The 121896-nt window shown below is 41.2% G+C and overlaps 2 long non-coding RNA genes across 4 annotated transcripts; one reads left to right on the top strand and one right to left on the bottom strand.

Moving 5' to 3' along the window:
- Nucleotides 1–20341: 20341 nt before the first annotated feature.
- Nucleotides 20342–67247, top strand: LOC109552248 (uncharacterized). 3 transcript variants are annotated; one of them, XR_012333515.1, is made up of 7 exons: nucleotides 20342–20589; nucleotides 35691–35788; nucleotides 47818–48647; nucleotides 52649–52782; nucleotides 53553–53615; nucleotides 58532–59005; nucleotides 66924–67247. It is a non-coding gene; the product is annotated as an uncharacterized lncRNA (long non-coding RNA). The 3 variants fall into 3 exon arrangements; XR_012333514.1 differs by lacking the exon at nucleotides 58532–59005; XR_002179050.2 differs by lacking the exons at nucleotides 35691–35788; nucleotides 47818–48647; nucleotides 58532–59005.
- A 20964-nt stretch (nucleotides 67248–88211) lies between these two features.
- On the bottom strand, nucleotides 88212–93509 carry LOC141279271 (uncharacterized). The gene is made up of 3 exons (XR_012333243.1): nucleotides 93301–93509; nucleotides 89003–89067; nucleotides 88212–88917 (listed from the first exon to the last, which is right to left on the bottom strand). It is a non-coding gene; the product is annotated as an uncharacterized lncRNA (long non-coding RNA).
- Between the last annotated feature and the right edge of the window lie 28387 nt (nucleotides 93510–121896).

Genomic DNA, 121896 nt, shown 5'->3' with positions numbered 1-121896 from the left:
CTGTACAGTAGAAACTAACCCAACATTGTAAAGCAACTATACTCCAGTAAAAATTAAAAAAAAAAAGAAACACACTGCAAAAAAATGCCAAAGACACCACAATTGTACAAAAAAAAGTAGATCTTCATAATTCCTCTCTCCCCAGCTACCTATTTTCCTTCCCTAGAGGCAACTGGTGTTATAAATTTCTTTTGATTCCTCTAGAAGTGTTTAATGCACATTCAAGCCTACGTGCACATATATTTCCTTCAACACACATGTACATACAAATGGTAATAAATCTAACCCACTGCTCTGTACCTCGCTTTTTTCACTATATGTTAAAGATTCTGCCACATCAATACATACAGGACAGACTTGCTCTTTTTAAAGACATCAAAGAATTCTATGGTATGGATGCGTCATAATGGACTTAACCAGTTCCTTAGTGAAGGACACTTAGGTTTTTTCTCCCAACCTTTTGCCATTACAAAAAATGTTGTAATATATGTGTCCTTGTATGTACAACATCATATCCATGTGTGAATATACCTGCAGAATAAATTTCTCAGAGTGGACTTGTTAGGTTAAAAAATACGCACTTAGGGGCTTCCCTGGTGGCGCAGTGGTTGAAAGTCCGCCTGCCGATGTGGGGGACGCAGGTTCGTGCCCCGGTCCGAGAAGATCCCACATGCCGCGGAGCGGCTGGGCCCGTGAGCCATGGCCGCTGAGCCTGCGCGTCCGGAGCCTGTGCTCCGCAACGGGAGAGGCCACGACAGTGAGAGGCCCGCCTACCGCAAAAACAAAAACAACAGAAAAAAAAAACGCACTTAAAAAAAAAACAACGCACTTGTGTAATTTGGATACATATTGCCTAATTATCCTCATGGAAGCTGTGCCAGTTTACCCTCCTACCAGCAGCGTATGAGAAGGGCTGCTTCCCCAAACCCTGGCAGGGCCAGTGTATGAGAGGGGCTGCTTCCCCAAACCCTGGCAGGGCCAGTGTATGAGAGGGGCTGCTTCCCCAGACCCTGGCAGGGCCAGTGTTTGCCAAACTTTTTGATTTTTGCCAAACCAACAATGACAGTTATATCTTACTCTTGATTTCATTTGATTTTTTCTTATTGTAAGTAGGCAGAGCACCTTTACAAATGTTTAGATACCTTTTCTTTAAACCGTCTGTTCGGGTCTTTGTCTCGATGTGTTGGTCGTTTTTTTTTTTTTTTTCCTTATTTTTTTTTTCCATCGGGGTATAACTGACACATAACATTATATCAGTTTCAGGTGTACAAGATAATGACTCGATATTTGTATATATTGTGGAATAATCACCACAATAAATCTAGTTAACATCCATCACCACACGTAGTTCTCTTGCTGATTTGTAAACACACTTAGTATGTTAGAAAAATCGTTCTGTGCAGTGCAAATATTTTATCCTAGTTTGTTGTTTGACTTTTGACTTTGTGTCATTTTTTTCCAAGCATATTAAAAACATTTCTTCTGCATATCGAATTTACCAAGCTTTTCTTTCATGGTTTTGAATGGGTGGAAGCGGGGAGAGGCCATCAACATTTAACTGACCAAAGGCAGAACTGAACAAAAGCCAAGCTCCTCAGAATAACCACGTCTGTGTTTCCCTTGCTTCTTTTTAAAACTCCATCTCTGTAAACCCTCTCCAAGCACATAAAGTTCCAGCCAAATAAGCTATTTGCATTTCCCAAAACAAGTCTTCAGATCTGTCTGGGTTTTTTTTTTTTATACATATAGATGATGAATAGGCTCTTCTTTCTACTTGGAAAACATTTCTCAATCCCGTACTCCAAATTTATCTGATGGGCAAATTCCTGTTTCATACAAAGCGATCCAAATATCATCTCCTTTGTGAAGAATTCCCTGCCTGTTTCATCCTTCCTGTGCATGATTAGTTATGTAGCATTTTCTACGAACCCCTCTGGTACTGATCTCATGTGGTTCAGTTCATACCCTAGACAGTAGCGTGGGCTCTGGAGCCAGGCTGTCTGGGTTCACATCCTGGCTCGGCTGCTTATTTGCTGTGTAACTCACCTTGAGCAAATTACTTCACTTCTCTGTGCTTTAATGTCCTCATCTGTAAAGTGGGGATAATAATAATGCCTCATAGGATTGCTTTAAGAATTAAATTGGTTAATAGTTGAAAAACGGTTAACAGTACCTGTGTTGAGAACAGTACCTGACACACAGAAAATGTTTATTATATAAATAAAAACATATTGAACCCAGTTCCAGTCTCAGCAACAGAGAGAAAAACACCAGGAGGGAGCCGTGCTATCATTTATCTCCTTTCCTAGACTGTGAGCGTGGAGAAGGAAGGGGCCAGATACTGCGCTTCATCAATTTTGTCTCCCAAGCACCCAACACATGGTGGCTTCTTTTTTTTTTTTTTTTTTTTTTTTTTGCGGTACGTGGACCTCTCACTGTTGTGGCCTCTCCCGTTGCGGAGCACAGGCTCCGGACGCGCAGGCTCAGCGGCCATGGCTCACGAGCCCAGCCGCTCCGTGACATGTGGGATCTTCCCGGACCAGGTCACAAACCCATGTCCCCTGCATCGGCAGGCGGACTCTCAACCACTGTGCCACCAGGGAAGCCCTCATGGCTTCTTTGAATGAGTAAATGAATGAATAAATGCTTTCCGTTCCAAGGCTCTCATTTTAGTTGAAATACAGTATCAATACATAAAATAAATTTAAGAAAGCCCTCAAAATAAAAATAAAGAAATATAAGTTGTCTGTAACACAAGCAAGTACAAAGTCCTTCTATCTGTGATTGTTGAAAAAATAGTCAAGGAGACCAGTGGAGCCGAACAAAGAAAAGTTCTTGAGGGAATTTCCTTTAAAGATTTAAATCAGAGAAAGAACAAGGATTGTAGAGACGGTGGAAGAGTATCCCAGGCAGGGGAAATGACCCACGTACGGGGCCGCTTGAGGATCCTCTTAAGTCCTAGGCAGCTCCACGTACATCTTATCAAACCTTCAAAGAGACTCACGTCTACCCTAATTTGGGGGCAAAATAAATTTGAAAGATAATTTCTACTTTGGCTTTTGAAATTCTTTTCTATGAGTAACTCCTTTGATTCACACTTGATTATGAATTCTCAGCCATCATTGGGTACCTATGAGAAATTTTAAGTAATAAAATCTAATCCACAAGTAAGTTTTAATTGTAATGAGATGCTTATGAATACTGAATTTAATTACCAAAGTTGACATATGCTGTAATTTGCAGTAATGTCACTAAACATTTTAAAATTCTGATTTCACAGTTGCCATATTTTGGAAGCAAAACATTTCTTTCTTTCTTTTCTGTTTTTTCCCCCCGGTCTCAGGTATTTTACTCAGCTCTTGAAATGTTCTTGGGCCCCAGCCTAGGCACTATGCCTCTGGTGCCTATGGGCAAAACAGCCTGGCTTGTTCAAAGGCCTGGAGGCAAGTGCAGTCAAGCTTTATGCTGAATATGACAAACTTATTTTCTCTGTTGAAGCCAAGTATTTATGTGGAGGATTAGTTGGATGCATACTTCCTAAGGGAACCAACCGCCTTTGTAAGTAAAGTCCTGTTGCAAAAATAACAAAAAACCTATTTCCGTTGGGAGGTGTGGGTGAGGAGGACACAGTGCTTTTCTCGTCACCTGCCAGGAACACCATGCCCGCATTTCATGTCAAAGTCTGTGAACACTCGGTAACAGATGCAGCATCTAAGATATTAGTTTCTATCACAGAGCCAATTCTTACACCTTTTCGAGAGCAAATTCTCATAACTTTTCCAGGTTCTTTGGAGCAACTCAGAACCTTTTCTCCTTTTCACCCCTCAACCTTCCTTGTGCTAGGTGTTGTGTATCGCATCTCTTGGTATGGAGGAAAGGTCCCATCTCTGAATGACGCACAGGAAAAAAAAAACAGACTGAGGCTAAAGACATCATTTTTTTTTTTTTTTTTTTTTTTTTTTTTTGCTGTACGCGGGCCTCTCAGTGCTGTGGCCTCTCCCGTTGCGGAGCACAGGCTCCGGACACGCAGGCCCAGCGGCCATGGCTCACTGGCCCAGCCGCTCCGCGGCATGTGGGATCTTCCCAGACCAGGGCTCGAACCCGCGTCCCCTGCATCGGCAGGCGGACTCCCAACCACTGCGCCTCCAGGGAAGCCCTAAAGACATCATTTAACCTGAACCAGGCCATGAGAAAAGAAGAGTGGAATGGAATATCCAGCAGGAATGAACACCATGTTTGCAGGTGGTAGTATGAATGGCTCAGAGGAATTGGGGTTGGCATTTTGCACAACTCTAGGGGGCAACATTCACATAAGGTCACAGTGCCCCCTGGAGTTGGGCAACCTTGTGGGTCTGAAAGCAATGGGTCACAGGCCTTTCATTTCCAGGGAAATGAGGAACAAAATGGTCCAGGAGAAGAGAGAATATTCTACCAAGTCGCGTGTATGTTACGAACATTCCAACACTGCAATTGATTTCATGCCCAACTCTTGCTACACCTAAGATTTGCATACAGTACTAGGGACGTTTGGGGGGAAAACCATGATTCCACCCCTGAACCCAAGCCAAACCTTCAACGACTGGAACCTGGGAAAACTGCACTTTTCAATTTTAATCTAGTTTCTCTTTCCCAATAGCATTTAAAGGACAAACGTGTTCTGTTCTGCAGCCCTGGAACTCACTATTCATGGTTAAGTCATTACCTGTGAGGACTTTATAAGGGTTATTGGAAGTTTAGCTTTACAGTAAATGTACTATAATTTACACAATAAAATGCAGTCCCTTGCTTAATTACTTACCTCACCTGTCGGGAGTTTTTCTCATTTCTCGGGTCAAGGTTTTTACTTAGGGTCATAACTACAGAGTTGACATTGCTGTGAAACACTTTTGAATCTCTCAGAATAAGACTTCTTGACAAGAGCAGCTCGCCAAAAACAATGAATGGTGTTTCACAATCTGAGTGGGTGTACTTCATCTAACTAATATGTAAATAAAGGAGTGGTGAGTTAACAGCTCAATACTGGAGGGACCTCTCAAGAAAGCTCAGCTACTAGAAACCAAGGGCAGCTTCACTCAAATCCTGTGACACTGTGGAATTCAGGCTCAGCAAGGTCACTGGGCCCAGACCAAGTGGAGGACAAAGGGCTCGTTTCTCTCTCTGGAGCTCACTCATGTCCATAGCTATGGGACGCCAGGAGGTGCGCTCCAGAGCTGATTCTGAATCCTCCCATGTCATTTCTATTCCCCACACCTCTTTTTTCCTGTTTAAAAGCACCAGAGCATTACACATTACAGATAGTTCCAGAGAGGACGAGATCAATGATGAACTTTTGTCGTGCCCTCTGGTTCACATCAGGGTGAAAGCCCAATAGGCCAGCATGACCTGAGGGAGTAGAACCCCCGAGGTCCAGCCAGACAAAGGAAAACAGGGACCTTAGGAGAGGAAAAATAGTATTTGTAGGTACTGATGGAATCACTGTAACAATAATAATTCAATCGTAGGTAGCTAGCACTTGCCCACACTTACTTAAACGTGGGACCTCAGACCCTAGCAAATGCTGCCCACCTTCCAAGTTTTTCTGGGAGCCCCCAGGGGAGGTTCCATAGGCATCTGCATACAGTTCTGTTGTTTTCCATCCAGTCTCTGTGTTGATGATGTCCAGTTCCCAAGATTCCCTCCATGGGCTCCATGCAATCTTGGCGTCTGGGCCAAGGCTTTGTCTCATGGTGCTGTCAGAGCTGCTAACCTGAAAGGGGCCAAATGGTTAGTACCTTTTTATCTGGGCAACAAAGCATCCCAGGTGTCACTGAGCCCCTGTGAAAACAGCTCCTTCTTTCAGCCCTCTGGGAGGGTTCAGACCAGAGTCCCAAGGGGTCAGACTGGTCCATTCCGGAACTGATATCTGAGACAGATGTGCTTTTTTTTCTCTCCGCCTCCTCCCTTTTCCTACCTTTTATTCTCCCAGCCCTCCCTCACTCATTCTGTTTCAATGTATCAGAGTGAACCCCAATTATCTACATTTTAATGAGTCACCAGGAGGCCAGATACCACCTTCTGAGAAGCAACATTGTATTCATTAAAAGGCTGTATAGCCTGGTGGCTGAAGCCATGAGTCACACCTAGATCTGAATACAGGCTCTACCACTTACTGTGTCCTTAAGCAAGTGGCTTAATGTCTTTGTGGCCCAGTCTCCTCAATTACTAAATGGAGATAATAATAGGACTTAGTTCGCAGGGCTGTGGTTGGAATTCCACGAGATCATTCATTTATATCTTCCTTGTTTAAATACTTTATTGAGGGACTGTTCTAATGTTAGGGATAGAGAACAGAACAAAATACCCAAAACCTTTGTCCTCATGGAGCTTAAATTCTAGCTGGGGAAATAAACAATAAGCAGAAAAATAACATAATGCTGGGGAGAGATACATTCTATAAAGCATAAAGCCTGATTAGGATATGGAGGGTGACAGGGAAACAATTTGATATAGGATAGTAAGGAAAGACTTCTTTGAGGAGATGGCCTATGAGCGAAGACCTGATTGTAAAATATTTAGCATAGTTCAAGCATAGAGTGTTCCATAAATGGAACCATTAATAATATTACTTTCCAGGTTCTCATCTTCGAGATGCTCTTAGGTTATATGCCTGAAAATGCAGTAGGTGCTTTGTTTTATTTTTAAAAAATACACCTATTAAATGACACACACACAAAATCAACTCATTTCACAAACAAAAACACTGTTATTTTAATTATTGTATCTCATTCATTCTTAGTCTCTAACCCCTGGTCACCTTTCTACTGGGTGCCAGAGCTCGGTCCAGAACTGGGTATTTTGACCACTGGTACATTACCCCACAAATATCTGTCAGAGGCGTAGCAATACACTTTGTAGAGTGGATCCACTATTTGCTTTCATGGAATCTGGACTACACATGTGGAAGGAGGTAGCGGGAAGGGCGGTGAAGCACATTTAGTAGACGGCACTGTATATCACTCAGGAGCATCATCCTTTGGGTGGTGGGTAAGCCAGCGCAGATGGTATCACTGCAGAAGCATCTCAGACTACTTTGGCGCCATTGAAACCTGGTATGGCTGTAGAACAGACTTTTCCAAAGTGTGTTCCTGGAAACATCTGTTCTATGAAGTTCCATGTTCAAAATCTTTGGGAAACACTGCAAACTAAATTTCTCTCCTGGAGATTCTCAAGACATATTAACAAATTAGATGAAAGGACTTGAGAAGTTCTGCAGTAAAGAAATCTTATTATCCCTAATTGACCCAAAATTCTCTGATCATAGAACCGTTTTCTCTCTTAACACTTATTAATTTGCACTTTTTAACACTTAACATTGTACTTTTTGCAATGTTACTATAAAGACACTAAGTTTTAATCAACTCATCACAATGTAGACTTCTACAGTCTAGAAATAGCACAAGAGTAAGCAATTAGTAAATATGGGGTGAATGACTCCATATAAGGGTCACAATAGGCGAAGCTCCCATTAAATGTCCATTCAACTTATATTCAAATTTTTATATACAAATGAGTGCTCTTGCTTCAAGTATCAGAGAGGCACTGACATAGAAACATAGTTTTGGAACTCTGCTTTTTGGGACTCATTTTCAGAATCCAAAAGTTTGGAGGTGGAAAGTAATCTTAAAGAGCATTTTTAACCACCAGTTCTGAACCATGTTGTCAAGACATTGTGAAATTCGTTGAAAATATTTTTAAAAACACATTAAAGTACTATAGATTGTGAATAATGTTTTTAAAAACCAATTAGAACAGGGCTTCCCTGGTGGCGCAGTAGTTGAGAGTCCGCCTGCCGATGCAGGGGACACGAGTTCATGCCCCGGTCCAGGAAGATCCCACATGCCGTGGAGCGGCTGGGCCTGTGAGCCATGGCCGCTGGGCCTGCGCGTCCGGAGCCTGTGCTCCGCAACGGGAGAGGCCACAACAGTGAGAGGCCCGCGTACTGCAAAAAACAAAAACAAACCAAAAAAAACCCAATTAGAACAACAGCAAGCTTACCCCTACCACATTATCCCGTATCTACCCTACTGCATTCCAATATGGATTCTTGAGTGGGAGGGAGGGAGGGACGGAGTTACAGCCAGCCTGCTGGGAATTGCACATAACTTGCAGCTTCTCTTATGCGTGCTGAGGGGCACACCCTTGGGAGTATGTCATACATGTAAATCTTTTCTGTCATGTCTGTTATCTGATGAAATAAGGTTAAGAAATGCTGAACCAACACTAATACCATATTTTACATATGAGAACATGGTGGCCTGGAGGGGCAAAATAACATGCCTGGATCCCTTGGCCAGAAGAAAACTCAGTAGAACTAAGACCCAAATGCCCCGTTTTCTGGCTCTGAACAACTTGGCCTCATTTGAAGCACCTGTCTCAGGTCACGTTCCCTGGATGCAGAGCCTGAGATGGGAATTCCAGTATAAGAGATTTATTGGAAGAGTGTTATAGACCCCACACATTGGAGGATCCTTCTGTGTCGCCCAATAAACGGATCAGTTTTTGGGTGGAATATGCTTTCTCCTAAACCCAAAAAGGCCTATTTTTAACCGTATAAGTTACAGAGTGCAAAAACTTGACCTTGATTTTAGATAGGATAACCCAGCATGCCCAGATCACTGGACCCCTGAAAACTTCACCATTGTGGTAAGTCGCTGAATCTTTATAGTTTTTATCTCCTACTCCTTGAAGCACATGAATGTTGCCAAGGCATCCGGAGAATTTGCCACCTCTCAGCATTGATAACACGATGTCATCAATATAATTCTGCATAATTGGCAGATGGTTTAGGTCCCTTTGGACTACACTGCGACAGAGGCACAAACTGTGAATGTATATTATTTTTCAATGCATATACATGTCAGCTGCTTCTGATCCTTCTTTCTGATGGGTATTTAAAACCACGTATTTGCCGGGTAATAACTGAATACCATACACATGAAGATGTATTAATCTACTATAGTGAGAAATAACTGCGGTTGGGGGGTCTTACTTGGCTAAGTTTGCAGCAGTACACTGTCCTCCCAATGACCCACTTCTTCAGGGGCCAGACTGATAAATTAAATAAGCATACAATGGGGGCCACCCCCCTACATCTTTTATGTCTTCTAGGTCGGTACCAGTCTGCCATTCCCCCTAGGGAATGCACAGGGCTTTGATATACTATCTTGAACAAATGGTGCAGTTTTGGGGACTTACACATACTTGACATATGAGAACATGGAGGTCTGGAGGCCTTTTGTACTATAATTACTTTTATTCTACAGGTCAAAGATCCAATGTAATTATTCTGCAAATTGCTAAGAATGTCTATTCTATTTATACATTTGGGAGTTGGGGGAGTGATCGCTGGGTTGATCCATGGTCTCAGTTTACTAATGGTGAGACAAGCCTGGGTCAGGATTCAACTTACTACCTGACTTACATGTGCCCCTATTTTAAAAGGGGTCATGATAGCACTTTGGATTCTCAGTATCAGGATCACCTCTGACCTTATATCCAATAGCACTTGAAAGAACTGGGTATTTCCCTTTCCCCATATGTAGTTACCTGGGTAAATAGCCATACGTCTTGAGGAATCTCTACAGTATACATACTTATTATGATGCTGCAGTATCTTCTCACATGGGAACCCAGCCCCTTTTGCTGTCAATGGGTTCTGGATCTCAGAATTGACTCATGTCTGGAAACTGAGCAGGAAATCCTGATTTTCTACCGGGATGTCTGACCTCAGCCTTCTTTTCATCCATTCTTGATCTCTTTTGATTTTATGTGTTAAGTAAATATTCTTATTGACTACAGTCTATCTTGGCCCTAGAAACATGACCTATTAGCTACCTTCATAGGTAGCTTCAGGTCAGACCTCCCTGGGTGACATTCCAATAACATGGCTCATTTCGGTAATTACATCCACCTTGCTTCTGATGGTTAAGAGTTACCACCTGGCCTCTGCTCTTCTGCGACCCTATTATTCTCATCAATACTAGGGAGTCTGGTTCTGGAATAGCATCTTCTATTATCAGCTGCAGCCTAAAGAAAGCAGCCTCTCTAGAGCTTCTCGGTGATTCTGGTACAGCCCCTCCCAGTGCATTCCTTTCCACCTCAGTAAATGGAGGAACAGAGTCAGCTCCTGGTTTTGCAGTCTTATGTAGTTGACCCATTCTAGCAAGTTCAGTTCTCTGAGACTTTTTTTTTTTTTTTTTTTTTTTTTTTGCGGTACGTGGGCCTCTCACTGTTGTGGCCTCTCCCGTTGTGGAGCACAGGCTCCGGACACGCAGGCTCAGCGGCCATGGCTCACGGGCCCAGTCGCTCCGTGGCACGTGGGATCTCCCCGGACCGGGGCACGAACCCGTGTCCCCTGCATCGACAGGTGGACTCCCAACCACTGCGCCACCAGGGAAGCCCCTCTCTGAGACTTTTGATCCCTTCCCCGCAGTTACCAGGCAGTCTGGCATCTCTATCTCATTAATTCAACCTATCACTTTTTCTAAGATATGAACAACTACCACAGCAGTATATCAAACATGTCTACTGAGGCCCTTCACCCTGTATTGACAAGTGTTCCCTTAACCTCCCACCTTCATCCAGCATCCTCATGACATCCTCCTAAGCATATTCGCCCAGTTCCACTGGCACATATTAACCAGTTTCTGTACCTTCTTTAACATGTAATTCCTCTCCTCCCTTTGCAGGCTTGTCACTCCCCCAGTGGTGTTATGCTGAGATTTGACCTTAATGATAGGTACGGTGACCTGGAGGAAGAAGATGATAGCTGATCCTGAAAAGAGCAAGCGCTCTCTCTTAAGGCACCAGCCTCATTTAAGACTCAGTGGTATCTTCAAGAAGAGGGAGGGGGACTCCATCTTCTAACAATGGGGAGTGGGCCATTTATGCATGCCCAGGGGGTTCAGGGAAATCCAAAATCTGAGGGTTCAAGGTCCTCAAGTGCATCTCACCAGGTGTCTGTATTTCAAGCCTTAGAGTTCTTTTTAGGGTTCTTTTCCTACCAGGGTCCAATCTTTGGCGTAGGATGTTTTCCTAAGCTGAGAATTCAGCCCACGTGGAAGTCCTGCTTATCCTTGTAATTAGGTTGTGTGCTTGCCCTTCAGCTCTGTCTGCCCTCTGGTTGCAGAAGAGGACTGTCTCTAAGTGCCACCAAAGAGGCCCTCAGCTTTAAGTTGCTGACTGACACATCTGAGCCTTGCTTTGCTCTCTTCAGTGAATCAACAGCACTTAGCAGCAGCCTCCCAATTTCACAGTCTTCGGTTTTGCTCCGTGCCTCTCAGATGCCAGGGACATTTTCTCCTGCATCCTCATGCTCACCGAAGGTGGAATTCTTAGCCATTGCACTGCTATAGCAAGCCAGAGACCACGGCCACTGTTGCTACCAACTGTCTTAGGTAGGATTCCCTAAAAGCAGAGCCTAAGGTGGGGATTCTCTATTGAAAAAGTGCTCTCAGGAGAAGAGAAGTGAGGGAAACAGAATAGGGCAAGAGAAAAAAGCGAAGTAAGGATATGGTCTTAGCTGAAGACTAGCATCAGTCTGGCCCCTCAGAAAGCTCTGGAGCAGGCATTTCGCCCCATAATTGGGTTTCTCTTGAGGCAAGGACGTCAGCCTTTTATATCTCTATGTTTGTCATTGGCTACTGGCTGCCCTCAGGGTGTGAAGGGGCGTCTAACCTATGGGGTTGGCCACTCTCTGTCAGCAGAGAATGCTCTGAAGAAGGGGCAGCTTTACCCACAGAACCTGGGGGGTGTGCGCACCAGCCAGGTGAAGGGGAAATAGGCAGGGCACTGACCGTGTCCACTCCAGATAACTTCTGTAATCACTCCTACTCCCGTGGGAGAAGAGCTGATATTAGCAGATAGCCAAAAAGTTATTTGGATCCAACCTGGTAAATTAGCTTAGTGAACAATATAGTATTGTGGGGTTTTTTTTAAATGCAAGTAACATTTTTAAAGGTGATAATAATGCTCTATACAAAGAATTTCCTCTTTTCCTTTGTGGCTTATAAACTACTCTGCATGCAAATCCCATAAAGGAGTCCCAAATACTTTTTATCAAGTGATATTATCATTAGACTAAGTGTCCATGTGATCACTCTGATGTTGGTAACACTTACTTTGAGCCATAAACACAAGAATGTGTGAATGAAAATCAGGTTACTCTCATTAGATAAAAATAGATCATAATATGGATAATTTACACTAGAAGAAATACACATGGCCAAAAAAAGATTTTAAATGCCATTCGGCTTCCCTAGAGGGGAAAGAGACGTCTATCACGTTTGCCAAAGTATCAGTGAGGATGAAGTGAGATAAATGCTCTTCAGGTATCTAGGGTGCAAGTGTAAATGAGCACAGACTTTTTTGGAAGATAATTTGGCAATATGTATCAAAATTTTGAAAATATTGACACACATCCCTCCCCCGACCCAATAATTCTACTTCTAAGAACTGATCACAAGGGAATAATCAGTGATCCCAGAAAAGCTGTATGTTCAAGGATATTCACGTGGTATTATTTTATGTTAGTGAAACATTGAAAACAGTTGAAAACTTAAATGTCCAAAAATTATGGAATGAGTACATAAATTCTGCAACATTCGGATGATGAACTACTGTACATGAGGATGGCCTAAGTTTGAATTCCAATTTTGTCTTTCCCTAGCTCTATAACCCTGGGAGAGTTAATTAACATGAATGATTTTTCTTAAAATGGAGATTATAACTGTTCCTATCTCAGAGGGTTGCTATGTAAAGAACTTAGAACAGCGCCCAGCTCACAGAAGTGCTATTATTATTGTTTAGGAGATACAACATAAAGGTATATTAATGTCTTATGTAAATCTATAATATATTAGCTAAGTGAAAAAGCAGGATACAAAGTACATATAATATGATGCCAATTTTTTTTATGATTAGACATATTCATAGGCCAAAGACTAGAAAAAAATCACTAAACCACAAACATTTTGCTCTCAGGATCCCTTTGTTCTCTTGAAAATTATCACAAAGAACTTTTGTTGTTGTGAATTATATCTATGGATGGTTATTATATTCAAAGTTAAAATTAGAAAGTTTAAAAACATAGGTATGCACCAGCACATAAGCTTTTAGAGTGATGATGTCATGACATGTCCTGTAGTTTTGGGAAAGCTCCACTGTACACTCAAGAGAGAATAAGAGTAAAACAAACAAATAATGGTTTGGTGTTATTATTATTAAAAGAATTCTGCTGCTGTGGACCTCCTAAAAGAATCTCTGGGGCCCCCAGAGGGTCTTTGGACCACACTTTGAGAATATTGCACTAAACCACTAACTGTTAGTATAAATCATTTATACATTTTTTTGTATTCTGTGTTTTTCAACCATTCTACCATGAGCATGTATGGTTTTATAATCACAAAATGTAAGAATAATTTTTAAATGTATTTATTATAATTATGCCAGGTGAACACGCATTCAGTTAGATCAGAGATTCTTCTACCTAAATGACAGTCCTGCATTTTCCTGAGCTCCGAGGAGTGTGTTTCTCAATTTTGTGAGACATCTAAGAACACAGGAACCAATGGTTCTATATAATTGAAATTACTTAGGATGCTTTTCATGTATCCAAGAATCTATTAAAGAAAAGGCTGTAGAAACTCTCAGGAGGAAGCCAGGTCAGACTGGGAGAGTCACTGATGGGCAGACTTTCTCTTATGTGCTTATGCACAGAGTAGGGGCATTCACTCTTATAAGCAATTTAGCCACAGAGGCACAGAAGCCCGTTCCCAGTGTCTTCATCCATTGTGATCATATGGTCACAATCAATGGTCATTTTATTGTGTTCACGCCTATGTTCTCAGGGCCTAGTACAACACCTGATGCACAGTAGGCATTCAGCATTTGCTAAATGAATCAATATATGAGTGCGAGCCGTCTACAAGCTGGCAAGAGGTGCTATAATAATAGTTTCCATGTCAAGTGCTTTACATACATGGTCTCACCTCATCCACCTGTAAGTCACTGAAGTGGAATCTTATCACCCCCACTTTCCAGACAAGAATACAGAAGCTTAGAGAGCTTCAGTCACTTGCTCGAGGATACCCAGCTATGATACAGCAGAGCACAGGTTTGAACTCAGGTTTGTGCAGGGCAGAGCCCATGTTCCTGACTTTATATACCTTCTTGACAGGCTTCTATGATTTCAGGGGTGTCTGAAGAGGCCACCAGCCCAGAAAATGCCTGGAAAGATCACCCGGAACTCTGGCAGTAAAATCCCACCCTTGGAAATTCCTGCTTCTGACTGAAGCCTGTAAGATATAATTTTCTGAATATAGGTTACAACGTGTGTGGGGATGGCACAGGTGGGAAGACGTTAGAAGGAACCTGGAGTAAGTTGAGAAGGGGATGTAGAGAGGTTAGGACCCACCATGGAGGTGCGGAGAAGCCATAGCAACATGAAGCTGGAGGAACTGAAGACCCAGACAACCATCTCTCCCTCAGGTGTCCTGGCAACTGAAATCTGGGAACCAATAGAAGGCAAAGCTCTCTTAATGAGGTGAGCGGACACGAGAGCTCCCTGGAAACCACGTCTGAGAAGAACGGAGGAAGCAGATGGGCTCCGTCTTTCTCAAGTCAGTCAAAGTCCCTGTGAAAACCTTGCTCGCCCAAGGTGGAAGCTTTCATTCACCCAACAACTCGGCAGAACCCCAAGCAGTACACTATCTATTCGGCTTCCAGTGAACGCAAGCAAGACGGAGTCCCAGGAACCAGAAAAAAAATGTCTGCTGGTGAAAAAGAACACTTTCCATAAGGAACTAGGGAGTAGGGGGAGGAGGTGGAAGTAGGAGCCTGGCCAACAGGTGAAAAATTCAAGAAGAACGTGACCGACGAATCAACTGAGCGATTGGAAAGGTTTTCTTCAGGCACTGTAGGAGGAAAATGGATTTATTTGGTGAACAATGTTTACTGAGTGTGTGGTAGAATGCTACACAGGAGCCAATACCTATGGGGCATGTGCCTGGAATGTTATGTTGGCCCTACCTCCTGACCTTTGCATGTGTTGTGCCCTCTGCCTGACCTTTCCACTCTTAACCTGGCTACATCAAATTCACCCTTTAAGACTCAACTCAGAGATTACGCCCTCCAGGCAGCCTTCCATGATTCCTACCACCCCCGACCCCTTAAATACCCAGCCAGGTATGGATCATGTGGTGAGGTAGCCATAGGATACCCTGTGCTATAGTTTTGCCCTTAATAAACTGACTCCAAAGAATCTGTATCTATGACTGTCTCCCTGGCTAAGCTGACATTCCTTGAGGGGCTGTGTCTATTTTTTTTTTTTTTTTTGGCCGTACCACGTCTTAGTTCCCAGACCAGGGATCGAACCTGGGCCCTCGGCAGTGAAAGCGTGGAGTCCTAACCACTGAACTGCCAGGGAATTCCCGCTGTGTCTTATTCTTCTTTGTCTCCCCAATGCCTGACACTTAGGAGTAGCTCAGTAAATATAAGTTGCGTTAATTTAGTTGATTCTCCACCCCCCACACCACTGACTAATCAAATGCATTTAAGTAACAGGCAACTCTTACTGGACTGGAGAACATAGTCTGGAATCAGACCAGAGCTCTAGTCCTGACCCCACCACTTTCAAGACCTATATATAGCCTTAGGTGAGTTACTCAACCTCTCTGAGCTTTGGTTTCCTCGTTTGTGAGTGGAGTTAAAACCCTCCATCTCAAAAAACTGTTGTAAGCATTCAATGAACTGATTTAAGTCCCTGGCACAGTTCCTGGCACATAGTGGATACCAAGTAACAATTAGTTCCCTGTAGTAATACATTATTGGAAAAGGTCATGCAAAGGTTGGCAGGACCAGGGACTTGCCTGGGCCTTGATAAGGAATAAAGTTTACTGCCCTCTGGGGGTTTCTTGGGTAACTTGGGCCATGCTAGCTCCATATGCTCAGCTCTCAGCTGGAGTCCTCAGTCGTCCCTGAAAGGGGGTGTGTGGAACCTGTTCCAGGACACAGCTGAGAACAGCCCACCACCTCCTCCTGGGGCAGGTGCACATCAAGGCACGCCAACGAGAGGGGACTTTTGTCAAAAGCACCTCAAGGTAGAGAAGAGACTGAGACCACCCTGAATGACAACAGGAGGGGCTGTAGGAGACACAGCCCCCATGGTCAGGTTTGCCTCATCCCCGTCCTAAGGCCTCTCCAGCCCCAGCCTGGGGGAACAACCACAACACTGAAAACCAGCTTACAGGCCAAAGAAGGGAAAAGGAGGGATGAGGAAGAAAGCAGACGTATTTAGGGGTCCAGGGCCCTTGGGTGGGGGGTGATATGTGACTAGAGAGGTCCCCAAAAGAGTGAGTTTCCCTGCAGGGCAAGGAGAGGAGATGCCCTTCAACTGGTGGCTCAGGCAGAATCCATTCCTGGGCTCTGAGGGAGCACAGCTGTCAGCTTCAGACCAAAGGGAAGAACAGCTCTATGTGTCCTGGACTCACTGTTAGTCATCAGTGAAATATCGCGGGTAATGGGCTGTGCCTTCTGCCCTTCAAATGTTAAGAGCAAAGTCGGGACATTTGGCAGAGACTGCTAGTTGTTCTCTGATATCCATTCTTTCCTTCTTCCTAAGCAGAAGACCACTCTCCACATTTTACCTGAGCATGCAGCTACCCAGAACAAAGACTACATTTCCCAGCCTCCCTTGCATCTAAGGCTGGCCGTAAGACTAAGTTCTGGCCCACAGGATAGGTGCAGAAGCCAGTGTGCAACTTCCATGAAATGTTCTTAAAGGTAGGGGATGTGCCCTCCTCCTTCCAATTGGCTTGGAATGTAGATGTGATGGTTGGGGCTCGAGCAGCTATACCAGACTATGAGGTAAGATCTTCAGGCTGAAGGTAAAGGAGCAACAAGCTAGAAAAATTCTTGGTCTCTGAAAACCATGGAGTTGCCATACTAGGTGGCAATGCATACCATGAAAGGGAAATAAACTTCTACCTCTTACTTTGCGTTCTTTGTCACTCACTGTCGAGCCTAATCTTAACTGATACAAGGGCCTCCTCAATAGTTTCAAAGGGCAAAAGCCTCCACTTACCTGGGAAAAAAAAAAAAAAACTGCAGGTTCATGATATTAACATCTGTTGAGGGTTTACTATGTCTCAGACTTTGTCTTAAGCACTTTGAATGCATTAGTTCATGTAATCCTCACAATAATCCCATGAAGTAAGTTGTTATGTTATTCTTGTTTTGTAGATAAAGAAGCAGGAATGAGGCAATTTAACTCACTCAAGTTCACAGGGTAAGTAGTAGAACTGGTATGTGAACCCAGATAGCCAGGCTCCAAACCCAGACTCTTAACCACTGTAGTAGCTAAAATTTAATCAGATCAGAGTCCAAATCAGGTAGCTTTTGGTGTTGCTTCTCTTGGTTTCTACCACCCAGCGTTGTTTCCATTTATCATTAATTTCAAAATGGAGAAGTAAACGCATTACTTAGCACGGCAGTTTGGGAGGAGATTTTCTGAAACATAGGCCCCACGATAGAAATGGAAGTGCAGGGGTAAACGGATCAAAAGGGGGCATTTTATCAATTGGGTACCCCCTACTCTAAATTGGCGGTCTTCAAACTTTCTGAGTGGCACGAACCTATCAGCATAACACACAATTTGGGGGCACACAATCCCCAAAGCATGAGTGTATGTGTGTGTCTCTGTGTGTGTGTCTGTCTGTGTGAAATTCACATGTATGGCTCTGTGATTAGATTCTCGTGGTGGGCACTGTGGTGATCTGTCCAGATCCCCTCTTTAGAGCTGATGCCTCCATCTCCTAGAAGTGGGAAGGTCGGTGGCTAAAGCCTCACGGTTGCAGTCCTCACTGGAAACCGCCCTCTGCTGAAGGAAACTGCTCATCCAAGGTCATGATCTCCCAGGGTGTGGCCTGCAGCCAGTGATTGATGGGGGTGCAAAAGCCCAACTCCTTTGCCTTAATTCAGGACTGCTCTGAGGGCCGTCCCAGCTCCAGAGCTCTCTGTACGATGGCCGAGGCCTCTGTCACACGTGCATTCAGGTCAGCTTCCCCCACCGCCCAATCCTGCCGTCCTCACGTCATCACAGGTGTATCACCTGAGACCACTCCCACTCACCTTCACGCAGCTTTACATTTCAGAGTCTGTTTCCAGAGACCCAATCAAATAGACCTCCAAATTAAAACTCAAACAAGGGTGAGGTGAAAATAAATATAAAAAGCTGTAACATTTTCCATTTACACCCAGCAGTTGTCTTGTGCACCCTTGGGCTGTGCCTACAAGCTTTAGAGATGATTCCTGAGGCTTATAACTTAACACATTATTCACATTAATCCCAGCCCAGGGATAGAAACAGAGGTCTGGGAGGAGGAGGAAGAAAAAAAGGGAGTCCTTGCCTGATCCTTCCACCCAGTTCAGATTCTCCTGGCATGGACACTCACGGCCCTATTTCCTTCTCCTCTGGGACATTCATCACACTTGTGTAAACTTGTTTAACGACTGTCTTCTCAAAAGCCTAGCGATCAATGAAGTCAAGTTCTGTGTCTGTCTTGTTCATCGTTGTATACTTAATACCTAATAGTTCCTGATATTCAGTAGATGCTCAATAAATATTTGCCTATTGGGAGGGAAAGTGGGAGAGGAAGAAGAGGGAGAAGGAGGGAGAAGGAGAGGATGGAAGGGTCAGGAAGGGGGAGACGCTTAATCAGGATCTGTTCACCCCTCATTGTCAGCAACCAGTGTTACACAGAGGCTGAGCCCTTTCCCAGCTATTTCAGTCCAGCGGGTCCTAAGGACTGCCTTGAACCTGGAGGGTCCTTCACAGGGAATACAGAAGGAGTATGTATCCATTGGTTCATCCAGTAAAGCCCATAGAACCTACCATGTATTAAGCAACCTGCTCTGCTCTGGGGATGCAGAGGTGTGTGAACATAGACAAGGGCCCTGAGCTTGTGCAGCCTGGGCCTGGGAGTAGACATTAATCAAACAAAAGCACAAAAATACATCGGCAAATTATGGTAAGTACTCTAAAGGGAAGTAGGGGCATGTCCTGAAAATGGCCGAGTCTGCTGTGCATTTGGGGCGGGGGTGGGTTGAGGATGGCAGGGAAGTCTGTTCAGACATGGCTTCCCTGTCAGAGGAGATGATGCTTGAGCTGCGATTGACGGATCTGGTTAGTTGGGCCAGTGTTTCTTGACCTCGGGACTATTGACATTGGGGGCCAGATAATTCTTGCTGGGGGGCGGGGGTGTCCTGGGAACTGTACAACCTTTAGCAGCAGCCTAGACCTCTACTCACCAGACGTTAGTAGCACCGCCCCCAACGCCCCATCTATGACAGTCGCAGTGTCTCTGGACGTTGCCAGATGTCCCTGGGAAGGCAAGATGGCTCCCAGTTGAGAACCGCTGAACAACAGGAATAGTTGAGGTGTTCGCGGAAGGGAGAAGGGCAGGAAGGGGAAAGGTATGGGAGGAGTCACATCTGCAGGGACCCCAGGGTGAGAAAGCAGTGTGGCCGGAGGTGCTGGCCGACAGGGCCAGGCCCTGCAGGCTGAGAAAGAAAGAAATGAGTTGTCTGCTCCCTGGTAAAGAAAACAGAAAACCACACACAGAGAGAGAGGGTGCGGGCCTACAAGGCTACTGACAGGATCTCATGACTAATTACCGGGATCCAAATAAGCCTCGGGCTTCCCTGGTGGCTCAGTGGTTAGGAATCCGCCTGCCAATGCAGGGGACTCAGATTCAAGCCCTGGTCCGGGAAGATCCCACATGCCGCGGAGCAACTAAGCCCGTGCGCCACAACCACTGAGCCCACACACCACAATTACTGAAGCCCATGGACCCAGAGCCCATGCTCCGCAACAAGAGAAGCCACCGCAATGAGAAGCCCGAGCACCACAACGAAGAGTAGCCCCCGCTCGCCGCAACTGGAGAAAGCCCACACGCAGCAACAAAGACCCAACACAGGCAAAAATAAATAAATAAATTTCAAAAAAAGAAAAGAAATAAGCCTCCAGAAATCCGGAGCACTGAGACAATATTAATTGAGCTGGGTTAGCACATGCAGCGCATGCACCCGGCTCCCGGGGCTGATGAGGGGATGACAGATGAACCCAAGTGGGGCAAGAGGACGCGCCAAGGGCTCCATTTAATAAATCAGCTGACACTCCCCTGCATTTGCATTGCTAATGGCGGTACCTAAACCCCAGGTGTTGCTGCAGAAACTTGTCCTGCTGCTGCCTCCCCATCTGTAACTCCCAAGGGAGTTGGCAAAGGGTAGCAGGTTGCTGGGTGGTGAGGTCTGAAACACATTTTAAAATCAGCCTGGAGCTGGCGGATAACGACATGTCCAAAAGATCTGGCCACACATGTGTAGGTTTGGTGTCCTAACGAGCACCTCAAAGCCTGAGTCACAGGGTCCCCAAGGCAGAGCTGTGCTGGAATGGGGCACCAGGGCATCCAGCCCCCAGATGCCTCCTTCTCGGGCTACTGAGCTCCCAGACATTCCACCATGAGTTCATTTGCTCACCAGAGAGGACCTCCAGTAAGTGAAAGTTAACCACTTTGGATCTCTGTTTCTTCCAGTCCATGCTGAAATTTTTCTTTCTTTTTTCCTGTGGCGGCAGGGGGTGGGGGGTGGAGGGGGGTGGCAGGGAATACTGAATATCAGAATCATGTGGGGAGCTTTTTCAATATATACCCCATGCCCCATCAGCCCTAAAATTCCCATATGCTCTCAAGGGGGTGTGTCCTTAAGGATCAGTGTTGCCATTTTTCCTCTTGCCTCGGACTCCAATATAATTTGATACGACACTGTCCCTGATCCTGTCTTTATTTAAAATTTTGGTATTTTTTTCCTTGTGGATTTTTTTCCCATTAATTTGGATTTTTAAAAAATATTGCATTAGAATATTATTTATCTTGATGACTGAAAATTTTAGGGCCCCTTAAATTTTTATTTTATTTTAATTTATTTTATATTTAATTGTGGTGAAACACACCTAACATAAAATTTACCATCCTAACTATTTTTAAGTGTGCAGTGCAGTGGTATTAAGTACATTCACATTGTTGTGAAACTATCACCACCATTCATCTTCCCAAACTGAAACACTATAGCCATTAAACAGTAACTCCCCCTTCCCTCCTCCCCCAGGCCCTGGCAACCACCATTCTACTTTCCATCTCTATACATTTGCAACTCTAGGTGCTTCATATAAGTGGAATCACTTGCCTTTTTGTGACTGCATTATTTCACTTAACATAATGTCCTCAAGCTTCATCCATATTGTAGCATGTATAAGAATTTCCATCCTTTTTAAGACTGAGCAATATTCCATTGCATGTATGTACCACATTTTGCTTATCCATTCATCCATTCATGGACACTTGGGTTGCTTCCACCTTTTAGCAGCTGCACCATTTTCCCTTCCCATCAACAGTGCACAAGGGTTCCAACTTCTCCTCATCCTTGCCAACGATTTTTCCCTTCCCTTCCCTTGCCTTGCCTTCCTTTCCCTTCCTTTTCTCTTGAAAGCACCCATCCTAATGATGTGAGGTGTTGTGAGGTGGTAGTGCCTCTTAAATTTTGTGCCCAAGGAGGTGTCTCACTCATCTCACTGCAGTCCCCACCCTGCCTCCTAGTTACAGGTTGACTTCCTGATAAATATGTGTTACATCCCACAAGTGGGCTGGTGTAGGAATAAATACTGTGCATTTGGATATGGTTTCTAACTGTGTGACCTTGGGCAAGATACTTAACTTGTCTGTGCCTTAGTTTCCCCATTGAGAAAAGGAGGCAAGTACTTCTATTTACCTGATAGAATGGTCATGAGGATTAAGTGGATTAGTATATATAAAGCTCATAGACATAGTAACCCTTATACCTTCTGTTATCAAAAATCTCACCCAATGGATGTAGCTATTTGTTTTTAATAAACATCACTTTGGAACAATTTTAGGTTTATAAAAATGTTGCAAAGACAATACAGAGAATTCCCGTGTATACAACTCCCTCTAACATTAACATCTTACACAATCATGGTACATTTAAGAAATTAACATTGATACATTATTATCTAAACTACAGACTTTATTTGCATGTAACTGGTTTTTCCACTAGCTGTCCCAGGATCTAAGCAAGAATACCACGTTGCATTTAGTGTATAGCTGTTTTTGTTTTGCTTTGTTTGTATTTCTGTATTTTGCCTGAAGAATGTTTTTAAGAGCTGGAATTTGAAAGCCCTTAGATAGGACATGGTTCTCCATTCTGCCACAGTCTTCCACCACTCCCTACTGTTCTGTGCCTGCTTCCGACATCTGCATTTACTGCCTGCCCCTGGAGACATGAGAATCTGTAACCCTGGATTAGCTGATGGCTCAATCCCTTCCCCTCTTAGAGACTGTAATTCGGTGATTAATTCTTTGGGGTCTGCAGAAATCCTCTATTAAAATTCAAATACTGTCAGGGAGCTAGTTCAATTGAACCAATTCACAGATAAACATCTTAGCAGAAATTAGTTGATAGGGAGGATGGCCTTACGGGCTAGTTAGTAAAAGTGCCTGGAGGTGAGAAGCGTGCCTGGTAGGGAGATGGACAGGCACCTCCAAGGAATGGCTGGCCAGGCTGTGATGCTAGATTTATCCATCTTGTATCTTGGGCTGGGCCCTGCCTGTGATAGGCCCTGATTCTTACTGCTCAGTTATGTAACAGATCTCCCACCCACCACCCCAGGGCTCCCTGGCGTCATGGATCTGTGAGCCCAGCAGAGCCCAGCACGTTGCTAACTTGGGCCTCTCTGCTGGCTCTGCCTCATTCCTTTCCAGAATGTGGGTAACTCAGGTCCTTGGTGGTGGTTGGGAAAGAGGCTGGAAGAAACTCTGCCACCAATTTATTAAGGAGTTTCTCTTTACCCGGGGCAATGTAAAGTGCTAAATCAGGGTTTGAAAGTGAAGAGCTAAACACAGCAGGGGCAGTATTTTCAAACTTATTTTTTACTCAAAAATAGACCACCGGTTATGAGCGATCAACTAGCTTATTTTATTCTCCATATTTTTACATACTTGGGTGTGCGTATACAAAAGTTCACGTAAGAGTTACTTGTCTTGTATCTGCATATTTAGAGAATTGCACTTATTGACTAATAGCATAAATACTCAGAAAAAAGAAGAGAAAGTTGATTATTTAAAAAAAAAAAAATTGGGCTTCCCTGGTGGGGCAGTGGTTGAGAGTCTGCCTGCCGATGCAGGGGACACGGGTTCGTGCCCCGGTCCGGGAAGATCCCACATGCCGTGGAGCGGCTGGGCCCGTGAGCCATGGCCGCTGAGCCTGCGCGTCTGCAGCCTGTGCTCCGCAATGGGAGAGGCCGCAACAGTGAGAGGTCGCGTAACGCGAGAAAAAAAAAAAAAAATTGAGAATGTTCCCCTACCTTAGTTTCTTGCTTTTGCTGTGGGTAAAGTTTACAAGATGCCTCTAATATCAGCCACACGATTTCCCCCTGTCCTCACCCTAGTGCTTTTTTTGGTGCTACAGCATAGTTGGGAAATAGGATGGACCAGACAGACCTCTTCTGAGTACTGGCTCCACCACTAACTGGTCATGGGAAATTGGGCAAGTTACTCAACCTATTTGTGCCTCAGCTTCACCTGTGAAATGGGGATAATTGTAGCACCTGCCTCCCAGGGTGGTTGTGAGATTAAAGAAAAGATGGGGGAAACAAAATGTAGGGGGGAAAAGAATAATTTTCTCTTTACCCTTCTAGGTTCATGGCTGAGACATCCCTGTAATAAAAAGATTAACAGGAGAAAAACAAGCACAAGTACAATAACGTGTATACCTTCTGTATACGTAAGCGGTACCCAGGAAAACTGAGTAACTCTCCCGAATGGCCAAAGCCATCACCTTAAATACCATCTTCAGCTAAAGACAAAAGAAGATGTTTGGGGCGGCAGAGTCAATTACGGGAGGTGACCAGGAAAAGCAAAGTAAACAAGAGTAAGGTTGTTATTCAGAGTTCTTAAAGTCGTTGCCTTCTCCAATGATAAGAGTTTCTAGGGATTTAGAGTCATCCTCCTCTTCCTGGTGCAGAGACGGATGGATGCACCCTTACAAATGGAGAGTTCACTTGGAAATGTCTTTTACAAAAGGGTAACTTCTATTTGGTTTTCAGAGCTTCTCCTGTGTCTGCAATTTCTTAAAACTAACCAGCTCAAGGTAATCCTTTGCCAAAGAGACGTTTTTTCAGCTGACTTCCTTTCTTTCTTTCCTGTTCTTTTTTTTGTGTGTGGTACGCGGGCCTCTCACTGTTGTGGCCTCTCCCGTCGCGGGGCACAGGCTCCGGACACGCAGGCTCAGCGGCCATGGCTCACGGGCCCAGCCACTCCGCGGCATGTGGGATCTTCCCGGACCGGGGCACGAACCCGTGTCCCCTGCATCGGCAGGCGGACTCTCAGCCACTGCGCCACCAGAGAAGCCCTCTTTCCTGTTTTTTTAACATCTTTATTGGAGTATAATTGCTTTACAATGTTGTGTTAGTTTCTTGTAGTCTTTATAAATGTGTGGGAGATAAAACCTTGGAAATCCAGACCTACTGAGCCCAAATCTCCTGCTCTTTGGACACAGAACTGACCCTTCAGAAGGACCCTTCCTCTAGCCCCATTTTACAGACAGGAAAACTAAGGCCATGGAAATGGAAGGCTTTTTGGTTTCAGTTTAGGAAATAAAATTAGGAAAAATAAAATTTAGGAGATTGAAAAAAAGTACCTGAAATAAAAACACAAAGAGATGAAACAGCAGGGCCAGACTAGATAGAAGCTAGACAGAGCGTCCACAAAAATGTGAAGGCTGAGAAGGTTAACAAAACAGTGAGCTCACTTCTGACAGGTAACTGGAAAGAACAAGCCGTGTTGTCATACTCCTCAGAGGCTGGCCCGGCAGCTGCCAACATGCCAACAGCAGTCCCCCGTGCCCCCCACCTCCCCATGCACTGCGTGAGGCTCCACGCTCCTTACCTGTACTGAGCCGTGTCTGGGGGATGCTCCCATCAAGCCCCTGGAGAAGATTTGCTCTGAGCTCCCTTTTTTCCCTTTGGCTCCTTGTTGGCTGCAGTCGGCCTCTGCCACACCCTCCCCTGCAGACGGATGAAGTGGGAATGTTCAGAAGGTACTGTCTACAAAGAAAGCACCTTTCCTGAAAGCTGGGGGCTGGGGAATCAGCATATGCTGTAGCACATTCTGGATCCTTCCAGAAACATGGTTCCTCTTCTCCAGTCACCCCTGTATACCTTGACTTAGGTTATACGCACACACACACACACACACACACACACATACACACAGGGAAAAAGAGGAAGGAACAAAGACTTCCTGCTTCCACTACTGGTCAAGCAATTCCATTTGGCCTGAGCAGGTACGGTCAGTGACCTGCAGGATGGCTCAAAGTCAGATGGTGGCAGAATAAGACAGATAAGAAAGCAGAGGGACAGGAGAAGTTGCCAGGGACGGGGTGGGGGAGGGCTCCAAGGTTTGCTATCTCTGGCCCCTTTGAACATTTTTCCTCTGTTGTGAAGCAACGTCTGTACATATCTAACCCGCCTGCCCGCCCCAGCTCAAATGAAGTGTGTGAGCAGGTCCACGCACCCATTCCCCTCCTGTGAAGATGAGGTCACCTCCTGAGTTCTTTCCTGTGCATCTGAGTGTAGCTGGCAGGCTCTTTGATCTCCTGTCTGCCTCTGAGTGGCCTCTGAGTGGCCTCAGGTGAGACACCAGAGACTTGTGGGCAAAATGTGGAACTTCTACCTGTTGGGAGTGGAGCCCAGCTCCAGCTAACTTCGGCAGGTCCCAGACCAGATTGTCCCAGCTGGCACTCCGTTTGCATTACTTCATCCCCCTCAAGAAGGGCAATTCATTAAACGTGCCATTTGATGAGATGGAATCTTCATGCTTTGGTGGAATGTTACCTTAGATTAATTCACACAGTGGAAAAATAGCTTTTTCTGTGAAATTCTGAGCTACTTGGGGTTCTGAGAAACAATCCTTTACCTTCACAGATGGCTGGAACACACGGTACAGTCAGGACAGCACAGTAGATTGGGAAGATTAATGATCTTTTGATGAAAAATTTAGGAGACGTGCTATATTTTTTAGTGTTTAAAAATGATGTTACATGCGGTAAAATGCACCCTTCTTAGTGTATAGTTTTTTGAGTTTTGGCAAATGCATACATACATGGCCTACCACCACAGTTAAGGTGTAGAACAGTTCTGTAGCCCCAAGAAGTTTCCTTGTGCCCCCTTTTTTGGGTTGAATTGTGTGCCTCCAAAATTCCTGTGGTGAACTCCTAACCCTCAGTACCACAGAATATGGCCTTATTTGGAGATAGAGTCTTTACAGAGGAAATCAAATCAAAATGAGGTCCATTAGAGTGGGCCCTAATCCAATATTACCGGTGTCCTTGTAAAAAGGGGAAATTTGGACACACACACACACACACACACACACACAGGACAGAATGTGAACATGAAGGTGACCACCTACAAGTCAAGGAGAGGGGCCTGGAGCAGATCCTTCCCTCACAGCCCTCAGCAGGAACCAACACTGCCAACACTTTGATTTCAGAATCTGAGAACCGTAAGATAATAAATTTCTATCGTTTAAGCCACCCAGTTTGTGGCAAACTAATACAGCCCCTTTATGGTCTACTACCTCCCCCTACCTCAGCCCCTGGCAGGTACTGATCCGATTTTTGTGCCTATAGTTTTGCTTTTTTTCAGGATGTGATGTGAGATCGTACAGTATGTACCCTTTTGAGTCGAGCTTCATTCAGTGCAGTGCTTTTGCGATTCATCCATATTCCTTTTTTTTCATTCTTTTTTTATTGCCGAGGAGGCTTCGTTTTATGGATGTACCACAATTTTATTTATCCATTCACCAGTGGAAGGATATTTAGGTTATCTCCAGGTTTTAGGTATTGTGGCTAAAGCCTCCATAAATAGTCACATATAACACTTCTTGCATTTCTCTTGGGTAAATACCGAAGGGTGGTGTTCCTGGGTCACATGGTAAGTAGATGTTTACATTTGTATGAAACCACCAAATTGTTTCCAAAGTGACTGTTCCATTTTTGTGTTCTTGCCAGAAATATATGAACATTTTAGATGTTTCACATCCTGCTCACTGCACTTGGTCTGTTTTTGTTTTTGCCAATAGTAACTATGTACAGGTATCTCGTGGTTTTATTTACATTTTCCTAATAACTAAAGGTGTTGAACATCTTTTTGTGTGGTCATTTGCCATCTGTATAACTTTTTTGTGAACTATCTGCAAATATTTTCCCCATTTTTAATTGGGTTGGTTGTTTTTTTATTTTTGAGTTTGAGAGGATAAAAGTCCTTTATCAAATATGTGTTTTGCAAACATTTTCTACCAGACTATGGCTTCTCTTTTTATTTTTTTAACAGTATCTTTTGAAGAGCAGAAGTTTTAAATTTGGACATAGTCCAATTTATTAAAACATTTTAATGGATCATGCTTTTGGTATCATATCTAAGAAACCTTTACCTAAGGTCACAAAGTTCAGAATACCTACTTTTCATCCTGACTGAGCAGCGAATTCTCATCCTAGATAGGTCATTCATCCTTTCTCAGCCTTGGTTTACCCCCCTGTGAAATGTGGAGATTGAAGTGATAAGTATTTTCAAGCTACTTGACAGCAAGGGAACCTACTTTTTTTTTTTTTTTTTGCGGTACGCGGGCCTCTCACTGTTGTGGCCTCTCCTATTGCGGAGCACAGGCTCCGGACGCGCAGGCTCGGCGGCCATGTCTCATGGGCCCAGCCGCTCTGCGGCATGTGGGATCTTCCCAGACCGGGGCACGAACCCATGTCCCCTGCATCAGTAGGGGGACTCTCAACCACTGCGCCACCAGGGAAGCCCAAGGGAACCTACTTTTAACTGAGATCGTGCATGGTACCCCAGCATATAAAATAGAAGTGTTCTTGGGGCCCTATCCTCCTGGGGTCTTGTGAACAGTGTTTCCCTATCTTTCATGTGTACGCAAATCCCTTGAGGCCCTTATAAAAATGCAGATGCTGATTTGTAGGTCTGGAATAAAGATGAGGTTCTGCAGTTCTAACAAGTTCCAGGTGACGCCCGCTGCTGGTCCAGGGACCTCACTTTGAGTGGCAAAGCTCCAGACTTCTACGGCCAAAATGTGAGGTCTACCTTTGTCAACATAAGGCTTTGGATTTCTATAGTATATTACTTCCAAGGAGAGCAAAGTTCTTCCATATCAGTAATTCTATTTTCCTCCTTTCTATCTGCCCCATCATTACCCCAGTTAGCTGATGGGTACACTGAGGCCCAGTTTGAGCCAAGTTCCCTGGAATGTGGCAGAATCAGGTAGAGAAGAAGGCTGCCAGCTGCTGGTGACATGCGCCATTGTGAACTGTATTATAGAGTCAGTATAATACTGAGAACTTGTTCTGTTGTATCAGAGACTCAAACTGGCTTAAGGAAGAGGGGAACATTTTTCGGCTCATGTAAGTAAAAAGTCTGAGGTTATGCTGGCTGCAAGTGTAGTTGGATCTAAGGATTTGAATGCTATCTTAAAGAATGTGGCTCTCTGAAAGTTTTAATTCTGTACTCCTCTGAATTGGTTTCACTCCCAGGCAGGCTCTTTACATGCCATGATCAGAAGACCACTAGCTGGTCTAGGCCCACATTAGATCAGCTTAGCCCCAACAGCAAAAAGGCAGGTCCCCTTTTCCAATAGTTTCATCCAAAGCCCTACATTTGAGCTTCACTGGCTTAGCTCAGGCTACATGCCTGCCTATCCATGTAACAGTGACTGTGGCCAGTGGGCCTGTGGGATGCAGTGATCTGATGGACCAGGCCTAGATGATGCTTATAGCCTGGTGGTGAAATCAGCTTCACCTGAACCACATGGACTTAAAGTACAGAAGGAAAGTTTCCCAAAAGAAAACATTCCCAAAAGAATGTTTTTTGTTGAATGGGCAAACAACAGTGTCCACTACAGTCACTATAAATTCATATGCATGAAAGCTTATGTTTTTGTTTTTGTTTCAGGTTTTTAAGGGGGAAGGAGAAACAAGAATCTATAACTCTGACCACTCAGGAAATCTTCTCATTGTGCCTTATGTGCCTCAGTTCCTCCTTAGCACTCTACCTGTTTCCAAGCTCCTTGGATTCCCTTCCTGTGTTTTCAGCACAGCTCCCACCTCCTCCAACACCCAAGATTTTCACACTACCTTTCCCAGTCTGACAAATGTACTTCAATGCTAAACATTTCTATTCCTATTCTCCCAGAGGGCCTTGGATTTGAAGTGAGAATTGCAACACAGAACAATGTTTGACACGAAGTAATTGTGCACTGAAGATGGAATTTTAGGCACTGGGGAATTGTTTTTTTTCCTAGGAGAGGAGCATCTCCTTGGTCTTGCCAAATCACCCATCTGGTTTTGCTGACCTACAAAGTTGGCCAAGGTTACAGCCTTCCAGCCCCAGAGCAATCCCCTCTTTCTGGAGGCGGCAGTGGAAACAGGTGGAGTCACAGCTGGGCTGACTCAAGGGGATGTCAGGACTCTCTTGGGAGGGACCTTGAACTAGGAGTGCAGGTGGCAAACCTTGCCTAATTGTCAGAGTGAAAAGCCTGTAAATTGAGACCTCAGGAGGGGAACATTCTTGCTTTCTCTCTGGCAGACAGCAGAGGCTGGTTGGGGCCTGAGAGCCATCAACTTCAGTCATTCAGTTGGTAAGAAACACCCCCCAGCTGTCAGTCTACAGGCAGGTCCACACGGCGGAGGATGGCTCTGGCTACAGCAGGCGGAGGATGACTCTGGCTACAAAAAAGCCAGTTCTGGCCAAAGATGGGAACTTTGTGTGTGTGTGTGACATCTCGTTGAGGTACTGTACTGTCAGGTTAGTCTGATAGGGTATTTTATTGAATGACACAACTTCCAACTTCAGTAAGAGCACCCCAGTGTCAATAGTGGATGTAAATAGATTGTCTTATAAAATGAGAACATACACTCACAGTGTTCCAACCTCCCCCTCCCGAGTGTATGAGCTATGAGACCATACTTGGCACGGGTAGATGCCTCTCCCTCCCTCGCCCGGCGCACACAATGACCCCCTTTATACACTGCCCGCTGGCCTCCCTGGGAAGGGCGCTCACTGTGTGCAGTCTGACTACAGTACTACTGTACGTGGTAATCTTTAACCCGAAATGGCATTTATGATGGTGAGAGGTGGTATGTGCTGCACTCCCTTCATCCCTCCAGCAAACAGAATGTACTGACTCTAAACAGGTAGGACCAGTTGCTGCCAGGCCCTCAGAGACACAGTGTTCTGCTATGGAATTAGCTGTGCATAATGGGCCCATTCAAGCCGGCTGCAGGCGTTTTCCTCTCCCAGCTGCACAAATCCAGGAGCTGGGCCTGGACCCCAAGGGCTGGCAGGGGGTAGGTTTGGGTTTCTGAATGGGCTTTGTTCACTCACTGGAAGAGAAAGCTCCAAAGCTGGTTGGGGCCTGAGAGCCATCAACTTCAGTCATTCAGCTGGTAAGAAACACTGAGCACGATATCCTGGGAACGGGGCTTAAAGCTTCAAATGGATTCCCTCAGGGGTCAGGGGCTGAATAACCCCTTTGAGCAACTTCATATCTGAAATAAGTTCGATCCCCTTAGGGTCTTTTCGTATAATGATTGGTTAGGTAGGGGAAAGCCATGCTTGACGAGCAACTGGAGTTGACATGAGCAAAAAGACGCAGAAGAATTAGGTAGTTGACTCAAAATACGCATCCAGCTTGGCCCATCCAGTTCGAGGCAAGACAGCCCTCCCGATTCTTGTGCTTTGGCCCCTTCGGAGGTTATTGCATTCCCAGCAAGGCTCCTCACACGAGGGGCCAGGCGTCACTCCTTCCTCGTGGCCCTATTACGCACTTGGGTGGAAGATGAGAAGCAGGGGGAGTGGCAAATGTAGAGCGGGTTCCAGTCCGGGCTCTGGGCCCCTTAGTTGTATGTTGGTGGGTCCATCCCTTCATGGCTTTGGACCTCGGTTTCCTCACCTGCGAAGAGAAAGCCAGGACAGATGGTCTCCAGAGCCACCCGTAGCACTAATGTTCAGCAGAGAACATTCTGCCACGGGCAGGTGGGCTCCTCCTACCAGGAGCACCTGGGGAAGCATGGGGAAGTGGGAATGTCCTGTGGGATAAAGATGCTGAAAGGGAAAAGGGAGCCCTAAAAAAATCACGCCACTAATTTGGTACTTTTATCTTCTTCTGATTGACCGATGTGAGCCCTCTTAAAGAATGATAAAGTGCTAATTAGAATCTTTGAGTCCTTTTCCTTTCATTCTTCTCCTCTTCAGATGTGGTGTCTTGGCCAAGGTCAGCGGGAGAATTGGTGACAGATCTCCTGCTTCCCATCTGTAAACCTTTCCGATGACTATGTGGCCACCTGTGCTCAGTAGCTAGCAACTAGACCATCCCCCAGCGGCCGACAGCAATGACAGGAAACATGACATTAGTGATGGAACTCAGACCCTGCGCATAGACATTACCTATATCGGTTCATTTATTTCTTCAAATTAAAAACCTGTGATAGGTATACTTGAAACTAATATAAGAAGTCAATTTTATCTCAATTAAAAACCAACAACCTATGATAGGTGTACTTTTACAAGTTCCATATAAACATATGGAAAGTAAAGCTTAGAGGATGATTTGTCTGAAGTCACAAGGTTTAAAATTTGAACCCAAGCAACCTGGCCGCAGAATCTGTTCACCTAGTCATTGTACCGCATTGCCTTGCTATGGGCTCTTAGTCAGGGTTATGGAAATATTCCATAAAGATGGATTTTTAAAGTGCTCTCAGCATTCCTGATTAGAAAACCAGTTGGTGAACAGGGCACCCTCTTTAAGGGCTGTGGGCTATTCTTGGTACACTGGGACAGGGCCCTGGAGACAGAGCCACAGATGTCCTCCTCTTAGGCTCTCCAGCCTCTGAAAAGGGGTTTCTTCTCCATCTGCAGTGTCGCCAGGCTTGCTAATACCCTGGAGCCAGCCAGTGGGTGATCTCACATAGAGTGAGAGTTTGCCTAGAATTCTCCAAAGAGGAAGAAAACAATGTAATCATTCTCTGACTCCTGCTGCTGAAGGATCAGTCCCAAGATCCTGGAAACTCTTGCCCAGGGAGTGTTCTGTTTCAGTGTCTTCGTGTGATGGTTGGGTGGGGAGAAGGGCTTGGATGGGGCACTAGAGTAATCAGTCACTCTCAGAAAGACCAGGGCAACATGAAACACTTTTCTCTATCTTGTACTGGAGAAACTCATTCTTGATAGGATCCTCAAAATTGAAAATGGGGAGTGTGCCTGTTTTCCAAATGGACAGGCCAAATCTGACCCCAAGAGGCTCAGCAATTGGCGTTCTGTCCCAGAGCCCTCTGTAGAGGCAGAGAAAGAGACCGAGGTACCTGGTGTGTTGACAAATGCCTCCTTCACTCAGGGGTATCATGACATCAGGTCACAGAATATGCCTCCCGATGACATGCAATTCTAGGAAAAATGTTTGGCTTTATCAGACTAGAACTGGCTGACCTCAGGAGAGAATGTGCCCAGGACCACGTGGTCCCCTTGCAGCAGGCCTGGGCTGGAGTTACTTCGGTCCACAAGTAGCTGACTCTAAAGGTGGCTAGGCTTGCAGGGTCAAAGTTCACAAAACACAGCCTATGAGGGTTTTGATTTGTCTTAAACAGACCATGTCCTCACCAGGCACCACAGCCGAAACACCCCTTCTTCAGGGAAGCTTTTCCATAACCTCCAGTCAGGCCTATATCCCCTGTGATTCTCCATAGTAGCTCTTATCACAGTAGCTATTTAAATAATCCCTTGTACAGTTATATATTTAATATCAATCGCTTCTCTGAAGCTGTCAGCTCCACGGAGGAGATGAGTGTCTGATGGATCCATCAATACGCAGTATAGGAATACTCAGGGATATTGCAGGTTGAGGTCCAGACCACCACAATAAAATGAGTATCACAACAAAGTGAGCCACATGAAATTTTTGGTTTCCCAGTGCATGTAAAAGTTCTGTTTATACTATACTGCGGTCTATTAAGTGTGCAATATAACATTATGTCTAAGAAAAGCGACGTACATACCTTAATTTAAAAATACTTCATTGCCAAAAAATGCGAACCATCATCTGAGCCTCCAGCACGTTGTAGTAATAACATTAAAAATCACTGATCACAGATCACCATAACAAATACGATAATAACTAAAAAGTTTGAAATACCGTGAGAATTACCAAAATGGGACACAGGGACACAAAGTGAGCAAATGCTGTTAGAAAAATGGTGCTGATAGACTTGCTTGACAGAGTTGCCGCAAACCTTCAGTCGGTAAAAAAGCACAATATCTGTGAAGTGCAATAAGTGAAGCCCGATAAAACAAGGTATGCCTGTATAGGGTTGGCACTTAGTGAGCATTTACTAAATATGTGTTGGGTAAAGTAGGTAGAGGATATGACATCAAAAAATCGATAAGAATATGTTGGGACTAGAAATGATCTTACATGTTTATTTCGACCCTGGAAAGGGAGGCTAGGAGTGATAAAGTGACTAGTTCAAGGTCACAAGGTGGGCTGATGAGAGCGTTAGAATAGAATCCAAGACCCTCTACTTCAGTTCGTTCCTTGAGGGGTTTTACATTTACTGTTTGCTCGTAACTAAGCTCTTTTGTGGGGTGTTCCCATCCCTCCACCTCCAAATACAGCTGTCATCTGTTCACTTCTCTGCATCTCTATTACCATTACTCTAGGCCAACCTGCCATCATCTCTTGCCGGGAATTGCAGGAGCTTCCTAACAAGTCTCTCAGTTGCTCCCCTGGCCCTCTCCACTCCCTCTACACACAGGAACTGGAGTGATTTTTTTAAGCATGTGCATCACAGCATGTCATTCCCCTGCTTCAACTCTCCCAGTGATGTCCCAAATGTAACCACAGTCATTCCTTACCAAGGCCTCCCAGCCCTGCGTCATCTGGTCCTTGCCTCCCTCTCCTCTCCTCTCCAGTCTTCCTCTCACCAGCCACATTCCACCCCTGCTGGCTTTTTTCTTCTGCTGCTCAAACATTCCAAGTTTGCAGTTTCTTCTGCTTGGCATACTTTCTGGCAGATCTACTTACTCATCCTTCTTTTCACAGTGTCACCTCTGACCATCCTGTGTAAAGTGACCCCTCCTGCACCTCTACAGCACTCCCTATCACAGGATTCCATTTTGGTACTTTCACAACATAAATCACTCTCTGAAATCATCTTTTATTTTTTTTTAAACTTATTTGTTTTCTTATATACCGTCTGCCAAATCATACTCTAACGTAATCCCCAGGAAAGTGAGAACTTTGTCTTGTATATTACTATATGTCTGGGCACCTCAATCAACATCCATATATGTTTGTTGAATTTGTTGAATGAATTAATGTTTGCAACCACTTCTATTTAATTGGAGGTACTATCATGGATTTGTTCCTGAAGGTGGTGGCAAAGAGTTAACTCATCCAAAATCCTAGAAGGTTTGCATGGAAAAGGAAGACACTTGGATAAGTCAAACATTTCCAAAATTGAACAACATCAGAATCACCAGGAGGGTTGGTAAAAATAGAGATTCCTGGGAACCATCCAGCTTACAGTGGATTAGAACGTCCAGGGCTGAGTCAGGAAGTTGCTGGCTACTAACATAAAGTGGACCAGTTTGGAAAACCACTGAGTAATGGGATCCAAAACCAAGTACATGTTCTTATTACCTTTGACCTTTATCTACACTTTTGGGAAATAATCCTAACTGCAGAAAGACTTTGTGTACAAAGATATTTATCCCACTTTGCTTATAAATATGCAAATTTAAAAACAACATAAATCTTCCAAATAGGAAAATTGATTAAGGAAACTATGATATGGTCACTTGATGGACATTAAAATGAATACTTATGAATATGTTTCTACATGAAAAGTGTTTTGACTTTGCTATAGTCTATTTGTGATTGTTGGTTCACAACCTCAGGAGTTTCTTGAGTGAAATTTGAAACTGGCCTCCATAAATGAAGGGCAAGAAGAGATGAAAGAAAGAGGCAGACCACTTCAGATGGGTAGGTGGCAGGTTTAATAAGCAAGGGGACTTACATACACAGCTTGGCTTGGGTGGCTGCAAGACAGTGAATCTTCATACCCACTTGTCAGAATCTTAAAAGTTTATATGGAGGCCTTAATGGGGTTCAGTCACCATACCCTCCAGAAGGTCTCAGCACCACATTGCTCTCTCAAGGCTGTGTCCTTGAAAACAGCTCTTAGTGTAGGAACAGTGGGCAAAATGTACATTCCAAGGACAGGGAAGAGATGAGGAGCTTCTTATTGCCCAGGTCAACTAGCAGTCACGTCCTCTAGATGACCTCCTTCAAGAGTGTCCCCTCTCCAAGTTTGTATGTAACAATCCTTACCCCCATGGTGATGGTATTAGGAGGTGGGGACTTGGGGAGGTGCTTAGGTCATGAGGGTGGAATCCTCAGGAATGGAATTAGTGCCCTTATAAAAGAGACTCCAGAAACCTAACTCGTCTTCTTCTGCCATGTGAGGATACAATGAGAAGTTGGCAATCTACAACCAGAAGAGGGTCCTCACCAGAACCCAACCATGCTGGCACCTTGATCTTGGACATGCAGCCACCAGAACTGTGAGCAATAAATTTCTGCTGATTATAAGCCTTCCAGTCTGTGGCATTTTGTTATAACAGCCTGAACTAAGACAGCCTTCATGCTAGAATGTAAAATTGTTCATTTGGTATAGAAGTGGTTAAATGCACAATACATACTGGGAGCTGACTACATAGGTTCAACTTCCAGCTCTGACTTGGTATGTGATCTTGGTCAAACTACTAAACCTCTCTGTACTTCTGTTTCCTCATTTTTTAAATGGAGGTAATGATAGTACTTATCTGAAAGGGTTATCGTAAGGATTAATGAGTTAATATATGTCATGTATTAGGCCATCAAGGAATATTATTTATATATATATATGTTATTTAATGTATATATAGAGAGGTGGAGGGAAGACTAGAAGGAATTATATTAAAATGCTCACAGCAACTACGCTGAGATTCTTAGGTAAGCATGATTTTCCTTTTCTTTTCTCCATTCTCCATGAGGTGGTTCTATTATCTCTATAACTTCCCAAGCATAATAACAGTCAAATCTCCAGTGCAATGCAAAACCAAGCATTTTCATCAAGGGATATGAGAAACCATCATGAGCATTGGGGTAGGAGGTGGGGATGGAAAGAAGGCAAATGTACCAAGGAATCTTTGCAAATGTAAAATCTTATATTCAAATATAAAATATGAATATAAGATTCATAACATTCACTTATATAACACCTGTATGCCCAAGCTTATCCAGCTGCTCCTGGACCACAAGAGCATATGAAGGTTGGGAAGAGCTGCTCCGAGGCCATCTCCCTTCACCTTTCTATCTCCCATGGGAGGCTATTGTGAGACCATTTCTCATCACTTCCTGGGTTCTGATGAGATACGGGGCTTTCTGCCATGCCCTCCTCAGACTAGAGCTGCAGAATATAAAACTGCTTGGCTACAGTCTAGAATCAGCTTCTCAGGGACAGGGTACCCCACAACTCACACTGTATCCATCAAGCCCCTTTATTTTCAGGGTTATCCATTTTGGAGTGTGGGACAAGGATCACAGGGAGCTGGCACCTTGCACTATTCTTCTTTGCAGCATGTATGCACTGTCTAAATCGAAAAGAGGCTCATTGTAGCTTTACCAGTCAGGTCACTCAGGTTTTGGCCTTAGCCTTGCCTTATCTTGTAATAAGACAGATAAAGTTGTGAATAAGACAGATAAAGTTCCTGCTCTCATGAAGTTTACATTCTATTGGGGTGACAGACCACGAATTAAGTGAACAGGCACAATAATTAAGTGAACTCTATATTATACAATAGAAGATGATGTAGATTATGGAAAGCAGAAAAAAGTAAAAGGTTAAAGGGATCAGCATTTTAAGGTAGGGAGGGAGATAGCCATATTGAATCGTCAACAAGGTACCCCTCATTGAGAACATTAGATGTGAGCAAAGACTTGGAAGGGTCAAGGGTGTTAATCAAAAATCCTGTTTTAAGACTTGGCTTTTCATCAAGGGATATGGGGAACCATTGCAGAGTTTGTGTTTTTAACCTATCTGTTGTAAAATAAAAGATACAGAAAATAAATGTACACCTTATTATTACAAATTATTATGAGACCTGTACACTTTTAACCACCTTCCAAGTCAACAAGGAAATATGTCAGTCTCCTCAGAAGCCCTTTCATGGGCTCTGTCCCAATCAGAGTCCCCTGCCTCTGTCCAAATGTAACCACCTCCTGACTTTTCTATTAATCACTCATTTGGTTTCTCTGTGTTTTATCACCCAAGTTTGCATCTTATCTCTAGTCACTAATAGTTTAATCTTAATACTTCCTTTAATTCTCTGTTAACCCGCAAGTCTCCTCCATCCCTTTATTTCCCTTATAGTTTGTCTGTTGACGTACTTGGTCAGTTTGACCTACAGTTTTTCTTGTGCTGGATTTTATTAATCATTACGTGACTTTGAGCAGAGAAGTGACATGATCTGACTTAAATTTTGTAAGGATCACACTGCCTATTTTTTGAGATTGTAGGAGGACAAGGATAAAAGCAACGAGAACTCTTGGAAGCTACTGCAGAAGTTCATGAGACATGATGTGGTTTAAACCATCATGAGAGAGGTGAAAGAGTCAAGAGGTAGTTGGATTCAGGCTATATTTTGAAGGTACAGTAGCCAACGGGATTTCCTTATAATGGGATTCCTTATAATGGAGTGTGAAAGAAAGAGAGGAATCAAGAATGACTCAAAATACTTTTTTAACTGCTTTAGTAAGATATAATTTACATACTACGCTAAATAATTTACCCATCTGTAGTGTAAAGTTCAGTGCTTGTTAGCGTATTTCAAGAGCGGTGCAACCATCACCACAACCTAATTTTAGAACATTTCCATCAAAGAGAAACCCTGAACGCATTAGTAGTCATCCCCTGTTCCTGCCGAACCCTCATCCTTCCAGATCCTGGCAACCAATGTTTTTTGTTTATTTGTTTTTTAATGCCTCTATCGTTTGCCTATTCTAGATATTTCATATGAACAGAATCATACAAAATGTGGTTTTTGTGAATGGCTTCTTTCACTTAGCGTAATGTTTTCCAGGGTCACCCAAATTGTAGCATGTATCAGTACTTCATTCCTTTTTATTGTCAAATCATATTTTATTGTATGGATATGCCATATATTGCATATCCATTCATCAGTTGATTGACTTTCAGGTTGTTTTCATTTATGGCTATGAAAAATGCTGATATGAGCATTTGTGCACAAGTTTTTGTACGAACATATGTTTATGATTCTCCTGGGTATACATCTAGGAGTTTCATATGGTAGCCTCATATGGAAACTCTATGTTTAACCTATTGAGGAACCACTGGGCGGTTTTCCAAAGTGGTTGCAACACTTTACATTCCCACCAGCAATGTATGAAGGTTCCAATTTCTCTACATCCTCACCAACACTTGTTACAATTATAGCTATCCTGTGGATGTGAGCCACATCTCATTGCAGTTTTTATTTGAATTTCCCTAATGACTAATCATGTTGAAAATCTTTTCGTGTGCTTATTGGCGTTGGTGTGTCTTCTTTGGAAAAATGTCTATTCACACTCTGTTCATTTCTTTTTTTTTTTTTTTTTTTTTTTTTGCGGTACGCGGGCCTCTCACTGTTGTGGCCTCCCCCATTGCGGAGCACAGGCTCCGGACGCGCAGACTCAGCGGCCATGGCTCACGAGACCAGCCGCTCCGCGGCATGTGGGATCCTCCCGGAACGGGGCACGAACCCGTGTCCCCTGCATCGGCAGGCGGACTCTCAACCACTGCGCCACCAGGGAAGCCCTCTGTTCATTTCTTAATTGGGTTGTCTTTTTATTGTTGAGTTGTAAGAGTTATTTATATATTCAGATGCATGTCCCTTGGTAGCTTTATGTTTTGTAAATATTTTCTCTCCATCTACAGGTTGTCTTTTTTTTTTTTTTGCGGTACGCAGGCCTCTCACTGTTGTGGCCTCTCCCGTTGCGTAGCACAGGCTCCGGACGCTCAGGCCCAGCGGCCATGGCTCACGGGCTCAGCCGCTCTGTGGCATGTGGGATCCCCCCAGACTGGGACACGAACCCATGTCCCCTGCATCAGCAGGTGGACTCTCAACCACTGAGCCACCAGGGAAGCCCTACCGGTTGTCTTTTCACTTTCTTGGCAGTGTCCTTTGAAGTACAAACGTTTTTATTCTGATGAAGTCCAATTTATCTGTTTTTTTCTTTTGTTGCTTGTACTTTTGGTGGTATTTCTACGAAACTATCATCTAACCCAAGGTCATGAAGATTTACACCTTACACTAAAGGTGTATAGTTTACACCTCTTATATTTAGGTCTATCATCCATTTTGAGTTGATTTTTGTGTATGGTGGAAAGCAGGAATCCATTTGGACCATTCAATTTTCTATCTTTTGCAGGTGGATATCCAGTTGTTCTAGGACTATTTGTTGAAAAGCCTATTCTTTCTTCATTGATTTTTTTGCCCTTGTTGAAAATCAATTGACCATAAATGTGAGTCTCTCTCTCGACTCTAAGTTGTATTCCATTGATTTCTATGTCTATCTTTATGCCAGTACCACACTATCTTGACTACTGTAGCTTTGTAGTAAGTTTGGAAATTGGACAGTGTGAGTTCTTCAACTTTGTTCTTTTTTGGCTTTTTTTGTTTTTGTTTGTTTGTTTGTTTGTTTTGTTTTGTTTTGCCACACTGTGTGGCAAGTGGGATCTTACTTCCCTGATGAGGGATCGAACCCATGCCCCCTGCAATGGAAGTGCAGAGTCTTAACCACTGGACCACCAGGGAAGTCCCAAATTTGTTCTTCTTTTTGAAGATTGTCCTAGCTATCCTGGATCTCTTGTGCTTCCATACGGATTCTAAGACCAGCTTGTCTATTTCTGCAAAGAAGACAGCTGAAATTTTGATAGGGATTGCATTGAATCTGTAGATCAATGTGAGTAGTATTGCCATCTTAACATATTAAATTTTAAAGTTCATCAATACAGAATGTCTTTTCATTTTAAAAAATTTCTTTCCACAATGTTTTATAGTTTTCAGAATAAAGTCTTGAACTTCTTTTGTTAAATTTATTTCTAGGTATTTTCTTTTTTTGATGCTATTGTAAATGGAATTTCTTTTCCTTCTACTTTTTTTAAATGAAATACATGTGCATAGACTGTCAAAGGCCTGATGATTCAGAGTTGCAGTTGTAAATGGGATTATTAATTTCATTTTTGGATTTTTCATTGCTAGTGTATAATAATGCAAATGAATTTTGTATATTGAGCTTGTATATCCTGCCACATTGTTAAATCTGTTTATTAATTCTAATAGTTTTTAGTGGATTCTTGAGGATTTTCTATGTACTGGATCATGTAATCTGCAAATAGAAATATTTTTACTTCTTCCTTTCCAATACGGGTACCTTTAATTTCTTTTTCTTGACTAACTGCCTTGGCTAGAACCTCCAGTACAATGTTGAATAGAAGTCACAAGAGCAGATATCCTTGTCTTGTTCTTGATCTTAGGGAGAAAGCATCAGTCATTTTCTATTAAGTATGATGTTAGCTGTGGGTTTTTCATAGGTATTCTTTGTCTAGTTGAGGAAAATTCCTAGTTTGTTGAGTGTTTTTAATCATGAAGCAGTGTTGGATCTTGTCAAATGCTTTTTCTGAATTTATTGAAATGGTAGGTATTTTTTCCTTTATTCTATTAATACATTGACATTTGGATGTTAAACAAACCTGTGGTCCTGAGATAAATGCCATTTGAGTGTGGTTTTATATGTTGCTGGGTTTGGTTCTAATATTAACCTGGGGATTTTTGTGCCAAGTTTTTTGGTGTTTTTCCTTTTGAAGTTTTGTCTGGTTTTGTTATCAGGGTGATACTGTCCTCATGGAATGTTGGAAAGTGTTCCCTCCTCTTCTATTTTTTGAAAGAGTTTAAATGTTTGGTAGAATTCACTTATGAAGCAAAGTGAATAGGCTTATTCAAATTTTCTATTTCTTCTCCACTCAGTTTCATTAGCTTATGTCTTTCTAGGATTTTTTTTCCATTTTACCTAAGTGATCTAATTGGTTGACATATGGTTGCTTACGGTAACCTCTTATAATCCTTTTTCCCCTATAAGTTCAGTAGTAGTATCTCCTCTTTCATTCCTGATTTTAATAATTTGAGTCTTATCTCATTCTTTTTCCTGGTCAGTGAAGTTAGAGGTTTATCAATTTTGTTGATCTTTTCAAAGAAACAACTTTTGGTTTTGTTGATTTCTCTATCGCTTTTCTATTCTCCATTTTATTTGCTTACACTTTAATCTTTATTGTTTCTTTTCTTCTGTTTGTTTAAATTTAGTTTTCTCTTCCTAGTTTCTTTCAGGTAGAGTTTATTGGTTTGAGATTTTTCTTTTTCTTTTTAATATTGACATTTGCAACTATACATTTCACTCTAAGTGTTTCTTTAGTTGAATCCCATGAGTTTTATGATGTGTTTCATTTCCATTCCTCTCAAAGTACGTTCTAATTTTCTTTGTAAGTTTTCTTTGATCTATTGTTTATTTAAGAGAATGCTGCTTTACTGCCACATATTTGTGAATTTCCCAAATTCCCTCTGGTTGTTTATTTCTAAAGTCATTGCAGTGTGGATGGAGAACATACATTGTATGATTTTAATTCTTTTGAAGTTATTGAGACTTGTTTTATCGTCTCAGACATGGTCTATCCTGGAGAATGCTTCATGTACACTGAGGAGTATGTGTTTTCTGCTGTCATTGGATGAAGTATTCTATATATGTCTGTTAGAACTAGTTGGTTTTATTGTTTTTCAACTCTTCTATTTCTTCGTTGATCTTCTGTCTACTTGTTCTGTTACTGAAGTGGGGCATTAGATTTTTTTCAACTGTTATTGTTGAATTGTTTATTTCTCCTTTCAGTTTTGTCTGGTTTTGCTTCCTGTATTTTGGGACTCTGTTGTTAGGTACACACATGATTACAATAGATTCTTACGTAACACAATCTATCTTTTTGATAGACTGACAATTTTATTATTATTGACAATTTTATCATTATAAGATGTCCTTTTTCTCCCCTCTAGTAGCAGTTCTTGTCTTAATGTCCATTTTGTCTGATATTAGTATAGCCACTCCAGCTCTCTTTTGTTTACTGTTTGCATGGTGCATCTTTTTAATCATTTTTTTTTTGTGGTATGTGGGCCTCTCACTTTTGTGGCCTCTCCCATATTTTTAAATAAATAAAATTATTTTTAAAAAGCTCAGCAAACTAACAGAAGGAAATTTCCTCAGCTTGATGAAAGGTATCTACTAAATACTCTCAGACAACTTAATTTTGAATGACTAAGAGTTTCTGTAAAATTGGTTTCATTTCTTCCTTAAATGTTAGGTAAATTTCAACAGCAAAACCAAGTAAGCATGGAGGGTTTTTGTGTGTGTAGAAGAAAGATTTTTAATAATTATTTCAAAAAATTTAATAGATATAGGAATATGGCAAAAATATTTACTCTCACTTCTTCTAGCTAACATTTTACTGGAGGTCCAAAACAGTGAAAAAGATATAAATGATATGCAGATTGGAAAGAAAGAAAGCTATCTTTATTTGCAGACAACATAATTATGTGTGTAAAAAATCCCAAAGAATCTACAAAAAAGCCAGTAAGACTAACAACTGAGTTTAACAAGGTCATAAGATGCAAGGTCAACATATAAAAATCAATTTTATTTTTATGTACTAGCAAAAACAAATGAAAATTGAAATTAAAGAATGATACAATTTATGGTAACATCAAAAAGCATGAAATATTTAGAAATATATCAAACAAAATACATGCAAAATTTGTATGCTGCAAATTACAAAACATTTTTGAGAAAAATTAAACACAATCTCAAATAAAGGCAGAGCTGTACCATGTTCATGGATCAGAAGATTTATTATTATTACAATATCAGTTCCTTTTAATTTGACCTATAGATTCAATGTAATCCCAATCAGAATCCCAGGAGGCTATTTTTTATACAAAATGACAATCTGATTCTAAATTGTATAAGTAGTAAAGGATCTAGAATTACTGAAACAATTTTAGAATAAAGAACCAAATTGGAGGACTCACATTACCTAATTTCAAGACTTACTATTAAGCTATAGTAATTAAAATAATTTCTTCTGGGCATAAAGATAAACATATGAAAAAAAAGAACAGAAATAGACATTATCTATGGAAAATTAATTTTTGACAAAGATGCCAAAGTAATTTGTAAGGAAAGAATAGCCTTTTCAGTCAATGGTGCAGAAACTATTGGACCTCCATATGCAAAATCATTGAATTTCTACTCTTATTTTATCATTTACAAAAAAATTAATTTTGAGTGGATCAGAGACATAAATATCAGAGTTATAATAATAAAAATTTTAGAAGAAAATGTAAGAGATTTTTGTGATGCTGAGTTACACAAAGATTTCTTAGATATGACACAAAAAACAAAAACTATAAAAAAATTGATAAATTTTTTATAATCAAAATTAAAAGCTTCGGGCTTACCTGGTGGTGCAGTGGTTAAGAATCCACCTGCCAATGCGAGGGACATGGGTTTGAGCCCTGGTCCGGGTAGATCCCACAAAGCCTATGTGCCACAACTACTGAGCCTGAACTCTAGAACCCCGAGCCACAGCTACTGAGCCCATGCATCTAGAGCCTGTACTCCAGAACAAGGGAAGCCACTGAAATGAGAAGCCCATGCACCACAACGAAGAGTAATCCCTGCTCACCGCAACTAGAGAAAGCCCGCGTACAGCAACAAAGACCCAACGCAGCCAAAAATAAATAAATAAAATAAATAAATTTATAAAAAGAAAAAATTAAAAGTTTTTCTCTTTGAAAGAGAATGCTAGTAAAAATGCAAGCCATCGACTGGAAGGAATATTTGCAAAGAACTGCAAATGTAAATGTTTGTGTAGGCTTTCTTCATAATTGCCCCAAACAGGAAACAATCCAAATGTCCATTTACTGGTTAATGGATAAACAAATTTTGGTACATCCGCACACTTAAACCCTACTCAGCAATGTAAAGGAACAAGCTAATGATACATGCAGCAAAACAGATAAATCTCAAAAGCATTGTGCAAAGAGAAACACTGTACACATAAGGTTGTAGGACTGTAGGAATCCATTTATACGACATTCTGGAAAAGGCAAAAATATAGGGACAAATATCAGAACAGTGGTCACTAAGGGTGAGGATGGGGAAAAGGGGTTGAATGTGAAGGGACACAAAAGACCCTTTGAAGTAATGGATATGTTATATATTTTAGATTGTGATGGTGGCTCCGTGACTATTTACATTTGTCAAAACTCATGGAAATGTGTCCTTTAAAGGGTGAATTTTACAGTATGTAAATTATATTTCAATATACCTGAGCAAAGGAAAAATAAAGAGAATGGTAAGAGAGGAACTGTAGACATCACAAAAAGAGACAAGTCTCTCAAGGAGTTTTGCTGAAAATGAGAGCATGAAATGGGACATTTGCTGGCAGGGGAAGTAAAATCACAGTGAAGTGAAGCTTTTAAATTTTATCTTACAACTTTTTTTTTTTTTTTTTTTGCGGTACGCGGGCCTCTCACTGTTGTGGCCTCTCCCATTGCGGAGCACAGGCTCCGGACGCGCAGGCTCAGTGGCCATAGCTCACGGGCCTAGCCGTTCCGCGGCATGTGGGATCTTCCCGGACCGGGGCACGAACCCGTGTCCCCTGAATCGGCAGGCGGACTCTCAACCACTGCGCCACCAGGGAAGCCCCTTGCAACTATTTTTGGATGATGGAAGCAAGAGCAGTGAGTTTGTTCATTGATGAGAATAGTCCAATAATGAGGGAAAGGAATTAATGGAACAGTGTCCCTGAATTTGTGCACACAGTTGGAGCCATGGCCGCTGGGCCTGCGCGTCCGGAGCCTGTGCTCCGCAACGGGAGAGGCCACAACAGTGAGAGGCCCGCGTACCACAAAAAAAAAAAAAAAAATGAGGCATGGATTATCAACAGAAGTTCAGCCCATGGCTTTTGAACCTACCTATCCTGCATCCTGTCTCTCTAGACGGCATTTATCACACTAATGCCTTTCCCTCTCCCCTAAAAACCTGTTTTTTCTCTTTATCCAGTATCCCCACCTCAGTAAGTGCCACGATCATTGGAATTTTCTTTGTTTCCTCCCTTTATCTCCACCCCCTGTTGCTTCCATCTTCAGGTTATCAGGAAGTCCTCTTTGTCCTTTCTTCAAGACATCTCAGGGGACTGACTCCTTTTCATCTCTATTTCCCATTACCTTAATCAAGACCATGACCACCATCTTTTACTTGGATTACTGCAATGGCTTCCGTAATTATCTCTCTGCTTAAGCTCCCTGCATGCGTGGAATCTATTATTCATCATAGCATACAAAATTCTATCTGACCTGAATCTTGCCTATTTCTCAAACCTCATGTCATACACTCTCCCGTTGCTTACTCTTGTCTGGCTGCACTGATCTCCTTTCATTTCTTTGAACATCACACACACTTTCTGCTCTTTCTGGCTCCAAGTATTTTCTCTGGCCCTTTGTGTGGAATGCTCCTCCATCTGCTCCTTAAATGGCTGGCTCTTTCTCATCTTTTAAGATCCCTGCATAGTTGCCACCTCCACAGAAACGTCTTCCCTGGCTACTTTATTTAAAGGGCATTCCCTAACCCAATTCTCATTGTGTTTATAATAGTCTAATCTCTTGTGTTTTGCTCCTGTTCCTACAATTTTTTTAGTTTATTTCTCCACTAGACTGAATATACAAATGGACAATAGCCACACCATCATAAAAATAGAACTTTGACTCACAAGCTGCAGCAACCTGCCCAGTAAACCAGCCCCCTTATCTACAATAAACAATCCAGGAAACCAGCCTGCTTTAAGTCAGACTTGCGGGAAGCCAGATTGCTACTTCCAATGACAATCCAGGGAGCTAAACAATATTTCTGTGACAATGGGCCCCAAATGCTGATTGATTAATAACTGACAGCTTCTCTAATTTTTTTTTTTTTTTTGGCTGTATTGGGTCTTCGTTGTTGCACGCAGGCCTTCTCTAGTTGCGGCGAGCAGGGGCTACTCTTCGTTGCAGAGTGCGGGCTTCTTATTGTGGTGGCTTCTCTTGTTGCGGAGCACAGGCGCTAGGAGCATGGGCTTCAGTAGCTGCAGCACGCGGGCTCAGTAGCTGTGGCTCGCAGGCTCTAGAGTGCAGGCTCATTAGTGTGGTGCACAGCCTTAGTTGCTCTGCGACATGTGGGATCTTCCAGGACCAGGGCTTGAACCTGTGTCTCCTGCATTGGCAGGCAGATTCTTAACCACTGTGCCACCAGGGAAGTCCCAGCTTATCTAATTTTTAAGTCCCTTCTAACATAGGACTAATCAAAGGAAGCCAAATATGCACCCCTAACCAATTATATAGGATGCCCTGCTTCTAGTTTGTGTGCCTATAGCTTCCCCATGCTAACAGCCTCCAATCAGGCCATACATGAAGTCTTCCTTTCTTTCCACTCTAAAGCTTTCCCACTTCCCTACCAGCTTTTGAGTTTCTGCCAAAATGCAGCTACTCCCTTGCTCTAGCAAGCTCAGGATAAATAGTCTTTACTTTTTTCATTTGATCTTTGTTTATTTCCATAAGACTATAAAGAGAAATGGACCATGCCTTGCTTACAATTGTATCACCAAGGCAACAAATAAGTGAATGAATGAATGGAAAACTAAAATCATTAGTTGGGTAGTCAATCGTTCCCCATTCTGGCTTCAAACTTATTCCTTGCTATAGCCACTCTTACATCATCCAAGCTCACTTTCTCAACCAAATCACATACTTTCTTTTCTATAATACAACTGAAGTTTCTTCTTCTCCATGAAACGTTATTTTGATTACCTGAGCCCTTACTTACGCTCCCTTCTCTGAATTCATATAGCACACACCACCCCATTTGGTTTTTAATTTCTCTCAGTTCATAAGGGGTCTACTCTTCTGGGATTGATGGCTGAATATTTTGGTACCATTCATGATGTCTAGCACAAGCTATGATACAAAAAATAATGATAATAACAACAGACTCTTGTAACAATGCTGAGGAAGATAGACTGCTACTATTCTCATTTTACATATGAGGAAACTGAGGCACAGAGAGACCAATTCTTTTGCCTAAATTAATAAATTAGTAAAAAGTAGAGCTGAGGTTTGAATTCAGTTCTGCCCAACTTATATTGTGTATATGTCAAGCTACAGACTGTATGAACTACTTTTCATATACTGTGCACATATTAGGTCCTCAATAAATGTTGCTGAAATTAATGAAATAACCAAGTTCAAAAGTTTCATAAACAAAATGGAAAAACGAACAGAACTCTTCAGGATGGTTCCAAAAAGTTCAATGGAGCAAGGGACATGGTGACTAGATGAGATCAAGTACTGACTCCAAATTCTGCATTCTAACTCTAAGCCTCCTGCTGTGATTCTAAGGCAAGTCCTTTCTTCTCCAGGTTTCTTCACCCATCTCATGCTGTGTTGGTACTTCCACCTGCCTTGAGGCTGTTTCCCAAGGCGGAATCAAACAGTGGCTGTAGGATATTTGGTGATAGCATTAACAGTTCTCTCCTTGGTGAGCATATTAAAATCAATTCAACTATCCTTTCTGAGGAATAGAGCTGGGTGCTAAGGAGAATGCCATCACCAGGCAGGCTCTGTGCATGCCCTGTAACAGTTCGTGGTAAGGAAACATGGAATTCAATTCAATGAAGACACAGAAAGGAAACATGGAATTCAATTCAATGAAGACACAGACCTTCCCCCACCTGCTGCATCAAAGTTGGAATTAATCACTATTTCATGTGATATAGATTCCTATATAATTTTGAATGTACATTGAGTAAAAGGATTGGAAAGATCTTTTTGGCTGGCTAAACATGAGGTGTTCTAATACTGTTGTACCTGCAAAGTGTCAAGAATTTATTTCAGAGAAGATTTGAAAGCGTTTGCAAAGTCGTGTCGTATTAAACAGATATAAATGTAGTCTTTGTTTAGGAACGTTTCTTTGAAGGGGTCTGGGTAACATCATACCTGTCCTGGAAGCATGGAAAATTGTGATATGTGGTAACTATAATCAATGGAATCTGTGAGATTACCAAAGCATCTGGTACAAGGAAATTCTCCAGGGACAACCAACTCTGGACAATGCCCCTCACTCTCTCAGCCTTAGTGTGTCAGCAGCAAGCCTTGCTTTATATGACATTCTGAAGGAAATGGATGGATGTGTCATCATTGAATCACTGAGAACTATAGCCCCAGCATGATCTCAACTATGAAAATACAGGTAAATATATAACATACATAACCTATACAGGTATTTGCATGCATTCACACCAAATTGTTAAGGAAAAAAACCCCAGAATTCTGCCACATGTAATTCATATATATATATATATATATATATATATATATATATATATAAAGAATATATTCTTTTTCAGATTCTTTTCCATTATAGGCCATTATAATATATTGAATATAGTTCCCTGTTCTATACAGTAAATCCTCATTGTTTATCTATTGTATATATAGTGGTGGGTATCTATTAATCCCATACTGGGTACATGTAGCTTTAGTTTTCCTTATTCAGACTTTTCTGTATTTTTTGAATTTTCTATAATGAGCACGAATTACTTTTAACATTAGAAAAAAAATTGTTTACTATATTTAAATGTATTGTCACAGAAAGGGCAATTTCCTTCTAGGAGTAGCTTCTGAGAAATAGTCTCTTACTCATAAAGTTTTTAAAACTGGTAGATTAAATATACTGGGTGTGTAAGAGACACCTAATATATTTGTTTCATTTAATACCTGACCAACAGCTCCTAGTTTAAGGCATATTGAAAAGCTGACAGTAATTATTTATTAAAAAGGAGTAGCAAGTTACCACTTATGATTGGAAAATGTTGTCACAGAGTTTTGCAGTGCAGAACAATCCCTCCTATGTGTCTATTGCTTTCTCTGTACCCGTGTACGGTTGACAGTCTCAGTCTCTGTCTCTGTCTCTCTTTCTGTCTCTGTCCCTGTTTCTCTCTCTCTCTCTCTGTCTCTCTTGCAGCCCTGCAGTTGGAGGTAAGGAGGAGCCAAGAAGGACCTGAAACTCCTCTGCACACATTTCAGTAACAGCCCATGTGGGAGAGCAGATACAGGGCTGATTGCTTAAATAAAAGTACCCTACCCAGAAGCTGTTAGAAACTGTCAGATCTTGAGGGGATATCATTGAGAAGGGCTTTTGATACTAAGCTGTCCTAAGTCCCAAAGCTTTATCTCATTGTTATTACATACCAAAAGATGTGTTAGCAAAAAGAATTTTAATCAATGTCTGGTATAAGGTCAGGATTAGCCTAAGTGACAGTTACTGATGGTAAAAGGCAGCAAGAAAAACACCAATTATAATTAAAATAGTCATTGAAACTTAGATTTTTTAAATAAACTTAGAAACTATCCAGCCCCAAAATTTTATTTACAGATGAATAAAGGTCAAAGAAAGCCCAAACAAGTTATATTTTAACTGAAGTTACACAACTTATTTTGGCAGAGCTGGCTCTGTACTGAGATTTTGAATATTCTGGTCTTTTAGTCATTTAGCTTCCTATCTTCAAGTTAATATTTCTTATAAAAAGGTTGGCATCACAAGGATAATTTTTAATGATTTTTCTGTTGACATTTATTTAGAGCCAATAATTGCTGTTTTAATTTAAAAAATATATAATCTGTGGGGGGAAAAACACAATGGAAAATAAATGGTTATAATCTGACTTTCACTTAATGAATATTCCCTGTATTGTTTAGATCATAAGACCCCCCAAGGACCAAGGTACTCAATGTCATCTAAGAGTAGAACAATCAATTTATCAAGTTTTGTTTTCTATTGATTCATGAATAGCCCACTTGAAATTCAAATTTACAAACTGTTAACCTCATCTTCACAAACACGTTTGACACTGGAGTTTAGAGTTTGGGAAAAAGAGTGACTGTTTTATTTGGCAGATTAAGAGAGTTGCAGAGAAGAGATTTGTTGTTTTCTTTGGCGGAAATTAAGACAGTCCTTTTCCAGAGTTCAATGGCAATGCATGGAATTATTTCCTAAGCTTTAGGGCCTCATCTGCGGGAAATTCTGAGTTCTCAAAGTTTTACTTTGCTGAGCTTAATACTGATATAACTGTCCATTGGGCAAACTGGGGAAAGAAATGGAGCAGTAGAGTGTGTGTGTGTGTGTGTGTGTGTGTGTGTGTGTGTGTGTGTGTGTGTGTGTGTGTGTATTGTAGGGGTAGGGGTAGGGGTAGTGGCTTCAGTTTCATTGCCTTCTCCTTTCAGCCACACCTCTTTTCTTTGGCATTACTGTGGTCACATGCCAAACCAGGTTTGGCCATTTTTCTTTTCTTTTTTTTTGGTGGAGTGGGAACAGAAAGAGTCATTTCCTGTTGGTTTGGCTCTGAAAACAGTCCTGGTAGAAGCTTGGTACAGTTCTTAGAATCCTGGGCTCCAAAATACCTACTTAACACCTTTGCCATGTTCTTGTGGTCACTGATTACGTTTGGAAGAGTGAAGCAGGGCAGGAAGAAGAACCTGGCGGGAGCAGCCTTGGCTACCTGGCTAGTCTCACACCTCTCGGTCAGAGAAAGTGCCCGTGTTCTCTGGCACCCAGTGGTATGTTGGGTTGCCAATGTTAAAAAATGCCTTCACCTTTCTAGTTGTTTGGACTCAAGGGTATTCCCAGAACATCTTATGATGAGGAAAATAAAAATAGTCACCATTGTAACCAGTATAGGAAAAAAACAAAATCTCCTTCCTTACCAACGGATGAGAAGTTTATGTGTAGTTTTCCTAGCTTTAGAGTACTTTCCATATTTCTCTTCCTAGCTACTGGAGCACAGAAGTCTAATTCTGTCAGTAATATATGAAGTTAAACCCCATAGTGAGGGTTTCCAGGGGACTAGGACATTCTTAGAAATCAAATCCAAGAATCATAGAATATTAGTCTTGAGAGGGACCCAGCAGCTGATTAACTCGAATGGGAAGAAACCAAACTGAGGCTGCTGGAGGTCAATGGCCCACTTAAGGTCACGTGACTTTTTAAGGCAAACCAAGACTTCAGCTGAACTCTCCACACTTCTGGTTTGGTGCTCTAGTAACCACAACGTATAATTTTGGGGAAAATACTAATACCATTTATGTAAAAACTCATATTTTTCTGACACTTCCAGGTTGACTAGAACCCTGTACTGCTGCCCTGACTTGTTTGTTAGTCAATAAACTGGAAGCATAGATGCAGATCAGGGCATGTCAGGTGAACCAGTTTAACCTGAAGACATTAAAAAATCATTCTGCAGAAGTAGAGAAAAATCAAATGATTAAGCCTTCACCACAAGTTCTAACACATCATGCTTATCTGTGTTTTCCCTTGTTGAAATGTTCTATCATCTAAGACAGGTCTGTCTTGGCTGGAGAGCTAATCAGAGCCCGTTGAGCAGTTAGCTGTTAGGAGGAGCTCATGTGGTCAGCGTCTTAGGGGCTGGGTAATGAATACCACGGAAACCTCTCCCAGCAGGCATCTCAAGAGATTATGTGTGGATAAATGCTTTGTGGGAAATTATTGTTCTCTCTCAGTCTCCTAATGGGCTGGTGCAAGTGTAGACAGGGAGCAGATCTTTGGTGGCAGTGTCCCTAGCAGCTGGCATAGCAGGCTTGCAATCAACTTGTTGAAGGAGTGAATAAACCACTGATTTCACCACAGTATACACATATAACAGTCAGGCAAAGAACAAAAGAGGTGAGGGGACAGAGCGATTTTAAAGGAAGATGATCTCTTTTGATCCAGAATGAAGATGTACTGAAAATGGCTACTTATGGAATAAGCACTGGTTCTAGCTCCTCGTTTAGAAATTCAAGTGGGCATTTCTCCAAATAATTCCTTAGATTTCATTGATGACCCATCTGAGCCTTGGTATCTTCATCTGAAAAGTGAGATTGATACAGCGCCTACATCCTGGGGGTGCTGTAAGTGAGGGAACCTATATAAACCACTAAGAATGTCTTGGGTTTGCAGTAAATACTAACTAAACATTATTATATAAACTTTCTGTCTTAGCAGCCTTGCATATAAAATAGTGAAAGGAATAGTTCCTACCTCATAGTTTTAAGGTACAGATGAAGTACTGATAACAGAAGCTAATATTTGAGTGCTTCCTATAGACTAAACATTATTCAAGGCATTTTGCATTCATTATTAATGCATTATAAACAACCTGACGAATCAGATACCTTATTATCTCCATACTGCAGATTAGAAAATTGAGGTTCAGATCGGATAAGCACCTGCTCACACGCAGCTAGTAAATAGTGGAGCCAGGATTGGAACCCAAGTAATTAATTCAAGAGCATCAACCAGAAGGCTATGCTGCTTCTCACAAATACAGGTAAAGGATTTAGCACCGTGTCTGGCATGTATTACGTGCTGATTTATTATATATCAATAAATGTTGCTGAATAAACACTGATGGATATAGCTTTTTATCATACTTAGTTAGCTGAATGAATTATGTGCTTATTTACATTTTTAATTGTGACTATGGTAGCGTTAGGAAATACTACAGCTATTGTCTCTAGTTTTGGAGAGAAAAGCACTAGCTTTGCAAAAACTCTTATTCGTGATGATCACAGTGGAATCACATCACACATGATTTAACCCATAGGAATTCGACTACTGATGCTTGGTAAAAATATTAAAATACTGTGTGACATTGTAAAAGCAAATTTTGCATACATAATTTTTATTATGTACTGTAAGTTGCTGAATGCATTATCCATTTATACATACATATTAAGATATAGAGTCGTAAGCACAAAACCAAGTACACGGTACTTTGGGGAGACCTGAAAGTATTTTCGAGGGGAATTTTGAATACCTGTGAGTTTCACCTTACATACTACCTTTGGAACCTGACTTCTGTGCAAGGTGAGGGTGCCCTTGCTCCACACAGCATGATATTGGTCATGAGTAGAAGTGAATGGAGAGTGAGGAGACCAGCAGCAACTCTTCCCACTATTAATAATAGCAAGTCATGGATAATATTTAGTTCTCTCTGTGTACCAGGAGCCATGTTAAGCACTCAACATGGATAATCTCATTTAATGCTCATAAAAATCCTATAAAGTAGATATAAGAGAGATCATCCTTCTTTTACAGATGAGGGGAGTGAGGCACAGAGGTAATGAAAGGTGCCATTATGGAAAGCCTATTACACAGCAGGTACGTACCTTATCTCTAATTTTCTTCATAACCCTGCAAGGTAGGTAATTATTCTCCTTTTATAGGCAAGAAAATAGAGGCTCACGGGGTTAGGTAACTTGCCCAAGGTCACACAGCTGGTAAGTGACTGAGGGAGGATTGGAGCCCAAATTTTGTGCTCATTGCACCACACAGCCCTCTTTAGGGAGGAAGCAGCTCTCTGCAAGAAGATGCATTTTCAACTGCTTTCAGTTGTCCAGTGAGCATAGCGAGACACTGGCTTTACCAGCGATAATGATGATAGTTTGATCTCCCTCTGTGTGTCTCCTTGCCTATATTTTAGTTGGTGCCGCATGGGATTTTATGAAGATTGTCATAAAAGTTTGTAAACTGCTTTGACCTCTTTGAAAACAAGACACAAAGTAAACTCCTAGCTGACCATGGCTTTGACCCTAATGCAAGACATCATTTATTTGCCTGAAGTTTTGGAAATTACTACACAATGAGGAGGTGGCTTCTTTCATGCTGTTCTTCTAGGTAAACTTGCTTTCTGCTCAAAAAGCCCTGAGGTAGACAGAGAAATGGGAAATAGTCTTTTCTTTCTCAATAGGAGGCTCTACCAACTGGTTGCAAAAGCCAGAACGTGAGTCCTTCTTTTTTCTATCCCTTTTGTCCTGTTCATCAATAAAAGTCCTCTACCTCTAGACCATTCACATCCTTCCACTTAGTGTCATCCTGTAATTCAAGACATCGTCATGTCTTACCTGGAGGGTGACTTAAATTTTCCTGGTTTGTCTGAGACTTTTCAGGTTTTAGTGCTGCAAGTTCCACCCCAGGGAATCCCTCAGTTGCAGGCAAACCAGGATGTTTGACTTCTCAACTGACCTGGTCTTCTCTAGTAGTCTCCTAACAGGTCTCCCACTTCCCCTGTGTGCTTGTCTTTAATTCTCTCTCCACCCAGTAGCCCACAGAAAGCCCTTGACATCATGTGTTACTGTGTCATCCTTTCTACTTAAAATCCTACCTTCTGAAGAAAATTCAAACTCCTTACCTTGGATTACAAGGCACTGCATGACTTGGCCCTTTGCTATTTCTCCAACCTCCTCCTCCTTCACTGTGATGCCATTGTCATTTCCTGCCAAGCTCTTCTCCTCCCCAGCACCTTTGCCGCTGCTGTTCCCTTTGCCTGGAATGTCCCTTTCTGACTCTTTGTGTGTCCACAATTTGTCATCATGTAGATATGTGATGATTTGATTAACGTCTTCCTCTGAGAATGGAAGCTCCTTGACTTCCCGGTTCATCGTTTAATCCCCAGTACCTAGCACTGGGGCTGACACCTAATAAAGTCATGTGAAATATTCACAGAATGAATTAATGAATGAGCAAAAGAATAGATGAATGAATAAGAATAATCTGAAAGGCCCGGGTTGCCAGGGAACAGTGAGGCTGGAGACAGAGGCCAGAGCATGAAGAGCTTCATGGTCATGTCAAGGAGTTGGGACGTTGTCCCAAGTACAGTGGGGGAACTTCTGAGAGGTTTTGAGCCAGGGAGTGACATAACTCCATATACATATTGAAAAACTGAGGGTTGGGAGGTGAGTAGGGGGCCACTCAACAAAAAAGCCCTTTAACCCTGGGCAGCTGCAGGAATTAGGGTGTGTGTTTTCGATGGGGCTTGTAGAGTCAACTCAGTATTATTGTTCCCTTGTTTAATTTTCTGGAAACAATCGGCCAATTATGAATCAAAGGCTTCCATAGCTCTGGCCCATAACTAATTGTGTTTTTAAAATGTGTGCAATCACGAATCAGAGATAATGTAAAGGGCCTAATTAATGTCAAGATTGGCTTCCAATAGGAGCAAGTCACTTGTGCCATTTTTCCAGGGTTGAATTTCATAGTGTATTGCATTGGGCTCACATTCAGGGGAGCCGTGGCCTCTGTCCACTCTGAGTACCTTGTAGCCAGAGTTCATTACATGGATGTGGGTGGATAAGCAGGCACAGGGGACAAGCAAGTGTTTCCATCCACAGTAAATATGGAAGAGTTGGAGAGCTGCCACAGAAATAGCACTGGACTAGAGATAAAGAAGCATAGCTCATGACACCTGAGTTGGGATCAAATAGCTCAGAATTCTAAGAAATCGACTGAAATTGTTGAAGAGCTGTGCAATCTTGAACAGGTGACACAAGTTCTCTGAAACTTGCTTTCCTTATCTGTAAAATTGAATGGACTGTTCTATAATCTCCTAGTTGTAAGTTATTTTTCCCTCCTTCGCATTATTTTTTTTAATGTGTATAGTAAATTACCACTCTTTTTACATAATAACCAGGACACTCAAGGCAGGACACCACCTTCCTTCCTTGCCATTTTACATCTTCATCTGCTCATCCCACCAGCATTTCAGAATCACTGCATCTCACACTGAACCTACCTACCACTCTCCCTCACCTGTTCCTCACTTCATTAAAGGTACTGCCACTGAAATATCATTTTCAACATTCGCCTTTGAAAACTGCCCCCTGCATCCAAGTAGTTTCCAAGATGCTTTGAGTCCACCCCTACAATGTCTCTCATCCTCCTGGCTTCTCTCTTTCCACTGCCTTGATCTTTGCCCATTATTTACTTTTAACACTTTATTATGGAAAATCTCAAACACCTACCAAATAAACAGGATAATGTAATGAATATCTATGTAACTGTCACTCAGCTCCTACAATTACCAATATTATGCCATCTTCCATCCCCTAATCAATTATTATTATTATGCTACAATTAGTTTTAAGCAAAATTTTTTTTCTAAAGCAAAATTTACACAGCACAAATCTTCTCTGTACAAATTTGTCAAGTGGAGACATCCATTTAACCCAGGCTTCCATTATGATGCAGAACATTTTCTACCCCCCAGTTTCTCTGTGTCCCTGCCCAATCTCTCCCCTCCCCCAAAGCAACCACGGTTCCGATTTTCTGATCTTAGATTAGTTTGGCTGTTCTAGAAATTCTTAAAAATGGAATCATACACTCTATCCTCATTTGTGTCCGGCTTTTTTCCACTGAAGATAACGTCTGTGAGATTCCTGCATGTTGTTTTGTTCATTTTTTTTTCATGTTTAAATATTGATGTCCATTGGATGAACAAGTTTGTTTATCCATTCTACTATCGTGGACATTTATTTGGGTTATTTCTATTTTGGGCCATTGTGAATAAAACTACTATGAATGTTCTGTACAGTTTTTAATGGACCTATGTTTTCATTTCTATCTGATACATCCTAGGTGTAAAATTTCTGAGTCTCTATATTAGATTTTGTCTGGATGGCTGCAAACATCTCCTTGCTTCCATGCCTGCCACCTGCTGTCAGCTCTCAAATTCAGACATTAAGCCATATATGCCTTTTCCTAAAGCAGAGCTCTGTCCATGTCAAAAATCTACCCAGGAAGCTCCAGTGGTCCCCATTGTTTTCAGAGTGAAGTCAAACCTGCCTCGCCAGGCATTCAAGACTCCCCACAACTCAGTCTCAACTTTCTTTCCCAATAGTTATTTCCTGTGTCTTCCTGATGCTCTCTGGGGGCTGACAACCTAGTCGCCTTGATATTAGGCTCCTGTAGGATGGTTGCCTAGACAGCACCATCTTACTTAACCTACGGCAATCCTGGCTCTCAGTGGACGGGAACACACTTGCTGGATGGGTTGGTCAATGCTGCCTTGTGTGGCACTCATACCTCTAACCACAGACCCAAGAACATGCCTACGATGTCACTACTGCTTTCTCTCTAGCTTCATAGAAGGTAAGAGATTAAACCAGGTGAAATTTCTCTGGATGCTAAGATTCTGTGATTCTGTGAATTTTACCAAACCCACTGGGTCCAGAAATTCCACATGGTTCATCTCACTGATCTACCAATGGTAGGGGGCTGAGTGGTATAATGGAAGGAGCTCAGGAATCAGAGTCAGTTGTCCCAAGTTCTAGTCTTCCTTCTACCATTCACTGTGTATTCTTGGGTAGGTTCATCACCTGAGCCTCTGTTGCCCCTTTGGAGACACTGGGATGAGGGGTGAGGGGTGACCTTGTTGATCACTAAAATCAAACCTAAAGTCACTAGGTTTGATTTTAACTAGTAAACTAGGTCTGCTGTTTCTTTTTGGTTGGCAGGCCCTTTTGCCCTTTTGTGTTCTCTTCCCTGTGCATTCAGTGCACCCTAAGTACAACCCAAGTCCTTGCCCTAAACGATCAATTTACTCCTTGCCCTATACAATCAATGCCAGCAGCCAGAGCACAGTTGGAACACCTAGGTCCTGCCAGCAAGACATCACCTGATGGTGCTAGGAGTTGGTGTCCAGCGACATATTTGCCTGGAGCAGAGATATCTGCTTGAGAGTGCACTGTTGCTACGGGGCCCTCCAAGGAGCATGGAATATCCACCCAGCACACGTAGTTACAAAACTGGCAAGAGTCAGACTTCAGTTTTCCACAAGGGAAATAAAATCTTTATCCCCATCTCGGAGACACTAATCACTTTCTAGTTCTATGACTTAATTTTTCTTTGTCTCTATTTGCTCATTTGTAAAATGGGAATAATAAAATGTCTATCTTGAAGGTTTTTCCAAAAATAAATGAAACAGATATAGAACACTTAGAATTATGTCTGGCACACAATAAAAGCTCAATAAATATTAGATAATGTCATTATCATCATTAATGTCATCAACAGCATCTTACAGGATGCAGATAACCTTAAGGGATGTGGACCCCACACTACATTCTTCAAGGCTTTAAGGTGTTTACCAAGTTCACTAAATGATTTCATTTCCTCACCTTTAAACACAGATTCAAAACGGAAACAGTGTTTCTAAGTGAGAGCAGCCTTCATTTTCTGTTTTCTTAGAAATGGTGTTTTTAAACTAGAAGGCTCATTTCTTTGAGTCTCCTATCCCTTAGGTCCCATCCATGGGTGTCTTCCATGGTGACAGCAGTGGTGAGCAGTGGATTCCTGGTACCATCTTGGGAAGAAAGGAAGTGAACTGGCAAACTCTTGGGAGGGCAGAAGCCTACCTCTCATGTTTGTGCCCTTCACGATAAGTGAAGAAAGGAGCGAAGAGAAGAACAGGGTGGCCACAAACAAAAGCTGGAATTGTTTGAGAAATGGACCCTTTTCAGAAGCCTTCAAAGCCACTCTTTCACAAAGCCTGGCAGGCATACAGTATTGAGCCTGGGTGTCCGCCAAGCATGGCCTTAATTTATTATTGCCAAACTGTTTGTTGTCTTTATTTGGCAAGACTTACTAATTGAACGTTTTTTGGTCTGGCTGCCCTTCCAGAGAACTGGAGCTATTGTTATCTGCTCCTCGAGTCCTTCCACAGAATGTGCCAAAAACTTGACCCGAGTTGTGGCTGATTTCCCTCCTCTGTTCAGGTAGCTCTTTTTCTTTCAGGAATGTTGTTGTTGTTGTTTGTTTATTTTTGCTGTGTTACGTATTGTTTGTTCAGTTCCAACCCAAAGTAGGTGTTTGGACTGAGCTAGTAGGGAGTTCACTGACCCAAGGTGAGGTCAGAGAGGTCCCCCGCATGGAGGCTTCCTTCTTGGATTTTCCCATTGTGCACCCCCTCTGAGCTCCTGCCACACAGGGAAGAGAAGTTTTGGGCCAATGATTCTTAAAGTGTGGGCCCAAAAGCAGCATCAGTCTCCCCTAGGAATTCGTTAGAAATGGAAACTCTCAGGCCCTACTTCAGAGCTACCAAATCAGCAACCTGTATTTTAACAAGCTTTCTGGGTGATTCTGGTGTACCCTAAAGTGTGAAACTAGTGCTAGCATTTCTCAGCCTCAGCACTGTTGACAATTAGGGCTAGATGATTTTATAGAGGGGGCTGTACATGATAGGATGTTTAGTAGCATCCCTGGCCTCCAACCACTAGATTCCAGTAGCCCCCATCCTCATCCAATGGGACAACCAAAAATGTCTCCAGTCCTTGCCAAACGTCCTGGGGTGAAGAAGGTAAAATCATCCCTGGTTGAGATAAGGGCAAACTGCTTGTGGTTCCGCTGCACCGTGTTGACAAACAGCGGCCACCCTATCTGGGAGGCTCTTCAGCACACAACAGTGACGAGCACAAAAAGACAGAACCACAGAACAGCAGATCTTGTTTTTCAATCCTGATAAATACTTCCTTTGAATCCACCCTCAGGCAACAGCACGTGACTTTGACTTTCAGAGCTAGTTCTGCTCAGCTGCTTGGGGTATTCAAGAGCAAACAAAACAGAAAACCTTTCAGAGTTTAGGCTCTTCCCATCCTCCTATTTGTTTGTTACCCTAGGGCAGAGGAGACAGAGGGGCTGGGTTCAGAGGTTCGGTGATATACCTCCCAAGCAGGGTGACAGGAATGGTACTAGTCTTCCGAATCTTCCCTCTCTCACCTTCAGGATAGATTTCCTTGTGCATTTCTGGGCAAGTATTTCTCAATGCTCATTCTATAGAGTTTCTATCATTGGGTTCTTAATGTTGCATTTGTGGCTTGCATTTGAAGGATACCCATATCAGGAAATTTGCTACTAGCCTTTATTCCCACCACTGTCATTTCAGCGTTTTGATAATGTTTCCACTCGAGGAAGCTGGACTTGGCAAAAATCAGCTTGCACTGACTCAGCCGAACCTAAAGTCAATAGCTCATACAAATGCCAACTAAAGATCACAATTCATTTGCTCGTTTGGTCGGTATCTATTGAGCACCTGCTATATGCCGGCTCTGTGCTAGATCCTCAGAATGTGGAGAGAGAAACATAGTGCCTCTGCCTGGGGAGCTCACTGTCAAAGGTAGAAGCCATTTCAAACAGAACGCGGAGTTCTTGACATAAGAGGGAAGCACAGAGCATCCTGACATCCTGCTTCACTGTTGAATCCTCAGTGTCTGGCACATAGGAGGAGCTTAATAAACATTTGTTGAATGGTCTTAGAGGGAAATGATTTTACACAGACTAGGAAGGTTTAAAAAAAGTCTAGTCAAATAAAGTGCTACTTAGGTTTTCAAGGAAAAAGCAAGAGTGAGCCACGCAGAGAGGAGAGGGAAGGGTATTTCAGACAGAGAAAATAGCAGGTTCAAGGACAGTGAATAGGAATATGAATCAAAGCCTTGCATGGACTTCACAAAGGTCTGAATGAGATGTCTGAAGAAGTAATTTTCTGGTTGTCCATTGCTATATAACAAATTACCCCCAAACTTAGTGGCATAAGCCAATCATTTTGTTTCCACTGTAATTTTGTCAGTAAGAGATGTGGAAGGGCTTGGCTGGGTGGTTCATCTCTTGTTCATTTGGCATCAGCTGGGGCATCTGGGGCTGACGGTCCACCTCCAAGATGGCATCTTCGGGCTTCCCTGGTGGCGCAGTGGTTGAGAGTTCGCCTGCCGATGAAGGGGACACGGGTTCATGCCCTGGTCCGGGAAGATCCCACATGCCGCGGAGCGGCTGGGCCCGTGAGCCACGGCCGCTGAGCCTGCGCGTCCGGAGCCTGTGCTCCGCAACGGCAGAGGCCACAACAGTGAGAGGCCCGCGTACCGCAAAAAAAAAAAAAAAAAAAGAGCAAAAGTGATTTGGGGGTGGGAGGGCTAAAGGCTGGGTGTTTGGGCATGGGTGTCATACAGTGAGACTATGACGAAAATTCAAGTTATCTGAGGGCTTCTGACACCCTTCCCCACACAACTAAAAATAGCTCCCTTCAAAATGAGAGAAGAAAGACATAGTTTTCCATTCCAGGAACTGAATGGGGCGTAAATGGCAGCTGGCAACTGAGCTTGCCCTTAGAGGCTTAATGGCCACACATTTTTCAGGTTGGGTAGGAGCTGCCACTGTGGAAAACAAATAGGATTGGTGTGAAAACTATTAGAAAAGGGCCTCAGAACAAAGGCTCCATCTGGCAGCTGTTGCTCAGAGCTGAATGAAATAAACAAAAGAGTTTGTTGAGCAAACATGAAAGCAGCCTAACTGATGCAATTAAGGTGAAATTAAATAAAGGAAGGTTTTAGCCCAAAGTTCATGGAAAATTTTTCACAAGGTTGTCACTGGTATAGTCATTTTGGGCTTTTAAATAAAGAGAAGCACAGGGTGTGGGAAATTGGCCCATTTGACCCTTAGGAGTAGACTAAATCCAGTGTGCTGATGTGGACTCCACGTGTCAGTTGTTTGGCCCTGGCTGTCCAAACTTGGGATGGGTGGGGTAGGAGGCTGGGGTAAGGTAGGACCAGGGAAGGATGGGACAGCGGCAGTCACAAGGGAACAACTCAGCAACACCAGAATTATCCTGGTCATCATATTACTCCGTTTTGTTTGCTTCTTAACACCACTGTCTGAGAGGTGTTGTTCATTGCACCTTACATGTTTACTATCTGTCCTCCCCATCCAAACACACACATGCACACACACGTGTACACACACTATGGAATTCTGGATCTCCTTGGAACGTATCTTTGAGACTCCTATTTGGCTGGGTTAAGACCCCCAAATACTGAAACCCAAAAGCAAATACCTGTACCTGACACCTCAGAACTGTCCCACGGGAAATTTATGTCTGAAACCAATTCAAAATAGCACGTTTATTTAGCAAACAATTACATAGTCCTTCCTGTATGCCAGGTACAATTCTAAGTGTTTTACAAGTATTAATCCAATCCTATGAGGTAAGGATACTCTTATCTCCATTTCTGAGATGAGGAACATCAATAGAAAAGTCAAGGAGCTTGTCTGAGCCAGTACTTGGGGAGCCAGGATTTGAACCCGGGCTCGGCACCCTAGCAAACACAGTCTTTACCCCTACACTGGGCCCCCTTCAATTGCCGTCAAGTGGTGGCTGAGGGAGCTGGATGATGAAGTACCGATTGCTAAGTACAAAGCTCATCCTTCTGCCCAAATGATGGATAAGAGGAGAGACATCTAGAAAGGTTGAAAGCACATACTGATTGACTGATGCATTGACAATGATTAGAAAATGGGCTTCTCAGAATAAAGGATGAATGCATTGTGAGGAACTCATAGTCCTTTACAAGTAAATGTATGAAACTTAAAAAATCTGATTAGAGGAAAATTAGGAGCTTAAGAAAAAAAAAACAGGTAAAAGATATGGGTAAAAGGAAAAGACGCAAATTCATAGAGTTAAAGACAATTTCAGAAATAATTCTAGTTTAATTCCCTCATTTCACAAATGATGAAAGTAAGACCTAGGTCAAGAGTTGTTAAAATTTAATGTTCATTAAAAATACCCAAGGAGCTTGTTACAAATGCAGATACTGGATATTACTCCTAAAGCCCTAACAGAGATGACAAATCAGTTAATAGCTGACTCATGACTTCTGGCATGAAGCTCTGGAATCTGTCTTGTATTGACAGATTTAAAGACTGGAGTTGTTCTTTAGGTGACTCTGATGCAGGTGGTCCAGGGATCACACTTTGAAATACACCTAGAAATAGACCAACCTAGAGATGAAGGCCTTTGTTCAAGCCTCATACCTATTCAGTGGCAGGTCCCTGCAACCTCGCACCAGAGTCTGTTTGCATTAGAGGTTACATTTTAAACACTTTTTTACAGGTCCAAAGCCACTTTGGTAGTCTTGGAACATCATCTATATTATGTATAATTTGGTTAGCATATCATTATTTAATTAGTTTTTCCATGTTTATGATTTAAAAGTAAACTCAGAACACAAGCTATTGAACTTCAAGGAAACGTCCCTTAGTTTTTGCCACTTAATGATAAGCAGTAAAAAGGTGAGACAGAAATCATGAACACACGTGTCAAAGACTTGTTCTCTGACCTATCTGTTCTCTCATAGAATTAGTGTAATAGGGAAAACATTTATTTTCAGAAGGGGGGCAAAGAGAAAATAATAACCCCAAACTCAAATATTATAATTTGTTTAATTTAGAACTTATTTGAATCATTTTTACACCTTTACCGAGATAGAATTTACATACTGTAAAATGTATTTTTTGTAAGTGGATGTTCCAATGAATTTTAGTAAATTTATAGAATTGTCTACCAACATCCAGTTTAAAATATTTCAGTTGACCAAAAGTTCTCTTGTACTTACTTGCATTTAATCCCTGCTCCCAACCCCAGCTCCAGGCAACCACTGACTTTCTGTCTCTATAACTTCTCCTTTTCTAGAAATTTCCTATTAGTGGACTCATAATATGTAGTCTTTGTATCTGGCTTCTTTCACTTAGCATAATATTTTTGAGATACATCCATGTTGTTGCATGTATCACGCTTTTTTTATTGCTGAGTAGGATTCCACTGTATGAAGACAACACAATTTGTTTATCAATGCACCAGTTGATGAGCACTGAAATGTTTCCAGTTTTTTGCTCTTACAATAAAATGCTGCTTGATCTCACTTATATGTGGAATCTAAAAAAGCCAAAAACATAGAAGCAGAGAGTAGAGCAGTGGCTACCAGGAGTGGAGAGGTGGGGGAAACGGGGAGATGTGGTCAAAGGGTGCAAAATTGCAGTTGTGTTGAATGAATAACTCTAGAGAGCTAACGTACATGATGACTACAGTTAAGAATACTGTTTGAATACTGGAAATTTTATAAGAGAGTAGATTTCAAGCTCTCTCATCAAACACACATGAGGATTAACTGTGCAAAAAGATTAACTCTGAGGAGATGATACATTAATTAGCTTGACTGTAGTAAACATTTCACTATGCACGTCTATCAAATCATCATGTTGTACATCTTAAATATATACAATTTTTGTTAAGAAAAGAAAAATACCGCTATAAACATCTGTGTGCAAGTCATTGTGTGAACATTCTTTTTTCATTTCTCTTGGGTCAATTCCTAGGAGTGTAATTGCTGGGTCGTATGTTTAATTTTTTAAGAAATTGTTAAACTGCTTTCCAAAGTGACTACACCATTTTGCATTGTCACCAGTGATGTATGAGAGTTTCAGTTGATCCATTTCCTCATCAGGTCTTGGTATTGTTGGTCTTTTAAATTTTTTATCATTCCAGTCTATAAGTAATAATATCTTCTTGTGGTATTGTTTTTCCCTAATGATATATGATGTTCAGCACCTTTTCCTGTGCTTATTGTAGTCCATATATCTTCTTCGATGAAGTGTCTCTTTCAAATACATCGGCCATTTTTAATTGGGTTGTTTGTCATCTTATTATTGAGTGTAAAAGTTCTTTATATATTTTGATCATATCTGCATTATAAGATACATCATTTGCAAAATTTTATTCCAGTCTGTGGATTGTCTTTTTATTTTCTTAATGGTGCTTTCTGAAATGCAAAAGTTTTTTATTTTGATGTAGTTCAGTTAGTAAATGTTTTTACTTTTTATAGATTGTGGTTTTGATGTCACATCTAAGAACTATTTGCCTAACCCAAGGTCAGAAAGATCTTTTCCTATGTTTTCTTCTAGAAATTTTATGCTTTTAGCTCTAAAGTTTAGGTCTATGATCTATTTTTAATTAATATTTTATGTGTAAAGTGAGGCAGAATCTAAGTTCATTTTTTTCATATGGATATCCAATTATTTCAGCTTCATTTTTTTGAAAAGACTATATTTTCCCCCATTGAATTACTTTGGAATCTTTGTTGAAAATCAATGGAACAAAAATATATGAATTTATTTCTAGATTCTCTATTCTGTTCCACTGTTTTATATGTCTGCTCTTATGCCAATACTGCAATGTCTTGATTGTTGTAGGTTTATAGTAAGTCTTCAAGTCAAGGTAATATAAATCCCCTAACGTAGTCCTTTTTTTTCAAAATTCTTTTGGCTATGCTATGTTCTTTGCATTTTCATATTAATTTTGGATGTGTTTCTCAATTTATACATACAAGCCTGCTGGGATTTTTGTAGGATTTGTTTTGAATCAATAAATTAATTTGAAAAGAATTACTATTCTAACAATACTGAATCCTCCAATCTATGAAAAGTGTATGGCTTTTTGTTTATTTAGATCTCTAATTTCTCTCAGAAATATTTTTTGGCTTGAGTATCTTTCACTGCTTATGTTAAATTATTCCTAAGTATTTTACCCCTTTTGAAGCTATATGTATTGAATTATTTTCTTAATCTTATTTCTGGATTGTTCATTGCTAGTATTTCACTTTAGTATTGCTTCTTGAGTCAGTTTTGATAATATATGTCTAAGAATTTGTCCACTTCTTCTAAGTTATTCAATTTATTGGCATAAAGTTCTTCATAATCTTCCTTATAATATTTTAATTTCTGTAGGTTTAATAGTGATTATAGTATAGTGATTTTATTCGTGATTTTATTCCTTTCTGTTGTCCCTTTTTTCTTGATTAACCTAGCTTAAGGTTTATTAATTTTGTTGATCTTTACAAATTATTAACTTTTGGTGTGATTAAATTCTTTTGTTTTTTGTTTTGATTTCCAATCTGATCTCTGTTTTTTCTTCCTTCTATTTATTGTAAATTTTATTTACTCTCCTTCCTTTGTTTCTTGGGATAGAAGCTCAGGTTATTGATTTTTAATTTTTTTTTCTTTAGAATATAAGCATTTAAGTTTACAAACTTTCCTTTCAGCACTGCTTTAGCTGCATACTACAAACTTTGATATGTTGTTTACATTTTCTTTCAGTTCAAGAAATTTCCTAATTTCCTTTGTGATTTCTTCTTGTACCATGGGATATTTATGAATGTGTTAATTTTCAGATGGTTGAAAATTTCCAATATTTCTTTCTGTTGTTGATTTTTAATTTAGTTCCACTGTGGTCAGAAAACATACATGTGGTTATTTCAAATTTTTTACATTTACGGAGACTTCTTTTAATAGTTTAGAATATGGTCTATCCTACAGAATGTCCCATGGGTGCTTTAAAAGAATGTGTACTCCACTGCTATTGGGTGGAGTGTTCTATAAATATGTATATGTTGGGGTGGAATAAAAGGATGAATAAGACATAATATTGCCCTCTAAAAGTTTAAATCTGACTGAGCAGTCATTCTCAGCTTTGGGCAATTTTGTCCCCCAGGGAATTTGGCAATGTTTGGAGACATTTTTGGTTGTCACAACTGGGGGCATGTGCTACTGGCATCTAGTGGGTAGAAGCCAGGGATTCTGCTAAACACCTTACAGAGTACAGGACACTCTCCTACAACAAAGAATTATCTGGCCCAAAATGTCAATAGTGCTGAGGTTTAGAACCTCTGTTATAGAGGGCATAAAGGGTATTTAGTTATAATGCAAAGCTTCAGATAGTATTTTCTGTGCTATGGGAATTACTGCACTGTGGCTGAAATTGATCAACACTTCAGCAGTTACCACATCTCTCACATGTTTGTCTGTCTTTCTCCCTAGGCTGTGAACCACATGAGTGTTGAGATCCACCCAAGTCCTTATGGGGGTTAAAGCAGAGCATCTGAAGTCAGACAGACTTGGATTTCAATCCTATTTCTACCGTCACTAGATACGTGTCTTTGGGCTAGTTACTTTACCTCTCCTAGCCTCAATTTTCTCTATTGTGTAATATGAACAATGTACCTACCTTGTAGGATTGTTGTGACAATTAAATAACAAATCAAGGAAGGCACTTTATATAGTCCTAGCACATATACTCATTATTTTGTTGTTGTTGTTATCTCCAGCACTTAGCCCAGTGCCCTGCAAATATATGCAAATAAATGAATGAGTAATTGAGTCATCTTCTCTCACCTTCCTTACCTCCACAATGGGACACTGGCTCTACAAAGTAATCCTCACTAGGATGAAAACAGTCTCTTCTTATTCTTGGACGAAGCCTTAGTTTCCACAGAGGAGGTCTTCTATGCCTACAGGAAATTGACAGGGGTCCAAACAGGACAAATAAGTGCAAGGCAAATAGAGGCTGACCTCATTTCCACCCTTGAGACTCCTATTAGCCTGATATGAAATGATCATGTGGGGAGGCAGCGAGGTTCCTGTCCCAAGGAGACCCATGATGCTGTTCATCAGCTCCATTCTGGACCATCTTCCCCAGTTCTGCTTCAGAGAAGTAGTTCTTTCTTCTTAATGGCTGTCACCTGCCAAAACACTCTCCACCCCATTCCTGAGTCTTGGGCACTTCCTCCACACTAGGAACCTCTCCCAGATAGTCCCATTGCCTGTTAGGCAACTTCTTTCGATCAATGTTAAAAGCCTTTGGACTCCTCCCTAAGTACCTCACCTCCTGTCCCCACCTACTTCTGAGCGACCTGGCAAAGACCACATCTGTGAATCAGTTTGCTAACTCTTAAAAGGGGTGGGTGAGGGCGAAGCTTTGACAACCTGATTTCTCACTGTTTGCTTTTGAGGGAGGAGTTCACAGTGAAAGAAAGCATCACTTTAAGCCTCTAAAGAGCCCCTTGGTATATGAAGCAGGATTCACATGGAGCCTGAGAACCGCTAAGCAACCAGGAAGACACTGAGTGAAGAGAAAGCTTAGAAGCGGGAAGGGGTCAAGTTCATTTAGCATAGAGTTCATGGCTCCATTTTAACAACTGGTTCCTAATATGCCTAAGGTTAGCAAGCATCTCAGGACTTGCTTCAAACAAAATCTGAAGCCATTCCCCTTATTGAAATCTATTATTGCTTCATTGATTGACGTTCTTAATCCTCATAACCAAAAAAAGCAATTATTGCCTTTATGGAGTTTCTTTGTTCAGTTATGTACATAGAAACGTGCCTTCCCTGATGACAATATACAGCACAGATCAAGGCAATGTAAGATTAAAGTGATCTGGACCCAGAAGAACTAAAGCTATAAGCATCAGAGAGCATGAGGGACAGAGCATTGACCTTATTTTTTTTAAATCATGAAAAAGACTCCCCATTTTCTGTTTTTTTGTTTTTTGTGGTACGCGGGCCTCTCACTGTTGTGGCCTCTCCCGTTGCGGAGCACAGGCTCCGGACGCGCAGGCTCAGTGGCCATAGCTCACGGGCCCAGCCGCTCCGCGGCATGTGGGATCTTCCCGGACCGGGACACGAACCCGTGTCCCCTGCATCGGCAGGCGGACTCTCAACCACTGCGCCACCAGGGAAGCCCCCATTTTCTGTTATTTTAATATTAGGGACTTATAACAACTATTTCTACTTTGTTGAAATTTAAACATTATAAAGAAAATAGTAAACGCTAACATTCTTGAGTGCTGACTGTGTGCTGGATATTTTTCTAAATCCGTTATATGAATAAATTAATTTCATTCACTCATTAAATACTTCTTGACCATGGATTAGGGGCCAGGCACTGTTCTAGGTTCTGGGCATATAGCAACAAACAAAGCCTTCAAAACTCCATGCCTTCATGGACCTTACACTCCCTGGGGAAGTCAATACGCAAATAAATATGCCGATTATATAGTACGATACAAGGCAGAAATCACTGCTACTGAAAAAAATAAAGCTAGGCAGAGGGGTAGAGAGAGTTGGGTATGGGGTACTGCAATTTCCAATCAGGCATTTAGTGAATGCCTCACTGAGAAGCTGTCATTTGGCCAAAGACTGGAAGGAAATCTCAGATTTAATAATCTCACATTTAACAGTGTTGCTGTTGGGTGTTTTTGTTTGTTTGTTTGTTTACTAAACCTTGGACCAACACTCTAAGCCCCCAGTAAATATGTATGAAACTCTACATTTTGTAAATGACTGAGCCAAGGTCAGGTACCAAGCGAGCCAAGCATGAAGTCACCCACATAGTCCCTGGTCTCATTTTGTGGTGGATCTAAGTGCTGTTGATTTTCCACGTTACTTGGAGGAACTAGAGGTGTGCTTCTGAGGGCACGTTGGTATCATGGGCATCTGGAGGGGTCTTCTCTAGACCATTCTTCCCCAGATGGATCATAATATGCTTTTCCTTTTTTTTTTCAATAAATGTATTTATTTATTTGGCTGCATTGCGTCTTTGTTGTTGCGGGCAAGCTTTTTCTAGTTGCGGCAAGCAGGGGCTACTTTTCATTGCAGTGCACAGGCTTCTCATTGTGGTGTCTTCTCTTGTTGTGGAGCATGGGCTCTAGGTGAGAGGGCTTCAGTAGTTGTGGCACACAGGCTCAGTAGTTGCGGCTCATGGGCTCTAGAGCGCAGGCTCAGTAGTTGTGGTGCACGGGCTTAGTTGCTCCGTGGCATGTGGGATCTTCCTGGACCAGGGCTTGAACCTGTGTCCCCTGCACTGGCAGGCAGATTCTTAATCACTGCACCACCAGGGAAGTCCTTTCCCTTTTTTTTTTCATTGCCCGATTCCCCAGTAATGGAATTTCTTATTGACAGAATTGAGCTGGATGCTAATACTCAGACCCTCCGTGTGCGAACAAAGAACAAATGGACCAGGCCTTCCAAGGATTCTGGGGAGTCTCAGCCCCTGAATCTGTGACCCACTCATGACTTTGCTTCTACCATTCTGTCCAGCTTAAACCTAGGCTGTTGTTTTCCAAGTTCTTCCAGATGCCTTCCCCAAGCCTCTCAGCTACCCACCCCTCCAAAACCACCTCACTGCCCTGCCCAAGCCAAGTCAGCTTTGGAAGGTGTAATATCGAAGGCTCCCCTTTCCCTTAAAGATAATTGTATTTTAAGACTTATTTCTAACTCTATGAGTGGAATTTTAAATATCAAGAAGGTAAGAAGTTGTGGCGCACGGGCTTAGTTGCTCCATGGCATGTGGGAATCTTCCCAGACCAGGGCTCGAACCCGTGTCTCCTGCATTGACAGGTGGATTCTTAACCACTGTGCCACCAGGGAAGCCCTCTTCTGTCTTTCTTATTACTGCTGATCACTGCTATTTATCTGGCTATTTTCCCAGGTAGGGCAAATATTTCAACAGATAGGAGCCGTGATAATCCTCACCCACAAGGAGGAAAATTACAGAGAAAAGAACATCTAAGAGAAGTTAGAAAAAACAAACAAGCCAACAGAATGGATGTTAGAAAGTAGAGAGCCATAGGGAACTCATTTGTTTGTTATCAATAGATCAACTGACATTCTTGCGGTGTCAGAAACTTCCCTTGCACTAATGTGTCTGCCCGTTTCCTGGACTCCATATGAGTGCAAAGCAGCATGTTAATCATTGTGGGAAAATCCAAAAGGAATAGAATATGTTTGCATATCACCTGAATAGCCCTGTGTTGGCTACTGACCCTTCCCTTTATCACCACCCCCTCTCTCTACCCATGTTCCCTGCATTTCCTAAATGAACTACTTGCATTCAAATTCATGTCTCAGTGTCTGCTTCTGGGAGAACCCAAAGACCCTTAGTAAGTGGTGGAGCGGGGTTTGAACCCAGACCACAAACCCAGTTCCTTCACTTACCAGCTGTGCGAACTTGGGCAGACCACTTAAACTCTGAGTCATATTTCCTCCTCTATTAAATAGGGATACTAATAGTAACTCCCTCATAGTATTGTTGTGGATATGATATTTTAAAATATTTTTTTCTTAGACTTGGTTCAAGATTACAACTTCGGAAGATCCTGAACTCACCCCCTCCCATGGATACAACAAATCTACACCTACATATGGAATAATTCCCTTGGAAAGGGACCTGAAAACTGGATAAATAGAACCTCCACAACAAAGGGTAAAAGGACAGCATCGAGATGGGTAGGAGAGGCAGAGATATAATTTCACCAAAGAAAAAGAACACACCCAGCTGCAGTGATCCACAACCAGGAGTTATCACAAAGGTATGGGTCTTTTCCCTAAGGAGTCAGGAATTTAAGCTCCCTATCAGGCACTTCAACCCCTAGATCCTGTACAGGAACCAGCTGGGACGCTGGGCGGACTGACACAGTCAGTGTCAATTCCAAATGGCAGGAGCCATTTTTGCAGACTCAGGCTACCTTCATAAGACAGGGGCTAGCAGGCGCCATTTTGGAATTCTCTACAGGTTAGCACCAGTGCGCATGCCCTACTGAAAGCCCTGCGCACTCCAGCACCTCCACTGAGCCTCAGCCTGCTAAGCGACAACGCTGCCCGCCAGCATTATGCAGCAGCCACTGAGAAGCAACCTGGGGGTTAGCCCCGCCCACCAGAGCAGGACAGCTGTAGCCAGTGGACCCTCTACAAAATGGGCTCACGCAGCCCACACAGGGGACACTCCTTGAACACCTGGTTCTGGTGGCCTGGAGCGATTGGACTTCTGAGCAACATAGGACATCTCCTATATAAGGTAGGGGTAGAGGGGGCGGGGGAATTGGATGAAGATGGACAAAAGGTACAAACTGCCAATTATAAGATAAATAAGTACAAGGGCTGCAAGGTACAACATGATGAATATAATTAACACTGCTTTATGTGATATATGAAAATTGTTGCGAGTAAATCCTAAGGGTTGTCATCACAAGAAAAAATTTTCTTTTATTGTGTATCTATATGAAATGACAGGTGTTCACTAAACTTATGTTGGTGATTGTTTCATGATGTATGTAAGTTAAATAATTTTGCTGTACACCTTAAACTTTTATTTTATTTTTTTGGCAGTGCCAGGAGGCCTGTGAGATCTTAGTTCCCCCACCAGGAATCAAACTGGGCCCCAGCAGTGAAAGCACCAAGTCCTAGCCACTGGACCACCAGGGAGTTCCCTGAACACCTTAAATTCATACAGAGCTGTATGTCAATTATATCTTAATAACACTGGAAGAAAAAAATAAAATTACCACTTAAATAGCATAAAAAATTAAGTACCTTCAAGTAAATCAAATGGCAGATGTACTAAGACTTCTACACTAAAACTTATAAAACATTATTGAGAGAAATCACAGAAAACATAAATAAATGAAGGAATACAACTTATTCATGAACTGAAAAGGCAATATTATAGAGATGTCAGTTCTCCTCAAATTGATCTATAGATTGAATATAATTCCAAATCAAACACCAAACTGTTTCTGAAATTTATGTAGAAATACAATGAGCCAAGAATAGACAAGGCAGTCTTAAAGCAAAATAAAGATGGAAGATTTACCCTACCAAATATTAAGAACTGTTGTTAAGATAGATTAACATTAGTAGGCTAGCAAAGAGACCAAGGCAAGAGAGTAGAGACTCTAGAAATAGACCCACTTATTGCCCACTCAGTGCCCAAATACGACAGAGGTGATACTTCTCTGCAGAGAGGGAAAAGATGGTCTTTAAAAAAAATATTGTCCTGGGTCAATTAGACGCCAGGTATATGGATAAAAATAAATCTTGATCCTCCTTCCTCAACCATACACAAGAATCAGTTCCAGATGAAATTTTAGATCAAAATGTGTAAAGGTAAAACAATAAAGCTTTCAGAAGAAAACAGAAGATAATATTTTCGTGGTTTTGGGGTAAGCGAAGATTTCTCAAGTAAGATACAAAACCGCTAATCATAAAAATTTCACAAGTTAAAATATCTTAAAACTAATAACTTGTTCAAAAAAAGACACCACAGAGAGACTGGGAGCCGCAGAGTGGGAGAAGGGATTTAATACACACACATACACAGATACATGTTTATGTATACAACAAGACCTCATATCTGGGAAATAGCCAAGTCCTTATACCTGGGTCTAATGAAGACCTGATATCCAGAAATAAGATAGATTTCTACAAATTAATTTTCAAAAGGCAAATTTAAAAAAAATCAAACAGGTAAGTGAATAGGTTTTTGGGGTTTTTTTTGCGGTACGCAGGCCTCTCACCGTTGTGGCCTCTCCCGTTGCGGAGCACAGGCTACGGACGCGCAGGCCCAGCAGCCATGGCTCACAGGCCCAGCCGCTCCGTGGCATGTGGGATCTTCCCAGACGGGGGCACGAACCTGTGTCCCCTGCATCGGCAGGCGGACTCTCAACCACTGCGCCACCAGGGAAGCCCCAATAGGTTATTTTTTAAAAGAAGATATCAAGGTGGCTAATAAACACAAAAATATATTCAATTTTATTAAAGAAACATAACTAAAATCACAATGTGACAAGACTACATCCTCACCTCTGGGGATGTCTTCGTGAGCATGTGGACTGTGCAGTCACACAGGGCTCACTCTTGAAAGGATCTTGCACTTGGCTTAAAGCTTTGCTGTCACTGTCTTGAAATTCTTAATAATTTTAAATAAGGAGCTCCACGTTTCCATTTCTCACTGGTTTCTACAAATTATATAGCCAGTCTTGCCCTCTCTAATGGCTAAAATGAAGACAGACAACAGAAAATGTTGGGGAGAATGTAGAGTAACTAGAAAGCTCATATACTCCTAATAGGTGTATAAAGTGCTTCAACGACTTTGGAAAACAGTTGAGCAATATCTATAAAAGTGAACGCAGACATAAATCACAGCAAGATCCTTTTTTACCCACCTCCTAGAGAAATGGAAATAAAAACAAAAATAAACAAATGAGACCTAATGAAACTTCAAAGCTTTTGCACAGCAAAGGAAACCATAAACAAGACCAAAAGACAACCCTCAGAATGGGAAAAAATATTTACAAATGAAGCAACTGACAAAGGATTAATCACCAAAATTTACAAGCAGCTCATGCAGCTCAATAACAATAAAACAAACAACCCAATCCAAAAATGGGCAGAAGACATAAATAGACATTTCTCCAAAGAAGATATACAGATTGCCAACAAACACATGAAAGAATGCTCAACATCATTAATCATTAGAGAAATGCAATTCAAAACTACAATGAGATATCATCTCACACCGGTCAGAATGGCCATCATCAAAAAATCTAGAAACAATAAATGCTGGAGAGGGTGTGGAGAAAAGGGAACCCTCTTGCACTGTTGGTGGGAACGTAAATTGATACAGCCACTATGGAGAACAGTATGGAGGTTCCTTAAAAAACTACAAATAGAACTACCATATGACCCAGCAATCCCACTACTGGGCATATACCCTGAGAAAACCATAATTCAAAAAGAGTCATGTACCAAAATGTTCATTGCAGCTCTATTTACAATAACCAGGACATGGAAGCAACCTAAGTGTCCATCAACAGATGAATGGATAAAGAAGGTGTGGCACAAATATACAACAGAATATTACTCAGCCATAAAAAGAAACGAAATTGAGTTATACTTTGTAGTGAGGTGGATGGACCTAGTGTCTGTCATACAGAGTGAAGTAAGTCAGAAAGAGAAAGACAAATACCGTATGCTAACACATATATATGGAATCTAAGAGAAAAAAAAAAAGAGGTCATGAAGAACCTAGGGATAAGACGGGAATAAAGACACAGACCTACTAGAGCATGGACTTGAGGATATGGGGAGGGGGAAGGGTAAGCTGTGCCAAAGTGAGGGAGTGGCATGGACATATATACGCTACCAAACGTAGAATAGATAGCTAGTGGGAAGCAGCCGCATAGCACAGGGAGATCAGCTAAGTGGTTTGTGACCACCTAGAGGGGTGGGATAGGGAGGGTGGGAGGGAGGGAGACGCAAGAGGAAAGAGATTTGGGAACACATGTATATGTATAACTGATTCACTTTGTTATAAAGCAGAAAGTAACACACCATTGTAAAGCAATTATACTCCAATAAAGATGTTAAAATTTTTTTAAAAAAATTTTAAAAAGTGAACACAGGTATAACGTATAACCCAGCACTTCCATTCCTAGATGTGTACCCCCCAAAATGTGTGTTTATGTTCAACAAAAGATATATCCAAGAATAGTCATAGTGACACTATAGGCATCATAGACCCAAACTGGAAACAATCCAAGTGTCAATCAAGAGTAAAATGGATAAACACATTTTGGCATATGCATATAGATTAGCACACCTTTGAGACAACACAACAATATGAGTGAATCTCACAATTAAAATTTGAATGAAAGAAGCCAACACACACAATAAGTACATAGGTTATGATTCCAAATATAAGAAGTTCAAAAACATGCAAAAATAAATCAATTGCTTTTAAAAGTCAAAATACTCTTGAAGTCATGGTAGAAATAGAAAGAAAGCTTAAGGAGGATTTTGTGAGTGCTGGCAATATTGTTTCTTGATTTGGGTACTGATTACAACGAGACTGTTCACTTTGTGAAACTTCATTGATTTGCACACTTTTTAGTATATATGAATGTTATAATGCAACAAACGTTTTTTTTTGTTTGTTTTTTTTTTGTTTTTCTTAAGCCAAGCACTTGCAAATCAAAAGTTTTTGTTCTCATAAGCATGTTCTCTATAAAAATCCTAGTTTGGAAGGCAGAAGCTGAACGTTGAATTTCCTAGCTCTTTGATCTTGGATAACTTATTAAAACTTTGTGTACCTCAGTTCCCTTATCAGTAAAATGGAGATAATAGTGCTCTTCTCATAAGGTTACTAGGGAGATTAAATGAGATAGTAGGTATAAAGTGGTCAGAATAATGCCAGGCCCTTAAGAAAGACTCAGTAAATATAAGTTGTTGCTGTTTCTGCCATTTTTGCCCAATCCTCTTCAGACAGTGGATGAATTTTGCTTGAGCAAGTAGAAATAAGATATCACAGTATATTTTAAAATATCATCTTGCTACATCCATAGAATTTGAGACTTGATTTTTAGAGTCCTCTTACTCCTCGTGCTTTGGATTTATTAATATTCAAATGGAGAAGAAAATAGAAGATAGGATGCTTGTGCCTTGAGGGAAGTTCCTCCAGTCAGTAAAGCCCTACCCAATTGAATCCCAATTGCTTTCGAGCGGTTTCTTCAGAAGGATGACATTAAGTAGGTGATTCAGAGAGAAGAAACTCTCTTGTCTTGGTGTAAATGCATCAGTGATGCAGTATACCTGCTGGGGTATTTCTGCCCCTGGGATCTAATCCTTTGTTTGCTCTGCCTTTTGGGAATATTAATGTTTTAAAAGCTAGCTCTGTTCTTCTGTTCTCTTGGACATTTGCCAACCTAATCTCCCAACATTGAAGAGTGTTATGGAAGTTAAACTGCATGAAAAGGAATAATAATTTTACTCTACCTATAAGATTTAGGGTCAGTACTGCCTTTAGAAATTTGTGTGTTTTTCTTGGCAGCCGCCGAATAGTTTTCCTAGCCACCATGACTTTATCCCCACGTTACCACATCATTGAGCTATTTATTCAGTTTAGTTAAGTTGGCTGAGGAACTGTGCCAAAAATTGCTATTAGGAAGCTAATCTTTTTTACCCCAAAGCAGCTAAAGTATTCTCAAAGTGATTTTCTCTGAATTTTTTTTAATTAAAAAAAAATCTCTTTTTTCCTTCTCCTATGAAGCAAGACAAGGAAACAAATTCCAAAGAGGTTACATCACTCAGTTATAGTTGATGAGGGGGACAGAACTGAATCCACTGTAGCTCTCTCCATGTCTCAGACTTTAAGACCTGAATTTAAGTTAAAAAAAAATAATGAGGTAAATGAAGAGTTGAGACTGGAAAGTCTACCTCAGTTGCAAAGCATACAGGAGTAAATATTTTCTGATGCTGCCATATGTCATATACAGGCAAGGGAGCACAGGGTCCCTTTGCATTACCCTAGATGCAGCCTGGATGAACGAAGGAGACCATCACTGCCTGACACTGGAAAAATTACCCCTAAGGTGCTTTTAAATTTAAAATTTTTTTTTAATTGAAGTAGAGTTGATTTACAATTTATACTAGTTTCAGGTATACAACATAGTGATTCAGTATTTGTGCAAATTATACTCCATTATAGGTTATTACAAGATAATGGCTATAATTCCCTGTGCTTTACAGTATATCCTTGTTGCTTATCTATTTCATACATAGGAGTATGTATCTGTTAATCCCATACCCCTAATTTGTTCCTCTCGCCCTTACCTCTTCCATTTGTTAATCACAAGTTTGTTTTCCATATCCGTGAGTTTGTTTCTGCTTTGTGTATACATTCATTTGGTGGTGTATTTTTATTTTTAGTTTTTTTTTTAGATTCCACATAAAAATGATACAGATATTTGTTGTTCTCTAACTGATTTCACTAAGCATGATACTTTCTAGGTTCATCCATATTGCTGCAAGTGGAAGAATTTCATTCATTTTTATAGCTGAGTAATATTCTATGACATATATATCTTCATATATATCATATATCTTCACGATTAAGAAGATATGTACATATATATGTACATCTTAATCATATTGTCTGTTGATGAGCATGTGGGTTGCTTCCATGTCTTGTCCACTTGGCTATTATAAATAGTGCTGCTCTGAACAGCAGGGTTAATGTATCTTTTTGAATTAGTGTTTTTGTTTTTTCCAGATATATACCCAAGAGTGGAATTTCTGGATCATACGGTAGTTCTATTATTAGTTTTTTAAGGAACCTCCATACTGTTTTTCATAATGGCTGAACCAATTTACATTCCCACCAAGAGTGCACGAGGGTACATGTTTCTCCACATCCTCTCCAACATTTGTTATTGGTAGACTTTTTTTTTTAAACATCTTTATTGGAGTATAATGGCTTTACAATGTTGTGTTAGTTTCTGCTGTATAACAAAGTGAATCGGCTATATGTATACATATATCCCCATATCCCCTCCCTCTTGCATCTCCCTCCCACCCTTCCTATCCCACCCCTCTAGGTGGTCACAAAGCACCAAGCTGATCTCCCGGTGCTATGCGGCTGCTTCCCACTAGCTACCTATTTTACATTTGGCAGTGTATATATGTCAATGCCACTCTCTCACTTAGTCCCAGCTTACCCTTCCCCCTCCCCGTGTCCTCAAGTCCATTCTCTACTTCTGTGTCTTTATTCCTGTCCTGCCCCTGGTTCATCAGAACCACATTTTTCTTTTTAGATTCCATATATATGTGTTAGCATACGGTATTTGTTTTTCTCTCTCTGACTTACTTCACCCTCTCTCTGGATCCATCCACCTCACTGCAAATAGTTCAATTTCATTTCTTTTTGTGGCTGAGTAATATTCCATTGTATATATGTGCCACATCTTCTTTATCCATTCATCTGTTGATGGGCACTTAAGTTGCTTCGATGTCCTGGCTATTGTAAATAGTGCTGCAGTGAACATAGTGGTACATGTCTCTTTTTTTTTTTTTTTTTTTTGTGGTACACGGGCCTCTCACTGTTGTGGCCTCTCCCGTTGCGGAGCACAGGCTCCGGACGCGCAGGCTCAGCGGCCATGGCTCACGGGCCCAGCCGCTCTGCGGCATGTGGGATCTTCCCGGACTGGGGCACGAACCCGTGTCCCCTGCATCGGCAGGCGGACTCTCAACCACTGCGCCACAAAGGAAGCCCTGTCTCTTTTTGAATTATTGTTTCCACAGGGTATTTGCCCAGTAATGGGATTGCTGGGTCATATGGTAGTTCTATTTTTAGTTTTTTAAGGACCCTCCATACTGTTCTCCATAGTGGCTGTATCAATTTACGTTCCCACCAACAGTGCAAGCGGGCTCCCTTTTCTCCACACCCTCTCCAGCATTTATTGTTTGTAGATTTGTTGATGATGGCCATTCTGACTGGTGTGAGGTGATACCTCATTGTAGTTTTGATTTGCATTTCTCTAATGATTAATGATGTTGAGCATCCTTTCATGTGTTTATTGGCAATCTGTATATCTTCTTTTGAGAAAAATGTCTATTTAGGTCTTCTGCCCATTTTTGGGCTGGGTTGTTTGTTTTTTTGATATTGAGCTGCATGAGCTGCTTGTATATTTTGGAGGTTATTCCTTGGTCAGTTGCTTCATTTGCAAATATTTTCTCCCATTCTGAGTGTTGTATTTTCGTCTTGTTTATGGTTTCCTTTGCTGTACAAAAGCTTTTAAGTTTCATTAGGTCCCATTTGTTTATTTTTGTCATTTCCACAATGTTGATTCTTCCAATCCATCTCCATCTGTTTGTATCATCTTTAATTTCTTTCATCAGTGTCTTATAGTTTTCTGCATACAGGTCTTTTGTCTCCTTAGGTAGGTTTATTCCTAGACATTTTATTCTTTTGTTGCAATGGTAAATGGGAGTGTTTCCTTAATTTCTCTTTCAGACTTTTCATCATGCAAGAGATTTCTGTGCATTAATTTTGTGTCCTTCTACTCTACCAGATTCATTGATTAGCTCTTGTAGTTTTCTGGTAACATCTTTAGGATTCTCTATGTATAATTGTATAATATTATGTCATCTGCAAACAGTGACAACTTTACCTCTTTTCCTATTTGGATCCCTTTTATTTCTTTTTCTTCTCTGATTGCTGTGGCTGAAACTTACAAAACTATGTTGAATAATAGTAGTGAGAGTGGGCAATCTTGTCGTGTTCCTGATCTCAGAGAAAATGGTTTCAGTTTTTCACCATTGAGAATGATGTTGGCTGTCGGTTTGTCATATATAGCCTTTATAATGTTGAGGTAGGTTCCCTCTATGCCTACCTTCTGGAGAGTTTTTATAATAAATGGGTGTTGAATTTAGTTGACAGCTTTTTCTGCATCTATTGAGATTATCATATGGTTTTTATCCTTTGGTTTGTTAATATGGTGTATCACATTGATTGATTTGCATACATTGAAGAATTGTTGCATTCCTGGGATAAATCCCACTTGATCATGGTGTATGATCCTTTTAATGTGCTGTTGGATTCTGTTTGCTAGTATTTTGTTGAGAATTTTTGCATCTATGGTCATCAGTGATATTGGCCTGTAGTTTATTTTGTGACATCTTTGTCTGGTTTTTAAACATTTTGATGATAGCCTGTCTGACAGGTGTGAGGTGATATCTCATTGTTTTGATTTGCATTTCTCTAATAATTAGCAATGCGAAGCATCTTTTCATGTGCCTGTTGGCCATCTGTATATCTTCTTTAGAAAAATGTCTAATCAGGTCTTCTGCCCATTTTTTGATTGGGTTGTGTGTTTTTTTGTTATTGAGTTGTATGAGCTGTTTGTATATTTTGGATATTAACCCCTTATCTGTCACATCATTTGCCAATATTTTCTCCCATTCTGTAGGTTGTCTTTTCATATTGTCAGTGATTTCCTCTGCTATGCAAAAGCTTTCAATTAGGTCCTATTGTTTATTTTTGCTTTAATTTCATTTGCCTTTGGAGACTGATCCAAAAAATATTACTATGATTTATGTCAGAGAGCCTTCTGCCTATGTTCTCTTCTAGGAGTTTTAAGGATTCAGGTCTTACATTTAGGTCTTTAATCCATTTTGAGTTTATTGTTATACATGGTGTGAGGAAAATTCCTAATCCCATTTTTTTTACACATAGGTGTCCAGTTGTCCCAGCACCACTTATTGAAGACACTGTCTTTTCTCCATTTTATATTCTTGCCTTCTTTGTCATAGATTAATTGACCATAGGTGTGTGGGCTTATTTCTGGGCTCTCTATTATGTTCTATTGATCTATGTGTCTGTTTTTGTGCCAGTACCATGCTCTTTTGATGACTATAGCTTTGTAGTATAGTCTGAAGTCTGGGAGGGTTATACTTCCAGCTTTGCTCTTTTTTCTCAAGATTGCTTTGGCAATTCAGAGTCTTTTGAAGTTCCACATAAATTTTAGGATAATTTGCCCTGAGGTGCTTTAACCACCAACACCAAGTCCTTTAATTTTTATCCTTCTTCGAAAGCTAAAGCAGGTTAATAAAGACTATTGAGCTTCAGAGGTCAGCTGGAGTTGTGTGGGAGTCCTTGGACCTGCCAATGAGAAGCTGTTCTTAATTTGGATGATTAGATGAGCATGCCCAAGGGGCTCTGAGATGCTGGAGTCAATAGCTTCAAGTGTTGTGCAGGGGAAGTTTTCACACCAGCATGGAGCATTGATGTTATGCCAGTTATGGTGACTCAATTTCTCTACATCATGGTACCTTCTTTTCTTCCCTTCTAAGAGGAGACTTTCCTTTTCTGTAAGCCTTATTCATCCCCAATTCTTTCTCTATTAAAAAATTAGTCCAAGAGGTTCTCTTGATATTTGTTTCCATTCCAAATCAACACACATTTCTTTTCAAGTCTGGAGTATATAGATTCTCCTAAAACTGAGGGGGAAATGAAGCTAATCTTTGGAAACACCACTAATCTCTATCCATGGATGAGTTAGAGTGAAGAACGTTGTCCCCATTTTGTCTACCAGACATTATTCCAAGCAATAGGGGAGAATTGCTAAACTAAATTCTCATAGGGAGCAAATATATGTCCTAGAGCATGGGCTCTAAGGCAGATAGACCTGGATTTATTACAAAATGTGTAACTTTCAGCAAGCAACTGAACATCTTTTAGCCTCAGTTTCCTCATCTGCAAAATGGGTATCATAATAACAGCAACAAAATAATAATACTTGCTTCCAGGGTTATTGTGATAAATGAGATCATGGATATAAGGCAGTGAGTGAATGCTGCCACTTTGTAAGCATCAGTTTAGCATAGCTATTACAGTGTAATCATTCATTCTTCCTGAGGTGGTTGGGTGGGAAAGGAGCAGAAGCATCTCCATTTTACAGGGGTGGAGTGCCCTGTGTTAGAGGAACGTGATTTCTGTCGACCAGCCAATTTAGCCCCAGATCAGGAGCGAGAGCTCACTTCTCCAGATTCTTTATCCTTTTTTCTTTGATGTGGAGCCAAAACTTGACTGGGGCTTTATCCTCCTGCTAATGAAAGTCCCCTCCCAAGGCCCCGAGGGCCCAACTCAACTGCTTTTCAGCTCTGAAACCAGCTCACTTTTCCCATTTCCGTTTTCTAAATACTCATGGAGCCAATTTCTGTGTTATTTTTGCAGGGAATTGGCACGATCCAATTTTAAGTTGGGACTGTTTAAGTCCTGCTGTGATGAAAAGGACACTGACTTATGGACTCAGGGGCCTGGGCTTCCTTCTGAGAGGCAGCACAACAGAGTGTCTGGAAGCTTGGATTTGACCTCGTGCCACATGTCCTGTTTTTCCCAGGACATCTTAGTTTATGGGTGTAGCCCCAGACTAATTCTTATTAGCACCCTTTTTTATTCTTAAAACTGTCCCAACTGGGGCTTTAAAATATGTGGTCACCCTAACTCTAGAGTCAGAATGTCTAGACTCAAATCCTAGACCCACTACATACTATTTTCATGGCAAGTCACTCCATCGTGCCTCAGTTTCCTCTGCTGTAAAATGGAGAAGATGACAATAATAGGACCTACCCTTGGGACTGAGAAATTTCAATGTGTTAAACCGATAAAATACTCAGAATAGGACCTGTCACATATTACATACTATGTCAAGGTAAGCAACTACTAATCACTTACCAGCAAAACCAGTGGACACCCCAGCCCTGTTTAAAAATGTGTTAAATGAGAATTATGACATCTGTCCTCCTTATTTTACAGGGTTCTTCTGGTGATCAGAGGAAATATTGTAGTTAATACATATGAAGCAATTTATGATATAAGGCGTTATCGTTATTCTGGGAGTATGACTAATACAAGAATCAATGGGGTATGGAAGAAAAAGCACCAAACAGGTTATCAGGAGCTGTAGCTCCCTTTTCCTTTCATTTTTTTCAAATTACTCTTTAAATTTTTAAATGGCTGGACATTTAAAAATTCATTTATCTCCATATCTCACTCCCATTCTTCTCTCATTCCCTAGACAATCATGCCAATGTTTTAATCTTTTTATAGGTACATACTATTGCAAAATAGATAGTTGTAGTTTTGTGTTAATTGGTTATATATATGATTTTATTTCTTAATATTCTCACTAAACACTGTTCTTGAGGTTCATCCACGTTTGCATGCAAACATGTAATCTTTTGTATATGGTGATTTCTTAATACCCTACAGTGTGTGCCATGTTTTATCAGTGACTGACACTAAGGCTGCCCACAACTATCTGCTATCATGAATACTCCAACGAACAATTATTTTATGTGTCCTGTATTGGTTAGTTTGCTGCTATAATAAACAAGACAAAAGAAGACACCTCAGTGGCTTACAGTCACAAAGTTTCCTTTCTTGTTCACGCCACATGTTGTAGCTGGTGGCAACAGGCTCCCTCCTGTGCTGTGTGTCTTCAGTCCAGGATCCAAGCTGAAGGAACAGCCCTTATTTGGAACAAGCCCTACTGCTGGCAGAAGAAAAAGAGCAAGAGAGCTGGAGAGAACGTGCAATAGCATTTGGAGCTTCTATTCCAGTTGGCATACATCACTTCCACTCCTGTTTCATTGGCCAAAGCAAGTCACGTGGTTAAGACTGACACTGGGGCAGAGAAGACAATCTCCTACAGTCAGGCACTGAAAATCACGTGGAGGTGTGTAGTCCTTTCCTTGGGAAAGGGGAGCAGATAATGGAGAACAATAATACAATCTACCCCTTTTAGAGCTTGGCAAGAATTTCTTTGGGATTTATGCCTGGGAGTGGGATTGCTAGGCCATGGGAGATGCATATATTTTTAATTTCACTAACTAACCCAGATTAAATAATCTAGATCCACTCTCATCAGTGTAGATCAGTGAGTCTGGGTTTCTTTATCCCTATACCCAACCAACACATGCGTTATACAGCTTTCTAATTTTTCGATCTAATAGGTTTAAAGCTGCCTTATTGCTTTAATTTTTATTTTATTGACTATTAATGATTTCGAGCATTTCTTCATTTATCTATTAACTTTTAAGATTTCTTCTTCTGTATTTATCCATAAGGCACTCTTTTCCCATTTTCCCACAGGGCTTGTTCTCTTCTGGTTGAGTAGGAAGATATCACATATGCTACACAGGTATACCTTGTTGTATTATTCTTCATTTTATTGCACTTTGTAGATATTGTTTTTTTTTTATTACAAATTGAAAGTTTGTGGCAACTTCGTGGTGTTGTCAGATGATGGTTAGCATTTTTTAGCAATAAAGTATTTTTTAATTAAGGTACATATTGTTTTTTTAGACATAATGCTACTGCACACTTACTACACTACAGTACAGTGTAAACAAAATTTTATATGCTCTGAGAAAAGCAAAAAATTCATGTGATTTGCTTTATTGGGATATTCACTTTATTGCAGGGATCTGGAACCAAACCCGCAATATCTCTGAGGTCTGCCATATATAAATACCTTTTCAATTTTAGATATCAGAAAATTTTTATCTTTCCTGTCATTTGTTGAGTAACTTTGTCCATAATGTCCTTTGCTGAAAAGAAATCCTTATATCGTTCGTGAAATCTTTTCCTACCCCTAGATCACAAAGATGTTTCACTTTTTTTCCTAACACCTGATATTTTATCTTTCACATTTAGCTGTTTTATTCATCTGGAACCTCCTTAGGTAGGGATCCTGTTTTATTTTTCTCCAAATAGTGAAGCAGTTTCCTGTACTCCATCTACTATGCAATCTGGCCTTTCCCCCACAGAACTGTGAGGCCCTCCTTTACCATATGTTAGGCTCCATATACACATGGGTCTGACTCTTACCTCTCTGGATGTTTCATAGATCTGTTTGCCCATTCTTGCAACAATACCAAACTATTTTTTAACTACCGTAACCTTTTGATGCATCTCAATGACTGGTGAGGCAATTTTCTCCTCTTCTGCTTTTCTAAAGTTGACTTAGATGGATCTCTCTTCCTCCAAAGACATTTTAAAAATCATTTTTCAATGTCTTCAAAAAGCCCAACTGGTATCTGATCACATTTAATGCATGGATTATTCTGGGAATAATTGTTACCATTATAATCTGAAAATTCAAGAGCATAGAATATCTCTAACTGCCGCTTATTCAGATCAGGTTTTATGTTTTTCATTAGGATTTAATTTTTTTTTCCATAGAAGTCATATATATTCTAGGCTAATTTATAGATACCCTATAATGTTTGTTGCTTTGGGTCATGTAACTTAATTTGGATGAGACTTCGGTTCTAGATTTTGCTCTGTCACTGATTATGCTATATGAATTTAGGCAATCCATTCACTGCTTCCTGGTGCCACTTTTCTTATTCATTAAAGGATCGAGTTGAGGGCTTCCCTGGTGGCGCAGTGGTTGAGTGTCCGCCTGCCGATGCAGGGGACACGGGTTCATGCCCCGGTCCGGGAAGATCCCACATGCCGTGGAGCGGCTGGGTCCATGAGCTATGGCCGCTGAGCCTGCGCGTCTGGAGCCTGTGCTCCGCAACAGGAGAGGCCACAACAGTGAGAGGCCCGCGTACCGAAAAAAAAAAAAAAAAAAAGATTGAATTGAAACTGATGGTTCCTATGGTACCACAGATAATAATAGCAATGACAAACCCAGATTAAAATCTCAAAATGTGTCAGCCCCTGCGGAGGGAGGTGACTACATGTACAGTGCTTAGCAGGCCTGGTACGTAGTAGGTGCTCAGTACACGTTAGCAAATACTGTTATCATGCCTACTTAAAATTGAGGAAGCAGACACCCAGAGAGGTGAAGTAGCTTCCCTAGGCTCACCCAGTTCGTAGATGTCTGGTTTTGAATGTAAGATGCACTAAAATCTGCAGGTGAAACTCCTTGGAAGCAATGATAAGTCCTATCTCAGCCCTACAGCCTCCAAGGATTTGCATTACCAGCTCAGAAATGCCTGTCAATGGGCTATTTATCTTGCCAGCTCCTGAACGTGGAGCTTGTGCCAGGCTCCTGAATGCCAGAGGCCATGAACAATGTCCAGGGCTTCAATGTGCGCACAGCTGCTAGAGTTACCGTCAGGTCTGGCCGCATGTGTTTGCTCTTGTAGAACATCACTTTTCCTAGAAGTCCAATGTGTTCCTGGATGCCACTGGCTGATAGTGGAGTCAGATAACAGCCCGGGAAGACAGCTGACATTCGCAGGACAGGAAGTGGGTACCATCCAGCCAGCTGGGTGAGAATCAGTGTCTCTCTCAGACTGAGACTAAGGTGGGGACGATGGAAATCTCCAGAAAAGTTATGCTTTTCTCCCCAGCAGCCAGGGCAGGTCGTCTTGAAGCCCGTGAAGGCCCAGCCTGTAGCCAGATATGAGAAGAGAATGTGGTGAGAGCCTCCTGATGGGTTTTCCTGCTTCCAGGTTGTAGTCCGTTTGTCAAGACCCTTCCAACTACAAATGATAGGAACCCAACTCAAACCAGCTTAATAAAAACTAGCTTAAACTGGCTTGAATAAAAACAGAAATGTTATTAGCTGAAGTAAACTCTGGATGGATTTAATTAAGTTGGATCCAGGATGTTAGAATTATTTCATCAGCCCCTCTCTCCCCACTTTCCCCTTAGCTTCTCCCCACTCCCTCCACCCACTACCCGCCCCCATTCTCTCTGAAGGAGGAAAATATGGCTACTGGCAGCCCCAGGTTTATGTCTTCCTTAGGATGGAGTCCCTCATTCAACATCCATATCAATTCCTGTAAGGACTCTGGATCTGTTTGGGTCAGGGGACCACGTGCAGAAAATGGAAGGTTAGCCTACATAACTGGCAGACCCGTAGAATAGGAAAAGAACATTTCCCCAAAGGAAGTCATGTGGGCCAAAGGAAAAAAGAAGTGATAGACTGCCCTTCTTACACGATTCTTCCCAGAGCTGATTCCATGACCTGATCTGTCTTCTCCTGCCAGCCCCACCCTCCTGCCATCCATCCTGTGCTCTAGACACTGGATCATGTACTGCTCAAACCATGTAATACTCTTTCCTTCGTATCTCTGGGCCTCTGTGCTTGCTGTTCCTCTTTCTGAATGCCTTTCTGTTACAGTGCAGTCAGCTCCCTCCTAGAACTTTCTCTGACCCTCCTAGGCAAATTAAGTACCCTCCTACAGCAATAGGTACCTAGTTATCATTTTTTATAGTAGTCAGAATTTGGGGGGAAGGGCTGTTTGCTTCCAGGTTAGACCTGAGGTTACTGAAAGCAGGAATTAATCCTTGTCCTGCTGATCTTTGTATGAGTAAAGGTGGCTATGTAGTAGATACTGCTGTTCGTTCACCCAAAATCCACACCCTCCTTTCTTGCTACTAAGCCCTGACTTGGAGCACTTTGTATCCAGCTAAATGCTGACTTTCTCAGCTTTCCTTGCAGCCAGCGATGGGCATACGACACACTTTCTGGCCCATGAGATCTGCTAGAGAACATCTTCTAGGCTGCGAGGAAATCTCTGAAGTAGCTTTTGGTTCCTTGTTAAAAGGGATCAGACGAGGCTGGCGCCACCTTTTCCTCCTTTCTTCCTGCTTCATTCACTTGATATTTGGACTTGTAGCAGCCACGTTGCAAACAAGAGGAAAAGGTCAAGAGAATCACCTTGACAGTCTTGATATGACTGAAATTCTGAACCAATGCTGGCAGCCACCGTCCTCTGGATGTTGGGTCAAGCCTATTTTCCCCCATCTCTGTGGTTTCGCCTCCACATGGAAGACCTCAGATTGCATAATACTCTCAGTTTTGTGAAAATCATTGTGGAATAGAAAATTAGGGTGGCACTACCCAAGCTGATTCCAAAGTTTGAGGAGTTGTGTAGTGCCTAAAAGGCACGTACATCTCATTAGTAAGTAATTATGGTTGTTTAAGAATTAAACATTTTTTTTCTTTCAATGTATGTGCATTATTCTTTCTAACAGCTACTAAGTTGTTAGCAGACAAATGCTTATTAGGTTGTACGGACCTAATCAATATTATAACTGCAAATTCTCTCTTTTGGCTTCAGACACTGTGAAGTCTACTGAGACTCTAAGGGTACCTTTACTGGGAAAGTTTGGGAACCTCTTGTTTGAGAAATAAATGATTAAAAAGGTAGGCTTACTTGTGCAGAGTGGAATGAGAAGGTCATTTGAAGAAGAGTAGCAGAATTCTCTTTTATTCTTCCTCTTAAAAAGGAGAGTCCTCCTCTTTACAAAGGAATCCTGGAAGATTTTCCTTTTTATAAATGCCAGATCACAACTGTCACATTACTTGCCAGTGTGTTTATGTGACCACGAACTTATGCTGAAGTTTCTGTGTTTAAAAAGTTTTCAAGCTTCATTGGTGCCTCACTTCTCCCACTCTCACAGTTCTCTGAGAAGTACACCTCCTCCATGAAGTCTCCCATGACTAAGAGGAAGTCTCATGCTTTTGTATCTTCCTCCTTATTTTCTCAAACTCGGGAACAAGAGCTCTGTGCCTGGGGAGGAGTGATAGCTGGTGAGCTCAGGTTGTACTGGTGACCTCCACTCTTACAATGCTTGTATGCTTTTCCATCTCTCTAGCATAGATATCTTTATTTCAGACTGTTAACTCTTCGGTGAGTGCTTGAACCAGCAGAAAGCCAAGCTCATTTTTTAAAATTCAACAGCTACTCATTAGGGACCTACCAGGTGTCAAGCGCATCCTTTCTGAAGTCTAGTTTGCCAAGGATAGTCCTTGCCTTCCTCTTGGCAGCCAGGGCTGTCCCCTAGGCTATGCACCACTCCAGAGATACGAGTCACACAGACAGTGAAGGCGATGGTATGTCCTGGGTGTTGTGCATCATGGCAGCCCTGCTGGCAGCTCTTGCAGTTCAATTTCTAGTGAATAAGAGATAATTAAAAACTATTGAATATAGCGATTTAAAACTTAGGCTTTGGTTTCAAATGCAGCTCAGTCATTTACCTGCAACGTCATTCAGTGCTTTGAGCTTCTTTATCCTCACTTGGAAAACAGGAATCTTGGCGCCTCTGAGGATTATTGGGAGGATTAAATAAAGTAACATAAAATAAAGTAACATGTAACAAGCTCTCACACCATACCTGGCCCCCAAAAAGGACTTGATAAATGTTAGCAATTATGATCCTCATTATTGACATATATTTGACAAAATTAATATGCTGGGGGTCTTTTGGGGGCATGAGTAACTCAAGATAGTAGTATAATCTTCTCCCTTGTTAGGATAAGTCTGTCTGTTCACTGCTGTATCCCCAGCCTAGTCCAGGGCCAAGCACGTTGTAAGTGGTTGATAAATGTTTGTTGAGTGAATTTATTAAATCTTATGTTTTCATAGTTCTTTACACATTTTATCACACCTGAACTTTAATTCAATTCTAGAGATAATTGTGACAGAAGGAAAATAAGAAGAGCCTAATGCTGATGGAGATATTGCCAGACTTTTGACACTGTGTTTTATAAGCATGATTTCACTTAACACTCAACACAGCCTTTGAGCCCCATATTACAGGTAAGGAGACTGAGGCTCCAGGAGGCTGTTACTTGCACAAGGTCACTCAGCTAGCAAGTGGCTGAACTAGCTAGTGATGGAATAGGCATAGTGTTCACCATTCAGTAAATACTCATTCCATACCAACTGTGTGGCAGCCAGAGCTAAGGACTGGAATTCACAGATTCAGAGAGCAGGGACCAAAGACACCTCCTTAGGGAGCACATGAACAGTGCACTTTTCTTGACCAAGGTATTTTGCTGTAGCTTTATACGGGAACATTTTCTGCTCAAGCTTAAAAATGAAAAAGAAAAAAAAATAGAAGCAGCAGCAGCTCATGTTCTTTGCACAACATCTGGGGGTCCATGTGTAAAGCTAGCATAAGGATTATACAGTGGAGGAAAACGCAAACAAGTGAAGCATTTAGCCACGACCACTCTGTGTGTTATGACTGAGGCCAGGGGCCCTGACCCCAGGTACAGAGGTATAGAGAGGTGAGTAGGAGCACAGGCACTAGAACCAGGCTGGCTGTGTTTGAGTTCTGCCTCCACTTATAAGCCTGAGTGAATCATTAAATCAGCTTGGGATTTAGTTTCCTCATATGTAAGCTGGGATAATAAAGGTAAGTAATTCACAATATGGATGAATCTCACAAGCATTATGGTAAGTGAAAGGAGGCAGAACAAAAAGCTACATATTGTACGCTTCCATTTATATGACATTTTGGAAAAGGACATAAAACAGATGAGTGGGGCTTCCCTGGTGGCGCAGTGGTTGAGGGTCGGCCTGCCGATGCAGGGGACACAGGTTCGTGCCCCGGTCCGGGAAGATCCCACATGCTGCAGAGCGGCTGGGCCCGTGAGCCATGGCCTCTGGGCCTGCGCATCCGGAGTCTGTGCTCCGCAGCGGGAGAGGCCACAACAGTGGGAGGCCCGCGAACCGCAAAAACAAACAAACAAAAAACAGATGAGTGGATGCCTTGGGTGAGGGGACAGGATTGACTATAAAGGGACATAAGCATGCTCTTTGGAGTAATGGAAATATTTTGGTTGTGGTGTAGCTATGTCTATGTAAATATTTGTTGAAATTCACCAAATTATACTCCTAAAAGTATGAATTCTACTGTATTTAAATTATATTTCTATAAAACTGACTTAAGAAAAATAAATAGCTCATGGGTCCTTATCACCATTAAATTAAATAATACCTATAAGGTACTTGGAGCAGCACCTAGGAGACAGTCAGCCAGGTGTGCATTTCCTCTTTTTACCCAGTCAGCTTACTCAAGCATGTACCTCTCCAAAAGCCAACAAGGATGCTGCAAAATATTGGATGAAAAACAATTGAAAATTTCTTCATGTATTCCTAAGTTTTGATAATTATCATTTAATGGAAGATGACAAAGGAAATATTAAATTCACTGAAATAATTGCAAATCTTCTAATGCACCATGAAAAGACCAGCTCATATCACCAAAGTGAAAAATAGAGATGGGTAATGGCAATTAATCTATAGTATCTTCTGGCTGTGCATAAATATTTATTTTAAGAGGGTGAGAAAAAAAACACTTAGGCCAGTCAAATATGCAGGCTACTGTCCCTCTTTTCCCAGAATCAGCCTAAAGTTGCTTGATTTCTGAAATTTCTGAAATTGTTTTTATCTGAAAGCTCTGATGTTATTAGCTACTCCAGGCACATAAACCTGACCCAGACACTACAGTGGGATGGGCTTGGACCGTGTTCCCCTGTTCTTGAACCATTGTCCTATAGCCTCAAGAGGTTGAGCTTTTGGGTCCTGAGGTTGAATCCCACCTCTGCCAACAACTGCTGACGTGAGGCAAGACTCCTATGTCCCTGAGCTTGTTTTCTCATCTGTAAATTCAAGGAGTAAGACTAGATGATCTGTTAAATCTTTCACACTCCAACTTCAGAATTCTACAACCCCTGGAATGGGGAGGCAAACATGTTTTGATCAACTTTCAATGTCTACCAGGTATAAAATTTCTCTGGGCCAGAATTTTTTATGCATAAAATCGGATAATAATACCCACTTCCACAGGCTCTTTGTGAAGAGCAAATGAAATTATGTGTGTAAAAGCATCTAACAGTTTCTGGTCCAATGATTTAATCTTATTTCCTCTCTTCTTCTATGCTTTCTTTTTCCCTTCCTCTCCATTAGCATAATAGATTTCCATAGAATCTTAAAAACTCACATTCTTTTCCATTTATTCAGAAAGGTCTTGAACGTGTGTACTTGTCATGTCACATGCCAAGTACTGTTGCCCTGTGAAAGATCTGGTTATTCATTAGAGCACTTGAAAGTTTAAATAAATTTGCAATTATAACAAAGGTAAAATAGCTGAGAATGCTAAAACCGACCTCTTGCTTTTTGAGATATCTCAATAGATTGTCTGAAGATTTCTTTACCCCTATCATTTACTTCACTCTTTCATTTATTCGTTCAATGATCAAATTTTGATCCCCTCTATGTGCCAGGTACAGCGCTAGGTATTAGGGATACAGAAATGAATCAGACATTGTCATTAAGCTCAAAAATCTTCCAGGTAAATGGAAGGAGACACAGGGTCTATGAGAGAAGTCTGTTCAGGGTACATCAGAGGTCCAAAGAAGGATGTGTAGGTTCTTCCAGGGTAGGGCGGGAGGGAGTCAGGAAGTTTGCACAGAGGAGTCGAGGGTGGACTCGAATCATAAAAGATGAGTGGGTGTTCACCAGATAGAAGTGGTAAAGAAGGGAACTGCCTGCAGAAGGAGCCACACGTGCAAAGGCCCAGGTACATGCAGTAGTCCTGCATAATCTAGAAACTGCACCGAGGTTAGGGTGGTAGGACTGGAGAGTACTGTGTGGTAGACCCAGTGAGAGAAGGAGCTGGAAGTCCTAGACATGTTTTCTTTAAGCAAATACAGATCTGTTTGGGAAGGGAGGACATCAGATGCTGCACAATTGGTGACAACAGAAGAGGAACTCAGCTATGTCCCAACTCAACTGACAACCACTGACCTTGACAGGTCATAGCTCTGTTGTGTGTGATGAGTCTGGATGTGGTTCTGCAGGGTTTTCCAGGCACTCAACCCCAACTGGATTGATTTCTTTCTAAATCAGGTCATCGTCATTAGAGCCAGCACCGGGTGGAAGCCATTCGTTTGAATTCCAACCCTGTGGTGGAGTTTTTCTTAGAAATGGGGTCAGGTTTTTTACTGTCTTCAAGTTCATTGCTCAAGTGGAAAGTTAGGAGTTACAGATTAAGAAATAGATTTGTTTTCTTACAAGACAATGACCCACAGTGTTCTAGTGAGATGAGATGAGTTGTCAATAAGGAAACCAAGTCATCAAACACCTAATATGTGCTAAGTGCTTTCTAAGTTTGTCAACACTCTGTGTAATATTCAGATGTACACCCATCTAACTCCAAAAATCATGCTCATCCCACTCTACCACCTTGCCTCTGAAGTATCTTCTCAAAGAGCCTTGGGTAGGTCTTAGCATTTGATTTCTAAGGAGCCAAAATAAAAGGAAAGTGATGAGAAGAAAGTGGTCTCTTCTCCTTACGTCTCAATGAGGCCACTGAGAGACACCCACAGCCCCAGGCTGAGATTTAAGTGAAGAAAAAAATCTGGGCCTTGGAGCTAATGAAAGAGCATTGCTGGACTATTCTAAACCTATAAAACTGAGAGAAACACCTCAGACATTTTGACTCCTACTCTTTCGTGGAAAGAAGGAGAGAAAAGAATATACTTACAGTTACAGCAATGCTCTGGAACAAAGGTAGACGGGAAGGAAAGTAGCAAGAAGAGCAAAGAAATTTCATCTTTCAGAACCTATCAGCTCTCTCCCATTTTACAAAAAATTTCTTCCCCCATTAAATGGTATCATTTTCTTTTTCTTGACTTCGTTCTTTCACTCCTTCCTAGATTCCTTTTTTCTTGTCTTCCATTATTCCTGCCCTTCATTCCTCTTTTTCCCTCCTTTTCTTTTTGTTTCTTGCTGTTGCTCCTGTACCATCAGTCTCTTTCTTAAAGTTCAAATTGAAATACCAGCCTTAATCCCTGAGAAGCAGCTCTGTTTTCGCTGCCACGGCATTGCACAACTTGCGGTATGGCTGTGTGCCACCATTACCTATGCAGCGAGGTTTTACGTGGCCAAGGAACATCTTGTACAATGCCACTTTTTATCAAAACCAAATAGCATAACAATGCATACAGGGCTCCGTTCACATCAACCTCATAAGATTTCACTATGATAAAAACAATGAAGTTGAAATATAAAATCCATCTCCATTTGAAAATAAATAGTCCCAGTGCCTCTCCCAGGCCCCCCTCGGAAGCCCCCGCTCCTCCTTCACTCTCTCTCCTCCCTACCCTCTTGTCATCAAGTGCTGCTTTTAGCCTCCAACTATTCAGGTTTCACCAGTCTGGTGACCCATTAGGACAAGGTTGTACCACACTAGGGTGGGGCTTGAGGGGAGGGGGTGAAAAGGCTTAAGCTGAAAGCCCCACTGAAGCTGGGTTTTACTCCCCTACTATCGTGGTCCCCATAATGCTGGCAAGACAGGAAGGTCTTAGGGATGAGTATTCTCATTGTGGGGCTCAGAACAAAGAAAGGGAGAGGAACATCTACAGATGTGAGTAAGTTACAGCTCCTAGTTCAAGAGATGCCTGGCACTGCTCATCAGCTTAGAGGTGTCCTTAGCCAAAGACCTCCGAGGAGAGGAGCAGGCATTGGGAAGGCACCGACTGGACAGCCCAAGGTCAATGATAGAGGCCAGGTTATCATGGTATTAGATGTGTCATAGGCCTGAGATTAGGGAGGCATGCATGAAGGATGCCCATTCCCCACCACTGTTGCTTCTCAACAATAAGGCTAAAAATGACTCAGACTTCCCTTTGCCTTGAAGCAATCCTGGCCTAAATCCCCCAGAAGAGTCATAGGGTTCCCAATAGGAAGGTTTCATGCTCTCTCCCTGAGCATGGAAGCGAGGTCTTCAACACGGTCTCAAGACAGCCTTCCCCCCATCTAGCTTGTGGACCCCATTCATTCATTCACTCACGCATTCATTCATTCATTTATTCCAGAAATAGTCATTAGATTTCTACTGTATATTAGCAGTGTTCTAAGGCTCTGGGGGTGATGAAATTTACACAATACAAAGTCCCTGCTTTCACGGCAGCAGAAGAGGCATAAGATAAATAAATATATAAGTAAAATAAAATAAAAACATACATTCAGCTAGCGATAAGTGCTATGAAGTCTTTTTTTCCCCTTAAAAACAGTATATGGGAAATAAACAAGCATGGGAAATATGTGGCTACCTTAAATTTAGGCAGACAGGTTGGCTTCTCTGAAGAGATAACATTGAGATGAGACCCATGTGGGGAGAAAAAGGCAGGGGAGGAGCATAGGGAATACGGAGAGCAAAGGCTCAGAGGCAGGTACAGGCCTGGCAGGTTGGAGAAATACAAGGAAGTCTCGCTGAGGCTGGGATGAGTGACAGGGGCATGGAGGTGTGCCAAGACGTCATGGAGGTAGGGCCCACCTCCAGCCTCCTTCCTGCCCCCCAGCCACCAGGCCCGTCCACAGTGCCCTATCCCTTACTCAGTGCCTGGGTCCACCCAATTCAAGTGCATCTGGGGCTGGGTTGGAGAGTGATTTCTGCTGTGAGGAGGGGTCTTTTGAAAGCTCCACATGGCCTCCCCAAGAGAAAACCAGCCCCTCACCTCCCTGCCCCAACACCAAGCACAGAGATTAGTGAGTGATTTCTCTGGGTGTCAGCCCTTGGGTGTGAGACTCAAACTCTTAATTCCAAACCATTACCACACGGGTATCCGATTGCTGCTGCTGAGTTCAAATGGTCTGTGTGTGAGTGCCAGGCGTTTCTGTCAATGAAGGATTTCTCTGTCGGCTTTGGTTTTAAGTGAGTCTGATGTTTGCAGAAACTCCAGTTTAACTAAAAACAAACCAGAAGATTGAGAGAATTAAAAGTCCTCATTGAAAGTCTCCATGAAAGGGTATATGGGTACATGGAAGGAGAAGGAATATTAAAGTGTGTGGATTAGAGGAACTGGAGAGTGAAGCTGCTGACAGCATGAGCTCTGGGTTCAAATCCTGTCCCTGGCCCTTGCTACTTACCATCATTAGGCCTCAGTGTCCTCATCTGTAAAATGTGAAGAGCAGCAGTAGTGTGATTGTGATGATTAAAGGGGTCAGTGATGTGAAGTGCTCACAGCCTAGCAAGGCACAAAGAGGCAATGACTACTTGCTTTACTGCCATAGGAGCATCACTCGTACACTCCCGGGTTTGAGCTCCCAGTGGCTTGGCTCGGCTGGGTACAGCAGTGGGACATCGAGGCTGACCGTGAGCTCAGGGCCTCATGTCTGTCTGACAGTCTCTTTATAGAATCATACCACACTCTCAATCCCAAATCATTCATCTCACAGACACAGGTCTTTGGCCCCTGAAGGGAATAAATACAAAGATGCAGACAGGGCATCATGAATCCGTCTCTCCTCCGGACAGAAAAGCTCAAGGCCTTAGTGGTGAGAGAGGGATCCTTCTCCTCCACCTTGTCAGGGTATCCCTGGGCTTGGCACACAGACCCACCAGGCTATCAAGAGAAATCTAGTCCCTGGAAAGCTGTGTCTAGGTCTGTGCTTTCAAACTTAAAAAAAAAAAAAAAAAGTGTTTCTTAAAGCAACTGACCTTTTAATTCAAGTGAACTCTCACCAGGAACACCAACACATTAAACCAGTAAAAATGTTGAAGAGCTGTACCTTCTCAGTTCCCCCTTTTCTCGCCATGACTGTCCCTGAAGCAACTGCAGGGAATATGATTTTAAATTTTTGTTTGTTTGTTTGTCAGATCATATGGTAATTCTTTTTTCTTTATTGGGGTATAGTTGCTTTACAATGTTGTGTTAGTTTTCACTGTACAGCAAAGTGAATCAGCTGTATGTATACATGTATCCCTTCTTTTTTGGATTTCCTTCCCATTTAGGTCACCACAGAGCATTAAGTAGAGTTCCCTGTGCTATACAGCAGGTTCTCATTAGTTACCTACTTTATACATATTAGTGTATATATGTCAGTCCCAATCTCCCAATTCAACCCCTTCCCCCCTTTGTGTCCATACATTTGTTCTCTACGTCTGTGTCTCTATTTCTGCCTTGCAAACAGGTTCATCTGTACCATTTTTTTAGATTCCATATATATGTGTTAGCATATGGTATTTGTTTTTCTCTTTCTGACTTACTTCACTCTGTACGACAGTCTCTAGGTCCATCCACGTCTCTACAAATGACCCAATTTCGTTCCTTTGTACGGCTGAGTAATATTCCACTGTATATAGGTAACACATCTTCTTTATCCGTTCATCTGTCAATGGACATTTAGGTTGCTTCCATGACCTGGATATTGTAAATAGTGCAGCTATGAACATGGGATGCATATATCTTTTCGAATTAGAGTTTTCATCTTTTCTGGATATGCCCAGGAGTAGGCTTGCTGGTTCATATGGTAACTCTATTTTTAGTTTTTTAAGGAACCTCCATACTGTTCTCCACAGTGGCTGTATCAATTTACATTCCCACCAACAGTGCAAGAGTGTTCCCTTTTCTCCACACTCTCTCCAGCAGTTATTGTTTGTAGATTTTTTGATGATGGCCATTCTGACTAGTGTGAGGTGATACCTCATTGTAGTTTTGATTGGCATTTCTCTAATAATTAATGATGTTCAGAATCTTTTCATGTGCCTCTTGGCCATCTGTATGTCTTCTTTGGAGAAATGTCTATTTAGGTCTTTTCCCCATTTTTGGATTGGGTTGTTTGTTTTTTTGATATTAAGCTGCATGAGCTGTTTGTATATTTTGGAGATTAATCCCTTGTCCATTGCTTCATTTGCAAATATTTCCTCCCATTCTGAGGGTTGTCTTTTTTTTTTTTTGTGGTACATGGGCCTCTCACTGTGTGGCCTCTCCCGTTGCAGAGCACAGGCTCCGGACGCGCAGGCTCAGCGGCCATGGCTCACGTGCCCAGCCGCTCAACGGCATGTGGGATCTTCCCGGACCGGGGCATGAACCCGTGTCCCCTGCATTGGCAGGCGGACTCTCAACCACTGTGCCACCAGGGAAGTCCCTGAGGCTTGTCTTTTCATCTTGTTTAAGGTTTCCTTTGATGTACAAAAGCTTTTAAGATTCATTAGGTCCCATTTGTTTATTTTTGTTTTTATTTTCATTACTCTAGGAGGTGTGTCAAAAAAGAGCTTGCTGTGATATATATCAAAGAATGTTCTTCCTATGTTTTCCTCTAAGAGTTTTATAGTGTCCGGTCTTACATTTAGGTCTTTAATCCATTTTGAGATTATTTTTGTGTATGGTGTTAGGGAGTGTTCTAGTTTCATTTTTCTACATGTAGCTGTCCAGTTTTCCCAGCACCACTTATTGAAGAGACTGTCTTTTCTCCATTGTATATTCTTGCCTCTTTTGTCATAGATTAGTTGACCATAGGTGCATAGGTTTATCTCTGGGCTTTCTATCCTGTTCCATTGATCTGTATTTCTCTTTTTGTGCCAGTACCATACTGTCTTGATTACTGTAGCTTTGTAGTATAATCTGAAATCAGGGAGCCTGATTCCTCCAGTTCTGTTTTTCTTTCTCAAGATTGCTTTGGCTATTTGGGGTCTTTTTTGTCTCCATACAAATCTTTAGATTTTTTGTTCTAGTTCTGTGAAAAAAGCCAGTGGTAATTTGATAGGGATTGCATTGAATCTGTAGATTGCTTTGGGTACTGCAGTCATTTCACAATACTGATTCTTCCAATCCAAGTACATGGTCTGTCTCTCCATCTGTTTGTGTTATCTTTGATTTCTTTCATCAATGTCTTGTAGTTTTCTGAGCACAGGTCTTTTACCTCCTTAGGTAGGTTTATTCTTAGGTATTTCTTTTTGTTGCAATGGTGAATGGGATTGTTTCCTTAATTTTTCTTTCTGATCTTTTGTTGTTAGTATATAGGAATGCAAGAGATTTCTGCACATTAATTTTATATGCTGCAACTTTACCAAATTCATTGATTAGCTCTAGTAGTTTTCTGGTGGCACCTTAAGGGTTATCTATGTATCGTGTTATGTATCATATTATCATGTCATCTGCAGACAGTGACAGTTTTACTTCTTCTTTTCCAATTTGTATTCCTTTTCTTTCTTTTTCTTCTCTGATTGCCATGGCTAGGGCTTCCAAAACTATATTGGATGATAGCGGTGAGAGTGGACATCATTGTCTTGTTCCTGATCTTAGAGGAAATGCTTTTAGTTTTTCACCATTGAGAATGATGTTTGCTGTAGGTTTGTCATATATGGCCTTTATTATGTTGAGGTAGGTTCCCTCTATGCCCACTTTCTGGAGAGTTTTTACCATAGATGTGTGTTGAATTTTGTCAAAAGCTTTTTCGGCATCTATTGAGTTGACCATATGGTTTTTATTCTTCAGTTTGTTAATATGATGTATCACATTGATTGATTTGCATATATTGAAAAATCCTTGCATCCCTGGATAAATCCCACTTGATCATGGTGTATGATCTTTTCAATGGGTTGCTGGATTCTGTTTGCTAGTATTTTGTTGAGGATCTTTGCGTCTATATTCATCAGTGATATTGGTCAGTAATTTTCTTTTTTTGTGATATCTTTGTCTAGTTTTGCTATCAGGGTGACAGTAGCCTCATAGAATGAGCTTAGGAGTGTTTCTTCCTCTGCAATATTTTGGAAGAGTTTGAGAAGAATGGGTGTTAACTCTTCTCTAAATGTTTGATAGAATTCGCCTGTGAAGGGACTTCCCTGGTGGTGCAGTCGTTGAGAATCCGCCTGCTAATGCAGGGGCATAATTTCAATCCCTGGTCCAGCAACATGCTGCGGAGCAACTAAGCCCATGCACCACAACTACTGAGTCTGTGATCTAGAGCCCACAAGCCACAACTACTGAGCCTGCGTGCTGCAACTACTGAAGCCCACGTGCCTAAAGCCCATGCTCTGCAACAAGAGAAGCCACCACAAGGAGAAGCCCATGCACTGCAACAAAGAGTAGCCCTTGCTCGCTGCAACTAGAGAAAACCTGTGTGCAGCAGCAAAGATCCAACGCAGCCCCCAAAATTAATTAATTAATTGATTGATTAATTAAAAAAAAAGAATTCGCCTGTGAAGCCATCTAGTCCTGGACTTTTGTTTGTTGGAAGATTTTTAATCACAGTTTCAATTTCATTACATATGATTGGCTTGTTTATATTTTCTGTTTCTTCCTGGTTCAGTCTTGGAAGTTTATATCTTTCTAATGGTGAGAGAGGGGTTCTCCTCCTGCACCTTGTCAGGGAGTCCCTGGGCTTGGCACATGGATCCATGGGGCTATCAAGAGAAATCTAGTCTCTGGAAAGTTGTGTCTAGATCTGTGCTTTCAAACTTCAAAAAAAAGTTTTTTTAAGCAATTGACCTTTTAATTCAAGTGAAATCTCACCACGAACACCAATACATTAAACCAATAAAAGTGTTGAAGAGCTGTACCTTCTCAGTGCCCCCTTTTCTCTCCATGCCTGTCCCTGAAGCAACTGTAGGGAATATGATTTAAAATTAAAAAAAAACAAAAAACAAAAAAACAGGGCCTCCCTGGTGGTGCAGTGGTTGAGAATCTGCCTGCCAATGCAGGGAATGCGGGTTCGAGCCCTGGTCTGGGAGAATACCACATGCCGCAGAGCAACTAGGCCTGTGTGCCACAACTACTGAACCTGCCTGGCTCAGTCAACGTCTGGAGTCTGTGCTCCGCAACAAGAGAGGCCACGACAGTGAGAGGCCTGCGCACCGCGATGAAGAGTGGCCCCCGCTTGCCGCAACTAGAGAAAGCCCTCGCACAGAAACGAAGACCCAACACAGCCAAAAATAAATAAATAAATTAATTAATTTAAAAAAAACCCCACAGGCTTAGCTATCAAAAGCCCCCAAGAGAAGAAGTGTGCATCAATTCCCTCAGTTGCTCATATCTGGCACTTTTATTAATTTAATTTTTTAAAATAATATATGTACCTAGTTTTTTAAAAGTCAGTCTTAAAGTGAAAAACAGCAGTTCCCTCTCTAATTCTTCTTACCCTTGAGTTGTTCTCCCAAAAGGCAATAACTTTCAACCTTTTTAGCCATTTCTTCGGAATTTACCTCTTTATCTTGAAAGGACATGCTTATACTGCTAGTTCTTGATTTTTCAATCTTAGACATTTATCTTTTGACTTTCTGTGATGAAGGATAAGGATTCAGCTCTTTACACCACTTTTCTTTTCCTTGTCCCTCCATAGCACACACACTTCACCTCTGCTATTCATTCACATATAACTACACCAATGTTTTTGTTAATCTAATATTAACTATTTACCTGATAACATCTATAAAAAATATTGTTCACAGGTGAGCCACATAATATACCAAGGTTACATTTTCTCTCAAGTATTTCTTTTTTTTTTCAATTATTTCTTCCTATAGTTAACAATTGCCTTATTTTTCCTTTGTGGTTTTGTGTACCTAGCATTAATTCATCTCCCAAATTCTCACATAGAGCTATAAAACTTCTCCCAGTGAAGTCAAACCCATCGTGTAGTCAAAAGATCTTCTTTTGTGGGGAATACACCCCTTCTGGAGACCCTTGATCCTCCTCCCTTCTAGGCTGGTTGCATTGTCAGTCTGCTGTGCTGATAGTATTATGGTCTTTCTTTCATCATCATCCTAAGAATTCCCTGAGCCTCTCCCCTGGACTGGATGCCTGGATCCCAGATTCCATGTCTTGATTTACTCATCCATTTTCAGTAAAACGTATCCTCCTGTAACTTCCCAAAAATCTGCTTGAGAAGTGACTTTGAGACCATGTGTATCTGAAAATATTTTGATTATATGCTCACACAATTTATAGTTGACAGGTCAATAATTTTCTTTACATAAACTTAATGGTACTTGTTAGGTCCATGTATTTTGCTCTTTGCCCTGGAGTTGAAGAAGAATATGTGCCACATATGAGGCATAATCTTCCACCTCTCTTGTGAAAAGATTCCTGGAGACATAAATATCTGACTCTGGGTGCATGACATGCCATCTATTACAAGAGAAGGCAAGAGATAATTAACCCCGTCCTTCATCTATTTTCACTTAGCAAACACTTGTGAAAAACTGCCTGTACTGTATTCCATGTACTGTGCTCAATGCTGGGACTTGTTTTGGTTTGGGATGATTAATTCATGTGTATGTATTTTGACAGGTTCACATGGAGCCCTCAGGCCATATAACAACACTAAGATTATTCTTTCAAGCTACTCTCCTCAACTCGGTCAGCTTCCCTTACTTTAGTCAGCAGAAGCCAAACTCAATAGATGAGCCTACCAAGAGAAGCGCACAACAATGAACACCAGACTCTTGCAGGTGTCACTGGGCAAACAGTAGAGAAGACCTATTGTCTAGAGTTGAGGGACTCTGAGGGCTCAGGAAAAGTTTATCTCACCTGCTCATACAAAGAGTGTACCCGAACCTCTGTGCTATGCTCCAAGAGAGGTCAATGGAGCTCCCAGAAAATGGCCCATTCCTCTCTCATGAGCCCAACTGGAGGGCCTCAGAGCAGGAAAACCATACAGAAGATGGTAGCAATAGCAACAATGACAACAACAATAATAGTTGTTGTTGTTATTATTTTGTTATTGAAGTCAGAAGGGAAATACCACTTTCATGTGGCTACATGGAAGGCTAGCCCTGTGCTAGGGACTCAGTCACATTAAGATATAACACTCACTTCTGCTTTGGTTCCCAGAGATGTCTTTCATTATCAGTAAGTAAAATTACAAGAAAGGGATCCAACCAAAAGTAAGGACTATGGTTGTTATAAAATGTATTCCCTTTCTGACCCAGCAAAATGACTCTAGAATTTATCCCAAGGTAATAATGAATGATATGAAATATTACTGCTAGAAATTATGATAATAATGAAAGATGTGAGAAACGATAGAATCTTAACAATATTTACTGAAATACTGCTATAAAATTAATACTGATCAAAATAGCCTAACTATCTCCCTGATTAAAAATTGGGGCAGTACCCTCATTCAGTGGAATACCATTTAGCCATTAAAAATTATGTAAGAGAAATGTGTCCTTTGATGTGGAAAGATATTTATAACATATACTATTTTAGTACATGTATATGTACACATATGTGTAATATACAAAAAAAGATTGATAAAGAAAATATCAAGAGTTAAGGGTGGTTATCTCTAGGTTGGTGGAATAGGGGTTGATTGGCTTTTTTCTTTTTTCTTTCTCTCTTCTTTTTTTTTAATTTTTTAAATTTTTGTTGCTTATGTCCATTTCCCACAATACTTTGCTTTGGAATAAAAAAAAAAAAGCAACACCAAAAGATATTTTGAAAGCCTGGGATAAAGAAGAGAGAAAGGGCTTCAGGAAGCCAAGGACAAATCTTGAAAGAGCCTCCCCCAGAGGCAAAATTTCCCAGCACTCCTCTTTGCACCCTTCACTCCTGAAGCCTGTGGTTTCTGTAGCTCAGGCTTGAGCACACCTGGCTGCAGGTAGCTCAGAGATTAAGTGTTGGCTGTGGCCACAAGAGTCCCAGCCACCCATGTAAGGTTGGTGAGTCAGGGCTTGCTTTGTGCCGTTGCAAGAAACATCTAAGTATCAAGCCTAGAAGTCACAGAGGGTCATCTCCCATCAGAAGCCGTTACAAAGGAGCTGATCTGGTAGACAAAGCCTTTCCTTAGGACAGATTCTGGAAACCACCCCACGGTTCTGAACTGCATTTCATCTGCCTTCCAGTTAGCTTATATCTTAGGTGCAGCTGTGCTCATGTCCTTGCAACATGGCACTGTCTGCCCAAAGCTAACTGCTCGTTCTCAGAACAAGATATTGATCATCACTGCCAGCTGTTGCACCAGACCCCATGCTAGCCTTTCTATACACAATATTTCCCAATTCTTACCATTCTGCATGTCAGGTGTTATTATCTCTGTTTATCAAAGGAAAAAACTGAACTCAGTGATTTGCTGGGCACCTCCCATGAAGGAGCAGAGCCGGGATTTGAACAAGGTCTGTGGACTCCTCATCCGTAGGGCCACTTTTCCACCTCTCTTCCTTTCTGAGGGGTGGAATGTGGGAAGCCCCCATATTAGCAGCAACAATATACTGCCTTGTGGCGGACCCTATTGTTTTTATCTGTGTCAGGAGTTGTGTCTCCCTTCCTTTGGGTCCCACGGAGTGCCCAGCAATGTACTAGACCATCGTGGATGAGTGAAACTGAAGTTCAGGGCTAGTGAAACCACGTTTAGGGAAAATCTTAACTTTTCTCCCATCTTCCACGTCCCTCCGCTCTCTGTCCCATCATCTCTTATTGATCTTGGAATAGGAGCTGTGCTCCTAAATGCCTATGGCAACACTCAACATTCTTTCAATGCTTGAGGTTATTCTTAGGCAGCGGTGGTGGAGGGCACGAAGATATCCTCTGGCTGTTTCCTAACCCACCTGTTCTGCTTTATCACCCATGTTTCTCCACCTCAGTCCTCAAGCCCAGTTAGCCAGGGCTGTCTTTTTTTCCTGAACATTCCCATGTCTTAGGCTGTGTCCCCACCATGTCTGCTGCCTGGACTGCCTGACACTGAGGAGATATAAATAGTCATCGGGTAAGTGAATGCATCATGAATGGGTGACTGAATGCCCTCCCCTTCATCTAGTTAAGTCCTGCCCTTCCTCGGAGGTCACGCTCCAGCCCCACCATCTCTGTGAAGCCTTTTCTCCATTGCCCTGGGCATCAGAGCCAGCTCTTCACTCAAAACACTTAGTACACGTGCAGTCATGGTTCTGGTTTGTCACTCAGCAAGTGCTGTCTCCTACGTATAAGGCATTTTGTGTGTTCTGCTTTGTGGAGGGAGGGAATGTATTGTGCTATTCAGTGACTTTGGAGCCAGAGAGACCTGGGTTCAAGTTTCAGTTCCATCACTTGCCAGCAGAGTGACCTGGAAAAGGTGGCTTAACCTCTCAGGCTGTTTCTTAATCTGTTAAAAAGGGACAATGCCCACCTTCTAAGTTGTTACGAGAGCGAAGTGACCTTTCTCACAAATCCCAATGAGTCAAATTACAAAATAATATGTAGACAGTCCAGGCATCAGATACGGTGGGGACACACTCTCATAAAACAAGCATTTCCTTTGTAGACTTACATATTTGTGGGTGTTTTGTGCGTGAATGTATGTGTAAAATCTGGAAGAACACACGGTAAACTACTAACACATACAGTTAATCCCACCATGACTATTCTGTATAGTAGTTATTTATGCATATATTTTATTTCCCTTCCCCCAGATTGGAAGAATCTGAAAGGCAGAAACTGACTGTCCCCATAAGGATGCTAAATTATGCAGTGGTAACCATCTCAAAATCTCAGATGCTTAAACAGTGAGGTTATTTCTCCTTTGTGCTACATGTCCATTGTGGGTCCGGTAGGCTCCACACATCAAAGTCACTAAGGTATGCAAGCTGCCAGACCACCGCCATCTCGAACATCACCAGGCAGCATGTGGAAGGGAAAAGAGAGAGGGACAAAGTGTTTGCTCGTAGCCCTTGGCCAAAGCAAGTCACATGGTCACACTGAACTTCAAGTGGGAAGAGATGTGCAATCTTCCCGTGTGTCTGAAAGGAGCTGAAGTCCAGATATCGGTGAAGTACTCAGCTGTCTCTGCACCTGGGATGATGCTGGGCACATTGTGGTCACTCAGGTAATACAGATGACAATGCAATGCAATAGAATTCAGGCTCTGGAAAAAATATAAAAATGAGTCGAAGACTTAACCCATTTAAATAAAAGGTTAATGAGAGAAAATATACATGCTTAAGCAATTACAGTGGGGATGGTGACACAAATGCTCTAATAAAATTATAACACCCTATGAAAGTGTATTTGTTTTCCATGGGTGCTATAACAAATAACACATTTAGCAGCATAAAATAACACAGTGTATTAGTTTACAGTTCTGTAGGTCAGAGTTCTACTACAGGTCTTGCTAAACTAAAACCAAGGTGTTGGCAGGATGCATTCCTTTCTGGAGGCTCTTCATTTCCTGCTTAGTCAGTTTGTTGGCAGAATTCAGTTTCTTGGGGTTGTAGGACTGCAGTCCCATCTTTTGTTGGTTGTCAGTTGAGGACTCTTCCCAGTTTCTGAAGGCTACAACGTTCCTTGGCTCATAACCCCCTTCCTCCAACTTCAAAGTTCTTCTCATTTCACATCTCTCTGACCTACTTTCCTGACTGTCTGTTCTACTTTTAAAGACACAATGATCAGATGGAGACCACCCAGATAACTCAGGACAATCTCCCCATCTCAAAGTCGTTCATCTTAACCAGATCTGCAAAGTCCCTTTTGCCATGTAAGGTAACTTATTCCCAGGTTCCAGGGAATGGATATTTTTGGGGGACCATCCATTCCTACAGGGAGTTTTAAAAACTATATGTACATAGATATACATTGTATATATATCCATGTGTATGCTATATATACTTGTATATATATTTAATTATATATAATTTTCATTGTGATTAGGCCAAGGAGGGAAAGATTAATTCCAAACAGAAAGACAAGGGAAGACTTAAGCTGGGCCCAAAGAAGTTAACTCAAACAGGCAGTGGTGGGGATTCCAGGCTGAGGGTCGAGCACACGTAAAGAGCACAGGGAGTCTGTGCCTTTTGTGCTCAGGGAACCGAAAGTGGGTGCCTGCTGTAGGGGAGAGGAGCCGTGGGAGACACGAGGCAGGACAGGAAGGTGAGGCAGGCTTGACAGGCTGAGTTGCCAGAGACGAGCGCACAGGGGCTGTGACATCAGACAAACCTGGGTTTGAGACTCAGCTCTGCCACTGTGTGATGATGAGCAAGTGACTTAACCTCCGTGATCCTCGCGCAACTCCTGAACTGTGAAACGAAGCTGCTAACAATAATGCCTATTTTATAGGGCTGTTTGGAGCCTTAATTATGATAATATTTAAACTGTTTAAAATTTAATGACAGGTGCCGTTGTTAGTATTACCAGCCATGTCCTTCCTGGGCTGTGGTTGGGTCACCTGCACTGAGGGGACAGAGTCTGGGAGAACCAGACAAGTGGGCTGTGGGAGAATCCTGCCTAGCCTCCTCTCCTATCTCCAATGCCAACCCCATGGATTGCGTGGAGTAGTTTCCCACACACCAGACACCCTTATTGTACCTTGACACCTGCTTTCGTCTACAAAACTCTCCCTCTGTCCACCCTGAACTTGCCCTCGCACTGTGGTTAACCATGATGGACAAAGGGACGATACCAAGACCAGTCGTCAAACAAAATCTTGTCCCCATGTCCTCAAACGGGGCTGGGTACCACTTCAATCCCCAGATGCTTTTACCAACACATTCTTCTATGATCCAAGACAGCAAGCTTGGTGTGTCCGGATCTTCCTTTCTCAGGCTACAAATTCTGGGCCCTAAACACAGACGTGGATGTCACAGATAATTGAATTGCAGTCAAATGTTCAGAACGCATCTTCAGAGAAGTGGGGAAGGACATAAATAGGCATACATATGTGTAAATGTACATAAAGAAAGTAAATATGCTTTGCAGAATTACTGATTTTGATATGCTTTGTAATTCTAAGCTAAAAAGCGAATAAAAGAGGGAAAACACATGTCACAGAATTAACAGTAAGTGCCCAATTCTGAATTTTCTCTGCAGGGCTATAGAGCTCATAAAAGCCCTGCTAAATGAACAGACAGGACTTCAAGCCCTAACCGCCCCAGATGAGGCAGACGGCAGGTGGGAGCGATGCCTTTAATCCTCACCACCCACACCCTCCACCCCAGCCATGACTGTTTTCATCCTAACAAGCAATCATTTCAGAAGATACAGATTATTAAATAAGAAAAACAAAGATTTGTGTACTGACCCACCTCCTAGATAAACCGCAATTAATATTTTACAATGTCCTTTCCCTTTTATGTCCACGCAAATACTTTTCAATTTAACAAAAATGGAACGACTTTGCATATGCCATCTTGAGAACATGACTAGTTATTAAGCACCTGTATGTCACCTCCCTGAACCCTAGTTTCCTGCTCTGTATCTCATACGATATTTGTAAACTGGTACTACAAATGTAAACAGAGTCAATACATGTTAACAATGATCATAACCAAGAATCATAGTTATTATTGTCTTGCTTAGTCATTACAGAAACTGTCAAATTATTACAGATGAAGAAATGGAGGTTCAGAGAATTGTCATGGAATCAACCTATGTAACTTGTAAGGGGTGAACTTATAAAAACTCAGATTTATTAGATTCAAAACCCAGTCTCAGTGCTTCCCCAAAAGATGAGCAAGAAGAGAAAGCAAATACTCCACAGGAGACTTGTTAGCCTAGGATAAGACAGTTTGCTTCAGAATCTTCTCAATGCGTCAGCCGAACTGATTTGCAGCTAACTGTTTCCACCCGGATTAATTGCTCCAAATCTTTTGTTCAGAGAAGGATTTGCAAGAAAACCACAACTATTCAAGATGGCTTTTCCAAACTGTAGTCACCTCCAGTTTTTGCCTGGTTCTCTTGATTTCCAATTACGGTCAATTCCTTTTTAATAATAATAGCTTGAGCACAAATGAGAAATCTTCCAGCAACCGGTCGGTTCCTCCTAAACTCCTTGTAAATGCTTTGGGATTAGCGACTGCACCCTTGTGCTTCCTGAGCCCCTCATTAGAACGCATAATTGAGAACCAACTTAAATGAAGTTCAGCTATCATTATCATCCATCTGCACTTTATTGGAATTCATTCATTTGGTTCCCATAGGCCTACCGGCTAGAATGGCTTGGGTAGGTGGTCACCTTGCTGCTCTGCCTCACACACGGGTACATGCATGTGTGTGAGAGTGTGTGTGTGTACACACACACAAATGCACACACTGAGCCACTGTGAGTCACATGTCTGAGTATCCTGAAATCTGGGGCCGGCCAGATCTCACCAGGGTAAACGCTGGCTTGGCACACAGCTTGGCTGTCTGAGGGCTGTAGATTCAGGTGGAATTAATTAAGGGAGAACTGGTTTCCAGCTCTTAATTAAAGTGTTGCACCCACATCCAAGTGTGTTCTCCTCTCATAGACCAAGACCAAGTCCAAGCAAGACAAGGGGCTTGGGGCCGCACCAGCATGATCCTCAGCCTGCAGGGCTGTGTGAGGAACTTCTGCCCAAACAGCCCCATTGCTAAAGTGGCTTGTCTACTGATGGTGACAAGTGCCTGGAATTCTACCATTAGAACTTCATCCCTGTGGATGAAAGCTTTGGAGCTCCAGAAGACCATCTGTTAAGATGCACATACCTGTAGGGGAATAAAATAAGGCTTATTATCCAGTAATGCATTCATGTAAATTATTGAATTGGATGACCTCATTATTTAACATGGCCCTCAGGGAACCAGGACACATAAGTTTGGACGAGAGGCTTTACCAAGATAACTGGAGTGGGGAGGTAGGTGGTAGGAGAGCATTGGACCCTGGGGAGGAAGGCGTGAGAGGAGGGCTGACTTTGTACCCTTGATTTCCACTAGCTGGTGGGTTGACTGAGCTTCAGACACTGCTGGGTGACCTTCGGCAGGATCCCTGGCCTGGCTTTGTGACTCAGCCACACCCTGAAGGCGTTTGAGGTGACCTATAGCTCCAAGCAGCTGAGTGAAGAATTAATGACTGTGAAGAGGCCTGAAAACACCAGGTTCTTTGACATGCAAGGCATGATTATTAAGTCATTAGGAGGACTGGCTAACTATTATTTCAAAAGTTGCTGGTGGAAGGGGCAACCACCTGTTGCTCTCCACGGGGTGGGAGGGATGACTTTGAGAGGGCTATGGGATGGGGAAGGTGGAAGGGATACAGGTGTAGCTCTCACCACTTGCTCTCAGCCTGTGCTGGAAAACTGGTCTTTCTGCATCTAGAGTAACCAGCCCATGGTGCCATGTTGGTATGTATTAGGATGTGTGAGGACCAGCAGTCTGCAATGGGTTTTCTGGTCTTCTGGCATGGCTGTTGGTCTTTTCACCGTGATCCTCCCTGGCAATTAGCTTGGGAATACCAAGCACTAGCAAGAGGAACTGGTTTGTAGCAACTCACACCTACCATCCTTTTTTTGATGGCCCAGGTGGTAGGTGTGACCAAGTGCTCCAGAGACCAGGTAGGGAGGCTGAGCCCAAGAAAGGTGTGGTTAAACTCAGCCGATAAAGAGATGTGTGACCTTGTACAAATTATTTCCTTAAACTTCTGGGCCTCATTTTCTTCATCTACAAAATGGGGTCGCAAACCCTATCTCACTTTCCTTCTCGAAGGATTGATGTAAAAACCAAATGAGACAACAGATATGAAAGTTCTTCCTGCAGCATAAAATGGTATCCTGCAGGATACCATCTCTATAACTCATCTTCAGTATCAAGGTCTGAAACTCTATCTATTATATTTCTCCCAGAAGCTTTTTCAAACTTTACTTGGGGATCGAGAATTCATTGACACAATGAATGAATGGGGAAGAAGACGTCTCGGGGGTGTCGTGTGAAGAAGCCTCACTTGATCCAGTAAATCTTACCCAACTGTCTGCCATGAGCACTTAAAATTTTGAGCACTTGTCAGTATTTTCATTAAAGGATTCTCCCTTCTGAAGGTCTATCTTTAAAATGTCTACTTAATAGCCAACATGACAACAAGATGGGAGAGAAGTGGGAGAATCCATGATTATCTACTGATAGATGAATACAAATTGGTTCATCAGATCAGTCAGCTCTTCACCATGACCCTGCCACATGGGACTTGGGGTGGGTAACTTTTAGTGAATAAGAAGAGCTCAAGGAAGCAGCAGCCTTAGAACCACAATAGAATGTTGGGTGTCCAAAATGTGCAGAGAGGGCAATTCTGTCAAGAGTGAAAAACGGAAACGTATTATTACTAACGCTATTAAGACTTTTGTATAACCCTTTAGATTGGAGCTTTTGCGCACACTTTATCTCCTAATCCTCACAGCAACCTGGTGCGTTATTATTTCCTTTTTACATAGAATAAACTGAGACCTAGAGGCTTACATGACATACCTAAAGGTACAGATCCAACATGTGGTAGAGGCAGGACTCAGATGCGGGTCCTGAGTCTCTAAGACTGTGCTTTTCCACCGCACCCTCATACCTGCACTTCACATTTTACACTGGAGGGAATACTCTTTTCTAATTTCAATTTGCCCAGCCCTAAAGATTTTATCTTTCCTTCTCTTAGAGAGTGACTGAGGTGTTGGGGATGCTCAGTGAGTAGCTGGCTCCTTTCTTCTCCTTTCCCTTCTTAGTAGGTCATGTCCGATCTGTTCAATGGAGGCATAATAATAGTTGACATCCACGGAACATTACTATGCACTGGGTGTTTTGCATGTTTATATCTAATTCTCACAACAATCTTTAAGACAGGTCTCATATCCTCAGTCTATAGAGGCAAAGACCAAGGCTTACAGAGTATAAACAGCTTACTGAAGGTCATTTAGGTGCCTGTCAGTCTTTAAAGCCTATATTAAGAGGCATTGTCATCAATACACAAAAGCTATCAAGTGGTATCTTTTTCCCTTTTTTTTTTAAACTAGCTATTCTCAAATTCCCATTTATATGAAAGCTAAACCCTTAGAATCCACCTTTACTCATAAATACTTGTATTCATGTTTTAGTGGGCCCTATGAGCAAGGGTTTCTCTGTTATACATCTAGAAGCAGAATTTCTGTTTCCTCTAGTGAAGGACATTTTCATCTTTACTAGGTAAAGTACCAACTGAGACAGCTACCCTGAGAGAGTATGAGAAACGTGAGAGAAATATTGCTTACTCTACTTTTTAGTCAAAACTTAGCATTGTGAAAGTTTTAATTTTTTTCCAGTCTAGTAGTGTGAAATGGTATCTCACTGTGGTTTTAATCTGTATTCTCATGATGACTGATAAGATTGAGCACCTTTTCATGGGTTATTGGCCATTCGTGTTGCCTCTTCAGTGAGATACCTATTCATAGCTTCTGACTTTTCTGTTGGATCATCTTTTTTCTTGATTCGTGGAAGTTCTTTATATATGAGATATTCTATATACCAATTCTCTGTGGATTATATGTATAGCATATATTTTTTCTTGCTTTGTGGCTGGATTTTCACTTTATAGTGCCCTTTAGTGAACATATTTTATTTTTAATATATGGAATTAATCAATTATAAAGGTTTTGCTTTTTGTGTCTTATTGAAGAAATTCTCTGCTACTCTGAAATTATATAATATTTTTCTATATTATCTTTACATTTTTTAAGTACTTAAATACAGCAATGTTTTTGAACGTTCTCATTAATTTTAATAATTTATTAGTAAATGCTTTTGGTTTTTCTGCTGGACAATCACATCATTGACTAATAATAATATTTGTGTTTCTGTCTTTCAGTACTTATATTTTTTATTTGTTTTTTCTGACCTACTGTGCTTGTAAGAGCCTCCAGTAAAAGGTTTGTAGAAGTGGTGATGGTGGGCATTCTTGTCTTGGTAACCATAAATTTGTTTTCTATATCTGTGACTCTATTTCTGCTTTGCAAATAAGTTCATCTGTAACAGTCATCATGTTTTTAATATTTATTCGGTACGAGTCAAGTATCTTCATTCTTTATGGGTCTATTTCTCATTTACTGTGGCTTATTTTCTCATGTATATTGGAAGTTTTATTTACGTGCTAATAAGACATTACCTATGGGCATTCTTTGTTGTTGGGTTAAATGGCAATCCACCAGAGAAGATTAGTGTTTGCTCCTGCCAGTTACCTGAGAGAACTAACTCAGGAACTACTTTTGATATTTGGTTTGAACTGTTTTATACCACACAGGTAGTATGAATTTGAATCCAAGTTCATATGAGGACTTACTTATGGATAGGAACTCTTGGAGGAAGCAACTTTTCCCTCTACTCAGAGCCAAAGCTGAAACACACCTCCTTCCTTGCCAACCTGTTTATTGGGAGGATCTCGTTTTCCTAGACATTGTTTCTCTGAGGGAGAACCCTCCAGCCCTCTTGGGGTCCTAATTTTATATAGGAATCTCTGTTCTGACTCTTACCTTGAGCATTCTCAAGTCCTGTCCCTATCTTCATTTGTTACAAGTGTAGCTGTCAAAAACAAACAAAACAAAACAAAACACTTTAGCTTACAAATTGTTGGAGAAGCTGCCAGATTTAGTGCTTAATCCTCTCTCTGGGACTGTATTCCAATTTTGGATTTAGCCTCTGAGGGGTTCTTTTCTTGCAAAATCAGCTAGGTTGCTTAAAAGATTTTTACTTTATCTTTTATCCAGTATTTCTAATTTTTCCCCTCCTTCCTTTTCTTTTCTTTTCTTTCTTTCTTTTTTTTTTTTTTCCAGAAGGATTTTACACTATCCAGTCCTCTATGTTGCTGGAAACAGAAATCCCCATAACATTCTCCCCCTTCCTTCCCACCTGGAAAGCCCTTGCTTATCCTTAAATTTCTCACTGAGATGTCATCTCTTCTGGGGAACATTCACTGTCCCACTCTCTCCCTCTCCAAAAGCAAAATGAACGAGTCCATTGTCTGTGTTCTCAAATACTTGGAACATACCTCCTCTAAAGATCTCCCACATTTTTTATTATAGTGATTTGCTTATCTGCTTCCTCCTACTGTTCTGCAAGATCCTGGCAGAGTGTTTTAATTATCATTTTATGTTCAGTATTTAACACAGTGCCAGACACAAAATAAACACTTAAATGGATATTTGAGTTTGAATAAAGAAATAAATAAAACATCATTATTTACCAAATGAAGTCCAAACTCATTAGCATGTCATTCAGTTACCTCCACAATGTAACTGCAACTCATGCTTCCAGCCTTATTATTCAGTTAATACTTTATTAATTAATGTATCAGTTCTCTATTAACTCATTCATTCATACATTTATTCATTTTTTGAGTGCCTATTATGTGCAAAACTCCATGCGCAGTAGTGGGAATATCTCCATGATCTCTGTCTTCGTGGAGTATGTTAGCAAATGGGAGCAAATATTAACAAGTAATTACATAATTACTTAATTACATTGTGATGAGTGTTATGAAGGAGAGATAGAAGCCCTACAAGATACTCAGCAAAATGTTGTGATGTGCATGTGGGAAGAGCATCCCAGGTAAATGGAATAGCTCATAGGAAGGCTCTGAAACAAGAAAGAGCCTTGCGAATGTACCCACTCCTTCCTCTCATTCACTTTTCAACAGCAAAGGACCAATCATTGTTCCCTGAACAGCTCCACAATGATACCTGGGCTCAATTTGTTCCTTCTGTCTGATCTGTCCTTATCACTCACTTATCCCCCTCCTCCTCTGTCTATCAACATATCAGGACCCCACTCCTTTCCCAAAGGTTTTGTCCATGCAGTCTCCCTTGGTCTGGAAATGATTTTATTGTTCTTTGTTCGCACTTGGTATCTCTAATTATGGTATTTATCTTATAATTCAGTTGTCTATGTATGCAAACTACATGAGGGCAAGCAATATGTTTTATTGAGCTTGGTAGGTCTGTGCTTTGTAAAATCTCAATTTGGCCACAGTTTACTTCTGTGACAAGGTTACAACCAGATTGTGCCAGACGAGAAACCGCAATAACGTCAGAAAAGAACTTCAAACTGGTTTACCAAGAGAAGAGTTTTCGAAAAATCAACCATGCCAAACCACAAGTTCACAGGGTTTTGGAAAGGTAGCCAAGACCAGGACCTTTTCAAGCTTCCTTAGCACTATTAACCCACTGATCTGGCATGAAATAAAAAGCCCTGAAGTATATAACTTGATAGGGCCATGTTGGATAACACCAACTATCCAGCTCTGCAGGCAGGAGTCAGTGCGGAATGGTTAACCTCTTCCCTGCTCCTTCCACAAGGAATGGATTCCAAGTGCTATCTGCCCCAAACCATGCTGGGTTGGAGGACAAGTTATCTTGAGTGGGAGGACACTCAGGTGAACTCAAGACAAGAGTTATAATGAAGACCCACATACCACATTTTTAAATATTTAAAATTTGTAAATTACATTCTACACAGTTAACTAAAATATGTTCTGTCCTCCTACCTTGACAAATAAACCCTGAGAACAACATAGAAGACTGGGTTCCAGTTTGGAATCCTCCAGCACTTTGCAACATGGTGCTCAGGAAAAACCAGTCCCTGCCATTTTCCAGGAAATCTCCTCCTTCTCTTCCCACCCTTGACTCTATCCTGTACCAAGAGTGTCTTACATACATATATATGTAGAAATCCTAGCCCACACATCCAAGCTGCACCATACCCCTCACAAAGTGGTGCCCATTGGCTAACTCTCCCAGAGGCACAGTTCATCCTCAGGGACAGTCCATCTTGAGGAAGAAATCTAGGCAAGCCCCAGAAGCAAGTTCAAGACCATTCAAACAGGGAATTATTGGGTCTAGAAGCATGGTCTTGAAGGAAGGGTATGGGCTTCAGGTGAGCTCCTTCCTTTGGTCCCATGGACCAGATGTCCTAGCCAGAGAAAGGCCAGAGTGGAGTCTTCTAAAGGGTGGGGCCTGGGTCAGGAGCCCCTCTTACTTGCATCTAAGGACAGTACCATGGAAAGTGACTGTGGTCCAGGTACTAAACCATGGTAACAAAGAGGAAGGCAGCTTCCAACACTTCAAGGTAATAAAGCCATGACCAGTATATCTTAAAATATCTTCTACATTTACATTCACACCTCACATGATCTCGTCCAGTTTTATGAATTTCAATATCATCTCTATGCAAACCAAAGCTGAGAAAATGTATTGCCGTCACATCTGTCCTATAAGAATTGATGCAGGAAGTTCATCAAGTAGAAGGACATTGAAACTAGAAGAAAACTTGGAGCTATATTAAGGAATGAAGAGAACTGGAAAATAAAAACAAAACAAAGAGGTATAAATAGTAAGACAATATTAATGATAAAGTTAAATCCTAAAAAAAATTCATTTAACCCAAAATAAATCAAGACAAGAGAAAGGAGAAAAAAAGAACAAAGAATACATGGTATAAATATAAAATAAATCACAAGATAATAGACTTAAACATACCAAATTGATAATGACATTAAATGTAACTGGTCTAACCACTTGCCTTAAAAGGCAGAGACTTTCAAAATAGATAAGATGGTAAGACACAACTATATAATGTCTAAAGAAACCTAGTTTAAATAAAAAGACACAGGTAAATTAAAAGTAAAAGGACAGAAAAAGGTATATCACAAAACACTAAGCAAAAGATATCTGGAATGGCTATATTTTTATCAAATGAAAGAGAACTTACAATAAGGAATATTACCAGGCAAAATGAGGGATTATTTTATAAAGGGGATCAATTCATCAGAAGGATATAACAATCCTAATTTTGGAGTATGCACCCAATAATAGAGTTTCAAATATAGGACACAACACTGGTATTTGGAATAAATTTTTTTAAAAAAGAAATAGACAGGGGCTTCCCTGGTGGCGCAGTGGTTGAGAGTCCGCCTGCCGATGCAGGGGACACAGATCCGTGCCCCGGTCCGGGAAGATCCCACATGCCACAGAGCGGCTGGGCCCGTGAGCCATGGCTGCTGAGCCTGCGCATCCGGAGCCTGTGTTCCACAACGTGAGAGGCCACAATAGTGAGAGGCCCACGTACCACAAAAATACATAAATAAAAATAAAAAGAACTAGACAAATCCACAGTTACAGCTGGAAGCACTAGCATACTCTCAGTGAAAGTAGAATTAGATAAACCTGTAAAGATACAGAAGACCTAAATAATGCTATCAAACAAGACTGACCTAATTGACATTTACAGAACACTACCCAAAACAACAGCAGTATATACTTTCTGTTCTATTGTTCATGAAACATTCACTAAGATAGACCATATTCCTGGACAGAAATCTGCCTCAGTTATTTAAAAGCATTGAAATCATACAGAGGTTGTTTTTTGAACAAAAGGGAATTCAACTGGAAATCATAACAAAAATATATGGATAATGCCAAGTTTATAAATAAAACATTTGGAAATTTAAAAATATATTTCTAAATAATTCGTGGGTCAAATAAGATATCATAAAGCAATTAGAAAATATTTAACTGAGTAAGAATGACAACACAATGTATTAAGACTTATAGGATACAGTTAAAGTAATGCTTAAAATGAAGTTTATTTATTAAATGCTTATATAAAAAGGAGAAAGGTCCAAAACTATTTATCTAAACTTTCACATTAAGAAGCTAGAGAATAAGAGTAGATTAAACCCAAAATAACATGAAAGAAGGAAATAATAAAGATAAGACAGAAATCAATGAAATAGAAAAATGATAAACAATAGAGAAAATCACTAAAGCAAAATCTGAGTCTTTGAAAAGATTAATAAACTTGACAAATCTGGACTGATCAAGGTGAGAAAAGGTTCAGATTATCAATATCAGGAATGCAAGATGGGCATCACTGCAAGTCCTACAGACATTAAAATTATAACAAGTTCATATAATAACCAACTTATAATGATAACTTTTAACACAAATTAAAAATTACCAAAAATACCTCAAGAAGAAATTTTAAAATCTTTATAGTCCTTTATCTATCAAAGAAATTTAACTTATAATTTAAAATTGTACCCACAGAAAAGATCCAGGCCCAGATGGTTTCAATGATATATTTTAACATTTAAGTAAGAAATTATATCAACCCTAAACACTCTTTCAGTAAACAAATGAGGAGAAACTACTTCTCAATTCATTTTATGAGGCCAGCATTACCCTGATTCCAAAAACAGATATTTCAAAAAGGAAAAGAAAGCAAAAGTAACAGATGAATATTTCTCGTGAATACAGATGCAAAAATCCTCAACAAAATTCTAGCAGATTAAATTCAGCAATATATAAACAGGATAGTATGTTAAGACTATATGCAATTTATTCCAGAAAAAAAATGATGTTGCAGAAAATGCATCTATTGACATAGAAATACATTTGAAATAAAAATTGGGGGGAAATATCAGGTCACAAAGAGCATCTCTTTAAAGGGAAAATATATAAATGTGTGCAAATAAAAAAGGATCTCAGTGACTTCCGTAAGTTTGATGGAACCATCTGATCCCAAACCAGAACAATGACTTTATGTAAAAGTAACAATTGGAAAGGCTTCGGTGAGCTCAACAGCAAGATGTACTGGAAACACAACAAAGGTAGTTATGAGTGTGGTTAAGGTCAAAGATATACTGGGCTCTGGGTCCTGAAGCACATGGTAACAGCTGAGAGTCAGCTCCTGGAAGGTAAAGAGAGTAAAAAAGTTTCATGTAAGATAGGATTGCCAGCATCATTGCCTGACTAGAAACTTCTCTCTCCATGAAAAGAGGCTGCAGAAAATTCCTGCTAACCATCTGAGGCAACGGTTTAAGCCAGCTGTGGGTCCAGGAATAAAACAGACATAAACTTGTGATCTGGAGGTAAACCAAGCCACCTTGGGGTTATCTTGGCTTGGGGTCCCCAGAAGCAAAGTCTTAGATGGGTTGATTGACGTACTGAGAGAGTTCTCTCAGGAGAAACCTATAATGACATGAGGAAAGCACTGTAGTGTTAAAGAAGAAGAGAGGCACAGATTATCATTCAGAGAACTCCTAGTCTCAGTCTGATCCCACATGGAGCTCTAGAGTGTAAATAGTCTCACAAAGGTTGTCCTGCCCAGAAGGAAGAGAGATAAACTCTTATACTCCTGCTTCAATCAGTCAATGGCCACATGCCAACTCCCAAAGTGAAGCTGTGAATCATTCAGAAATGGAGCTCCTGTTAGTTAAGGCAATCAGCCAGAGAAGGATGCAAGTGTTATCCGTTAGCATCGATACCCAGAACAGCTGCGTGGAGCACCCCAGCATCTGCTAGAGTAGATGATTCTATCTGTGAGATCCCGAATTGCGGCAGGGGCAAGAGCTTCAAAATGCCACATAGAACTTGACTCTGAATGGAGAGGCTCAGGAGAGCCAGGTGGAAGCAACCACAAAACAGTGTGAACACAGAGGTTGGCGTATTGGGGAACAAATGAAAATAAAGTACTCACACAAAATGAGACTTCATGCTAAAATTCCACCACCAAAAAGAAATCAAATGCTAAAACAGCAAACAAAATCAAGACACAGATTTACTCCGAGTGAAATTAACATTATGCAGTAATCTGACAAAGACTTTCAAATGTCTTCTTAAGATCTTCAAATAATTAAATAAAAAGATAACTTCCAAGGAAGAGTAAAAAATTATACAACAAATAGAAGAAATGAAACAAGAAATGTAGAAGGATGAAAAGGAGTAAGGTTGACCCTTGAACAACATAGGTTTGAACACGGGTCCACTTATGCCCAGGTTTTTTTCAATAGATATGTCCCACAGTACTGCATGATTCACGGTTGGTTGAATCTGAGGATACAGGAGAGTCAACTGTAAAGTTAAAGTGGATTTTCTACTGTGCAGGGGATTGGCACTCCTAACACCTGAGCTGTTCAGAATCAACTGTAGTTAGAAATATTGAATATAAAAAATACAGTCATAAAGGAAAGAAATACAAAAGATAGAATCAGCTCTAAATTAACACAAAGAGAATACTAGTTCATTATAACGTGCTGGGGAACTCATCCAAAACAGAGCACAGAGAGACAAAGATTTGAGAAATTAAGAGAGCAGCTAAAGGACATGAAAGATGGATTGTCAAGCCTCAAAGATCATCTAATAGGAATTCCAGAAAGAGAGAGAAAGAGGTAATGATAGAGAAGCCATATTTGAAAAAAATTAAAGCTAAGCATTTTCTATAATTGGAGAAGAAACTGAATCTTCACATTTGAAATGTCAATATCAAGCAGGATAAATAAAGATAAATCTACTCAGGCAAAATGTGGTAAAATTTCATAACATTAAAGGTAACTAAAAATATTAGAAGCTACTGAAAAAAAAACAGTCTACAGCAATACTCTCGCTAGCAATATTGATTTCCAGAAACAATAGGGTAATCTCTTCAAACTAATGAGGAAGAATGCCTGTTACTTTAAAATTTTATAAATAGTTAAGCAATTATTTAAGAGTGAAAGCAAAATTAAGGCATTTTTAGACATAAAAGTACCAGAGAAACTACCTCACAGACTCCAAGAACTATTAAAGGATATTTCATTAAGACAAAAAGTAAACACATATAAAGAAGATGTGAGAGCACTGACGAACACAAAACTATATAAACTATGCCAATAAATTTAATTAACTGATAGCTTTTATTTTAAAATTGTATTTTATTTTAGAAGGTAAAAATAAAACTTCAGACAACACAGACAAGATGAGGAATATACAGTGGATTAATTTAAGATGTGCTAAGTTCTGAGTCTTGTGTATGAAAAAGTAGACACATACATAATGCACTGATTAACTTTGGACTTTGTTAGAAAAAATTTACAGTTGTGTATATATGGCAAGTTGTAATTCTATTCAACGTAGTTTTTGCTTCTTTTGAGGTTGCCCTTCCTTAAAATAATAATACCTCTCTGAATTATTGACATTAGCCTTGGTCATTTGACTTCTTTGGCCATTGAAATGTATTTGGGAATAATATACATTACTTCCAAGTGGAAGTTTTCAGAACCAGTGTGTACTCCATGACCTTCTCCCTTCTGCTTTCAAACTGGCATTGCCAGATAAATTGCAGGATATCCCGTTAAATTTGATTTTCAGATAAACAACAAACAACAAACAATTTTAAGTATATGTTCCATGCAATATTTGTGACAGGCTTACACTAAAAAATTACTCATTGTTATGTGAAATTCAAATTTAACTGACATAAATACCCTTCTCAAAAATTATCTCAAAATGTATCGCAGAACTAAATGTAAACACAAAACTATAAAACTCCTTGAAGATAACATAGGGGAAAACCTAGACAACCTTGGGTATGGCAATGACTTTTTAGTCACAAGATCAAAGACATGATTTGTGAAAGAAATAACTGATAAGTTGGACATCATTAAAATTTAAAACTTCTGCTCCACAAATAAACAATGTCAAGAGAATGCAAAGACAAGCCACACACTGGGAGAAAATATTTGCAGAAGATACTTCTGATAAAGGACTGTTATCCAAAATACACAAAGAACTCTTAAAACAACAATAAGAGAACAAATAACCTGATTTTAAAATGAGCCAAAGACCTTAACAAACACCTCACCAAAGAAGATATACAAATGGCAACTAAACATAAGAAAAGATGCTCCCCATAATATGACATGAGGGAAATGCAAATGAAAACAACGAGATACCACTACACATCTGCTGGAATGGCCAAATCCAGAACACTGACAACACCAAATGCTGATGAGGCTGTAGAACAGCAGGAATTTGTTGATGGGAATTTTCAATGTTACAGTCACTTTGGAAGACAGTTTGGCGATTTCTTACCAAACTAAACATACTCTTAGCATATGATCCAGCAATCACACACCTTGATATTTACTCAAAGAGTTTGAAAACTGATGTGCACACAAAACATGCACATGGATGTTTATAACAGCTTTATTCATAATTGTCAAAACTTGGAAGCAACCAAAATGTCCTTCAGTAGGGGAATGGATAAATAAACTGTGACATATCCAGAGAATGGAATATTATCCAGAACTAAAAAGAAATGAGCTATCGAGCCATGAAAATACATGGAAAAACATTCAGTGCATATTACTGAGTGATAGAAGACAATCTGAAAAGGCAACATACTGGATGATTTCAGTTATATGACACTCTGGAAAAGGAAAAACTATGGAGGCAATAAAAAGATCAATAGTTGGCCAAGATTAGCGTGAGGGAACAGAATGAATAGGAGCACAAGAGATTGTTAGGTCAGTGAAAATACTCTGTATGATATTATAATGATGAATATATGTTATTATACATTTGTCCAAACCCACAGAATGTACAACACCAAGAATGAACCTGGAGGTAAACGATGGACTTTGAGTGATTATGATGTGTCAGGGTAGGCTCAACAAGTGTAACAAGTGTACTACTGTGTGTGTGGGGGAGGTGGGGTTGTTAATAATGGGGGAGGCTATACACGTGTAGGGGCAGGAAGTGTATGGGAAATCTCTGTACTGCCTTCTCAATTTTGCTGTGAACCTAAAACTGCTCTAAAAATATTGTCTTTTTACAAAAAGCAAACCATGTACTGATTATAGATACTTTCAAAGTATATAGCCCAAATGGTTC

The sequence above is a fragment of the Tursiops truncatus genome, chromosome 8 (genome assembly GCF_011762595.2).
Source record: "Tursiops truncatus isolate mTurTru1 chromosome 8, mTurTru1.mat.Y, whole genome shotgun sequence".
In the NCBI taxonomy this organism is placed as follows: Eukaryota; Metazoa; Chordata; class Mammalia; order Artiodactyla; family Delphinidae; genus Tursiops; species Tursiops truncatus.
This window is presented reverse-complemented; position numbering and strand designations above follow the sequence as displayed.